Source organism: Odocoileus virginianus, chromosome 27 (assembly GCF_023699985.2).
Source record: "Odocoileus virginianus isolate 20LAN1187 ecotype Illinois chromosome 27, Ovbor_1.2, whole genome shotgun sequence".
In the NCBI taxonomy this organism is placed as follows: domain Eukaryota; kingdom Metazoa; phylum Chordata; class Mammalia; order Artiodactyla; family Cervidae; genus Odocoileus; species Odocoileus virginianus.
The window spans coordinates 21,337,705-21,481,883 of NC_069700.1; positions in this window are offsets into that span (position 1 = coordinate 21,337,705).

The following is a 144,179-nucleotide window of genomic DNA, read 5'->3' on the forward strand; positions in this document are numbered from 1 at the left end:
AGGTTGTAAAAATTTTACCAGATCCACTCCCACAATTTACATTTTAGGATAGCAGGATTAGAATTTAACAATAGAAAGATCCTACCAGTCCCACCCCCATAATATATATTCTAAGATACCAGGATTAGTCAGAAGGTTTTCAGGAAGAAGAAGCTGTCCTCAAGCAGGATACATGGGTGTTACATAATCCCTAGTACGGAGTTTAAACTGAGTTGTCTGCTGTGTAATTATCAGCTTCAGGCTTAAAGAAAAAAACTGTTTTATGTGGCTAAGGAATGTAGAGAAAAACAAAAACAAAACAAAAATTTGTCCTTTTCTCCTCCTTGAGAGTTCCAGACCCCTATCCCCGCCTCAAGAACCCCAGGCCCCTCTATCCTCCGTGGGGACCCTGGACTTATCAACCTACCTAGGAATTGACTCTCTCAAGATCATTGTTGAAAGCCCATTTAAGTTCCTACTCAACCTTTCATTGATGCCCAGATAAAGAAGGGATATCCATCACACTTCGGAATACATAAAACTAGGGACAATAGTTGACAGAATGGAAGGTAGGTTGTGAATAAGAAAATATTTTGAAAGACTTGCGTATTGGCTATATAGCAATAGAAAATTTACTGGTAGCATCTACATCTATGCAACTTAAGAAAAAACAAGCATTCAACAGGTGAGGAGGAGAATATTTTGAAGACAGGTTTAGGTATTTTGGAAGACAGTTATCTTTGTTTATACAATTGATATGGTGTTAACAAATGTATGGATGTGAGCGTTGGACCATAAAGAAGGTTGAACACCAAAGAATTGATGGTTTTGAGCTGTGGTGTTGGAGAAGACTCTTAAGAGTCCATTGGACAGCAAGGAGATCAAATCAGCCAGTCCTAAAGGGAATCAATCCTGAATACTCATTAGAAAAATTGATGCTGAAGCTGAAGCTCCAGTACTTTGACCACCTGATGTGAAGAGCTGATTCACTAAAAATCTATGAGATGGTTGGATGGCATCTCTGACTCAATGAACATGAGTTTGAGCAAGCTCCAGGAAATGGTGGAGGACAGTCCATGGGGTCGCAAAGACTGGCATACTGCAGTCCATGGGGTCGCGAAGAGTCAGACACAACTGAACAAGCGAACAACAACAAAGCTTACAAATTCAGGCTACATTGAGGCAAATTAATTCAATTAAGAAAATAAGAATTTCTCTCCAATTAATGGTGGCCAGTCCACATATAGAAAATTTGTCTTTGTCTCTAAGTGCTGAACCTTAAGAATAATTCTAAAACATGCAGCCCATGATAAGTAGATTGACCAGATTCAGACAAGACTTAAAAAGATATATTAATTGAAGGAATTGCAGATGTCTAGCTTGGATAAATGAGTGGGCTTCCCTGGTGACTTAGACTGTAAAGAATCTGTCTGCAATGCAGGAGACCCAGGTTTGATCCCCTGGAGAAGGGAATGGCTAAATGAAGATGCAATGGAAGTGTGATTGTTAACATTAAATATGTAAGTTCATCTTATATATACTTTCAAAGATAAAAATCAGCGTTGAAAAGTTTCAGAAAAACAAATTTTACTTCAAGAATTTTCTAAAGATGAAATTATCTTCAATGGGAAACTAGGTTCTCCAAAATGATTGCTGACCAGATAGCATAAAGATGAGCAGTTGTGAGAAGAATGGGATTTGAGGATAAGTCTAGTTGTACTTTTGGAGAAGGCAATGGCACCCCACTCCAGTACTCTTGCCTGGAAAATCCCATGGACGGAGGAGCCTGGTAGGCTGCAGTCCATGGGGTCGCGAAGAGTCGGACATGACTGAGCGACTTCACTTTCACTTTTCACTTTCATGCACTGGAGAAGGAAATGGCAACCCACTCCAGTGTTCTTGCCTGGAGAATCCCAGGGACGGGGGAGCCTGGTGGGCTGATGTCTATGGGGTTGCACAGAGTTGGACACGACTGAAACGACTTAGCAGCAGCAGCAGCAGCAGCAGCTAGTTGTACTTTATGACATCGAGCACTCTTTCTGTTTTAAGTTGTTATACTTTTCAGTTTTTGTTTTTCATGATAATTGAAAAAAAGCAATATTTTCTGAAGTTTGGGGGTAGAAGACAACTTTGAAAACTTTCAAAACTATTTTGTCATTGTAATTTCAAAAAGTGGTAAAAATCAGCATGAGAAATCAAGAGGCTAAGAATGTGACCAGAAGTCAACTACCTTTCCATACAAAATGAAAGAGCTTGGTTTTTGGGGAAGGTAACAGCAAGGGGAGCATTACCATGAGTGGAGTTTTACAACAGGATATGTTAACTTTTATCTTTATTCAGCTAGTGAGTTACAATGTTGAATGTTGTTATAAAAGGAGTTAATTTTATCTGCACAAATTGTGGGCTAAGTCTGAGTCATTTCAACTCACACATTCAGATCTCCGAAGAACAATACATGTTTATTGATCATTTCCTAATACTTCATTATGAGGGTTATTTTAAAACTGCCCAATGTATGCTTGCAGTTTGAGCAAAACTTGATCTGGGGAGATATTTGACTTTTAATGGATATGTAATATCCATTACATGTTGCAAAGAAACTCACATTTCCTGTTACCCTTGCTCTACTTTAGCTCCATACAGAAGGATCTGTATGGATTGACTGCTCTCCTTCCCTAAATGGATGCTGTCACCAGCTGGGTTTCTCAGGATGAAACTTTTGGTACTCATGAAAGCAAGAATAATTTTTTCTGTTATCTTTCAATACCATATTAACTCTCTTTTGCTTTTTGTTGTTGTTCTTCAGTTACTAAGTCATGTCCAACTCTTTGTGATTCCATGACCTGTAGCACACCAGGCTCCTCTGTCCTCTCCCAGAGTTTGCTCAAGTTCATGTCTATTGAGTCGATGATGCCATCTGACCATCTCATCCTCTGCTGCCCCCTTCTGCTGTGGCCTTCAGTCTTTCCCGGCATCAGTGTCTTTTCCAATCAGTCGGTTCTTCACATCAGGTGTCCAAAGTATTGGGGCTTCAGCTACAGCATCAATCCTTTCAGTGAATATTCAGGGTTGATTTCCTTTAGGATTGGGTCTTTCCTGGTGGCTCAGCAGGAAATCCACCTGTAATGCAGAAGACATGGGTTTGATCCCTGAGCCGGGAAGATCCCCTGGAGGAGGAAGTGGTAACCCACTCCAGTATTCTCGCTATGTCCAGTCCCATGGGCAGAGGACCCTGGTGGGCTACAGTCCATAGGATCGCAAAGAATTGGACATGACTGAGCAGCTTTAGGATTGACTGGTTTGATCTTGCAGTTGAAGAAACTCTAAAGAGTCTTCTCCAGCACCACAATTCAAAAGCATCAATTCTTTGGGGCTTAGCTTTCTTTATCACCCAACTCTCACATCCATATGAGACCATAGCTTTGACTATGCAGACCTTTGTCAACAAAGTGATGTCTCTGCTTTTTAATATGCCGTCTAGGTTTCTCATAGCTTTCCTTCCAAGGAGCAAGTGTCTTTTAATTTCATTGCTACAGTCACTGTTCACAGTGATTTTGGAGCCCTAGAAAATAAAATCTGTCACTACTTCCATCTTTTTTTCTTCTATGTGCCATGAAGTGATGGGACCAGATGCCATGATCTTAGTTTTTTGAATGTTGAGTTTTAAGCCAATTCTTTCACTCTTCTCTTTCACCTTCATTAAAAGCCTCTTTAGTTCCTCTTCACTTTTTGCCATTAGAGTGGTGTCATCTGCATATCTGAGGTTGTTGATATTTCTCCCAGAAATCTTGATTCCTTCTTGTGATTCATCCAGCCTGACATTTCACATGATACTCTGCATATAAGTTAAATAAGCAGGGTGATAAATATACCACCTTGTTGTACTCCTTTCCCAATTTTGAACCATTCTATTGTTCTATGTAAGGTCCTAATTATTGCTTCTTGACCTGCATACAGGCTTCTCAGGAAACATGTAAGGTGGTCTGGTACTTCCTTCTCTTTATGAATTTTCCAGTTTGTTGTGATCCACACAGTCAAAGGCTTTAGTATAGTCAGTGAACAGGCTCTTTTGCTTAGGTCAGTCTTAAATTCCGTTATTGGTTTCCTGAGGAAAAGACTTTGGAAAATGACAAAGTGTTGAGATTTTTTTTTTCTTTACTAATCCCTTAATCTTGGTGTCAGTCCACTGTGCTTTGCCCAAGTTCTCAACAGCCACCCTAGGGTGACATGAAGATTTGTCTAAAGCCAATGTAGGCATGGTCTTCTGAGGACTGCCACAAGTTTTTAAATTTGCTATGAAAGCTCTGTGTCCTAAATTCTGGAAGTTCTAAAGGTCTCTGAATGCTTAATCAGGATGTGTTTCAGGCACTTTGTTTGAGGGTATAGGAAACGGTCATCAACATTCAGGGATCGGGTGGAGAGGGAGGTGGGAGGGGGGACTGGGATGGGGAATACATGTAAATCCATGGCTAATTCATTTCAATGTATAACAAAAACTACTGTAATGATGTAAGGTAATTAGCCTCCAACTAATAAAAAAAAAAAAAATAAAATAAAATAAAACATTCTTGTTGCCTACTTATCTTGAATGTATAGTAAACCTGAAAATTAAAATAAAAATTATATAATGATTAACCATTGGTTGCTTGTTGCCCCCAATTTGGTGCTGATGAGCGTCTAGCCGAGGGGGGTTTTGTTAGTCCAAATATATATTACTAGAAAGTCTTTCTGCTTGGCCTATTTACACTGAGAAGTGGCAAACTTCTGAGCAGATAGCTTTCAGCAAAAGTTTAAGATTCCTTCCTTATACCTTTTTGTTAGACTAGAGTTTCTAATCTTTGTTACTGTTGTTTAATGTGTAGGATCTGAAGGATCATCATATGTGAGCACACAAACCTGAACCAAGTGAAGTACCAACATTTTAAATTCTATTCTTTAAAGATTCATTGGAGCTGCCAGATCAGATGGGTTAAGCTCCTACCTCTCCTAGTTTCCTAGTCAGTGTTTTCCAGTTGCTCTGGATCTCTATTCCTTGCCAAGTTTAAAGCCACTGCTCATCACTGGTATGTATTTCATTAACTGGAATAAGTTGGAGAGTTGTGGCTATCTGGTAGTAATAACTTCAGTAAACCTGTTTTGGCCTTTTGTCCATTGCTTTTCTCTAAGACCTTTTGTATCAGTGATTGTACTTTCTTTTTTTTAAAAAAAAAATCTGTTTACTTATTTGGCTGTATTGGGTCTTAGTTGCAGCATGCAGATCTTCAATCTTTGTTGCAGCATGAGGGATCTTTCATAGTTATGGCATGTGAACTCTTAGTTACAGCATGTGAGGTCTAGCTCTCTGATTAGAAATTGAACCCAAGCCCCCTGCATTGGGAACACGGAGTCCTCGCCACTGGACTGCCAGGGAAGTCTCCGGTGACTGTAGTTTCTGATGACCAGCAGCCCTACCATCTGTAATACTTGTATGCGCTTGTTTGAAAGTCTTCAGTTTTTCCAGTGGGAGTTTATATCAGCCCCAGGGTCTTTCCCCCATTCTATTCACGCCTTTGACAGAATCCCAGGGATAGAGTCAGCCTGATTATAAGGACTTTTATTTCAGAAATAATCTAGTTCCATGATAAATCTCAGAGAATGACATATATTTGTTGAATGAATGAGTAGATGGATGAATGAATAAATTCTGTACTTTTTAAAAGCTAGCATGCTTTATAGAGCGTTCGTTTCTAACTATGGTCTACAGACCACATGCAGATGAATCCTTCTAAGTGTTTACTGAGATCTGTTCTGCCCTGTGGAAAACAGCCTCAAAGATGGCCCAGAATGATCCCTGCCTTCTGGTATTTATGCTCTTGTGTAGTTCTCTCCTGCATGCTATCAGGACTGATTTTATCAAATAGCATACTGCATAAGTGATGATAGATCGCTTCTGAGAACACAGAGGACAGACTTGGGCTTGTCAAGAAGGAGTGGGGGTCGGTGGGGGTGGAATGGGAGTTCAGAGTTAGCAGATACAAACTAGTACATATAGAATGGATTAACAACAAGTCTATAGCATAGGAAACTATGGTCAATATCCTGGGATAAACCATAATGGAAAAGCATATGAAAAAGAATATATACGTGTGTGTGTCTGTGTGTAACTGAATCACTTAGCTGTATGGCAGAGATTAACACAGCATTGTAAATGTTCAATTTTACTTCAATAACGATAAATTTAAAAAAAGACCTTGTGGCTCCCATCTTGGCCACTTAGCCTCTCTCTTGGATGACTCACTTAGGGAAAAGTCAGCTGCCAAGTGGAAGAGCCTTGTGGGAAAACCCACATGGCAAGCTTTTTGGAAATAGCAAAAGAGAACTTAGACCATCGGGTCACAGCCCCATGAGTAGGTATCTTGGAAACAGCTCTTCCAGTCTACTCAGTTCTTCCAGTGATATTATAAAATCCCAGCTGATAATTTCATTGTAACTTCAGGAGTGACCCTAAGCCAGAAACCACCCTGCCAAGTCACTTCTAGATTTCTGACCTTGGAAACTGTGTGAGATAGTAAACATTTGTTGCTTTATACTGTTATGCTTGGAGGTGATTGTCCATGCAGGCAATAGATAACTAATACTAACATATCATGTATACTGAATCAGAATATCCAGACGGTCCAGAAAACTTTACTCTTAGCAACCGCACATCACAAAGTCATGATACGTTTGTAAATTGACACTGGAGAACCAGGGTGTTAATTAGTGTTTTAAGTTCTGAACAACTGTAGACTTCCATTCTTCACTAATTAACTGCTAAATATCCCTGATTGTTTAACATGTGAATGGCTTTCGTTTCTTCTCAACCTTTTCTACTACAGCGCTTAAAGATTTATTCTTTTGTTTGTTGGTTCTGAATTTCTCAGTCTCACTTTTGAGAGTGATATTCTATTGAGTTGGTCCAATTTAGACATTTGTAGCTTAATGTGGTTTTCAGAATGACTCCTGAAAGGATGATTACAACTACTTGCTCTGTATCTTTAAATCTAACCACCAAAATCAAAGAAAACTCACTTTACTATAATTACTTGGATGAATAGAAAATGCTCAGAATTCTTTCTCTCCAGTCCACTTTTCTTTACCAAAGCATGGGCCCCAACTCTCTAAGATCAAAGAAGATCTTTTCTTTTTTTTTTCAAAGCTAGCAAGCCATTAATATCCATCTCTGTAAAGTAATCCAAATGAATATTTCAAAAGTGACTTGTATAATTAGCAGAATTTCACAACAGTGTCAGCATTCATCTGAGGACTGTCTGTAGGGGAGTCAGAGGAGCCCGGGGTGGAAGCCGTAGGCAGCAGTGACTCGATAGAGTTGCCTTCATTTCTCTGAATTGAGGCTGCTTTATTTTGGAATTGAACAAGCCTTTTTTTTTCTTTATAAAACAGGAATTAATTAGAAACTCTAAAGAGTCACTTTGTAATTCTGAGCATTTTGAGAATGAGTATTATCACCATCACCTTGGGTTTATAACCCGCAAAGTCCTACTTTATTCCCCTAGTTTTTTACTTCTTCCTAGGTTATTACTCCTTCCCTTCATATCAGTCAGGGTTCACTCAGGAAAGCAGAATCAGTAGGAGAGTAATAGAATAGAAGATTTATTATAGGATCCTGCGCTTTTGTGGAGGATACCAGAGACATAAGGGTCCGCAAATAATGTCGAATATCTAAAAAAATGATCACTGGCAAATGTCAACAAATCAGAGCTTGCAGACAGAGTGAGATGACAAGGGAGACCTGTGGGAAATCCCATAGAAGACGGGTGGCTCCTGTATCTCGTGCCTTTGTGAGTTCAGAGTTAAGTGTCTGGTGATGGGTCTGTGGTTGCTGATGGTCAACAAAAACAGAAGTTAGGAGAAAAGCTGGATATGAAGTGAGGAGAAGGATGAACAGGTGGACTGATACAATATTTATGTTGCTGCTATTCTTTTGTCTTCAGTTTATTTTTGTGTCATTATATTTGTACGCTCATGCTTTGGATAACACTATTGAGTGGGAAGCTCTTACTTCTGTACCCTGTCCTAAATACACATTGGTAATCTGCAGATAGTTTAGAATTAAGATTCTCTCCTAACATGGGCACTATTTTCTGCACTTCCTCTTTAGCCTCCAGTGTCCATATAGACGTCTTGTCTCACAATACTTTATTTTATTTTAGTTTATCATAGCTGCAAGGATCCTGACTTTCATGGCAATATTTGTTCCTGGCCTAAGTGGCCTTCTTGGTTCACGTGACCATACCTTCAGTAACTAGCCTAGCCTTAGCTCAAGTTTAATAATTCTTCTAGTTTTGACTCCCTGCATGCCTATGAGGCAGATATTAATCTTGAGACCATACATTTGAAGGGGAAGAAGTAATTTTTAGGTATATATTTAGGTGTTATCTGAGAAACATTAAGCTCATTTGTATTCTCAATCTTTTAGTTTTCTGTTTTATTTTTTTAAATTCTATCTTCTTTCATAGTGGTATGGCAAAAGTAAAATATGCAAAAACTTATGGTATTCAAATTGATGCTGTTCATTTCTGGAAATTTTGTTCAGTCCTTTCAAGTATATTTCTATGTAACTAAATACACTAGATGAGGGCCTTAAAATTTAGAGCTTGAATTAGTAGACAGTGGTCAAATATAACACATCTCCAAAGTGTCACAACTTTGCTGGCAACAGTGAAGATAGGTATTGCAATAACATTATCTTTTATGTTTACTCTTGTGGGACTCACACCTAGCAGGCTCATCTGGTCAATACCTGATTCTGTTTTAAATCTGACTGTATGCTGGGCCAGTACGCCACCCATCAGAAGCATTTGGCAATGTGAAACAGAGCAAGTAACTAAAATAACTAATTATTAACAGGGACTTATGATCTGTCAAGCATGAGGATAAGAACTGTACATATATTAAATAATTGAATCTTTAAAGCAACCTTATGATTTAGGTGGTCTCACTATTATCTTTCTACAGGTTGGGGAACCAATCCAAAACACATTACAGATAGAGGGTAGTTGCACTGTAAATCTGGAAAGACTATACGCAATGTCCAAGTTCTTAAACCATTCATGCCACCATTATTTTATGCATCCATTATTTCTTCCATCCATTCATCTATTTATCCATCTATCAAAAGATATACTGCCCTAGAAGTAATGGTAAACAGTGTACTAAAGTGTGCTGGTTATCCTGTTTGTTCTTCTATATCCATTGTTTATCCTTCTTGGCTCTTCTTCATGCCGCTGCTGCTGCTGCTAAGTCGCTTTAGTCGTGTCTGACTCTGTGCGACCCCATGGACTGCAGCCCACCGTCCCTGGGATTCTGTAGGCAAGAACACTGGAGTGGGCTGCCATTTCCTTCTCCAGTGCATGAAAGTGAAAGGTGAAAGTGAAGTCGCTCAGTCGTGTCTGACTCTTAGCGACCCCATGGACTGCAGCCCACCAGGCTCCTCCATCCATGGGATTTTCCAGGCAAGAACACTGGAGTGGGTTGCCATTTCCTTCTCCAGTGCATGAAAGTGAAAGGTGAAAGTGAAGTCGCTCAGTCGTGTCCGACTCTTAGCCACCCCATGGACTGCAGCCTACCAGGCTCCTCCGTCCATGGGATTTTCCAGGCGAGAGCGCTGGAGTGGGGTGCCATTGCCTTCTCTGCTTCTTCATGCTATAGGAGGTCAAAAAACAAACAGTTTGTATCACCTGTGGCCTTTTCCTGGATAGTCTTTTTTGATTTGGCCAGTGGAAGCTTCTAGCAAGAGGTAAGATGATGAAAGAGAGGAAAGCCAGCGTTTCTTCCCTACTGGTCCCTAGTTTGGTGATTTGTCTATGGGCATAGCTGTATTCTTCCATGACTACTGCTTTTTCCTCCTCCACAGTTCCAATTTTCAAGTGATGTCTGTTGGCTCATTGGACTTGTCTAGTTTAGTCTAGACTGTGTTCTTTCAAAATTGCCAACATTTTAAAATTGGGTGACTTGAAACCCACAGAAAATTAGAATGCTGGCTTCTCTCAAAAAACAAAAGTCGTGGGAGCAGAGTCCTGTATTACCATCAGGTGAAAAGCAGCTGGTGCTGATTCATGCCATGTCTCTCCTTCTGCCCTGTCTACTCTGTCACCTGCCCGGTACCTGTAGTCAGTATCAGCTACTGGAATGTACAGCCAGAATAGCCATTGTTTTGTTCTGGCACTGGGAAGCAGAATAAAGTTGGCAGAAAGGATTGTGTTCACTGGAGATGGAGAAAAAAGCCTTCCTTTTTGGCTTCCACTTCCCCATTCCAGTTCATCCAGTTATAATGGAAAATGTAAGGTTTCAGAATCATTAGGGATTCAGCACAGGTTAGAGGAGAGTTTGCTTTTGATTACTGGAATAAAGTGTTGGGTTTGCAGGGTAGAAATTTAGGGCAAAGTCATGAATGCAGAATGGTGATTTTCTACATTGTATAAACAAAGCATAAAATTTAAACATTAAATATATTCTTTCAGGGTTAAAAAAGAATTCTTTCTGGGTACTGGAAATTTGATTCAGTATTTACAACTGCTTCATACTCTTAACACTTAATAGATTTGTTTCTTTTTTTTTTTTTTTACACTTAACAGATTCTTAAGTGCATTTTGTCCTGCTAGTTCCTAAGCTCTGCAGCTTCCTCTTAGTTTTTTCATTAACCCATGCTTTCTATATTTTCTTGCTAAATGAATGGCAGAAATATGCATATTATTCATAAGGTTATGGCATGGATTTCAATTTTGGTTAAAAAAAAAAGCAAAAAAAATCTGGAAACTGTTATTTTGCAATCAGAAGTGAGATACCAATTACTGCAAGATAAACTTACTCATATTTTTGCATTTAATACTTTCCTGAAATAATGTATTTCAAGATTTTTACCAATATGTTCATTTAAACTGTTCTTTATGGGAAAAAAGAAAAGTAGACCCTAGGGAAAGAGTATAAAGTTGCCTCACTTTTAGCTTGACTTTTAATTGTTTCTTTCCAAAGAATGTAGAATTTGCAGATATTCGAAATTCCCATAATCTTTTAAAATGCAAATTTACTTTACATTTTTCTTCATGGAAGATCTTTCCTAATCTAACAGCTTTTCATGAAATAAGCATCAAACAACAGGTTTGGGTGTTGATTTGTTTTGATTAACATAGTCTCCTCACTATAATTTCTCACTGCTTTTTATTTCAGGTGAATATTTACTAATGACACAAATGACTCCTGTCTAACTTCTGAAATCTCAGAACTGATAGGCAAGGGAAGGAAAGTGAATGGCAGGCTGAGTAAGCCAGAGGAAGCTAAATAATTTGCCTTAAGTATGATAAAGAAAAAAATTTGCTTTACTCTTAGCTACCTCTGAATTCTAAAGAGCAGAGCAAATATGTGAACACCACCATGGAAATGGAATGAAATGTGATGACTGGGCTCCCCACAGAAGAGTTGTGTGAAAAAACTGTATGACCAGAGATCTTAAAAATAAGAGTGAAACTGACATAGCCATTTGGTAGCTCATTGTTGATGAACATGTCTATTACATTTGTCTTTTATCATCATCATCATCATCATTATTTGTGTAATATAACCATCATTTATCCATTAGCATAAATTCTTGGTTGGAAAAATTAATGTCAGAAGCCAGAATGCCTTGCTTAATTTGTACCCAAGCCAGTGCCAGTCAATATTCACAGAATTCCCAGTGCCCTGTCAATGCTCTCCAACCCTTCCTCTCGTTGAGTCTTTCTTAATTGACTCCACTGAAGCAAATCCAATTTTTGCTTTCAGTCCTTGTACACATATGTGAAGACTGCTAAATTTAAACTATTTCTGCTCAATTTTGTGCTGTCAACTCTTGACACACCAGACAGAATGAGATCACCGGAATTTGCTTTATATCTTATTTTAAGATCATGTAATTGGAATGATTTTGTGCCATTGTTTCAGGATAGTATTAAAGTGATATCCTAGAGGTGAAAAACAAATACATTTTCGACTCCATCATCCATTCTCTCTGAAACCACCTTCTTTGCTTTGTCTGCCTGATTTGATTTATACAGGAGATATAAGTGTCAATAACTTGTTTTTGATGGGTGCAATACTGCCAGGAAAATGGATATAGTTGAACATTAGGCTATAAAGTGGGGCATGAAATATAATTCAGATGGGGTTCATGACACTCGTCCCTCATCTGACACACATTCTTTTCATTTCCAATTTCTCTGGAACAAGCAAAGAGAATGGTTTCCAATCTGTCCCACCTCATAAAAATAGACCTGTGTTTAATTCTTCAGAACCTGAAATTATCCTTTGGATATTGTCAACCAATCATCCAAGGAAAACGTTCCTAGCCAAAGTAATAGAAATATTCTAGGTATCAAGATGGCTAAAATACTACTGTTGCCTTGCTTTTAATGATTGCACAAAATATTGCAGAAAAGCAAATGTGATAATAGTGACATCGCTTTCTACTGCTATTTCTTATTAAATTATGCCATTTTCTTAGTAGTATGTGGCGGTTTGCAAATGAAACTTTTTTTTTAATAGAAAGAGGCCTAATCACAGGCCCTGATATGTATTTTTAATATAGCAAAGGAACTGTGTTTGTCAAAGCTCAAAGTCTCAATTAGTTGTAACCAAAGATCTTCTGTAAGAGATGTTAGTTTTATTTATGATTATAGTTCATGATGGATCATAGAAGTTTCAATTAAAATCTTATTTTGGCTTTCTTGATCAGCAAGTTGGATTATAAATATTATATCTCTAGAACACAGGAGCCTGATAGAAAGTTAGCTGCCTAAATTTCAGACATTTGGACATATTTTAGTAGAAGACATTAATTATGTCACATCAAGCTTGTTATGAATAAACTAAATGTCCTTACAGAAATTAGAGTATACTCTTCAAAAAACTTGGGCATTGAGTCAAAAATTATTTTTAATTCAAATTTACTGGGGGAAAAATTACAGCTCATCTATTTATTTAAAAAACCTATTGAAGAGATAATAACATTTATGATTTCTCTGTCCTAGGCTTTGGAAAAGCTGAATCTGCATCATCTCATGCATTTTCTACATACACTAGCTAATTAAGGCATTCCAAATTTGGCCCAAAACAATAAAATCTAATATGAAAATTATTCTTTGTAGCTTACTCTGAGTGGTTATTTATTTTATGTTTTATTCTTTTTTTACGTTTTCTTTCTTCTGTTCATGAGTGACTCTCTGGAAGCTATACACTATGGAAAGCTCTATGGACCCCATGTCTGATTCTGTGTGATCAAAGAGCCGCATTTGGTGATGAAATAATTGAAAAATCACCGAAAATCAACCACTATCAACATCAAGAGGATTGTCAACTAGTAATTAATATCAATTAAGCTACTGCAATTGTTGATGGATTTTAAAATATATTTTAATTAGAAACAATATATAAATCACATCTTTCACTCTTTTAAACTGTTCAGCCATCAATACAAGAAACACAGGGAAGGGATTAATATTTACATAAATAGTGTTCTCGCATAAATGTAAAAGCTACTAAGAGTAGGAATGTTCTAAAATAAGATGTTTTCTAACAGGTATTTTGGCTGATTCCGTTAATCAATAGGTTAAGGATCAACTCTGGCTATTGAGTGAATGAGTGAGTGAGTGAAGTCTCTCAGTCATGTCCGACTCTTTGCGACCCCGTGGACTGTAGGCCACCAGGCTTCTCTGTCCATGGGGTTTCCCAGACAAGAGTACTGGAGTAGGTTGCCATTTCCTTCTGCAGGGGATCTTCCTGACCCAGGAATTGAACCCAGGTCTCCTGCATTGCAGGCAGACGCTTTAACCTCTGAGCCACCAGGGAAGCCCCTGGCTATTGAACATGACCGATTGTAACTGGTAAAAGGTGAATGTCTGTCTCCCTAAGGGTGACTCTTCATAGTCAGCTTTTCCCCTTGCATTCCTCCTCCTCTAATGGCAGCTTGACCAATAGAAAACATAGTTTCTTTATCTTTATGCTCAGAAACCCCTTGAGCAAATGATGAATACCACAGTGAGGAATCCTCCTAGGCTTGAAGCCTAATGCAGGCAAAGAGAATTTCTTAACAGACAATAAAGGATTAAAATAAAGAGAAATGGAGGGAATAAGGCTATTGATATTTCTCAAGCATCTACAATGTGATAGACACTGTGTTAGAAGATTTATGCCTACTGCTTTATTTTATTTTCAGCAGAATCATGGGTTAAGTCTTACTAGTTCATTTGGTGAATGGGTGAAATGAAGCTCAGAGAAGCTGAGTAATTTTCTCAAGGCAACACAATAAGGAGCCAAAATTTATCTGACTCCATATACAAGAAGTGAAAGTGAAAGTCACTCAGGCATGTCCAACTCTTTGGGACCCCATGGACTCTGCAGTCCATGGACTTCTCCAGGTCAGAATACTGGAGTGAGTAGCCATTCCCCTCTCCAGAGGATCTTCCCAACCCAGGGATCAAAGCCAGGTCTCCCACATTGCAGGCAGATTCTTTACCAGCTGAGCCACCAGGAAAGCCCATATACGAGAAGAGTGTCCCTAATTTTTTTCCATTATACAATGCTATCATAAAATTTATAAAAATATGTGTTTCTCAAACTGTTGTGAGGAAAATGCAAACTAGTACATTTTATAAATATATAAGAAAATCTGCTTTATAAGAGCAGTGTGAATGCTTTCTCTGCTGAATACCTCTTATACTGTACACATTTCCTTCATTTATATTAGAATTCAGTGTCCTCTAAGTTGACTACATTGCTTTGGAAGCATTTGTGTTAATGTGCACAATTTGTTTCCACTTTCTGTCTTTTGTTACCTGCTATTTGACTCTGTTTGGCTCCTGTCAACAACCCCTATGGGAACACACACACAAAAAATAAGAATTAGTATTATTTAATACTGTGAAAAAAGGGTTGAGAATTGAAATCAATACTCTCGTTAATGGATTGATTTTGCCTGTAAATTACTATCTCTGGCAAATTTGTATTTAAAGTTGGATTCCTTTGGTGCCCATCACCACAGATGCTATCTGTATGTTCTAAAATGTAGCCTGTGTCCTTAAGTTTATAAGCTTCGAAGCTTTCGTCTTAGTTTCCAAGGCACATTAAAATTGAAATGGAACTTTTCTCAAAGTGCCTTTTTTGGTATTGATGTAGAAAATCAACAATGGTTGCATAAGAGTCCCTCAAAATTGTAACCTGAGTTTGCTGCCACCTGCACCAAAAAAGAAAAACTTGGTTGATTGGTTCCTGACCTACTTTTGCTTCTATCAAATGAAGCACTATTATATATCTATTAGTGAGAATGCTTCACTGATTTCTTCTATTGAAATTGCACCTAGATAACTATCCTTTGTGATTCAAGTATTTGAATAATCACTCTGAGATTGAAAAAGTATCATGTGTTACACAAAAACAAATGTAGATTATGGTATCTAAGTAGCCACAAAAATTTCAGTATCAGTAAGATGGCGATGTTAGAAGAGTGCTGTCAATACCATTTATATGTTAAATGTATTATTAACAGATTGGGCTACTGAAATTTTGATATGAATTTCTTGTGGTTGCTGAGACTTTCAAAGGCCAAGTTAGGGGCCATGTAATTACAAATCTGTCTTTTCTATTGTCTCATCAGCTTCATAATAAACAGTGGCATTTATTATCTGGAAATATATATATTTTAAAATGTATGTGTTTGTGTGTGTATGTGTATGAGGGAGAGAGAGAACTCATTTTCCCTCTTTCTCCTTCCTATTATTTTTTCCAACAATCACCTTTCAAAATGAAGAAAGAAAGTAAGACGAGGAGGAGGGGGAACAGGGAAACATGTTTAGCCTCTATAATTTATAAAGGTACACAGCTATCCAGGAATTGCACAATTACATGACTAGGAAAACAATCATTTTGTAAGTTGTTATAGAAGTTCTTTACTCAGTCTTTAAGTCTTGTGACTAAAAGGGACCTTTTCCCCCATCACTCATCTAGAGAACATTTCAGAATTCAAACCCCCTAACCCAAAAAATGAACACATGTCTATCGTGAGTTTTCTAAATAATCTTCTAGATATGAAGTCACCCATCTGCACTTATTGTGAGATATTGGCCTTAAATCACAATTGGGACAAAGAGAGCAAAGGAAAGCACAGTGAGCTAGTGGCCCATTATTTACCATGCTATCAAGCCTTGTCACCATGAAGACCGAGGATAGAGAAGTAATACATTTTTAATAAATAAGAAGAGTTCTTCCACGTGGCACAGAAAGTGAGGACAAACTTGGCTTAAATGTTCAGTTTTATGTTCTAGATGTAAAAATACTTCAGTTCAGTTCAGTTGCTCAGTCGTATCTAACTCTTTGTGACCCCATGGACTGCAGCACGCCAGGCTTCCCTGTCCATCACCAACTCCCGGAGTTTACTCAAACTCATTTCCATTGAGTCGGTGATGCCATCCAACCATCTCATCCTCTGTCATCCCCTTCTCCTCCCACCTTCAATCTTTCCCAGCATCAGGGTCTTTTCCAATGAGTCAGTTCTTCGCATCAGGTGGCCAAAGTATTGGAGTTGCAGCTTCAACATCAGTCCTTCCAGTGAATATTCAGGACTGCTTGGATCTCCTTGCAGTCCAAGGGACTCTCAAAAGAGTCTTCTCCAATACCACAGTTCAAAATCATCAATTCTTTGGCACTCGGCTTTCTTTATAGTCCAACTCTCACATCCATACATGACTACTGGAAAAACCAAAGCTTTGACTAGATTGACCTTTGCTGGCTAAGTAATGTCTCTTCTTTCTAATATGCTGTCTAGGTTGGTCATAACTTTTCTTCCAAGGAGCAAGCGTCTTTAATTTAATGCCTGCAATCACCATCTGCAGTGATTTTGGAGTCCCCAAGTCTGCCACTGTTTCCATTGTTTCCCCATCTATTTGCCATGAAATGATGGGACCAGATGCCGTGATCTTAGTTTCTTTAATGTTGAGCTTTAAGCCAATGTTTTCACTATCCTCTTTCACTTTATTCAAGAGGCTCTTTAGTTCTTCCTCACTTTCTGCCATAAGTGTGGTGTCATCTGCATATCTGAGGTTATTGATATTTCTCCCGACAATCTTGATTCCAGCTTGTGCTTCATCCATCCCAGTGTTTCTCATGATGTACTCTGCATATAAGTTAAATTATCAGAGTGACAATATACAGCCTTGACGTACTCCTTTTCCTATTTGGAACCAGTCAGTTGTTCCATGTCCAGTTCTAAATGTTGCCTCCTGACCTGCATACAGATTTCTCAAGAGGCAGATCAGGTGGTCTGGTATTCTCATCTCTTTAAGAATTTTCCACAGTTTATTGTGATCCACACAGTCAAAGGCTTTGGCATAGTCAATAAAGCAGAAATAGATGTTTTTCTGGAACTCTCTTCCTTTTTCGATGATCCAACGGATGTTGGCAACTTGATCTCTTGTTCCTTTGCCTTTTCTAAGAGCAGCTTGAACATCTGGAAGTTCACAGTTCACGTATTGCTGAAGCCTGGCTTGGAGAATTTTGAGCACTACTTTGATAGCATGTGAGATGAGTGCAATCGTGTGGTAGTTTGAGCATTCTTTGGGATTGCCTTTCTTAGGGATTGGAATGAAAACTGACCTTTTCCAGTCCTATGGCACTGCTGCATTTTCCAAAAATACTTCAAGAATAGTAATTAAATGCAGCATTTATTTTGTCCAAAGTTGATAGATGGATATGTTTCAGAGTATCACAGTGGTTTCTGGGTAAAAATTCTGCCTCTATAAGCAAATTGAACTAAATTAGTCAGCCTTTCTTTTTAGATGATTTTGATTGTTTTAAGTTCTTTGTATGGTGAACTTGTGAGGGCTTCCCTGGTGGTTCAGATGGTAAAAAATCCGCCTGCAATGTGGGAGACCTGGGTTTCAATACCTGGGTTGGGAAGATCCCCTGGAGGAGGGCATGGCAACCCAACAACCCCATGCCTGGATAATCACCATGGACAGAGGACCCTGGCAGGCTACAGCCCATGGGGTTGCAAAGAGTCAGACACAGCTGAGTGACTGAGCACATGGTGAGCTGAACTTTTGCCTTTCTGCAATTTTTGTACATTTCCTATTGGTTATAAATACATAGAGTGAATCTAGTCCCTCTATATCTTGCAGTCCATGAGTGTCTGAAGATATATGACATATATAGTCAAGTTAAACAATTTCATTCCAGGAAAAGATTTTCCCTTTTAGGGACAGAGAATAACCTTTATCTAGAGATTCAGTTGTCATGTTCATACTAATGTATGCAAATAAAATCAGAGTTTCAGTAACTACTGTGCCTCTAAAAGGTCATATTCTTTTAATTAGAATCAAGCAATTAATTCTAATTGTTCCCCTATATTTTTCTGGAAGCATTTCCTTTCATTATCAAAAGCCTCAGGTTTCCTCCCATTCTATTTTTTTAGCATATGAAATAATAAAAACTTATGCTTTGGTTCACCCTGAAATTAATTGCCCCTCCCCTTAATGCACATTAATTCAATGTGGCTCTTTGGGTTTTTATGGCTTTACGTGTGTAGAGTACTTGTTGATATGTTGATATGATATTAGAACAAATTGAGTGTTAGTCATGATTTTTGACACTTTGAATCCTATGCTTCTGATTTATATGACTGGGAAATTACTACTAATAAAGCCTTATTTAGGAATAAACTTATTATTTTTTAATTAGTTAAACATAAAGATGATAAAACTTAAAAATGTTGCCAAAAACATTTTTTTCTGCACTTAAAAAAAAATATTAAGCTAAAATTCAAATTTAAATTTCCTTAGTGCTGGGATGCCCTCTGCTTATATATATATATATTTAATTGATTGACAATATCCAAAGTATCATTTAAAAAGGGCTGACTGAACATGGTGGGTTACCTTTCTTTAGTTATTACTTTATTCTCTCCTCCCTCTCCTCTTTCATGCTCAAAAAATTAAAAATATTATTCATTAATACGTTTATTCATTCTTTAGTTATCCACTCATGTATTCAGTCAACACACACTTATTGAGTGCCTATTGCATGTTGAGCATTAGATGAATGAGCATCTTTACAACTTACTCTCCTGCATCATGTGTAGATAGGAGCCAGGTCTGAGCCACTGCTTCCGGGAGCCAAACTTGGCTTTAGTGCTTGTCAAATTGTAATGTGTTCATGAATCAACCAAAGGATTTAGTTAACACTCCCATTCTGATTCAGTAGGTCTGGGTGGGGCCTGAGATTTTGTAGTTCTGATAAACTCTTGGCCCAGGGAACAAACTTCGAGGACCAAGGGATTAGACCAGAAAAGAGATCTGATTCCTTTGAACTGATTTTTCTGTCCACCACAAAATCAAGACATTTCCTTTTGTAAATACAGGTAATTTTGAAAGGACATGCTCATTATTTTAGTTAAGAATTCATCCTTTTTGCTTTTATGGCACTTATCCCACTGTGATGTCTTTAATTGTTGGTGTCTCTTTTGTTGTATTTTGAAAATTGACACTAAATTCTATTTAGTGTTTCTACCATCTATCATGGGCTTCCCTGAGTGTGCTCAGTCCGTCATGGTGTTTACGGCTCAATAATAATGTGATGAATAAATGTAGTAAATGGTTATTACTGTCAGAGTAACATCTATTCTACCTTCTGCTTATTTTCCCTACCCCCTAAGAGTTAGAAAGAGGCTTTTCCCTCTTTTTCCCACTCTAGTCTAAGTTCACTAGCCTTCCCGAGAAGTGAACTCTTCAAAGTCGAGCTAATGTTGGTCTTGATGTGAAGTGAAGGACCCTCATTTTGAGAAGGGGATAAAAGCAAACAAAGGCTTGTGTTCCAGACAAGATAATCTTGGAAATGAAATTACTGTTAGATTGCCAAGTGTCTGGAGTGGGCTTGGCCAGGTAAGACGGTGTGTTACAGAGTAGAGTCCAGAGACAGTCCCCTGGGGAAACAGTATGATGGGGAGGCCATTACTATGCTGGAGGAATCTGACCCTTGCCTTATTTTCCAGTACTGAATTGTTCCTGGTGATATGGAGGACAGCATGGTAGGAACTGTGGAAAGTATATGGGTGAGGGTACAGGTTTATACCTGACCCATGAATATCCAGAGCCCCAGACAGATCTTCTCATAAACAAGTTGATGACCTTGTAACTTTCTTGTAAGAGTTTATAAGGACAGTCACATGATCAGTTCAGTTCAGTTCAGTTCAGTCGCTCAGCCATGTCTGACTCTTTGTGACCCCATGAATTGCAGCATGCCAGGCCTCCCTCTCCATCACCAACTCCCGGAGTTTACTCAAACTCATGTCCATCGAGTCGATGACGCCATCCAGCCATCTCATCCTCTGTTGTCCCCTCCTCCTCCTGCCCCCAATCCCTCCCAGCATCAGGGTCTTTTCCAATGAGTCAACTCTTCACATGAGGTGGCCAAAGTACTGGAGTTTCAGCTTCAGCATCAGTCCTTCCAATGAACACCCAGGACTGATCTCCTTTAGGATGGACTGGTTGGATCTCCTTGCAGCCCAAGGGACTCTCAAGAGTCTTCTCCAACACCACAGTTCAAAAGCATCAATTTTTCGGTGCTCAGCTTTCTTCACAGCCCAACTCTCACATCCATACATGACCACTGGAAAAACCATAGCCTTGACTAGACGGACCTTTGTTGGCAAAGTAATGTCTCTGCTTTTTAATATGCTATCTAGGTTGGTCATAACTTTCCTTCCAAGGAGTAAGCGTCTTTTAATTTCATGGCTGCAGTCACCATCTGCAGTGATTTTGGAGCCCAAAAAAATAAAGTCTGACACTGTTTCCACTGTCTCCCCATCTATTTCCCATGAGGTGGTGGGACCAGATGCCATGATCTTAGTTTCTGAATGCTAAGCTTTAAGCCAACTTTTTCACTCTCCTCTTTCACTTTCATCAAGAGGCTTTTTAGTTCCTTTTCACTTTCTGAATCTGCATATCTGAGGTTATTGATATTTCTCCTGGCAATCTTGATTCCAGCTTGTGCTTCTTCCAGCCCAGCGTTTCTCATGATGTACTCTGCATAGAAGTTAAATTAGCAGGGTGACAATATACAGCCTTGACGTACTCCTTTTCCTATTTGGAACCAGTCTGTTGTTCCATGTCCAGTTCTAACTGTTGCTTCCTGACCTGATCATTTCAGCATAATAATAATAATAACAATAGTAAGCTCTTAGTGAATAGATAGATGTTTTGGCTATAGAAATATATATAAATTTAGGAAGCAGCAATAAATGCATTCTTTGTAAGGCACAGAGCTGAATAATTTAAGAAATACAGTCTGTCAGAATTATTGCTTTACACTGAATGTAATACCATATTTTCCCTTTGAAAATGTCATAATTATATGTAGCTAAAGCTTACTAGTTGCCCAGGATTTTTCTTAATGTTTTACATATGTTAACTGATTTAATCCATTTGAGAGAGAAAGTTTCATTGATAAAGCAATAAAGGGACAGTATATTTGAATAACTCACTCAGGGTTACATAACAGTAAGTGGTGGAGCTGTGTTTTGAACTCAGGCAGTTTAGGTCCTTAGGGTCTGTGCTTTTAACTATTACAGGACTCTGTCCATCACATGTGTTTCTCATAAACTTCAAATGTGAGAGACATCCAACTAAAATGGATTTATTTAAAAAGAATTAAGCAGACAGGAGAGTTCTCATTGTAACTGGGAAAGCAAACAGGAGATGGGATGTTCAGGTCCACAGGGTCAAAGATTTCGATCCCAGAAGTCAGATCAAGTGGTGCCATATTCTGTTCCTTTATGCCAAACAGTATGTCCTGTATACTATCCTAAAATGGTTGCTGAGAAATGCATATCTGTATGTATACAACACATTCCATGATGATTCTCTTAATATTCTTAAAGGCAAGATGGGAAAATATGAGCAATCCACTAATTCATTGATAACTGAACAATTATCCAAAGAGTGTCTAGTAATGGATTGATGCTCAGCTGTATGGAGATCTCTGGAGTTGGGATTCTCCACTTGGCTTTCTTTTGTTCAGCAGTTTGTTCAGTGGTTAGAATGGTGGAAGAAGAAATGCTGATCACTTTTGCAGGTAATAAATACAAAGTTAGAAAGGGTGGCTATTAGTTTAGATGATAGTCACATGCCTGAAGAAAGACCTTTCCAGTTTGGAGCTATGGGCTGAAACTAATAAAATGAAAATTTATAGAGTTATTATAAACTCTTGTTTATTGCACATTTACAGGAAGAGGAAATTTATGATAAAATTCCTGTGGTTTTATTTGCCTACCGGATCAATATGAGCCAGTATGGTGTTAACAGATGCTTAAAAAAGTTAATGCATTCTTAAAATGCATTAATAGAGGTAGAGAGTCAAGTTCAAGGGTGGTAATAGTTTCACTATAATCTGAACCTCTCAGGCTGTGTCTTGTATATTATATTCAGTTCTGTAGGCTGCATTTTAAGAGTTACTGAAAAGGTGGATTACACCTAGAGGGTGACTTCAATCTCTATTGAAGAGATTGGAAACCATGGTGTTTTAGAAATTGAGCTCACCTAACCTAGAGAAGAAACTGATAAGGCCTTGTGAAAGTTCAAATTGTAAAATGCTTTCTTGAAGAGAGATAATTTGGTGTAATTCTACAGAGAAGTAGATCCAATAGATAAGAAGGTAAAAGATTGGGTATATCCTTACAGTTATGGCTGAGAAAAGATAGAATAAGACACCTTGAAAATAATGTGGGGTGGAGCAAAGCAAATATCATTTCTCCTTTTTGTTATAATAAAAATTGTTTTTTTAAATAGATTTCATTATAAATGTATTATTGTTCAACCTAAAAGTGTCAAACAATTTAGAGATGATTCATGATTTTCTAGAGCATTTGTTTTGGATATATCTTTTCTTATTTATTTATTTATTTTACTTTACAATATTGCATTGGTTTTGCCATACATTGATTTGAATCCACCATGGGATGGGGAGGGAGGTGGGAGGGGGGTTCAGGATGGGGAACACATGTACACACATGGATATATCTTTTCATATCAGTGAAATGAGACCTAGATTACTCCTTTAAATTACTAGAATTTCTTTCCTAAATTCCTGAAAATATGTAAGTGTTTTTATTTTACTTCACAGTGTTTATAAACTTGACTATAATAGCCAACGTTATACATATATCATTCATTTCTTTAGTCCTAGTAGTTAGAAGTAGAGCTGTTAGGAATGAATGCTATAAGAGTTTTGAGGTATTTTATGAAGCTAGTCTCAACAAAGATTAAAAAATTAGACTTCTACTGTCAGGGTGTAGATAATTCCATCTATCTCCACCTGAGCAATATTAATTTTTAATCATTATTTTTATGGTTTTCAATATGACAGATGAGATAGGGCATTTTGCTTTGATATCTATAAATAGTGAAGTTAAAATGTTATTTAGTGTGTTTATTGCTCACTGACATTTGTTCTTTTGTGAATTCCTGTTCATGTTATTTGTACATTTTTCTAATGGATTGCTCTATCTTCATATTGAGTATAATTCTTTAAATGCTATTAAGAATTCTAACACTTAAAAATGATGAAAATAGTTTTTCTTATCTAATATTTCCTTTTCAATTTATTTTTCATTTTGGTGACCTTTGCCGTCTATTATATAATAGTTTTGTTTACCAAAAAAAGAAAGAAAAGACAATAATATTCCATTAAGGAAGCCATAGTCCTTCTTGGTTCTCAGTAATACCTATTCTTTCCTGTGTGTGTGCTAAGTCGCTTCAGTTGTGTCTGACTCTTTGCAACCCTATTAATTGTAACCCACCAGGTTCCTGGATATCAAAATATATGAAGAAAATAAAATGTAAGATTTCACAAAAGCTAGTGATTCCAATTTTTAAATAAATTTGATAAAAGGAAATTTAAAAATCCTTGACAAAAATTTGTTCTAGATATTGAAAACTTTACAAAAAAGAAATTCTGTAATTTGTTTTTTAAAAATTAAGAATAATTGGCATTCCACATTCATCAAAAGTCAGCTTAAGATTTATTTATAAATTATAGCTTTAACCATATAAACAAAAAGTGTGAGTTGATATTTTTAGTTTAAAATTTGTGCCAGTAATTTTACATTAGTGAAGTGTATGCATGTGCACATGCATGTGTATGTGTGTGTGTTAAGTGTATGAATTTTATTTTGACTGTCTTATGTGCCTCTCCACTGATATGCTTTTGGTTAGAACATCAAAGCACAAATACAGTTGACAGGTTTTGTGTGCTGTCTAATTGATGTGTGATGGCTAATTTTTGTACCTGAAGTTTCTGATGGACTGTAGTCAAAGAATGATGTATAAACTGAAAGAATCTCATTAAACCACTAAGGAAAGACAGTGCCAATAGGAGCATCTGTTCTTCATTCTGCATACTAATGCTATGATAAAGAAAGAAATCCAGCATCTCACTGTATAATATTTCCTTGTGACTTTTTAATAAGCAAGATTTCATTGAAGTTGAATTTTCACTAATTGGCTATGTCATTATCAGTTTATATTTTAATAATTGAATTGTTAGAAGGAAAATAATGTACCTATCATTAAAAAGTACATAAATGCTAAAAAAGTTTGGAACAACAGCAAAATATCCATTAAGTTACCAAACTATAAACACTACCAAGGCTGACAAACACTAAAGGTGGATCCTGGATTTGGGATTGGAATTCAGAGGATGTTAAATCTCTTTCTATGAAGAAATATAAAGATAAAACCAAACATATTTTTTTTTCTTTTGAAGCATTTATATAAAGCTAAAATGACCAAAACATGACCACACATTTTCTCAAAACCTTTCCTGAAATATTATTACGGACCCAGTCACAAAGCCTCTGTGCCTAACTTTTCTGATAGTGAAAAACTATTTTCTGCCTTCACTTACAATAATTAAATGAAAACTAAAAGAGCAGGAAAACAACTTTCTCTCATTATCAGCTTGTCAGTTGCTAAAATATTTGATGACACTCTGTGCTGACCAGGGTATAGGGAAGCTACACTTTGTACAATTTTAGTAGAACTATAAAGTGATACAACTACTTTGGAAAGGTATCTGTCAAAATTAACAAAATTTAAATATGCAGTTTAAAATTAAAATGCATTTAAAATTTTCCATTTAAAAGTTTTATAATAGGAGTATATATAGCTTTAACCTAGAAGCATTATCACAATATTTCACTAAAATTTTTAAAACCAAAAATGATATGTATTTCATATTATTTAATTTAAAAGCCAAAAATCAAAATAGAGTATAATACAGAAAACCACAAATTAGGAACTTAAGGATTTTTTTTTGTATACTATAGGAATTGAGTCACTTCAGACTAAAAACCTGGCATCTTAACACCTGAATGACTAATGTTATTTTGTAAAATTGACTTACAATTTTTGAGTAGGTGAGATTCTTGAACTGCCACCATGTGAAATGAAAACAGCATACCACTTAGTAGGAAATGTAATATAAGTAACGTCTCTATATGTTGTCCCATAATTTATACAACCAAGAAATTCTCCAGATTAATTAGCAGACTAATAAGTCTTCAAGCAAACATACACACAATGAAAGTAACAGAAGGAACCTCTGCAGTGCCATTGGTTATTGAAGAGTGTATAAAATTCAGATCTGAAAGACAAATGAATGCTCATCAATAAATAATTCATGCTGAAAAAAATCTAAATCCAAAAAATACTTCAATAAAATGACTGTTTACATACTTCTAGAAAGTTTATCATAGAAGTGAATTTTTCAAAAGTTTATCATTTTTCCTACATAGTGACTTTCATTATAAAATTTAAATTGACCTTAAAATTTAATTTAGTATAGCAATTTAAACACCTTATGACACATGTACTTTTAATCATATAGAAGGAGACATATTTATCTATAGTAAGAATAGAAAGTATATCAATGATTTATTTAAATCCCCTTTGGAAAAAATATTAACAACAGGATGATTTCCTTTTATAAATTTAAAAAAAAAGAGAAAAATTCATTAAAAATATCTCGGGTAAGCGCCAATTCTTTCTGTTACAGTTCCACAAAATGCTAGCAGAATAGCCATGTACTACAGAAGAGGGACATTCACAATCTCCAACCCAAGATTTCCTCAGGCTTTACAAATCACAGAGTGCTAAAAGGAATTTGTGTCCAGCCTCCCTAATCCCCTCTTGCTCCACCCCCACCGAACTGAATCTCTTGCCCTGTCTGAGTTTTGGGATGGGTGGATCTGGACAAGGTCACAGAAGAGGTGACCACAGGCTCTACAAGAGACCTGTCCCATCTTCCTCTTCCTTGTAGACAAACTATTTCCACTTAACTTCTACACATTTTTTAGATAACATTTCCCTCGGGAGGGAAAATGTAAATTGTCCACACTAGGCCATTACCCTCCAGGAAAGAGAGATGAGGAATTTTGTAGATTTTTTATAGTTTCATAAAGTTGCTTTCGCAGCCCAATAGGGGAGAAAACCTCTCTAACATACTTGAGTACCAAATATGAATAATGAATATGAGTAATGAGTATGAAAACCAAGTAACTTGAAAAATGCACAGCATGACAAAACTGCTCGGATTATGTGTAGGGAATCAGAAGCTTGGAGTATAGGTTTTATCAGGCCAACTGGGAAGAGCTTAAATAATCAGGAGCCTCATGATAAGATCCTATTTATAGAGGAGACATATCTAGGGTGCAGGCATCTGGGTGCTGTCTCTACCACTCCAAAAGTGCCACTGTGGATGTATCGGAAGGAGATAACTTCTGCCTGACTTGAGTGTCTTGTTTTCCAAAAGAAAGGCCACTTTTACTTCCTCCCATTTGGAGAACAGGTTGAGAGTAACATGCTCCACCCATGACTAATAGGGAGTGGCTAAGCCTATACCCCAACCAGTAACGCTGAAGAAGGTGAAGTTGAATGGTTCTATGAAGACCTACAAGATCTTTTAGAACTAACACCTAAAAAAGATGTCCTTTTCATTATAGGGGACTGGAATGCAAGATTAGGAAGTCAAGAAATACCTGGAGTAACAGGCAAATTTGGCCTTGGAGTACGGAATGAAGCAGGGCAAAGGCTAATAGTGCAAGAGAATGCACTGGTCATAGCAAACACCCTCTTTCAACAACACAAGAGAAGACTCTACACATGGGCATCACCAGATGGTCAACACCGAAATCAGATTGATTATATTCTTTGGGGCCAAAGATGGAGAGGCTCTATACAGTCAGCAAAAACAAGACCAGGAGCTAACTGTGGCTCAGATCATGAACTCCTTATTGCCAAATTCAGACTTAAACTGAAGAAAGTAGGGATAACCACTAGACCATTCAGGTATGACCTAAATCAAATCCCTTATGACTATACAGTGGAAGTGAGAAACAGATTTAAGGGACTAGATCTGATAGACAGAGTGCCTGATGAACTATGGATGGAGGTTCATGACATTGTACAGGAGACAGGGATCAAGACCATCCCCATGGAAAAGAAATGCAAAAAGGCAAAATGGTTGTCTGAGGAGTCTGTAATGAAGAGAAGTGAAAAGCAAAGGAGAAAAGGAAAGATATTCCCATTTGAATGCAGAGTTCCAAAGAATAGCCAGGAGAGGTAAGAAAGCCTTCCTCAGCTATCAGTGCAAAGAAATAGAGGAAAACAATAGAATGGGAAAGACTAGAGATCTCTTCAAGAAAATTAGAGATACCAAGGGAACATTTCATGCAAAGATGGGCTCAATAAAGGACAAAATGGTATGGACCTTAAAGAAGCAGAAGATATTAAGAAGAGGTGGCAAGAATACACAGAAGAACTGTACAAAAAAGATCTTCACAACACAGATAATCACAATGGTGTGATCACTCACCTAGAGCCAGACATCCTGGAATGTGAAGTCAGGTGGGCCTTAGAAAGCATCACTGCGAACAAAGCTAGTAGAGGTGATGGAATTCCAGTTGAGCTATTTCAAATCCTGAAAGATGATGCCGTGAAAGTGCTGCACTCAATATGCCAGCAAATTTGGAAAACTCAGCAGTGGCCACAGGACTGGAAAAGTCAGTTTTCATTCCAATCCCTAAGAAAGGCAATTCCAAAGAATGCTCAAACTACCACACAATTGCACTCATCTCACATGCTAGTAGAGTAATGCTCAAAATTCTCCAAGCAAGGCTTTAGCAATACGTGAACCAAGAACTTCCAGATGTTCAAGCTGGTTTTCGAAAAGGCAGAGGAACCAGAGATCAAATTGCCAATATCTGCTGGATCATGGAAAAAGCAAGAGAGTTCCAGAAAAACATCTATTTATGCTTTATTGACTATGCCAAAGCCTTCGACTGTGTGGATCACAATAAACTGTGGAAAATTCTGAAAAAGATGGGAATACCAGATCACCTTACCTGCTTCTTGAGAAACCTGTATACAGGTCAGGAGGCAACAGTTAGAACTGGACATGGAACAACAGACTGGTTCCAAATAGGAAAAGGAGTACGTCAAGGCTGTATATTGTCACCCTGCTAATTTAACTTCTATGCAGAGTACATCATGAGAAATGCTGGGCTGGAAGAAGCACAAGCTGGAATCAAGATTGCCAGGAGAAATATCAATAACCTCAGATATGCAGATGACACCACCCTTATGGCAGAAAGTGAAGAGAAACTAAAAAGCCTGTTGATGAAAGTGAAAGAGGAGAGTGAAAAAGTTGGCTTAAAACTTAATTTTCAGGAAACTAAGATCATGGCATCTGGTCCCACCACCTCATGGGAAATAGATGGGGAGACAGTGGAAACAGTGTCAGACTTTATTTTTTTGGGCTCCGAAATCACTGCAGATGGTGACTGCAGCCATGAAATTAAAAGACACTTACTCCTTGGAAGGAAAGTTATGACCAACCTAGGTAGCATATTAAAAAGCAGAGACATTACTTTGCCAACAAAGGTCCGTCTAGTCAAGGCTATGGTTTTTCCAGTGGTCATGTATGGATGTGAGAGTTGGGCTGTGAAGAAAGCTGAGCACCGAAAAATTGATGCTTTTGAACTGTGGTGTTGGAGAAGACTTTTGAGAGTCCGTTGGGCTGCAAGGAGATCCAACCAGTCCATCCTAAAGGAGATCAGTCCTGGGTGTTCATTGGAAGGACTGAAGCTGAAGCTGAAACTCCAGTACTTTGGCCACCTCATGTGAAGAGTTGACTCATTGGAAAAGACCCTGATGCTGGGAGGGATTGGGGGCAGGAGGAGAAGGGAATGACAGAGGATGAGATGGCTGGATGGCATCACCGACTCGATGGGCATGAGTTTGAGTAAACTCCGGGAGTTGGTGATGGACAGGGAGGCCTGGCAGGCTGTGGTTCATGGTGTCGCAAAGAGTCGGACATGACTGAGCAATTGAACTGAACTGAACTGAAGCAAAGAAGCCCTGACTCAGACTAACAGCATCTCAGATGGTCACAGCAATAGAAGCCACATTAGAAAAAAATCTTTATTCAGTCTCACCATTAAAACATTTACTAATTTTCACTTTCCTAAATCTGTAATATTGACTACAATTATGAAAAATTATTAGGAAAAATAATAATAGATTTTTCTGGTCTTAGAGAGTTAGATTTTTTTTGTCAAATGAGTATGTTTTTAAGCCAATTATGGATTTATTAGGCTAACATATTCCATTTTCTATTCTTCACACTTGCACTTTTATTACTTAATTTGTGTTGGGTTGAATTTTCTTGTATTTTCAGAAGTGGTGCTTCCCACTCTCAGTCAATAAAAAAAAAGAGTGATGAAGAAATCACACCTTACTCTGTTTTAAAAAAGTTGATATTATTTAATTAAATGAGTAATATATACTTTATATATGTTTATATGTTATCTATTAGTATTTATCTATCTCTATGTTTATATATGCCTGTATGTGTGTGTGTGTATAGTCAGTTCTCAATATTTGCAGATTCTTTGCTTCTGAATTATCCAACTAGCTGAAATGTATTTGTTGCCCCCAAGTCCATATTCGTGTGCTTTAATGGTCTTTTCTGGATGATTTGTGCAGGAAGCAAAGTATTTGGATTGCTGGAAGCATGCAGTCCAAACTGAGGTAAAGCAGGGTTATTCTCTGCCTTGCTGTTCCAGCTCTTCTACTGTAAACAAGTATCCTTTTGAAGGACTATTTAGTGCCACATTTTTGCATCTTTTCCCATGATTTTACTGTTTAAAATGCCACCCAGGTGTAACACTGAAGAGCTCTCTAATATTCCTAGTGCAAGAAGGCTGTGATGTGCTTTACTGAGAAAATAAAATCATCCCCCTTACTCGTGGAGGATACATCCCAAGACCCCCAGTGAATGTCTGAAACCACAGATAATACCAAATCCCATATATGCTGTGCTTTTCCTATACATAAAACCTATGATAAAGTTAAACTCATAAGTTAGGCACAGCAAATGATTAATAATAAATATGTAATACATATAATAATAAATATATAGTAATAAGTATATGGGGTTTCCCCAGTGGCTCAGAGGTAAAGAATCTGCCTGTACTGCAGGGGACGCAGGTTCAATCCCTGTGTAGGAAAGATCCCCTGGAGGAGGAAATGACACCCCACTCCAGTATTCTTACCTGAAAAATCCCATGTACAAAGAAGCCTGGAAGGCTGCATCCCAAAGGAATATATAAATAGAACAATTATACCAATATACTATAGGAAAAGTTCTGTGAATGGTTTTTACTCTTTCTAAATGTCCATCTTCATGGACAAATTTAGTTCCTTTTCCTCCTAACTAAGCACTTATCATGCACTGTGGCCATCGTTTTTCCAGTTTGAGGTGTGACAGACAAACTTGTGTCAACTTATTTTTCCTTCTTTACAATTTCAGAGGTAGAATTTCTTAGAGTGGATCTTAGAAACCTCAGAAAAGATATCTTTTTTCTTTTCTTCTTAAGTCAAAAGCTTTCACCTTTTCAGTTAAAGGAGACATTTTACATTTCTCTCTGGCATATCTGAATTGCCAGCATCACTACTTTTGTACTTTGAGGTCATTATGAAGTAAATTAAGGGTTACTTTGACACAAGCACTGGAATACTGCGACAGGCGGCCTGATAATCAAGAAGGGCTCCTACGTGACCCACAGGTTGAATAAGCTGGATGGAGGGTTGATTCACCTTCTGGGTGAGATGGAGCAGGACAACACAAGATTTTATCAAGCTGTTTAGAATGGCACAGAATTTAAACCCTTTGAGTTGTATATTTCTGGAATTTTCCATTTAATAATTTTAAACCATGGTTGACTTCTGGCAGGTACCTAAAGCCGTGAAAAGCAAAAACATGGATGGGGCAGGTGGACTACTGTATGTATGCTAGGTAAGCTTTGTTCAGGCATAAGTTATAGTGCTGTTGTCTGACAAAGACTGACTCCCTGACTGAAGTTTAATCGACCTCCTCAGAACCCTCTTTTCAATTAGGCTTTGACCTTGCCCTGTCTTTGGCCTGCCTAGAGCAGTCTCAACAAAAAATTCTCTTTAAGTCAGTTTAGGGAGAATCCTTCCACCTTGCTATCTGACCACACTTGACATCTGATCAAGTTCCTCATCTCCCACAGTTGTGGTATAAATCATTGCCCTGCTAGTAACAACAATCTGTTAGTTCAGTAAGACTCTCCCTACCCTCAATCTCCTCTTAGTAATTTTATTTTTTCTTTCTTTCTTTTTTTTGCCATGCGGCATGTGGATTATAGTTTCCCCACTAGGGATGGAACCCACACCACCTGCATTGGAGGCACAAAGTCTTAACCCCTGGACTACCAAGGAAGTCCCTCCTCTTAGGATTTTTCTATCCACTGACCCTCTCACTCTGTTTGTTGTCCATAAATCCCCATGTGTCCATGTTGTATTTGGAGTTGAGCCCTATTTCATCTCTATCATAGTACCCTGATTGCAATAGTCTTGAATAAAGTCTTCCATAGCATTTTAATAAGTATTTAAATCTTTTTTTTTCTTTAACATGGCCATGAGTTCAATGTTAGCAAGTCAATAATATATATTAAGTAAAGTGTCTTTAAATAGAAACACACATAAAACAAGACTGTGCATTGATCAGGTGATGAAAATGTTGTCATGTAAACAGAGGCTCACAGGAACCCAATCGTATGATCTTTCTAGGACCTATGGTTCCGTGTTTTCTAACTTAGTGTTCACAGTGACTTTAGAGAATATTAACTCTTATGAAAAACAATAATTAACTTGTTTTTTAAAAAACAATAATTATAAAAATAATAATTAACAGTAAAAAATAAATTTTTATATACATGCATATGCACAATGAGCTCAAAATAAATATTTTGCTTTTTATGGGGTGCCCATCCTAAAAAAATATTATTTGGAAAAAGCAAGTGATAATTTCGAGAAGCAAAATAGTCTCTTTTTTGATGTCCTACCTCTCTATTTAGTAATTTGTCTTCCAAAATATTGGGAATATTTTCATTTCTCAAGCCAGGTCAAGGAGAAGAGGGCGTGAGAGCAAAAAAGAGAGAAAGAGAGACTAGACACTTGATAGTTGAGAACAGTGTCTCATGTGCCTGTGACACAAACCATCTCAATGATTTGCCTTGTAGAACACAGGGAGAAAGGATGACAAATAGAAAGAAAGTAGAACACCCCTCCATAGCAAAGGGAAGCTTGGAGGGAGGGAGGGGACAGGGAGTTAGTTGGATCTCTGATGCAATGAAGATCTGCAATGAAGATCTTCCAATGATACCTAAAGAAGCTGAACTGTTCTTGTGTGTTCTATTCTGCTTTGATAGCAAGTCGGCTCTGCAGGGAGAGAGAGATTGAGAGAGAGAGACAGAGACAGAGAGAGATCATTTCTAGATGCTGAATAGAGTAGAGCAGCCCTTAAAATGATGAATAATTCTAATCGGGGAATGCTATTCTTGACAAGTAGTGAAAATAAAAGTAAACCACATTTCTACATTCTGATCTCATTTCAGTTTATGTTGCTGCTTAAAATAAATTGAGTGATTTGTTTTGATAGAGAAAGAAGTTTCCGCAGATATTCATCAAACTCAAAATAAGTAGTAATGACTTGCAATCTTCAATCCTAAATCTTACAAAATGCAGCTCCATCAAGTGTGTTTAACATCATACCAACCTGTAATAGTACAACCTGTAAAAATACCGTATAAGGATTGGCCCCAAGTTACCAGTCACTGATTAAACATATTTCCCCTTCCTGGTTCTGGGGCTACAACAGACCAAGTGTGGTAAACAAACTTTGTTCCACAGCTTTGAAGTCTTCTTGCTAGTTTCGTCCAACTTAGAAAAATTATACTATTTATAAAAGTGCATAAATTGTAATTTAAGTTAAAAAAAGCCTTGAAATTTTTATCAAAAGCATTCAAATTACTCTCTCCCCAGGTCAGCTAATGAGTTGTCAGGAGCTGGCCCCTTACTGTAGTGCACCTCCTGCAGACTAAGACAGTTAACCATGTTTTCATCAAAGGAAATGCTCATTAGTAGAGCTTTCAGAAACTGATTTGATTATAGTTTCACTTGTTAAAGTGAAATATTTTGAGCTCATTAGGATGATTATGATTCAAGGTCATCGTTTGAAGCTAGTCCTGTCAATATAAGATAAATGGGCCCTCATCTTTTCCCTTCTTTACGTCTGTGCTTTTTAAACTCTTCTGTGTAAAAGTTCCATAGCCATAATTAATTTTTAGTTCTTCTGTTACAAAGCTGCTTAAAAAAAAAAGAACAAAGATTTTTGGCTACTAAAAGGGCCTTGAAGAACTATTAAGAGGAGGAGGAGGCTATCTTGTTTCAGAAAAATCAGAGAAAAACCTTGAAAAGTTCAGCTTTTGAAATCCAGTTATTTTCTCCTTGACCTTTCCAAAGTTTCTAAAAGGTACTTTGTACATAATTTTGCATGTACTCTTTCATCTCAAAAGTATAAAACTAAGCTGAAAACCACCCAAGAACTACCAGTGGTTTAATTAAACATCTCCTCTTTCATGGCACAGAGGAAGTTAACACCTTTTAAAGTTCTTTCCTTTCTTTTTCGAAATCCAGCACTTAAATCTCTGAGTGTTAAAGAACTACTTAGACATTAAAGGGAGTGGTGTTAACTTCTATCAGCAAGGAAGTCTAACATGAGTTTGCCCCTTTAACTTCCTTGGTCAAATATTACCTTTTCCTTTAACATTAAGAAAGGGTTACAATAAAAGTACTTAGAGTGTTTTTTTTTTTTTTTAAACCTCCAGTACATTATATTTTGGTAAACCATTTGATCTTTAATATGATTGAATCTCCGAAACCTTTCCCTTCAATCAAATCTACACTGAACTTGGGCAGTGGATGATAGTTAAAAGTTTACAATAGGCTATTAACCTCTAATTGATAACATTACTTAGAAATGAAGTATTTTCTGCCATATCAGTAAACAAGGATGTCACAGTCATTAGCAACCCTCCAAATGTGAATTCCTGAGCCCTCAGAGTACTCAGGAAGGAGAAGAATACCTGTGACTTGGCATCCATCAGGCTGCAGCCACTCCCAACGGTGAGTCCAAGGGCACTCAGGATGTGAAAAACACAGGATACTGGCCCCAGGATAGCTGAGATGCATACAAACTCTTGTGTCTTCCCATATATAGAAAAGCGCTAAATTCCTTAACTTGGGATATCTGGTTTTCTTTAATTAACAATAATCTTTCGATGTTCATACTATCTGCCCTTTGTTGCAAAACTTCTATAAAACCTGACTCCTCTCCTCACCTTCTCAGAGCAGTTCTCTCAGGCTTACTTGGGATTCTATGTCCTGTGCTTGAAGTCCTAAAATTTCCCACTGAATAAAGCACAGCTCAAAACTTTTAGGTTGTGACTATTTTTTAAGTTGACATTAGGTATTTTTTCTCCTTCTGTGGACAACAGATGATTAAAACTTATCTCTGAATTATTATTTTTCCAAAATAATTCTTTAAAGGACTTATTCTAAACCCATGAGTTTAACTTTTAAGATCTTGTTTATTAATTGAAAAGCTAGTGCCCAAACATGCAATTCTGTGACACTGGATCAAAGGTTAGTTAATAGGAAATTATTTGAGGACAGATATGAGCATTGTTCCTTGAAGCAATTAATTTTTCATTCTCACATGTACCTAAGGGCTTATTTGACCATGGAGCTTGGAATATAATAATGAAACACTGGGAGGCTTGCATGAATATCCTTTATATGCTAAGTTAATCTAGATTCATTATTAAACAAAGCAAAATAAAACTGAAGTACATGATCTGTAGACTGGTAGAGGAAGGGTATCTACTTCAGTGGTGTGATGGTGCCAGGATGTTCATGTTGCTGGATATGCAGAAGACAGTATGAATTTATTGAACTCCCTTAAAATGTAGTGGGAAATGATGTATAAGAACTGAGGAGTCCAGAGACACTGACAGTTAAGGAGAATGCTTAATTCAAATTACTTCCCAAAATTGCTTTTGAAGACTATACTCTTGTCTCTACTTTTTCTCCTCACCCCACTTCAATAGTTACATTGGATTGTTTCCTAATGAGCCCTTATCACAATGTGTAATCATTTATCTGTCTCTCATGGGTCTCTCTCAAATAGGATTTCAACTCCCTTAGGACAAGAAACTGTCTTTTGGTCACTGTTGAATCCCCATTGCTCTGTACCATATCTATTCAAAGTAGGCATGCAAATGCATTTGTTAAAGGAATAAAGAAAACCACAGGTCAATTATATATTGATATATATTCATTCTTTGCATCTTGGGTATTCTCTGCATCTGGCACTAAAATGAATCTCCTTGAGCTGATGTATTCAGTTCACTTCTGATTTAAATATTCCAGACAAGGCATGGTGAAAGCCTGTCCCAAGGTACAAATTAGTAAGACTGCAAATGAGAGGGATCTGCAAGGGTTAATTAGGAAGGAACACCAACAAATCTTGAGAAATATTGACTGAAGCTTGAGGAAAAAAAAAAAAAAAGGATGAACCTCAGTTATCTACCTTGGACTGATGGATGGAAAGTAATCCACTGACAAATATCACAAAGGAAAAGCCAAAAGTTCATTGGTACAGGTGGGTGATCTCATAAGAGAATATGTTCTGTTTTAGACATATAGGATTGAGCTGAAGTGTTTCTGGAATTCCAAAGAGAGATTTTATTTTGTAATACAGTGCTATAACTCTCACATGCACCTTCAAAAGTCCAGTATTTAAAGCAAAATATAGAATTTTTACTGCTGGAAAGATATGGTGAAGGGAAATGAAATAAAAGAAGGAAGAAAGAATGAAAAATACAGAAAAATAACTCATATTTACTTAAGATAAGGATACTTCTGGGCACCATTTTGAAGTAGCTGAAATTGTCTTTGAAACTGTCCCACCTCATTTTCTACAGTTTAATTTTATGTACCCTATATCCAGGACAACTGGTTTCTTCATGCTACGATAATTCCCCTCACCTGTAGACTCCTTCTCACCTGGATATTTTATCAAAATTTCGTGGCTCCCAGGCATTCTCTGATTCATCCCTTATGCAACTAAACATCTTATTATTTGACTTCTCTCATAGTTCATAGTGTAGCAGTCCTGTTCAGTGAAAGTGAAAGTGAAGTCGCTCAGTCGTGCTTGACTCTTTGTGACCCCGTGGACTGTAGCCCACCAGGCTCCTCTGTCCATGGGATTCTCCAGGCAAGAATACTGGAGTGGGTTGCTGTTTCCTTCTCTAGGGGATCTTCCTGACCCAGGGATCAAACCCAGGTCTCCCGCATTGTGGGCAGACACTTTAACCTCTGAGCTGGGCTTTAAATCCAGTTCAGTAACACATCCTAATACGTACATTACCATTTTCTATAGGTAAAAATCTAAAAATAATAATAAAAGCACCCAACACATGTCAAATTGAGTGATGTTGTTATAGCCACGCTTTCCGGGAAACAAACTCACTCAGAAGGACAATACAGATAGTGGAGTGCAGTTTATTACATCGGCGGGCCCAAGGCAGAGTCTCCTCTTAGCCAAGGACCCCGACCAGCATTTGTGAAAATATTTTATACCCCATGTGTATATGTCCAAACCCACCAGCCCAAATCCCTTGATGCTTACAAAGGAAGGGTAAATACAATCACAATAACCCCATCATTCACGTGTTATGTGTTCAAACAGTTAATAATCAATAAGCCTGTGGTTACATTCCGATAGATACTGTCGGAGGCAGGGGTGATTAGTGTCTGTTTTCTCTTAGGCAATGAGTAACCTGGATGTGATCTTCAAGATTCCCCTGCCCAGAGCGGGTCTTATCCTTCCATTGTCATTCCCACAGGCACTAAGCACAGAGTTCAAAGTCCATTGGAGAGGCGGCCTAACATGATCAGCACGGACAGGCCTGAGATGGAGTCCAGGCCCTATGAATTCCTTCTTCAATGTCACCAGGAAAAGTACTTGGACTGTCTCCCAAGAAACTTCCTTCACTGAGCAGCTGACCTCGAGAATTTGCCGCAGTCCAAAGCCAGCTTTGCAGCTCCATGGGTATATATCTTAAATACAGACTTACATTTTATAAAATATTTAACATGGGAAATTAAATAGACACTGTTTTATTAATGGGGCTTCACAGGTGGTGCTAGTGGTAAAGAACCTGTTTGCCAATGCAGAAGACATAAGAGACATGAGTTTGATTTTTGGGTTTGTAAGATTCCCCCAAAAGAGGGCATGGCAACCCACTCCAGTATTATTGCCCAGAGAATCCCATGGATAGAGAAGCATGGTGGGCTACAGTCCATAGCATCGTAATAACAACATACAGAAGGGACACTGGAGAGAGGATAGGTTTCTACAATATAAACATGTGGGTTGGTTTCTTTCTATTACACCCTGAGATTAGGTAAAAAGAGCCCTTCCTCCCTCCTTTTGCCCAACCTAGAGAACTAGGAGATAGAGCTAATGGACATTGGATGAGTGATGACTCGTGTTGGAAGTTAAACAAAAGAGAAAGTGTTGTAGCCACTCTTTCCAGGAAACAAACTCACTCAGAAGAACAACGCAGATAGTGGAGTGCAGTTTATTACACCAGCAGGCCCAAGGCAGAGTCTCCTCTTAGCCAAGGGCCCCGACCAGTTTTTGTGAAAATCTTATATAGCCTAAGTGTATGTGCCCAAACCCACCTCCCCAAATTCCCTAAAACTAGTCTGAACAAAGGAAAAGAAAGATACAATCAAAGTTAACCCGTGATTCAAATGCCTTAAGCCTAGGTAGTTAACAATGGACAATTATCAATAGGCCTGTGGTCTTACCCCAATAAGCATATTAGAATTTATGATTCTATTCAGTTACACAGATAATTAGGGTATTCTTTTAGGCGACAGAGTCTAGGTCGAGCCCTGGGTCCCTTCCTTCCAGGGGGTCTGGGTTTCCAGTTGGTATGTTGTTTCCATAGATACTGGGCATATAGCTCAAAGTCCACAATCTGGCCCAGCATGGAGTCCTGTTTTCAAGACGAGCCTGTTCTGTTGGTTTCCTGCTTCAAACGCAGGACCAAGGGCAAGAGAGAGAAAAAAAAAAAAAAAAGAGTTAAGGGATTTGCAGAATGGGAACAAAGAGAGGGATCAATATAAGAAACGCCTTAGGTTTTGGTAGACTCTGGGTTGACAAGTGTGTGAGGCTGCCAGGGCTAACACCATGACAGGCGGCCCGGACCTAAGTTTCAGTTTCCCCTGAAATGGTAAGGTTCCCTACCCCCATCAGGACGCCTGGAGCCAGCCAATCAATATGTGCCCAGTAAGAAAAAGGGAATCTACCAAGGGAAAGCTGAAAAGCCCACAAACGCCTAAGTTTGAACAAAAGCCTGCGAAAGTTTGGACCAATAAAATTGCTTTGCTAACATGTAACCAATCCGCTTAAGCCAGCTACCAACTGCTTAGGCTCACCCTATAAATTTGTATAACGGCTCGGGCTCGGGGCTCTCTGACCCCGCACCACTGCGTTGGATGCGGCAGGAGCCCTGACTCGAGTCAGCAATAAACTTCCCGTTTTGCGAGTTGCATTGCCTTGGAAGCCTTCTCTCTTCCCACTCGGGGATTCGGACATCGGGCATAACAAAGTGGTCTCTCCTGTCTCAGGCCCCAGACATGTTTCTGCTCACAGAAGGATAAGCCCTGGTAGAAAGACCCCAATCAGGTCAGGATGGACTGTGAATTCCTGACCTTCTCTGGCAGTCTAACAAGGGTTAGGTCTCTGTAGCTAGAGTGCAGACAGCAGAGTATTGATCATGAAATCATCACAAGAGGCAGTGCTGTTACCTTGGGCTCTGTTCACCGCACAGCATGTCAGTTAACCAAGACACAAAGTGTTAAAGCAAGAAATACAACTTCATTTGGAAAGATGGCTGCCAAGAGAAGGTGGAAGACCATTAATAACATCTCAAAATAGCCATCTTGTTGGGATCTGGATGCCAAGTTCATTCATAGAGCCGAGATGGGGGGAGGTGAGGAAATAAAGTAAAAAGGCTATCAATCTTGGAAATATCTCCTAGAATGGCAAGCCTCAGGGAGGGACTGTGTTAATTTCTTCGTTCCTATACCCACTCACAGGTGGACGGGGTCCTGAACAAAGGCACTTTGGTTTAATATTTAGATAGAGGGGCAGGTTTCCCTGAGGCAGGCCATTATGTGCAAACAGTATCTTTTTAGTGAACAATAGCAACAGTAAGCAAAGGTTAAGTAAAGGAAACAGACCTAACAGAGTCAGTGCTTCCTTGTAGCAGCAGAAGACAGGTCTGTTTAGTGTAAGTGTGTTCTTTCTGACCCACTCAAACTTCTTACTTGTGTTAAAGTGCAATTGATTATTGATACCTGTAAGCTGCGGAGCAGTATTGTTCTTAATGTTTCCTATACCTTTTTCACTGTTTGCTCCATTAGCAACAAGCTGCAATATTATGACTCATCTTTAGTTGAGTCATGCCAGGAAGGCCCTGAAAACTAATGTTCACTTAGCATTAAACTTCAGCTATTCTCCTGAATCTAAAGAACCCAAGGGGAGATTAAAAGAAAAGTTTCAAACTAAGGGTAATTTATTCTCCCTTGGTGAATAGGATGAGAGCTGTAAAAAGGAAAGACATATCAAATGAATCATAAGTCCAGCATGGGTTATGGTGTGTTCTATATGAATGGTTGTGTTGGAGTGAGGTAGGAGATAGACGGGCTCCAGGTTTGACATTCACAATCAGCTAGTCTCCTCTTTGCATTTCCTGAGGCAACAAATAGGTGGACTCCAGTTGAGGAATTTACAACCAGCACCCCCATTTGCTCTTGGAAGTGACAACAGAAACAGGGTAAATAGCGAGTCTTTGTCTCCTGGTAACACCTCAAGGGAATAATTATGGCAAGCATGAACAGAGGCAAAGACCCTTCTGAGTAAAAGACAAGGGAGACACACTACACATGTGCAAAAAGGCTCTTTGGAGTCAAAAGTCAAAGGATAATTTCAAGTCATAATGAGTCTTGCTTCTCCCAGAAGCCTTCACTTCAAGATCCATCTTGGCTGAAGGGTGCATGCACATACCCTAGGGGAGGGTCCCAGGGTAGGTCAGGTGTGGAAAAAGAAAGTAGATAACTGGCCTGAAGAAAGGCAAAGACCCAGAAGAACGGACCTATATAAATGATGTAAATGCTTCTTTACTGAGCTCCTCCTCACCAGGGGGACGCCCACACTGTTTTTCTCTGGGTAGCATCTCTGCCTTGCTTCCATCTCAGCTAAGCAAACTTTTTCCATGTGCTCTCCCCCTTGTTGTCATGCTCTGTCTCTAATAAGCTTTGTACCTGCATTCATAGTTTCTGCCTCCATGATAGAAGCATTTTTCACTGGGATCAACGATTCAGGGAAAAACAACTTCTAGCCTCTAGCCTTGGCTGGTTTGGTGGCGAGGAAACCTGGTTTTCATCCAGGCGACCCTGGATGAAACTCTTGGGCAGGGAATTAAGATCTCACTTCATGCCACTTGCCAAGATGAGGAGGTCACATTGGGGGCTGTGTTAAAAGATTCAAATGGGTTTTACCTGAGTCTTGAAGGCGTGCACATCCTTAAAGCTTACAAGAAGAGGAACATAAAAGAAAGAAAATTAGAATGTACACTCTGGGGAACAAGATGGAACCTCACGCCCTGTTGCCCCATGTTCTGTAAACAATGACTTTGCACAGTTGTGTAACATAGGAGATTGCTTATGGCACTGTGCATGTGCATCACAAAGTACTTGCTTGGTCACGGGTTACTGTGTCACTATGAAAGCCCTGGCTGCTGCTGCATTTGGGTCACATTGGAGTGACGTCATGATTATGTTATATGAGGATATGTTATAGCTCTGTTATGGCTTCATTATGGTTATGCTGCTCTGGCTGCTCCATCAGCCAGCAGAGAGGCTGTGTTTTGGCTGCCGTGCCAGCCAAGAGAGAATAAACCTGTCTGTAGCTCCTATAGCTCCTCCCATCTTCTGCCACCCTCTTAGCTCAAGCCTTGCCTAACCTGGATTCAGCGAGAAGTGCAGACAGTGTGAACAGCAAGACAATATGCATAACAAATAGGATCAACCAGACATTTAAAAAGTGTATTCTGAATGGTGTAATTATTACCAGTTCAGTTCAGTACAGTTCAGTTGCTCAGTCATGTCCAACTCTTTGTGACCCCATGGACTGCAGTACCCCAGGCTTCTCTGTCCATCACAACTCCCGTAGCTTACTCAAACTCATGTTGATCAAGTCGGGGATGCCATCTAACCATCTCATCCTCTGTCGTCCCCTTCTTCTCCCACCTTCAGTCTTTCCCAGCATCAGGGTCTTTTCCAATGAATCAGTTCTTCACATCAGGTGGCCAAAGTATCGGAGTTTGTTTCAGCTTCAGCATCAGTCCTTCCAATGAATATTCAGGACTGATTTCCTTTAGGATGGACTGGTTGGATCTCCTTGCAATCCAAGGGACTCTCAAGAGTCTTCTCCAACACCACAGTTCAAAAGCACCAATTCTTCAGTGCTCAGCTTTCTTTATAGTCCCACTCTCACATCCATACATGACTACCGGAAAAACCATAGCTTTGACTAGATGGACGTTTGTTGACAAAGTAGTGTCTCTGCTTTTTAATATGCTATCTAGGTTGGTCATAGTTTTTCTTCCAAGGAGCAAGCGTCTTTTAATTTCATGTCTACAGTCACCATCTACAGTGATTTTGGAGGCCCCAAAATAAAGTTGGTCACTGTTTCCATTGTTTCCCCATCTATTTTCCATGAAATGATGGGACCAGATGCCATGATCTTTAGTTTTCTGAATGTTGAGTTTTAAGCCAACTTTTTCACTCTCCTCTTTCACTTTCATCAAGAGGCTCTTTAGTTCTTCGATTTCTGCCATAAGGGTGGTGTCATCTGCATATCTGAGGTTATTGATATTTCTCCTGGCAATCTTGATTCTAGCTTGTGCTTCATTCAGCCCAGCATTTCTTATCTGTACTTTTCATATAAGTTAAATAAGCAGGGTGACAGTATACAGCCTTGACATACTCCTTTCCTGATTTGGAACCAGTCTGTTGTTCCATGTCCAGTTCTAAGTGTTGCTTCTTGACCTGCATACAGTTTTCAGAAGGCAGGTAAATGGTCTGTTATCCTCATCTCTTTAAGAATTTTTCACAGTTTGTTGTGATCCACGCAGTCGAAGGCTTTGGCATAGTCAATAAAGCAGAAGTAGATGTTTTTCTCAAACTCTCGTGCATTTTTGATGATCCAACAGATGTTGGCAATTTGATTTCTGGTTCCTCTGCCTTTTCTAAATCCATCTTGAACATCTGGAAGTTCATAGTTCATGTACTGTTGAAGCCTAGCTTGGAGAATTTTGAGCATTACTTTGCTAGCATGTGAGATGAGTGCAATTGTGTGGTAGTTTGAACATTCTTTGGCATTCCCTTTCTTTGGGTTTGGAATGAAAACTGACCTTTTCCAGCCCTGTGGCCACTGCTGAGTTTTCCAAATTTGCTGACATATTGAGTGCAGCACTTTCATGGCATCATCGTTTAGGATTTGAAATAGCTTAACTGGAATTCCATCACCTCTACTAGCTTTGTCCATAGTGATGCTTCCTAAGGCCCACTTGACTTCACATTCTAGGATGTCTGGCTCTAGGCGAGTGATCACACCATCTTGGTTATCTGGGTCATGAAGATCTTTTTTGTGTAGTTCTTCTGTGTAATGTTGCCACCTCTTCTTAATATGTTCTGCTTCTGTTAGATACATACCATTTCTGTCCTTTATTGTGCCTATCTTTGCATGAAATGTTCCCTTGATATCTCTAATTTTCTTGAAGATATCGCTAGTCTTTCCCATTCTATTGTTTTCCTCTGTTTCTTTGTATTGATCACTGAGGAAGGCTTTCTTATCTCTCCTTGCTATTCTTTGGAACTCTGCATTCAAATGGGTATATCTTTCCTTTTCTCCTTTTCCTTTCACTTCTCTTCTTTTCTCAGTTATTTGTAAAGCCTCCTGAGACAACCATTTTGCCTTTCTGCATTTGTTTTTCTTGGGAATGGTCTTGATCCCTGCCTCCTGTACAATGTCATGAACCTCTGTCCATAGTTTTTCAGGCACTCTGTCTATCAGATCTTATCCCTTGGATCTGTTTGTTACTTCTACTGTATAATCATAAAGGATTTGATTTAGGTCATACCTGAATGGTCTAGTGGTTTTACCTACTTTCTTCAATGTAAGTCTGAATTTGGCAAAAAGGAGTTCATGATCTGAGCCACAGTCAGCTCCCGGTCTTGTTTTGCTGGCTGTAAAGAGCTTCTCCATCTTTGGCCACAAAGAATATAGTCTGATTTCAGTATTGACCATCTGGTGATGTCCATGTGTAGAGTCTTTTCTTGTGTTGTTGGAAGAGGGTGTTTGCCATGACCAGCGCATTCTCTTTGCAAAACTCTGTTAGCTTTTGCCCTGCTTCATTTTTTACTCTAATGCCATATTTGCCTATTACTCTAAGTATCTCTTGACTTCCTACTTTTGCATTCCATTCCCCTATAATGAAAGGACATTTTTTGGGGGGTGTTAATTCTAGAAGGTCTTGTAGGTCTTCATAGAACCATTCAACTTCAGCTTCTTGAGCATTCCTGGTTGGGGCATAGACTTGGATTACTCTGATATTGAATGATTTGCCTTGGGAACTAACAGAGATCATTCTGTCATTTTTGAGATTGCATCCAAGTACTGCATTTTGGACTCTTTTGTTGACTATGAGGGCTACTCCATTTCTTCTTAGGGATTCCTGACCCCAGTAGTAGATATAATGGTCATCTAATTCACTCATTCCATTTACCAGTTCACCAGGCCTCAAATTCCAAGTATTCTGAGGTGGTTCATTGGTTTTCAAAGTCATATTTATGATAAGTCACTGTGTGTTCTTCTGTTCAGATTATTCTTTCCACGAGCCATTGAGTTATAGTAACTGCTATGGAGCTAGAAATGGTGAATTTTAATAACAAAATTATGTTCAGAGGAATCTTGCGTGAGCTTAAGCAGACTCCTTCAGGTGCTAAGCTACTTGAGAAGATTTTAAAGAGATCCTTGACAGTGTTTAATTACTCTACATGTTTCTAAAATATCAGTGTCATATAGTATATTGGCACAGAGCAAGCAGGTATTGAGGTGAAATATTATTGACCAGTTTTGTCCAGTCAGCCTCAGGGAAGTGAAGACACTTTGATGTACAACAGCGATTGTCACCGTGTCATTAAGGCCTGTACAGGTTGTACAGCCTCTGACTAGCAGGTCAGTGACAGGACCTTCTGCTAAAGAAAGGTGATGAGGAAGCCTGGATGCTATGGAGAGCTTCTAGTAGGATGGGGATAGGGTCCCTTTCTAATCTATTGTTTCTAGTGCCTGAATCTCTGGGTCCTCTGTGAGAAGCCAGTGTGATAATCACTGGCCACTATAGCTAGAAACATCCCTTCCTCTGAATTATTCTTCTCAGAGGTTGTGCCAATCTTCTTATCCATTTTGTATTGATTGTCACTTAATCATTTTTTAGCATTTGTGGCTATTCTCTGCACATAAACTTATTTTGTCAATAAAAAGTCACTTAATCAACACCCATTCCACTTTTTAAAAATTTTTTAATTGAAGGATAATTGCTTTACAGAATTTTGTGGTTTTCTGTCATACATCATCAAGAATAAGCCATAGGTATACCCATGTCCCCTCCCTCCTGGGCCTCCCTCCCATCTCACTCCCCACCCCATCCTTCAGCCTGTCACAGAGCCCCTGTTTGTTCCCTGAGTCACACAACAAATTCCCATTGGCTACCTGTTTTACACATGGTATTGTGTAAAACATCTCCCCTTTTCCCTCCTCTCCTCCCACCTTGTCCATAGGTTTGTTCTCTATGTCTGTTTCTCCATTGCTGCCCTGAAAATAAATTCATCAGTGCCATCTCTTCAGATTCCATATATATGTGTGTCAATATATATTTATATTTCTAACTTACTTCACTCATATAATGGGCTCTAGTTTTGTCCACCTCATAAGAACAGATTCAAATGTGTTCCTTTTAATGGCTGAGTAGTATTCCATTGTATATATGTACCACAGATTCTTTATCCATTCATCTGTCGAAGGACATCTAGGTGGCTTCCGTGTTCTAGCTATTGTAAATAGAGCTGCAGTGAGCATTAGGGTACATGCATTTCTTCAGTTTTGATCTCCTCAGGGTATATGCCTACGAGTGGGATTGCTCGGTCATATGGTGATTTTATTCCTAGCTTTTTAAGGAGTCTCCATACCATCTTCTATAGTGACTATATCAGTTTACATTCCCACCAGCAATGCAAGAGTGTTTTCTTTTCTCCACACCCTTTCCATCATTTATTGTTTGTAGACTTTTTGATGATGGCCATTCTGACTGGTGTGAGGTGGTATCTCATTGTGGTTTTGATTTTCATTTCTCTGATAATGAGTTATGGTGAGCATCTTTTCATATTCTCCTTAGCCATCTGTACGTCTTCTTTGGAGAAATGTCTCTTCAGGTCCTTTTTCCAGTTTTTGATTGGGTTGTTTGCTTTTTTGGTATTGAGTTGTATAAGCTGCTTGTATATTTTAGAAATTAACCTTTTATCAGTTGTTTCCCTTGATATTATTTTCTACTATTCTGAGGGTTGTCTTTTCACCTTGTTTGTAGTTTCCTTTGCTGTGTGAAAGCTTTTAAATTTAATTAGGTCCCACTTGTTTATTTTTGTTTTTGTTTCCATTATTTTAGGAGGTGAGTCATAGAAGATCTTGCTTTGATTTATGTCATCGAGTGTTCTGCCTGTGTTTTCCTCTAAGAGTTTAATAGTTTCTGATCTTACATTTAGATCTTTAATCCATTTTGAGTTTATCTTTGTGTATGGTGTTAGGCAGTGATCTAATTTCATTCTTTTGCACATAGCTGTCCAGTTTTCCCAGCACCACTTATTGAAGAGGTTGTCTATGCCCTATTGTATATTTTTGCCTCCTTTGTCAAAAGTAAGGTACCCATAAGTTTGTCGGTTTATCTCTGGGTTCTCTATCTTGTTCCTTTGGTCTATATTTCTGTTTTTGTGCCAGTACTATACTGTCTTGATGACTGTGGCTTTGTAGTATAGTCTGAAGTTGGAAAGGTTGATTCCTCCAGCTCCATTCTTCTTTCTCAAGATTGCTTTGGCTATTCAGGGTCTTTTTTATGTTTCCATATGAATTGTGAAAATATTTATTCTAGTTCTGTAGAAAAAAGCCATTGATAATTTAATAGGGATTGCATTGAATCTGTAGATTGCATTTTGTAGTATAGTCATTTTCATAGTATTGATTCTTCCCACTGAGGAACATGCAGTATCTCTCCATCTGCTAATAACATCATCAGGGTCTTACAGTTTTCCGTATACAGGTCTTTTGTTTCCTAAGGTAGGTTTATTCCTAGATATTTTATTCTTTTTTTTTGCAATGGTGAATGGTATTGATTCCTTAATTTCTCTTTCTGATTTTTCATTGTTCGTATATAGGAGTACAAGTGATTTCTGTGTATTGACCTTGTATCCACGACTTTGCTGAATTCGCTGATTAGTTCTAGTAATTTTCTGATAGTTTCTTTTGGGTTTTCTATATATAATATTGTGTCATCTGCAAACAGTGAGAGTTTTACTTCTTCTTTTCTGATCTGGATTCTTTTTATTTCTGTTTCTTCTCTAATTGCTGTAGCTAGGACTTCCAAAACTATGTTGAATAATAGTGGTGAGAGTGGATACCCTTGTCTTATTCCTGATCTTACAGGGAAAGCTTTTAGTTTTAGTAACATATTATTTAATCTCCATGAGTTTGTGTTTTTTGTTGTTTTTTTTTCCTGTGGTTGATAGTGTTGCAGTCAGAGAAGATACTTGATACAATTTCAATTTTCTTAAATTTACTGAGACTTGATTTGTGACCCATGATATGGTGTATCCTGGAGAATGTTCCATGTATACACTTGAGAAGAAAGTGTATTCTGCATTTGGGTGGAAAATCCTAAAGATAACAATTAGGTCCATTTGGTCTCATGTTTCATTTAAGGTTTGTGTTTCCTCATTGATTCCCTGTTTTGATGATTTGTCCATTGATGACAGTGGGTATTAAAGTCCCCTACTATTATTGTGTTGCTGTCAATTTCTCCTCTTATGCCTGTTAGTGTTTGCTCCTACATTGGGTGCATAGATATTTACAATTGTTCTGTCTTCTTCTTGGATTGATCTCTTGGTCATTATGTAGTGTCCATCTTTGTTTCTTATGATAGTCTTTATTTTAAAGTCTATTTTGCCTGAAATAAGGATTGTCACTCCAGCTTTCTTTTGGTTTCCCTTTACTTGAAATATCTTTTTCCATCCTTTTTCTTTCAGTCTGTATGTGTCTCTAGGTCTGAAGTGTGTCTCCTGTCAGCAGCATATATAGGGGTCTTGTTTTTGTATCCATTCATTGAGTCTGTATCTTTTGGTTGGTGCATTTAATTCATTTACATTTAAGGTAATTATTGATACATATGTTCCTATTGGCATTTTCTTGATTGTTTTGGGTTTGTTTTTGTAGGTCTTTCCTTTCTGTCATGTTTACTGACTATGTAAGTCCCTTTAGTATTTGTTGTAAGGCTGGTTGGGTGGTGCTGAATTCTCTTAATTTCTGCTTGGCTGTAAAGCTTTTGATTTCTTCATTAATTTTGAATGAGATCTTTGCTGGGTATAGTAATTGTGGTTGTAAGTTTTTCTTTTTCAGCACTTTAAATATATCCTACCATTCCCTTCTGGCCTGTAGAGTTTCTGCTGAAAGATCAGCTGTTAATTGTATGGGTTTTTCCCTTGTATGTTATCTGTTGCTTTTCCTTAGCTGCTTTTAATATTCTTTCTTTGTGCTTTATCTCTGTTAGCTTGATTAATATGTGTCTTGATGTGTTTCTCCTTGGATTTAACCTGTAGGGGACACTCTGTGCTTCTTGGACTTGATTGACTATTTCCTTTCCCATGTTGGGGACGTCTTCAACTATAATTCCTTCAAAAAAATTTCTCAGTGCCTTTCTTTTTTTCTTCTTCTTCTGGGACCCCTTAATTCAAATATTGGTGTGTTTAATATTGTTCCAAAGGTCTCTGATGCTTTCCTCAATTATTTTTATTCCTTTCTCTTTATTCTGCTCTTCAACAGAGTACTCTTCTACTTATTTCCACCATTCTATCCTCCAGCTCACTTATCCTTTCCTCTGCCTCAGTTATTCTGCTAGTGGTTCCTTCTAGTGTATTTTTAATTTCAGTAATTGTGTTATTCATCTCTGTTTGCTTATTCTTTATTTCTTCTATGTCCTTGATGATTGTATTAACTGTGTTAAATGCTTCTTGTATTTTCTCCATTCTATTTTCAAGTCTTCAGAGCATCTTTACTATTGTTATTCTTAATTCCTTTTCAGGGAGATTACTTATTTCCTCTTCATTTATATGGTCCTGTGAGTTTCTCCCTCGCTCTTTCATTTGTGTTGTATTTCTCTGTCTTTTCATCATCTTTTTTTCCTAATTTGCTCCTCTTGAGGTCTCCTTTTCCCAGGCTTTAGGGTTGTATTACTTCCTCCTTTTGATTTTTGTCCTTGGAGGGAAATGTTGGTTGGGTGGTTTGTGTTGATTTCTTGTTGGGAGTGATTCGTGCCTGTGTTCTAGTGGGAGGAGATCAGGTAGGTAATTACAGAAATACTGGGGCATATACTTATACACTTCCACACATACAGTTATAGCCAAAGTAGTCTAAAGAAATGAGTACAGGAGATTGACTTGGTGAGCAAGGGAAACCAGAGGTAATATCAGCCAATTGAAAGCAGAGTTAGCTAATGCTCAATCTGGAAATCTGAGCCTGAGCAGAGGGTCAGCTGGGGAATAGAGCATAGAGGGCTCAACAGTTTAACTTACTTGGTGAAAGAAGAGTGAAGGAAAAAGGGGAGAAAAAAAGAGAGAGAGCAAAGAAAGAGGAGACAGGAGGGAGAAGAGGAAGGGGTGGAGAAGGATATTAAAAAAATAAAGAGAGAGCGCAAAGAAAAAATAGAAAAGCAAAGATGAATAGCCATGTGTGGAAAAGATTTATCTATATTCAGGAATAGCTACAGCCAGTAAAGAACAGTAGGAAAAGCAGTTGGATATATCCAGAACAAAATTAAAAAAAAAAAAACTCATCAAGAAAAAAGAAGAAAAAAAGTGAGAAAGAGAAAAAAAGAAAAGAAAAAACAAAAAAAAAACCCTAAAATGAATTTTTTTTCTTGCTTTTTTTTTTTTTTGACAAGAAACACAAAGAGGAAAACTCCACAGCACCACAAAAGGCTAATATGGAGGTGGAAATATATAGGGGGATAAACCATGTGATTTATAAGGAAAAAAAATCTTAAAATGAAATTTTTTTGAACGAGGAAAACTCCACAGCACTACAAAAAGCTAATATAATGGTGGAAATATGATGGGGAATAAGCAGTGTGATTTATAAGAAGAAAGAATCTTAAAATGACTTTTTTTTTTTAGTAACAAGAAAAAGAGGAAAACTCCACAACACCGCTAAATGCTAGTGTGAAAGTGGAGATGTGTTGGAGGAATAAACAGTGTGATTTATAAGAGAAAGAAAAAGGAAAAAATTTTTAAAGGGTTTTCAAGGTCGTGGTTCTTGGTTATGGAGTCTGTCCCTGTGGATGGGGTTGGCTTAGGGTCCTGCGACGTTTTCCTGGTCAGCGGCACTTGCCTGTGTTCTGGTTGATGGAGCTGGATCTCTCTCTGAAGGGCCGTGCAGTGTCCAGGGAGTAGGTTTTGGAGTGTCTAAGGGTTCAGCATGCCTTTGGGCAGTCCGTCTAGCTTTTGCGGTGTAAGGCTCATCTATGTCCGCAGCTGCTATTTCAGCATAACAGCAGTGCCGCCAGTCCCCTGCTTGTCCCTGGGATCACTGACGGTGCTTCTGTTCCCCTGTCCCGCCCGGCGCTGCTGCCCAGAACTTGCTAGGCAGGTGCTTGTGTGGATCCTTCTGCGCGGCAGCGACTTGCGAGGGCCTCCCTCGGCCTCTGAGCTCACTCTCTGAGTCACAGGGTTGTGCGCCCTTGTTTCAGCTCCCCGGGCTGCTCTCTGCCTCGTGGGGTGGTGTGAACTGGTTCCGGCTTCCCGTGTCCGCCCTCTGTGTGCGGTCTTTATGTACACTTGTTTCCTCTCACTGCCTGCATTCCGTTGCGGGCATTATTTTTTCTTCTTTCAGCTGTGCGGGGAGGGTTGTGTGCGCTGCCCACGTTTGTATGCCTCCCCTCTATCGGAACCCCAGTCCGGCTCTTTGCACTGGCTGTGTTTCCACTTTTTAATTTTTAAAAAATGTGTTCTGCTGAGTTCTGGTTGCATGTTTCACTTGATAATCATATTTGGTGTTTCACATTATCACTGTTTGTCTCTTTTTAACGTGGGCATCCAGACTTGTTTTCATGTTCTTATGACTAACTCTTTGTTTCTCTCCAAAACCAACATTCAAAATATCTGCTTTGATAAAAAGGAAGAGGCATTTTAAACTACCTTTAAAGTTACATCCTGTTTGGCATATGGCCTGAAAATATTTCTTTTGGAACTGCACCTTGAAAATTCCTATGTTACATTATTAAACATCCCTTCACTTCTTCCCTCTTAAGTCTCTAGTAAAGGAATCAGCGTTATTATTTATGATTACACTCTGACAATTATGTCACTTAATTGGCTAGATCATTGACGTGATCCAAGTGTGTTTATTTGCTTATGCCTCCCTTTCACTCTCTGTAGTGAGAGATTAGACATGTGTCTCTTTAAAGACAGGGAAGTCAATCTCTTGAATATGTCCAAGCTTCCATCTAGATCTGACTCTGTTTTAATTGTACAATGCACAGTATATTTCACGGGATCCTCCATAGAAACAGAACCAATAGGATATACAGATTCTATGTAAGAGGAGGTTTATTTTATTAAAAAAAAAAAACTTTATCCCCACCACGTGGCATGTGGGATCTTAGTACCCTGAGCAGGGATCAAACCCATGTCTCCTGCAGTGGAAGCATAGAATCTTAACCACTGGACTGCCAGGGAAGTCCCCTAAGAGGAGGATTAATATAGGAATTGGTTTCCGTGGTTATGGAGACCAAGAAGTCACACAATATTCTGCCTGCAAGTTGGAGAACCAGAAAAACTGGGATATAGTTTAGTCCAGGTCCAAAGGCCTGTAAACTGGAAGTTGGGCGACAAGGTGGAAAGGTGAGAAGGGGAGTAATGGCATAAGTCTTGTTCTGAGTCCACTTATTAAATATTATTCTCTTCTGGAGACACCGTCACAGACACATCCGGAAATAACATTTTACCAGCTATCTCCGTACCCCCTAGCCCAGCTAGGCTGACATATAAAATTAATTATCACACACAATAACTTCAGTAATTATAAACAACAAAAAAATTGTCTTCTTAATTATCTATAATATTTATTTAAATGGCCCTAAATGAAATAACAGCAACTGCAGATACTTTTTTTCTTCAATAGCTTAAAATTGCTTTTGGAGTCTTCAATTATTTAATAAGCGGAAGTCACCAAAGCTAGTTAATGTTGGACTAAGTGTACCTGGTCACATACTTTTGAGGAAAATTTTTGGAATAAAAAAATAACTTAATACATGTTTGACATCAGGCATTCAAAAATTCTATTTGCCAATTAGAAATCTAGCATTGTGTAGAAAATAAAACCATTATTTCTTTAGTGCCAAATCTTTTGGTTGAGTGAGGCATTAAACCAGTTAATGTTTCACAAATGTCAAAATGCTAAATACCTCAGGGAATAAACCCAAAATGAACTCATAATGTAGTTCCTCAAAGTATGAAACTTATTTCTAGCTTTGAATGCCTACTGCACAGTGTCATGTGGGAATAGGCATAACCCACCAAGAAATCAAGGAAACAAAGCCTTGGCAAATATAAACATGATTTGTGGCTTTCTTCCCCTTGTAAAATGAACATCCACTTCTTTTGCCTTCTGCTTAGCAACATGGTGTCAGCACTAGAATGCATTATATATCCAATATCCCGGAGAGGTTTCTGATTCTCCACTTCTGTTTGTTAAGACCTGGGGAAGAGAATATATATATCTTCTTGCTCTAATTCTTCACCATTGACAGGACTGGTGTTAGAAAGTCAAGATTCTGTAAATGTACATTGTTTCTCATTAGCCTCAACTTGAGGACAGTATCTCTCTCTCTTTTTTTTTTTTTTTTTTGAGAAGGGTTCTCAAAGGCCCATTCAGGGAATTTGGGCTAATGAGGCCACAGTCTTGAATGAGAGCAGATCAGGAATGTCTTGATTCTTGCTCTCTTGCCATGGAGGACCCCCTCTGAAGCTTGAGAGTAATTATTTTAATGACTAACCTGTGGATTCCATTTTTCAATGCCCTTCTTGATAAAAATATATTTGCAAATCATTTTCACTCTTTTATTTCTTTCCGCACCAGTTTAATCCTACTCAAATTTTAAAGAAGGAAGTTTTTAAAGGAGTGTACTATTTTAGGACTCTAAACTGAAAGTATTGCTAAATAAAAGCAAGTTAACAGTAGGTGTAATGAGAATGACAGTAGGTTAATTTACTCAGAATCTTTGTTTTAGATATAGTGCCTCTAAGGATAGTGGCAGGGAAATAGATTTACATAAGTGCCAGTGAAAGCAGACATGGTTCTCTCCCCTTTTCTTCAAAACTTAGTGAGAAAAGTACTTTCTTATACTGTCAAATCTAGAATTTAGCAACTCAGAGCAAGTCTTTAAGTTTAGAACCTCAAATAGCAAAGAAATGTAACATGCTTTAAATTTTTATCTAGTTTTATTGAGATATAACTGACATACAACATGGTATCAATATTTTAGGTCTACAACATAAGGATTTGATACTCATACATTTGTGAAATGTGTAACAGAGTAAGTTTACTTAACCTTTACCACCTCATATTGTTATAATTTTTTTCTTATGATGAAACAAAAAAACTAAGATCTCCTCTCTTGTGTGTGTGTGTGTTATTCATTCAGTCATGTCCAACTCTTTGTGACCTCATGGACTGTAGCCCACCAGGCTCCTCTGTCCATTAAATTCTCCAGGCAAGAATACTGAAGTGGGTAGCCATTCCCTTCTCCGTGTAATTTTCCCAACCCTGTGATCTCCTGCATTGCAGGTGGATTCTTTACCATCTGAGCCACCAGGGAAGCCCTCTATTCTCTTAGCAACTTTCAAATGTTCCAAACAGTATTAACTATATTGTAGTCACCATGTTGCTTGTTACAACTCCAGTACTTATTTATCTTGTAAATACAATTTTGTAACTTTTGATCACCTTCACCCATTTTTGCCTTCCTCTGCCCACCTTAGGCAAAATCAACTTTTCTCTTTGTCTGTGTTTGTTTTTTGCTTGTTTTTTGCAGATTCCACATTTCAGTGAGCTCATACAATATTTGTCTTTCTCTTCATGACATTTTAGTTAGCACACTGTCCTTAAGTTTCATTCATATCATTGGAAGTGGATAGATTTCCTTCTTTTTTACTGCTGAATAATATTTTGTTGTATGTATTCATCCATTTTGTTTTATATACATCCGTCTGTGGACACTTAAATGGTTTACATAGCTTAGCTATTATAATGTTGTATTGAACATGAGGATACAGATATCTTTCCAAGATAGTGATTTTGTTTCCTCGGGATACATAGCCAGAAGTGAAATCATTGGGTCATATGGTAGTTACATATTTAATTTTTTGAGGAATCTTCATAATGTTTTCAGTGTTGTTGATAACTCACTAAATCTTGTCCGGCTCTTTGTGACCCCATGGACTGCGGCACATCAGGCTTCCCTGTCCTTCAGAATCTCCCAGAGTTTGCTCAAACTCATGTCCATTGAGTCAGTGATGCCATCCAACCATTTCATGCTCTGTTGTCTCCTTCTTCTGCCTTCAGTCTTTCCCAGCATCAGGGTTTTTTCCAATGAGTTGGCTCTTCCCATCAGATGGCCAAATTATTGTAGCTTCAGCTTCAGCATCAATCCTTCCAGTGAATACTCAGTATTGATTTATTTTAGGATTGACTGATTTGATCTCCTTGCAGTCCAAGGGACTCTCAAGATTCTTCTCCAACATCACTGTTCAAAAGCATCAATTCTTCGGTGCTCAGCCTTCTTTATGGTCCAGCTCTCACATCAGTACATGACTACTGTAAAAACCATAGTGATGACCATACAGACCTTTTTTGGCAAGGTGATGTCTCTGCTTTTTAATATGCCATCTAGGCCTCTCATAGATTTTCTTCCAAGTAGCACGTCATTTTTAATTTCATAGCTGCAGTCACCATCCATAGTGATTTTGGAGCCAAAAAAAATAAAGTCTTGTCACTCTTTCCAATTTTTCCCCATCTATTTGTCATGAAGTCATGGAACCTGATGTCATGATCTTAGTTTTTCTGAATGTTGAGTTTTAAACCAGCTTTTTCACTCTTCTCTTTCACCTTTATCAATAGGCTCTTTAGTCCCTCTTTGTTTTCTGCCATTAGGGTGGTATCATCTGCATATCTGAGGTTGTTGATATTTCTCTTGGCAATCATGATTCCAACTTGTGCTTCATCCAGCCTGGCATTTCCTATGATGTATTCAGCATAAGAACTTCCCTGGTGGCTCAGTGGTGAAGAATCTTCCTGCAATTCAGGAGCCACAGGAGATGTGGGTTTGATCCCTGGGTCATGCAGATCCTCTGGAGGAGGAAATGGCAACCCACTGCAGTATTCCTGCCTGGAAAATCTCATGGACACAGGAACCTGGTGGGCTATAGTTCATGGGGCTGCAAAGAGTCAGACACAACTGAGTGACTATAACTTTCTTTCTTTCCTCTCTACTCAGCGTAGAAGTTAAATAAGTAGAGTGACAGTATCCAGCCTTGACACTCTTTTCCCAAAATTGAATTAGTCCATTGTTCCATGTCTGATTCTAACTGTTCCTTCTTGACCTGCATGCAGGTTTCTCAGGAAGCAGGTAAAGTGGCCTGGTATTCCCATCTCTTTAAGAATTTTCCTGTTTGTTGTGAGCTACACAGTCAAAGGCTTTAGCATAGTCAATGAATCAGAAGTAGATGTTTTTCTGGAGTTCTCTTACTTTTTCTATAATCCAGCATATGTGGTAATTTGATCTTTTTGATCTTCCTCTGCCTTTTCTAAATCCAGCTTGTACATCTGGAAGTTCTTGGTTCATGTACTGTTGAAGCCTAGCTTGAAGGGTTTTGAGTATTACCTTGCTAGCATGTGAAGGGAGTGCAAATGTGAGGTAATTTGAACAATCTTTGGCATTGCCCTTCTTTGGGATTGGAATGAAAACTGAGCTCTTCCAGTGCTGTGGCCATTGCCGAGTTTTCCAAATTTGCTGGCATATTGAGTGAAGCACTTTAACAGCATCATCTTTAGGATTTGAAATAGCTCAGCTGGAATTCCATCACCTCCACTAGCTTTGTTTGTAGTAATGCTTCCTAATGCCCACTTGACTTTGCACTCCAGGATGTCTGGCTCTAGGTGAATGACCATACCATCATGGTTATCTGGGTCATTAAGACCTTTTTTGTACAATTCTCCTATGTACTCTTGCCACCTCTTCTTAATCTCTTCTTCTTCTGTTAGGTCCTTACCATTTTTGTCCTTTGTTGTGTCCTTGAAGGATCTCTAGTTTTCATAGTTGCTTCAACAGTGTACATTCCCACCAGTAGTGCACAAGCGTTCTTGTTTCTCCACATTCTCCCCAGCACTTGTTATTTCGTGTCTTGTTGACAATAGCCATTCTAACAGGTGTATAATGGCATCTCATAATGGCTTTGATTTGCAATTTCTTGATAATTAGTGATATTGAATGTATTCTCATGTGCCTGCTGGCCATCTGTATGTTTTCTTTGGAAAAGTGTCTATTCAGTTTTTCTGCCTAGTTTTTAATTTCTTGCTGTTGATTTGTATGAGTTGTTTATACAGTTTGGATTTATGATATATGATTGCAAATATTTTCTACCATTCTGTAGGTTACCTTTTCAGTTTGTTGATGGTTTCATTTGCTGTACAGAAGACTTTTAGTTTAATATAGTCCTTCTTATTTATTGTTGCTCTTGTTGCCTTTGCTTTTGGTGTAAATCCAAAATATCACTGTCTAAACTTATGTCATGGAGTTTAACCCTGTGTTTTCTTCTAGGTTTCAGCTTTTATGTTGAAGTCTTTAAGCCATTTTGATTTAATTTGTATGTATTATGTAATAGAGGGATCTGATTTTATTCTTTTGCATAACTCTCCAGTTTCCCAAACACCTTTTATTGAAAAGACTATCTTTTCCCCACTGTATATTCTTGGCTTCTTTGTCATAAATTAGTTGACCTCATATGCTGGTAAATGTGATTATTTTTTGCCTTTCTATTCTTCTGCATTGTTCTATGTGTCTGTTTGCAATTGAAGCAAAAAGAATAAAATACCCAGGAATAAATTTAACCGAAGAGGTAAAAGAATTGTACCATGAAAACAAGACACTGATGAGAGAAATAGAGGAATACACAAATAAATGAAAGATACTTAGTACTCATGTGGTTTCCTCTTGAAATATTAATCCCCAGATATGGACATGATTTGTTCCATGCTCCCTTCCACTCACTTTTACTCTCCACTTCGTTTTCACCTTAGAAAAATAGATGTTCATTGATATTTTAGGGGGTGTTGTTGTTGTTTAGTCGCTAAGCTATGTCCAACTCTTTGTGACCCCAAGGTCTGTAGCTCACTAGGCTTCTCTGTCCATGGGGTTTCTCAGGCAAAACTATTGAAGTGGGTTGCCATTTTCTTCTTCAGGGCATCTTCCCAACCCATGGATCAAACCCGTATCTCCTGCATGGGCAGGCAGATTCTTTACTGCAGAGCCACCAGTGAAGCCCCTTTTGGGGAATACCAGTCCTCATTATTTTTCACCCTTTTTTGTTGCTTCATTTTTCTTTGAGCACTTATGGCCATTATGACATATTATACATGGGTTTAGTGTTTTCCTGAACTATTTCTTGCTCTTTATTTCTGGAACTTGAGCTTATTGAAGAGAAAGGACTGCATTAGACTTTTTAGGCTACTAAACAGAATACCATGGCTTGGCAACTGAACAACAACAAAAATGTAATTTAACCATTTATTTATTATTTATTATATTTATTATATTATTCAAATAAATATTATATTTATTATTTTATTTATTATTTATTATATATTATTTATATTTATTCATTATATTATTATTTATATTATTATTTATATTTATATTATTTTATAACCATTAAATTTATTACTACACAGTTCCAGAGGCTGGAAGACCAAGATTAGGGAGCCACCATGATCAGGTTTTGGTGAGGATTTTCTTCTTGTGTTTCAGTCAACCACCTTCTTGCTGTGTGCTCATATGGCCTTTCCTCAGTGCATGGAAGATAGTGAGCCAAAGAAAGACATAAAGAGAGTGATTTTTTCTTTCTTTTCTTATAAGGCCACCAGTTTTATCAGATTAGGATCACACCACTATGACTTCATTTAACTTTACCTCTTAAAAGCTCTATCTCCAGATATAGTCCAATTGTGGGTTAGGGCTTCAACCTCGAATTCAGTGGTTGGGGAAAATTATTCCATACACAGTAAACAGGGGCTTTACTGAATTATGGAATGGATTAATGGAAATTTTTTTCATGGAAGTCTTGGCTCATATGTAAATCAGAGAATACGGTTGGACACCTATATAGTATATGCAACCATTCTGGACACTTAGGAGCTCTTTGAACTTTCTGTAACATTTAAGTATCTATGTATGTTTCCTTTTTTCTAAGAGCTTTCTGTAACATTTAAGTGTGCTTGGCTCATTTTGCATGTGAGCTTACACGTACACATATACATGACTCTGTGACTAGGGAGTGTTGCCTGCTCCATATGCCAGCATTTCTGAATCCTAGCTCTAGTCCAGCCAGTAAACTTTTTTTTTTTCTGTTCATCTAATGTGAAAACTTTATAGTCCCTTTCAAAGTTCTATGCCATTTAAGTAGTTGTAGGGAAAGGACAGTACAATCTTTCAGTTAAAAATACTGGTACTTTTTCAGGGCTGGAGATTTTATTTTCACAGGTTAAATAGTCAAGCATTCCAGAAACAGTATAAAAAGCTTATTTTTAGAGTGGTTTGCATACTTTTACTTTCACGGTGCCAATTCAGCTTTCAAAGTTCCTTCTGCACTACTAGTTACCTGTTCAGTGCAATTATCACAAAGTTCTTCCTGGTTCTGCAACAAGTTTTTTTTTGGAGATTCATGTGATCCTCGGGGAGGCAGATGCCTTTCACTTAAGAGCAGTCCTGAAATGAATACAATCCATTCTTATGAATGGGCTAGTATCTGTGTCCTCAGATTGAGGTCCCAAACCGGGATGAGAAGAGCTGGTCCGTTACCCACTCTTTAGGGAACCTTCTACCTTGGTCTTTACTGAGACCCGAGGTCAGGGGCATTTAATTTTTACACTATTTTCTGATGGCTAAGTAGAAATATTCCAAATTGAGGTAGACAGTCCTTCCCACTCTCCTGTACTAGCATCTTGGGTTCTATACTCACATCTACCACCTGGATCAGTATATATAGTAATTCCAGAGCACTACCTGATTCTTAAAATAAGAGTTGACCGAAGGTAGGGGTTAATCATCAGTTGTGTTTTCCAAGCAAGTTTTTCGTCTACTTTTAGCTTTCAAATCTGTTAAACTTTCAAACCTAAAAGTGTGTTCAACCATAACAGAATGGTACGATTCACTGATTTTTTTAAGGATTGGAGCAGACATATGCTCCCCCCACGTGTGGGGGTGCTGTCTCGAGTATAAATGTTCCTTCAAGTTCCCTTTAAACTCTGAGATTGAGAGGCATTTGTTGCATCAGTGTCTGGAGTTTTTTCACTGCTGTTTTGTTTCCCCTTCTTAGTCTCAAAAGTAGCTTTTCCCCCTGCCTCCTCTAGAATTAGTTTCTTTCACTATTACACTGTCAACCACCCTTGATTATTATTATTTTTTTTTTTTTTTGGCTTTCTAAAAATAAATGAAAGTACTTAATTAAGGTGAGCCTAGCCTGATTTCTTTTTGCCTGTGACACTTTTCTCTAAGGCTTTCTGGGCAAGATTTTTTTTTTTTCCTTCTGACAGGTCTTAGGAAATTTAACCTCTGTGGTTTTGAATTCATCCTTTTTTTGAACTCCTGTTTAAATATACCCATAAATCTGCCACAGGGAAGGAGCTCCTGTCTTCCAAAAGCTCACTGATGATTTCTAGAATAGTCACACAGGCTTTCCATTAACCTTTCATATATATTAATATTTAACATTTTCAGCATCTCATTGGCATTCTTTAGCCAGTGTGCAAGATCTCCTCCTAAGGGACTAACACAGCTTTCTCTGCTTTTAGGGCCACATAGGTTGCCATCAGGGCTGTATAGTCTTCCCAAAACAGATCATATGTGAATGACCTGACCCAGCATTCAGTCTCCTAGAGAATCCAACAGCATCCTCATACTTAAGGCTGGAACGATACTTTCCTGCTAAATCTTTTGTTACATCTGAGACACTCTACCTCTTTTTATCTGTGAATGCTTCAGAAATCCTGTGTTCAGGGTGGAAGAATTAAATATCCTTTTCTAGAGGAGTCTGTTTTCACATGATAATATTGATGAAGAGATAGTGATTACTACATTCAGCTACATTGCATTTATTTTCTGGTTTTATCTTCATTGGGCTTTTAAAAGCTTATCAGAGGATGTTAATTTCAGTAGTACTTGAACTCACTGCTTGAGTCTAGCACTAACTGCTTTCTCTGAATTCAGATCTTTTGGTGGTATAAAAGTTGTTGTGTGTTTTTTTTTTCTACCAGCTTTATTGAAATATAATTGACTTTTAATAATGTGATGATTTGATACATGAATGTATTGTGAAATGTTTGCCACAGTAAGTATACTTAATACATCTCTTATCTCACTTATATTACCATTTTCTTGCTGTTGTTATAGTGAGAACCTTAAAACTTAGGACAGTTTTCAAGAGTGCAATACAATACTGTTAACTACAGTCTCCATGCTCTACATTAGATCACCAGGACTCATTAGGATTGTCACTGAAAGTCTGACCAACATTGCATTTCTGCTACCCATCAGTTTCTGGCAACAATACTCTCTAGACCAATTGTTTTATTAGACTCCACATAGAACTGAACTCATACAGTATTTGTCTTTCTGTCTGATTTATTTCACTTAGCAAAATGTCCTCAAGGTCTAACCATGTTATTGCAAATAGAAGAATTTCTTTTTTTTTTTTAATGGCTGAATAATATCTGTTATCTATAACTAACATTTTCTTTTCAACCACATTCAGTTTTTGAGGGACACTCAGATTGTATTGACTATTATGTAAAATGCAGCAATGAATATGAGAGTTTAGACATCTCTTTGAGACAGTGATTCTATACCTTTCAAAACTATACTGTTTACCACGTGGCTATACCAATCAATTTACATACCAGCAGTGCACAAGGGTTCCCTTTATCCACATCCTCACCAACAATGGAGAAGGCAATGGCACCCCACTCCAGTACTCTTGCCTGGAAAATCCCGTGGATGGAGGAGCCTGGTAGTCTGCAGTCCATGGGGTCGTGAAGAGTCAGGCACTACTGAGTGACTTCACTTTCACTTTTCACTTTCATGCATTGGAGAAAGAAATGGCAACCCACTCCAGTATTCTTGCCTGGAGAATCCCAGGGACAGAGGAGCCTGGTGGGCTGCCGTCTATGGAGTCACACAGAATCGAACACGACTGAAGTGACTTAGCAGCAGCAGCAGTCACCGACAATGGTTACTTATTGTCTTTTTGATGGTAACCATTCTAATAAATATGAGGTGATATTTCATTGTGATCTTGATTTGAATTTCCCTGAGAGTTAGTGACGTGAGCATCTTTTCGTGTATTTGTCCACTACAAAGTTTTTTTAAACATGTCTGAGCTATTATTCCAAAATCAACTTGCTCAAACTCTAGAGTTACTAAACAGCAATACAAATGTCTGTTACTCTTCACATTTCCCTGTATGTCCTGCTGCTTTTACTGGTGACAGCTCTGTTGGTACCAGGTTCTTGCTCATCCTGGGCCCCTGCATCACTTGCTGGTCTCCTCTGAGGGATGGTCTTTGCATGGCCCATGATGCAGACTTGCACCACTGCTGATCATGTCTTGCGGTTTGTTGTTGGTGTTGGTTAGTCGCTAAGTTGTGTCTGACTCTTTTACGACCCCATGGACTGTAGGCTGCCAGCTACTCTGTCCATGGAATTTCCCAATCAAAACTACTGCATCAGTTTGCCATTTCCTTCTCCAGGGCATCTTCTCAACTCCGGGGATCAAACCTGTGTCTCCTGGATTGGCAGGTGGATTCTTTAGCACTGAGCCACCAGGGAAGCCAGTCTTACAGTTTGGGGGTTGCTAATTCTTTATTTGTATTTCCTTTGAATGGTGCTTACCTGTGCTTGACCTCTGACCTCTCCAGAGTTAACTCTGCTCTACACTGCCTGGACACCCTTGCACTTGTTCACTTCTTTCTGGGCAGCACTACATTATCTTTCTTTTCCTTTGCCAAAATACTTTAAAAAAATTTTGACAACTGTGTTGCTTAGGTCCAAGATACTATAGTTTTGACATTTTGACCCAAGATATTATAGGTTTGACATTCCCACTGAAATCTCTCCTTTCTTCGAGGTACAGAGGCTCAGAAAGAATAATTTTAGGTCAAGAGATTGTCAAACACAGCTTAACAGTGAGCCTGGAATGTGGTTCTCTCTGATATTTAGGACCTTTTCCTGCATTAGCCCATGACTGCCAGGAAGACTGCTTACTCATTTAGGAGTGGGCATTGTATCCTCATAATATTTAATTCTAAGCTTCCAGTATCCTCACCCCCTACTCACCCAGTGTGTCAGACATGTTTTCTTCTGTCTCAATAACAAATACAGTGGTTGGCATCAATTATTCCCAAGGAACTCCTACACAAGATGCAGATTAAGAACGTGGAATTTCAAAAATCCGGGTAAAGAGACTTAGAGCCCAGAGCCCAGAGGGGAACTCATTGGAAGGTAGGAAAGTAGAGGTGGAAGAGAGGATTTGCTTAACAATACGTTCGTACCTGGATCTCAGCTCCAATCACACCAAAGTTTCATGCTATGAATAAATCAACGTTTTCTAGAATACCAAAAGTTGGTTTAATTTCAAATCTGAACTCAACAGGAGCCATAATCAATTATTAACATCACGTTCAAATGTTCAGTTCCTTTTATCCAACCCTGTGTCTCTGTTGTCCACATAGTCCAGGCTTTGGAACTACAGATGCTTCAAGTGTTTTCATTATTGTTTACTGTGGCTTGCTTTGGAAGAAGATCCTTATCCCTTTACCCTTATCATAAGGAGCATAAGGCGTGTACAGGTGGGCTCTGCGTGCTGCATGCTAAATTGCTTCACTCGTGTCCAACTCTGTGGACACATGCAGCCCTATGGACTGCAGCCTGCCAGGCTTTGGGATTCTCCAAGTGAGAATACTGGAGTCGGTTGCCGTGTCCTCTGCCAGGGGATCTTTCCAACCCAGGGATCAAACCCACATCTCTTAAGTTTAAGCTTCATTGGCAGGCAGGTTCTTTACCATTAGCACCACCTGGGAACCTTGTGCAAGTAGGTTATTTATTATAAAAATAAATTACTTAAAGGAGGCTTTTGGTAGATGTCAACTGGTGTCTTATGGGAAGTGTAGTTTTGGACATGACTTAGGTCTTCAATCATCTAGATGAACAGCTGAGAGGATTATTAGAGATAATTTCCATTTCTGGGAGCTGATGCATTTTAATAATAAAAATTAGAATCTGATAGTTTTTTTCAGCTCATAAAGCACTTTGAATATGTCTTCTCAAAAAAAAAAATAGAAGAGTTATTTGGGATTGTTCTGGTCTCTTAAGTCTTCATTCAAATCAGCTCTCTGAGACATTAAAGAGTAGAACCTAGTATTTCCATGTTGGTGTTTTTGTTTTTGTTTTGTTTTTATTTTTGATATTCTAGTGAAAATCCAAATTCTCTACCAAATGAAGTATTGAGATTTGTTTGCTGTAACACTAGAGTGTTTGCAAATGATCATCTTGGCTTATGGAACCAGTAAAACACTTCCTCATGCAACAATGCCATCTGGAAAAAACTATCAGCACTGTAGACAAGCCATGTGTGTTGTTTCTGCTGTGCCAACTTGGTTAAGTTGGGAACTGTGTTTCTAAGAATCTCTTTCCCTGTATCGTCCTGTGTTAAGAAGAAAAAGTGAAGTCGCTCAGTCGTGTCCGACTTTGCGACCCCATGGACTGTAGCCTACCAGGCTCCTCTGTCCATGGAATTTTCCAGGTAAGAGTATATTGGAGTGGGTTGCCGTTTCCTTCTCCAGGGGATCTTCCCGACCCAGGGATTGAACCTGGGTCTCCCGCATTGCAGGCAGATGCTTTACCCTCTGAGCCACAGGAACATGCCTTCTAAACTGAAGTAGTGCCTTTTATTCTCCAAAAGGCCTTGCATGATCAGGTATGGTGATAGATGTATGAAAAGAAGCCTGTAAGTTCCAGTTTGTTGTCACCCTCCTCCACTCTACATCTGTGTCTTCTGACTCTGGATTCTGCCTACCAACTAGAGCCCTAAGCCTACTCCTAGTTCCTCGCATAGAAGAAGTAGGTATACAGAACTTCTCCATGTGTTCTGCCTTTATAGCTACTCTTTCTCTAGTCCTACAGATTCCATTCTAGACATTAGTTCCCAACTTCTTCCGTGACAATGTAATGTTTAATTCCTACTAGCAATCATCTATTCCATAAACTTATAGTAAACTGGCTATCCTTAATAAAGCTGACTGATATACAATATTTCTTTCATGACACTCTTTCCTGTAGATTGTGATATTTAAATATTTACTAACATATGTACTTAAAAAAAGATATATAAACTTTCACTTCCTAGACATGTTAATATTTCACCTCCAGGACATTATAGAACCATGACTTTTACCATTTCCTGCATCAATAGTAGGTAATATGAATTGTGTTATTCAGATCAATGTATTTTTATCACCCCCAAAAGAATGAGGAACTAAGCCAGAATAAATACTTCAGACTCATATTTACACTAACTGATTATAGTCCTCTGAATATTATTACATGTAAGAAGGAGAAAAGATATATTAGAAGATGAGAAAAAAAGAAATATATCAAAGAATAACAAGTGTTGATAAAAATCTGGTGAAAGAGAACCCTTGTGCACTATTGGTGAGAATGTAAATTGGTGCAGCTACTATGGAAAACTGTATGGAGATTCCTAAAAAAAAATTAAAAATAGCCATATTATCAGGCAACCCCACTCCTGAGTATGTATTCAAAGAAAATGAAAACAGTAACTCAAAAAGATATATGCATCCACATGTTCACTGCAGTATTGTTTACAATATCCAAGATATAGAAACAACTTATATGTTCAACAATGGATGAATCAATAAAAAAATGTGGTACATGTATATAGGTATATATGTAAAATATATTAATATGCACACACACATATATAAAACATATAATGGGTTTTTATTCAGCCATAAAAATGAATAGAATCTTGCAATTTGTGACAATATGGATGGGTCTTGAGGGCATTATGCTAATTGCAGTAAGTCAGACAGAGAAAGACAAATATCTATGATCTCACTTATACTTGAAATTAAAAAAAAAAAAAAAAGCAAACTCACACAGAGGATGGATTGATGGTTGCCAGGGGCAAGGAGTAGGGAGTTGGTGAAATGGGTAAAAGGGGTCAAATAGTATAAACTTTCAGTTATAATAAGTCATAGGGATGTAATGTATAGCATGGGGACTATACTTAATGATAGTGTTTTGCATATTCAGAAGTTGCTAAGTGAGTAAATCTTAGAAATTCTCATCACAAGAAAAAAGTTGTGAGTATGAATGGATAGTTACAATTTTTTTTCTATATACTAAGGAGACAAAGTCTTGAACCTGGGATCCTGCATTGCAGGCAGATTCTTATCATCTGAACCACCAGGGAAGCCCCATCTATCACTATACAGATATGTAAGTTTGCCAGTATATACAAGTACTAAGTTATTATTTTATACACCCAAACCTAATGTAATGTTATATGTAAATTATAACTCAATTAAAAAGAAATAAATGCAGGGAAGAATTACATGACACCGACAATAGAATGTGACTGTGACAAAATCAAATACCCACCATGTTACGCCCTAATAAGCCAATTGTTAGATGTAAAAATCATTCAAAATAGATTGATTTTCTTCTGTTAGGAGGAAACTTTTGAGGTTAGGTTTCTTATGTAGTTTTCAATGTAAGTGCCTTGCCTCTGCCTTTCCTTTTAACTAGGATCGAAGCTTTCTATGAGTTAATAGTTCAAGCAAATCAGAATTAATCTTTTGCAGCACTGTCTTCACCACAGCCAATGTATAACAGGATGTGAGAGTATATGACTTAAATGTGCACATAGAGATGAGCAAGGAGGAAATGATGGGAGCCTTATATCATGCTTCAGTTCAGTTTAGTTCAGTCACTCAGTCATGTTTGACTCTTTGGAACTCCTGGGACTGCAGCACGCCAGGCCTCCTTGTCTGTCACCACCTCCCTGAAATACTCAAACTCATGTCCATTGAGTCAGTGATGCCATTCAACCATCTCATCCTCTGTCATCCCCTTCTCCTCCCACCTTCAATCTTTCCCAACATCAAGGTCTTTTCCAATGAGTCATCTCTTCACATCAGATGGCCAGAGTATTGGAGTTTCAGCTTCAGCATCAGTCCTTCCAATGAATATTCAGGACTGATTTCCTTTAGGATGGACTGGTTGGATCTCCTGCAGTCTGAGGGACTCTGAAGAGTCCTCCAACACCACAGTTGAAAAGCGTCAATTCTTCGGTGCTCAGTTTTCTTTATAGTCCAACTCTCACATCCATATATGACTACTGGAAAAACCATAGCTGTGACTAGATGGACCTTTGTTGGCAAAGCAATGTCTCTCTGCTTTTTAATATGCTGTCTAGGTTGGTCATAGTTTTTCTTCCAAGGAGCAAGCGTCTTTTAATTTCTTGTCTACAGTCACCATCTGCAGTTATTTTGGAACCCCCCCCCCCAAAATAAAGTTGGTCACTGTTTCCACTGTTTCTCCATCTATTTGCCATGAAGTGATGGGACTGGATGCCATGATCTTCATTTTATGAATATTGAGTTTTAAGCCAACTTTTTCACTCTCTTCTTTCACTTTCATCAAGAGGCTCTTTATTCTTTGCTTTCTGCCATAAGGGTGGTGTCATCTGCATATCTGAGGATATTGATATTTCTCCCAGCAATCTTGATTCCAGCTTTTGCTTCATCCAGCCTAGTGTTTCTCATGATGTACTCTGCATATAAGTTAAATAAGCAGGGTGACAATATACAATTTCTTGACGTACTTCTTTTCCAATTTGGAACCAGTTCATTGTTCCATGTCCAGTTCTAACTGTTGCATCCTGACCTGCATACAGATTTCTCAGGAGGCAGGTCAGGTGGTCTGGTATTCCCATCTCTTTAAGAATTTTCCACAGTTTGTTGTGATCCAAACAGTCAAAGGCTTTAGCATAGTTAATAAAGCAAAAGTAGACATTTTTCTGGAACTCTTTTGCATTTTCAGTGATCCAATGGATGTTGGCAATTTGATCTCTGGTTCCTCTGCCTCTTCTAAATCCAGCTTGAACATCTGGAAGTTCACAGTTCATGTACTGTTGAAGCCTGGCTTGGAGAATTTTGAGCATTACTTTGCTACTGTGTGAGAAGAGTGCAATTGTGCAATATTTTCAATGTTGTTTGGCATTGCCTTTCTTTGGGATTGAAATGAAAACTGACCTTTTCCAATCCTGTGGCCACTACTGAGTTTTCCAAATTTGCTAACATATTGAGTGTAGCACTTTAACAGCACCATCTTTTAGGATTTGAAATAGCTCAACTGGAATTCCATCACCTCTGCTAGCTTTGTTTATAGTGATGCTTCCTAAGGCCCACTTGACTTCACATTCCTGAATGTCTGGCTCTAGGTGAGTGATCACACCATCATGATTATCTGGGTCATGAAGATCTTTTCTGTATAGTTCTTCTGTGTAATGTTGCCACCTCTCCTTAATATATTCTGCTTCTGTTAGGTTCATACCATTTCTGTCCTTTATTGTGCCCATCTTTGCATGAAATGTTCGCTTGTTATCTCTCATTTCCTTGAAGAGATCTCTAGTCTTTCCTATTCTTTTGTTTTCCTCTATATCTTTGGATTGGTCACTGAGGAAGGCTTTGTTATCTCTCCTTGCTATTCTTTGGGACTCTGCATTCAAATGGGTGTATCTTTCCTTTTTTCCTTTTTCTTTCACTTCTCTTCTTTTCACAGCTATTTGTAAGGCCTCCTCAGACAACCATTTTGCCTTTTACATTTCTTTTCCCTTGGAGATGATCCTGATCCCTGCCTCCTGTACAATGTCATGAACCTCTGTCCATAGTTCTTCAGGCACTCTGTCTATCAGATCTAATCCCTTGAATCTATTTCACTTCCACTGTATAATCATAAGGGGTTTGATTTAGGTCATACCTGAACGGTCTAGTGGTTTTCTCTCCTTTCTTCAATTTAAATCTGAATTTGGTTATAAAGAGTTCATCATCTGAGCCACAGTCAGCCTCTGGTCTTGTTTTTGCTGACTGTATAGGGCTTCTCCATTTTTGGATGCAAAGAATATAATCAGTCTGATTTCGGTATTGACCATCTGGTGATGTCCATGTGTAGCATCTTCTCTTGTATTTTTGGAACAGGGTGTTTGCTATGACTAGTGCATTCCCTTGGCAAACTCTATTAGCCTTTGCCCTGCCTCATTCTGTCCTGCAAGGCCAAATTTGTCTGTTACTCCAAGTATTTCTTGACTTCCTGCTTTTGCATTCCAGTCTCCTATTATGAAAAGGACATCTTTTTTGGGTGTTAGTTCTAGAAGGTCTTGTTTTATGTTATTATGGATTATAAATTTTATAAAGAGTAATTCATTAACTCAATATGCGTCAATCACACTATATTGTCAATTTGTGACAGATAAGAGGACGCTTGTTCCCTGGAAGGAAAGTTAGGACAAACCTAGGCAGCATGTTAAAAAGTAGACACATCGCTTTGCTGACAAAGGTCCACATAATCAAATCTATGCTTTTTCCAGTAGTTATGGATGTGAGTATGGATGTGAGATTTGGACCATAACGAAGGCTGAGTGGTACAGAATTGATGCTTTGAACTGTCGTGTTGGAGAAGACTCAATCTTGAGAGTACCATGGACAGTAAGGAGATCAAACCAATATATCCTAAAGGAAATCAACCCTGAATATTTATTGGAAGGACTGATGCAGAAGCTGAAGCTCCAACACTTTGGCCACCTAATGTAAAGAGTCAACTCACTGGAAAAGACCCTGATGCTGGGGAAGACTGAAGGTAAAAGGAAAAGGGGGTGGCAGAGAATGAGATGGTTGTAGCATTTTAGTAAATACCAGATTTTGATATTTTAATAAACACTAACTTTTAAATTAAAAAAAGTTCCTCTCACAAATACTATCTTACCCATACTAGTTTGCACAGTGGCTAACTTTACACTATTCATGATTAATTCATTATTAGTGAATTTGGGCAAACTCCAGGAGGTAGTGGAGGACAGGCCAGCCTGGTGTGCTGCAGTCCATGGGGTCACAAAGAGTCAGATACAACTTAGTGACTGAACTAGAGGAGAAATAAGGACATGATACAGACAAATTTTTGATAGAGACAGAGAAAGGAAGGAGGTTATACATATATCTGCATACCTTAACTAATTTTCATTTTATTTCTTCTTCTACCTTCTGTGATTTTATACAGGCTGTGTTGGTAGAGTTAACTACTGTCTAATTAACAATACGGTTTGTCCATAGTTTATACAACATCAAGATACATTTACAACACTAAAGAAATAATTCTGTTTGGGAACAAAATGTTTCTGAGGCCCTCTAAGGGCACATCAACAATTCAGTTCAGTTCAGTCGCTCAGTCATGTCCGACTCTTTGCGAACCCATGGACTGCAGCACGCCAGGCCTCCCTGTACATCACTAACTCAAACTCATGTCCATCTCATCGGTGATGCCATCCAACCATCCCATCCTCTGTTGTCCCCTTCTCCTCCTGCCCTCAATCTTTCCCAGCATCACGGTCTTTTCAAATGAGTCAGTTCTTCACAACAGGTGGCCAAAGTATTGGAGTTTCAGCTTCAGCATCAGTCCTTGCAACGAATATTCAGGACTGATCTCCTTTAGGATGGACTGGTTGGATCTCCTTGCAGTCCAAGAGACTCTCAAGAAATAAATGAGTTTCAAGGCTAAACCTAATGACTGTTGAGATTTGGGACATCTCATTTAAGGGAGAGGATGTGTACAATTATTTGTGTGTTTAAAACATTACAGATGTATTTGCATTATGATATGTAGGAGCACTTCTCTCTGTGTTACTATGTTAAGTTCGATGAAAAACCAAAGGAGCAGAATAAACTGGATGATGATCATTTGAGGTTGCTCAGAACAAACAGCCTTCCTTTATAGTGAAAAAGTCAGCGTAAGCAGGGTCCGTGCCACACTTCCCATCACAAGAGCTCAAGCTAGGCATATACCCCTTCTCCACCGCCCAGACAACAAACATATGGAGTTTTTGCTACTGCTGCTGCTGCTAAGTCACTTCAGTCGTGTCCGACTCTGTGCAACCCCATAGAAGGCAGCCCACAGGCTCCCCAACCCCCAGGATTCTCCAGGCAAGAACACTGGAGTGGGTTGCCATTTCCTTCTCCAATAGGGAGTTATTAGACCCAGCCAATTGAAAGTCCCATCAGTTCTCTGAATCCTGGGGTGGTAATGGAAAAGCTTTTCAGAAAGCATTTGTAGAGACTTCAGCAGAGCCGATAACCCAGTAGGGTGCCAGTGGGTAGAGAGTGACGTAATCTTGGTTTTGCCAGCCTTTCCCTTAGATTCCATCAGCTGTCTTTGACATGTCCTCCAGCTGCTGCATCAGTTCTGAGATCTATCTCATGTTGATTCAATGAATTACATTTCTGCTTGATTTAGTCAGACATGGTACTTCTTGCTTGCAACTAGCTAGTTAGATATATGAGTTTTAAAAATGACCGCTCTCTTTTTTACACTATTGTTCTGTTAAATATTAAATTAAGGAAGAGTTTACCAAGTAGTGTTTACTTTCCAGGGAAGTTTGGAGCAAACATCAATTGCTTCTCCAGTGATGCACTTTTGACTATTCTTTTTTTTTTCTATTGCTTATTCAGGGCAAGGAAAGAGTTTTTCTGTAACTCCCATAAGATAAGTAATTTATGAGACTTTAAAACTATTGTAATTTATGAGAGCGTAAGGCCAGTTCTTAATGTAGCAATTGATGCTGATTGCCCATTGGCATGATTTTAGTGGTGTCCCAGCTTGACATAAATGTCAACATCTCACATCCATTTCTTTGAATCAGGTTTTCATGTTTTAAAAATAATCTTCACAAATGTAAATCTTGATAGGAAGAGCTACATTTGAATGAGTACTAAAAGTTCATGTTCTTCTAATTTATCTAACTAGAAAAAAAAGGAACCACCTAAGAAATCAGTGGAAATTTATTTAAGAAATAAAAACTAAAGTGATATTTGGATTATGAGAATGTTCAACAACTCAGTGGTATTTCATGTGTCAATGCATATTCATAGAAGGAGAGAAAAAGGAAAACATTTAGTTAAATTTTGCTGGGTCGTGAGGGAAGTCACGAAAAGTCACTAGAAGAGTACTGGGCACCTAGGAATAGTGTGTGAAAGCAGTTAAAAATGCTTAGAGTAAAGGGCGATGCAAGGTGCTGAGTACAATACCTTGTAAAGAATGCTTTGTTCCAGGCGTGATAGAATAAGGTTCATATTTCCAGTCGTTCACATACTGGCCAATTTTTAACAAAATCTTTTGTAAAGATATGTAATTCTACCTGTAGGGCCTCTTTTTGATTTCCTTTTTAAGCTGTGAGGCTTGGTGGTTAACCTAACAAATAAGTTGTTGAGGTCATGATTAGGAACTGTTATGGCATTCTGATGGTCTTATCTATTAAATAGATGTACATGGGAAGAAACTTGCATGCCTTCTTATCATAAAACATATCATCTTTTTCTTCTCTAACCTCATAGACAGCATTTGTGAATTCTTAAAAAAATTCCTTGATGGTAAATGACAGGCATGAAGACAATGTAAATGGTATACTTGGTATCTATTTTCCAAGGGACTATTTTGTCATCCTCACAGGAAGGTAATTATCAGTCTTTAGTATGGGCCCTGCATGCATTAAGATACTGCAAATACACACATACACACCATAAACCGTATCATAATCGGATGAGATTGTTTGAGATATACCAGCTTCCCTATTCTCTACATTTGCCCCAGGAAACTGAGAGGCTACCACTGCTGTAGGTGGAAAAGATAGTTTCCCACAGACATTATAAACTTGATGAAAATTTCAACCTACAAGCTATTTTTCCAATTACATGGACTAGTTATGCAGTTCAAAGCACACTGTTTATGTTAGGATTTTTAAGTGTGATAATTTGAGTTTTGCTTAAGTAATGAAACACAAAATACAAGGTATTATAATTATTTTCTTGTTTTCAGTGAAAACAAACCACTCTAGTATATGCTTCCCTGGGGGAGAAAAACCTATGTGTGATTATGTATAATTTAAAAAGCAAAAATAAAGAAAACAAACAAAACATGAGTTCAGTTTCAGCATATGTTGACATTAACAAAACTATTTTTGCTGTATTATTGGAATATTTAATAGTCTGTTGAAAAAAACTCTTTGTATTTTAATTGCAGGAACTTTCTTGGAAACCTTTTCTCTGCCAAATTCTCTAACATCTTATTGTTTGGCTGAAATAGAACCTACACAGTATTGTGGCTCCTTGAGTATATTAGATGCTTGTGCTTCTATGAAACAGGTTGAGGACTGTGCCCTCCATCAACGGAAAAGTTGTTTTATCTCATCCATTTTCTATTGTCACCTTCGCAGACTACTTAGGTTGCTCTAACATCCTTTAAACTGTTTCTAATCACCTCGTCTATTACTTTCAAAGTACCTATCACAATCTATAATTCCTATGCCTGTTTCTTCCTTGATTACTGTTTGTCATCCTCACAGGAAGGTAAATGTCCTGGGAAAGAGTCTTCTCTGTTCTATTTAGTGCTACAACATCAGTATTTGGCACTTAGTGAGTGCTCAACAAATATCTGCAGGAATTAACACTGTTGGCATGGTCTTTCCCAGCCCTCCGTAGGATGAGGGAATGAGTTACTTTCTCTGCAGGCTCAGATCCAACCAGTTTCTGTATCAATAATGTTTACACTGCTACTGCTTTTCTCAACACTAATCAGGCTGAAATTATCTTCCTGTCCTAAGTTTCACATACAAGAAATGTGTGATTAGTGAGTTTCTGGTGATCCACAGTTCCCCTGCTCTCCATGGCCCCATCCTTCTCTGGGTTCTATATGCTTTCTGCTTTATAGCATCTCTTCAGCTTCCTTTGTGGCTCAACTGCTAAAGAACTCGCCTGCAATGCGGGAGACCTGAGTTCGATCCCTGGGTTGGGAAGATCCCCTGGAGAAAGGAAAGGCTACCCACTCCAGTATTCTGGCCTGGAGAATTCCACGGACTGTATGGGGTGGAAAGAGTCAGACACCAATGAGCGACTTTCACTTATAGCATCTCAAATGTCCTTTTATAATGGAAGACTAATGGTGACACAACTCACTTTCTGGGGGTCTGAAAACATGACTAACCTTTGGAATCTCCTCTCTTTGGAGTCTGGTTCTTGTCTTCATTCAGCAGAAGGATTTGAAAATCAAATGTCTCTGTCCTTCCGGAGTTCTGCCCACAAGAATAAATAAGTTAGAAACTTTAGAGCTTCATAGTTTCTGGACTGTAAAATGAATTAAATAGTGAAACAGATTAATAGGTAAAGGAAAAGAAATTATCTTTGGTGACTACAAAGTGTCAAGTCTGCTTTTTATTTTGGAAAATTTTACGTGTGTACTTCCCAGCTTACTGGAGGTAAAGTCAAGCTATCCTATTATCCTATCCATGAGTCTGTCCATTGAGTCTCTAAGTGATCTAGACTCAAGAATAATGGTGAAAGAATATTCAGATAATACTTTGGACACTCACATGCTAGGCTCAGCTCATAAAGAAAATGTGGGTTTTCATTTTTAAAATTAGGAAAGTTTTTTCTAATATTGGTGAGAAGGCTTTTCCTTTCCAGTTAAAAGTCCTGTCAAACATTATTTTCTATACAAGACATATATATGTTGGTAACAGAAAACAGAAGGCTTTTTTGTCCACAATCTGGTTTCTTATATCCCAAGATTTATTTCTACCTATACTCAGAAGCCCTGCTTCTTGCTATGCAATTACTTATTGGATGATTCTGAATATTAATATCAACACTCAGGAGACATATAATTCCCATCAATCTCTCTCTCTTGGCTGGGTGGCAGAAGCAAGTGCCCAGGAAAAGCAAAGTGTGGTTTAGTTGTAGCCATTCCTCACTTCCATAGCAAGGTGGGTCTCAATCAACACAGCCGTTTTCCCATGGAGCCTCAGAAATTTCCCATGTTCAGTCATCAAGGTAGCTATTCCCCATCAACTGGAGCTCTTCTAATGGGAGGAAAACTACGAATTCCTTCCTGAAATATTCTAGATTTTAGCTCACCCTAAACTCTTTGCCAAGTAGACCTCCTAATCAGGGAATGAAGCCAACTGGAAAGAAATGTATCATTTAATATATTTCTGTGCTTTACTATACCTATATTATATCAAGGTAACAAACCAAAGCATAAAAGAAAGAATTGATTTATTTGAAATTCTAATAGCTGTTTAACTACTAAACCTAATTTCTGTATAAATCCCTCCCATGGTGTTTTCATTACAAGGCAAGGGCTGAGTTCTGTGAAGTGTAGCTTAGGTATCATTTATTTTCCAGCAAGAATGGGCATAAACACATTAAGAAGCTAAAGGTGGCATTGAATCCACTGAAACAAGGATTATAAAGAAGGACATATATCTTTTAAAGTTGATTCTTCCATATAGATTGAAGTTCAGTTGCAAAAGTCAATATACCAGAGTTGAGTGAACATAGAACAAAATGATACCAGTAAACACTCATTAAGAAACAGAGTGATGCTGATTATGTAAAATATATGTGATTGTTGTATTCACCTAATATACATTTACTAACTCCTTACTATGTTGCAGATATCATCCTAGAAACTAGCAATAGTACCATGTGACTGAGCATAATATACTCTCTTAAAAGGCAGATAAGACAATGGGAATCTAAATTTATGTGCATAAATAGAGACACATACATATACACAAAGAAAAGGCCCAGAATTTTTCAAATAAAAGGGACTTACAGAGTCTTGCATTTCTCAGGAAACTAAAAATCTTAGAATAATCTGATCTATAATCATACATCTCACTTTTTTTCAGATGAGGGCAATCTCTCACACTGCCAACTTTTTGTTCCTAAATTTCTACAACAGAATTTCCTTAATTTGTATTTATCTTCAAAAGTATTTCTGAGGATTCACTATTTTCTTGGCACTTGTGTGTGCCAAGCTAACTGCTTTCAAACATTTACAACCTGCATGTGTGAGTATATATATATATATATATATATATATATATACACACACATATATGTATACACAATTTAAATATAACAATATATCATTATTTCTAATTTACAGATAAAAAAGTGTAATATTTATTATTTGTTGAACTAAACTGAATAGTTCTCTGCCTAAATATGTGAGACTCTGGTTCCAGGAAGACAAAGAAGAATAGAATCTCTTGTCTGCCGACAAAGAGCAAAGATATCATAAGAGATGTATAAAAAATTAGACAAATATTTGGCAAGTGCAATGGCACCAATATGCACAAGACACAGAGGTGGCAACTCAATTTAGCCTAGAGGCTCAGTGAAGTTTTCAGAAAAAGAACAATTTCTGAGTGGTTGAAATGGATGAATATCTAGAATGACTTGAGCAACTAGATGGAGGTACCACAAACCAATACATAGAACATGAGAGGAAAAGTAGGGACTGGGTAAGTAGGTGAAGTAAAGCTGGTAGGATAGTTTAAGATAATTATTGAGTTAATTTGTAGGTATGTTGGATTTAAGGTGCTTGTGAAACACTGAATTGGATATATGCAGCAGATAATTGGATAAGTTAAGACTGATTTTAAAGTATAGATCTGAACTGGAGATGGAATATGGAAATCAGATATATGAATGAAGCTTCCCATAGCAGATATCTAGAAAGAGACAAAATTAAACGTAAATCCAAAGTATCTGGTCTAAAATGTCAAGATCTTTGGAAAAAGAAGATATATCATATTACCTGCTATTACATTCTAAGTAAGAATTTTAAATAACCAGAAATTTTATTTTAAAATAGGTATGTACATATGGGTATATGGAGTGAGTTGTGTGTGTGTGTGTGTGTGTGTGTGTGTGTGTAAATGTATTTCAAATTGACTTTATTCAAAAGAATTACTTGCTCAATATTGTGGAAGATAGCATTGCATGAAGGGTGCTTAGAAAGAAGGTTGTCTCATTTTAAAGAGAAGAATGTATTGAGACATGAAATCCATAAAAGAGAATTTCCAAATGAATCAGTTTAATCTTGACACAATTTTCATTTGTCAAAATTTTTTCCATAAAAAATGGCAAGATTATTCCTGAATACTTTTAGTATTGGGGAAGACATTTCTTCCACTTTATTTTTGGACTAGTATCGATTTGTTCATGCACTCATTGACTTTTTCATTTACTTGACATGCGTTTATTTAATATCTATTACATATCAAGTTCTATGCTAAGTGCTAGAAATAAAGTACTACCCAGGTCAAAAGTGGTTCCTGCCTTTATGATTCTCAGTCTTTTGAAGGTTACACTAAATAAATAACTTATAAAAGTAATTATATTATTTATCAGAGTATATTAAATTATCCCCAAATATGGCGACTTAAAACAACATAAATATGTATTATCTCATTTATAATTTGAGTATTCATTTTGTTTTTATTGTAGAATGAATAATTTTGAGTAACTACAGGTGGTTCCCAACTTACAATGGTTCAACTTACAACTTTTCTATAGTATGATGGTATGAAGCAATATACATTCAGTAGAAACAACACATTAACTTTTGACTTTTGTTCTTTTCTCTGGCTAGCAGTATGTGGTATGATATTCTCTTGTGATTCTAGGCAGTGGTAGGGAGCCACAGCTCCCAGTAAGCCATATGATTATAAAGGTTAACAACCATTCTTCTGGTTGTACCCATATAATCATCTCTTTTTCTCTTTCAATGCAGTATTTAGGGGAGGTTAAGCTATGCTGTTAGGTAGCCTAAATATATTAAATCCACCTTCTATCTAGGAAATTTTCCACTTACGAGTTTATTGAGTCTTGTTGTGTGGGCTATGGCTTCCCAGGTGACTCAGTGGTAAAGAATCGACCTGACAATGCAGGAGACGCTGGGCTGTGGATTCCATACGTAGGTCTGGAAGATCTCCTGAGGTCCACTATTCTTGCCTGGGTAATCCCAAGGACAGAAGATCCTGGTGGGCTATAGTCCATAGGTCCTTGAACATAAATCAAGGGCTGATCACACAAGCATGAAAGTAAAAGTGAAAGTGAAAATCACTCAGTCGTGTCGGATTCTTTGTGACCCCACGGACTATACAGTCCATGGAATTCTCTAGGCCAGAATACTAGTGGGTAGCCTTTCCCTTCTTCAGGGGATTTTCCCAACCCAGGGATCAAACCCAGGTCTCCTTCATTGCAGGCAGATTCTTTACCAGCTGAGCCACAAGGGAAATCCTGGGCCCTAATCCAATATAGCTGCTGTCCCTGTAAGAAGAGGAAATTAAGACCCAGAAAACATAGGGGAAGACAATGTGAAGACACCCAAAAAAAGATGACCATCCACAAGTCAAACCAAGGAGAGAGCCCCTCAGAAGAAATCAGACCTGCTGATACCTTGCTTTGGGATTTCTAGCCTTTATGTGGAGTGAAAGTCACTCAGTTGTGTCCAACTCTTTGTAATCCCATGGACTGTAGTCCATGGAATTCTCCAGGCCAGAATATTGGAGTGGGTAGCCTTTCCCATCTCCAGGAGATCTTCCCAACCCAGGGATCGAACCCAGGTCTCCCACATTGCAGGTGGTTTCTTTACCAGCTGAGCCACCTATGAGATAATAAACTTCTATTGTTTAAGCTTCACAGTCAGTGTTATTTTCTTATGTCAACTAGCAAAGTAATACTGCATGAACAGAGGGTATAGGTAAAGCTGCGAGCAAAATCCAGACCCAAATGTTGTCTACTTCTATTAACAGTGGCTCTCCTTTAATTCCAGTACTCTTGCCTGGAAAATCCCATGGGCAGAGGAGCCTGGTAGGCTGCAGTCCATGGGGTGGCAGAGTTGGACACGATTGAGCGACTTCACTTTCACTTTTCACTTTCATGCACTAGAGAAGGCAATGGCAACCCATTCCAGTGTTCTTGCCTGGAGAATCCCAGGGACGGGGGAGCCTGGTGGGCTGCCGTCTATGGGATCACACAGAGTCGGTCATGACTGAAGTGACTTAGCAGCAGCAGCTCCTTTAATTCACACCCATATCCATACAGAGGGCCTGTGTAACAACTTATGGAAGGAAAAAGCCTAGAGATTTTTGTCAGAAATAAGACTTTTTCACCTCTTGTGAGACACTTTATTGTCATTCATGTAATTTGTGTTTCTTTGGCAGTTATGTAGAATGTCTGACTCATTAGCTACAGGGAAGCAATAGAATAAGGGTGAGAGTATGGTCTTTGCCATCAGATGGACCCAGGACCACATTCATGTCTAGATCACTGACTACTCTGAGGTTCAATTTCATTTGTAGAACTGAATTAATAAGAGTAATTACACACAAGTGATTATAAAAATGAAATGAGAGAGTGCATATAAGTTGTTTCATAGAGCCCTTGACACTTGATCATATTATCATTTTATAAATATATGTAATCTATATAAATTATAAAGTTATCATATTATCACTATATATACTCACACATATATAAACATATAAGCAGACACATACATACACACCCACACAACATGTCTCCCCTACCATCAATCTCAATAAAGAATTTTGCATTTTGTGACACAAATTTCATCTGGGGAAATGATGTCATTAGGCCTGTTATTGCAGCCTGTCAAGATCTTTTTGACTCCACATTCTGCCATCTAACAAGCTCACAATTTCGCCTAACTTCATGTCAAACCCAAATTCAATAAATGTGTCATCTTGATTCCTGAGAGAATGAGTGATTATTTAGTAAGCATCTATGGTCATTTCTTTTTCCATATATTGCATTTTCCAAATATAAATTGTTCAATTTTATTAGTGAAAAGTTACTGTTAAAAGTAATTAGAGTTTTGATTCCATAACACATTTTTGGATTCACATTATTTCTTTTATTGTGTTTACTTTTGCTCTTTTCAAAAATTGAGAGATTTTTCTATTCCTATAGACCAAGTTCCAATTTTTAGATAGAGGAACATTTCAGTGAACTGTGAACATTGTTTTCAGCCATGGCATAAACCACAGTTTGTCATTTTCCTATCCAACTTAGCTTTTAGTCTACATTTTAAATGTCAAGTGGTGGAAATATTCTGTGAAAAGACAAGGTAGTAAAATCAACATTTTTTATGCTTAAAACTACTCAGGGGAATTTCTTAGTAACGCATAGTTCTATGACCAAATCATTACAGAAAATAAATAGTGACATGGGTCAAAAGACTGTCAAGCAGCTTGAAAGCTACCTAAACAGCCCCTTACATCTCAAGGATTTCTGTACACTTGGTCCCAGGCCTGTCAATCTGCTAAGTTACTGATGCTTTAGTCTATGAGGTCAGAGTTATGATTTTTCATTCAGTAATGCCAAATAGCCCAGAAAAGTCTGTAGCATTTGCATCACAAAACACTTCCAAAAAGAGCTGATGATTCATGAATAGACAAGAGGGAATAAATGGAATCTGTGATGATTAATACTGAGATATTTTGAACCACCATCTACAACACAGCAAAGCTTATTTTTAAGTCTGAAAAGTGTTAGGGATCTAAAGTAGGTGAACAACAGACATATTAATAGTATCTGAAGCCTTAATGAACCTGGATCTCATGTTGCTTCTGTCTTTGGTGAAGCATTTAGGTCACGGTTATATTTGCTAGAAACAGCAAAGGATTTTGTCAATTATAGCAGAGAAACCAATGGGGAAACTTCTCTTTTTTGTCTGGATTTTATAGCATCATGATCAGGTTTTCCTCCAGAGCTCATGTTAGTTCAAGGAGGTTATAATTTTGCTTTCTGATGCTTTGCATCCGGTTTTTAACCAAAATTGGGTCTACCACTCTAAAACTTACAATAAAGATTTTAAACAATTACTTATTAATCAGGCTAAGTGGATTCTATGTGAATAACATTTATAAATTCATATGTATTACTTCACAATTGCCTGTTTATTAATCATATTTTTTAGACATAAGTTGGAGAAACCCAAATTAAATCAGCTTCGAAAAAAAGAAATGTCTTAACAGGAACTAGAAAGGTTTAGAGAATCAAAGGATGATGTTAGTAAGTGACTGTTAAGGAAGGACATCCCTTTCCGGCCAAGACAATGTAACCCCCTGCCTGGAGTCAAACAAGCAACAGTCATACCAGATATAGGTAGGTAGACAGATAGATAGACAATGACACTTTTCAAGGAAATGGATATCAGGCAAAAAGGATAATGATTTCTGAGAGCTGGGAAACAAATGAGGTAAGCCCTGTGGTTGTCCTGGATACCTACCTTGACAGAATTTCTAGGCTTCAGGACATGCCCAGGGAAGAGGAGGCAGAGACAGCAAAGCCCCTACTGTGAGGAACTGAGAGTCTGGAAATAATCAAGTTGTGGTACCACTCAGCCTTCGTTATGGTCCAAATCTCACATCCATAGCTACTGGAAAAAGCATAGATTTGATTATGTGGACCTTTGTCAGCAAAGCGATGTGTCTACTTTTTAACATGCTGCCTAGGTTTGTCCTAACTTTCCTTCCAGGGAACAAGCGTCCTCTTAGTGTGATTGACCCATATTGAGTTAATGAATTACTCTTTATAAAATTTATAATCCATAATAACATAAAACAAGACCTTCTAGAACTAACACCCAAAAAAGATGTCCTTTTCATAATAGGAGACTGGAATGCAAAAGCAGGAAGTCAAGAAATATCTGTAGTAACAGACAAATTTGGCCTTGCAGGACAGAATGAGGCAGGGCAAAGGCTCATAGAGTTTTGCCAAGGGAATGCACTAGTCATAACAAACACCCTCTTCCAAAAATACAAGAGAAGATGCTACACATGGACATCACCAGATGGTCAATACCGAAATCAGACTGATTATATTCTTTGCATCCAAAAATGGAGAAGCCCTATACAGAAGACCAGGAGCTGATTGTGGTTCAGATCATGGACTCCTTATTGCCAAATTCAGATCTAAATTGAACAAAGTAGGGAAAACCACTAGACCATTCAGATATGACCTAAATCAAATCGTTTATGACTATATGGTGGAAGTGACAAATAGATTCAAGGGATTAGATCTGATAGACAGAGTGCCTGAAGAACTATGGATGGAGGTTCATGACATTGTACAGGAGGCAGGGATCAAGACCATCCCCAAGAAAAAGAAATGCAAAAGGCAAAATGGTTGTCTGAGGAGGCCTCACAAATAGCTGTGAAAAGAAGAGAAGTGAAAGGAAAAGGAGAAAAGGAAAGACATACCCATTTGAATGCAGAGTTCCAAAGAATAGCAAGGAGAGATAAGAAAGCCTTCCTCAGTGATCAATGCAAAGAAGTAGAGGAAAGCAACAGAATAGGAAAGACTAGAGATCTCTTCAAGAAAATTAGAGATGCCAAGGGAACATTTCATGCAAAGAAAGGAAGTGAAGTCTCTCAATTGTGTCTGACTCTTTGCGACTCCATAGACTGTAGCCTATCATGCTCCTCTGTCTATGGGATTTTCCAGACCAGAGTACTGGAGTGTGTTGCCATTTCCTTCTCCAGAGGATCTTCCTGACCCAGGGATCGAACCTGGGTCTCCTGCCTTGTAGGCAGACTCTATACCATCTAGACCACTAGAGAAGCCTTAAATGCAAAGATGGGCACAATAAAGGACAGAAATGGTATGGACCTAACAGAAGCAGAAGAGATTAAGAAGAGGTGGCAAGAATACACACAAGAACTATACAAAAAAGATCTTCAGGACCCAGATAATCACAATGGTGTGATTACTCACCTAGAGTCAGATGTCCTGGTACTCGAAATCAAGTGGGCCTTAGAAAGCATCACTATGAACAAAGCTAGTGGAGGTGATGGAATTGCAGTTAAGCTATTTCAAATCCTAAAAGATGATGCTATGAAAGTAGTGCACTCCATATGCCAGCAAATTTGGAAAACTCAGCATTGGCCACAGGATTGGAAAAGGTCAATTTTCATTCCAAAACTAAAGAAAGGCAATGCCAAACAACTTGAAAATACTGCACAATTGCACTTATCTCACACAGTAGCAAAGTAATGCTTTAAAATTCTCCAAGCCATGCTTCAACAGTATGTGAACAGTGAACTTCCAGATGTTCAAGTTGGATTTAGAAAAGGCAGAGGAACCAGAGATCAAATTGCCAACATCTGTTGGATCATGGAAAAAGTGAGTTCCAGAAAAATACCTAATTTTGATTTATTGACTATGCCAAAGCCTTTGACTGTTTGGATCACAACAAACTGTGGAAAATTCTTAAAGAGAATTTTAAAGACCATCTGACCTGCCTCCTGAGAAATCTGTATGCAGGTCAGGATGCAAGAGTTAGAACTGGACATGGAACAATAGACGGGTTCCAAATTGGGAAAGGAGTATGTCAAAGCTGTATATTGTCACCCTGCTTATTTAACTTATATGCAGAGTACATATGAGAAACGCTGGGATGGGTGAAGCACAAGCTGTAATCAAGATTGCTGGGAGAAATATCAATAGCCTCAGATATGAAGATGACACAACCCTTATGGCAGAAAGCAAAGAAGAAATAAAGAGCCTCTTGATGAAAGTGAAAGAGGAGAGTGAAGAAGTTGGCTTAAAACTCAACATTCAGAAAACTAAGATCATGGCATCCAGTCCTACCATTTCATGGCAAATAGATGGGGAAACAGTGGAAACAGTGACAGACTTTATTTTTCTGGGCTCCAAAATCACTGCAGATGGTGATTACAGCCATAAAATTAAAAGTCGCTTGCTCCTTGGAAGAAAAGTTATGATCAATCTAGATAGCATGTTAAAAAGCAGAGACATTACCTTGCCAACAAAGGTCCATCTAGTCAAAGCTGTGGTTTTTTCCAGTAGTCATGTATGGATGTGAGAGTTGGACTATAAAGAAAGCTGAGCGCAGAAGAATTGATGCTTTTGAACTGTGGTGTTGGAGAAGACTCTTGAGAGTCCCTTGGACTGCAAGGAGATCCAACCAGTCCATCCTCAAGGAGATCAGTCCTGAATATTCATTGGAAGGACTGATGCTGAAGCTGAAACTCCAATACTTTGGCCACCTGATGCGAGGAACTGACTCATTTGAAAAGACCCTGATGCTGGCAAAGGTTGAGGCTTTGGGAGAAGGGGATGATAGAGGATGAGATGGTTGGATGGTATTACTGGCTTGATGGACATGAATTTAAGTAAGATCAGGGAGTTGGTGATGGACAGGGAAGCCTGGCATGCTGCAGTCCATGGGGTCGCAAAGAGTCGGACATAACTGAGCGACTGGACTGAACTGAACTGAACTAATGGTGACTGTCTTCACGATAATGAATTAATCATGAATAGTTTAAAGTTAGTCACTGTACAAACCAGAATGGATGAGATCTTTTTTGTGAGAGGAACTTTTTTAAAATTAAAAGTTAGTGTTTATTAAAATATCAAAATCTGGTATTTATGAAAATGTTTCTACCGTATGTGATATCTATTTTTGAAAAAGTAATTATTGTATAATTAAGAACATTACAAAATTTCCCATACATCAAACAGTTAAATAACCTACCGACTTAATCACTAACATTTCATGAATTGAAAACATTTTAATTAACATATAAAATAGGAAGTATGATCTCAAACTGAAGGAAACCTTGAGATGTATTTACTTTATAAAAAGTTTATGACTTTATGAAAAACTTGCTGTTTGTATTTTTCACTCTTTTTAAGAGGTCAGTAAGAATTTTGTCAGGAACTGTCTCCAGCTCAGGTCCTGATATTTAGCATCCATGTTTTCCCTTCTCTGTGAGGGGAACTTTTTAATACCCCCAGGTTACATCATGTATATGGCAAGCCATTTTATTTTATTTATTTATTTATCTCTTGGTTCTTAATCGTGGTGAGCAGGATCTTTGTTGCATCTAAAACTTGTCTTTTTATGTTGATGTTTGGCAGAAACAAACACAATACTGTAAAGCAATTATCCTTCAATTAAAAATAAATAAATTAAAAAACAAAAAAACAAGCAATATTGTAAAAAATTCAATAAAGACTTTAAAAATGAAAAAAAAAATGAAAAAAGAATTCAGCTGAGCTAATAACCCACTAATTCCACCTGGGTACTTGCAGAGAAATATCTATGCAATCTTGGATGAACTTCAGTTTCGTTCTGTGGCTTGGAGGATAAATCAATGATTATCTAAGGCTGTGGTTGCTGCAGTGGGTGATTAGTTGTTCACCATCTTCTTTAACCATCTTTGATCTGGCCACTATATTTAGGTTGTTAGGATATCCAAAGGACAGAAAAAACCCTTAAACTTTTGCAGTTGGGAAGCTGAGTGATACTTTAAAAACTCAATAAAAATGGCACATCAGGGAGATTAAAAAAAAAAAGAACAAAGTGATTGGAAAAGTGTAAATGAGAAAGTAAGAGTGGAAGATAAAATAGATAAAGTGAAAATATCCTGTTTTACACAATATTATTTAATGACTTGGAAGATTTCACTTGGCCATAGATTGAAGTTGTTCGGAAGAGATCATTTAGCTTTTTAAATAAAAACAGTAAACAGCCAACTTTCTTATACCCTTGTGTTTACAACAACTAAAATTAAAAGGACAATGCCCATCCTCTCATCCTACCTTCACACCTTCATTTATCCTTCTTCATCTAATTAATCTGGGCTAAAGGGTTGTTGTTGTTGTTGTTTGCTATTTAAGTTGATGCAGGTAGTTGAATATGGTCACTACTGAAATATGGAGTCTGAATATCTCTCTTATGCACATTTCATGACACATTTTGGAAGCACTAGACAGGTATTGAAAGCAATACCCTTCTCACATTTGTTTTCTATTATTAATGTCAAAAGTCATCCATCCATTCCATCTATATCCATCCATCTCTCCACCTACCTATCATTATCTGTGACTATTTTCACTCTCTTCTTGTTCTTATCTCTTCCCTATCTAAATATGTCAAAGATGGTAAGTGTTTCATAAGAGAGTGATTTATAAAAATACAGCCAAACCACATTCCTGTCTCAAATGGTGAGACTGGCCAGCATATGCAACTAATTCTCACAGAGGCATTCTGGAAAACCAGTGACAAGATTGGGACTCTGGGCTAGCCCCAGGGCAGTCAGCAGTGGTAGACTGCTACACACAGCCTCATGTGTAAAGTTTCTGAACTGACATAAGGCTTAATGGAAATGAACCTTGACGATGTGGCCAATGGAGTGTAAGTGACATCCTCCTTGGCATGCTACGGTGATTTTTTTCTTTCCTCTCTTGAAGGCATAATGCTTCCTGTGGGAAACCCTGATTTAAAATGCCATTGTGTGCTTAGAGACAGGATTCACTGGGCCTGAAGAGGACATGAATGAGATAAGGACCGCAGAAACAGGTTCTTCCATGTCCTCATACTCCATTACTCTTGCCAACCCAATGGAAAGGCAGAGTGACTGCACTAGCTTCAATTGATACAATGTTGAAACAATAGCATATTTTATAAGAATGAAAATATAAGAAGACTGTAGGAAGTGAAAACCCAGCCTTTCCTTATTTATTGATTATCTATTATGGTGAATCACTTACAGTTCTAAGTTTGTGGAAAAATCAGAGAATAATAAGACATACTGTCCCTGATCTCCAGGATTTACAAGATTATACATATATAATCTTTCTATCAAAAGTTATCTTAAAATATATATGTATGAGATAAATACAATATGTCCCATGCACTTCTTAGCCGGTGAACCAGACTAACATGCTGTTTGGAGAGACATACAATTAAATTAGCCATTAAAACATAGTATAATAGTTGGCATTAGAGGCAAATTATAGGGCATTAAAAGAGTTTATAGGATAGGTAACAAAGCCACAAATGGCCACAAAGTTTTTTGCGGACAAATGAGGGTCTAGGATAGAAGTCAGAAAACTACAGACTGTGGCAAAATCTGGCCATTGCTTTTTGTAAAATAAGTTTTACTGAGCATGGATATACCCATTCATATAGGCATTAGTTGCATTTGCCCTTCAACTACAAACTGGAGTGTGGTTGCAACAAAACCATCTGGTACTCAAAGCCTAAAATGTTAACCATCTGGCCCTTTACAAAAAAAGTTTGCTGACTCCTAGTCTAGGGTGAACCCAAGTGCCTCATGGGCTGGAGAGCAGACCTTAAACAAGTAAAGAAGGGCAGGTATAAAAGGGAGTTGTGTGGTCTGTGGCAACCTAAAAGGCAGGTACCTCATCCTAGACAGGCAGCCCAGCCTGGTCAAGTGGTGACCTACGGAAATGTTGCCAGATCATTCCATTTTTCAAGGAAAAGTATAATTAGATTTTCATGTGAAATCTTACTGGGAGAGGGTGAACCCAAGATTTAAAAAATGTGACTTATTTTTTAAAAAATCACTTGGAACCAAGGGAATGCATAGGAAAGGCTTTGCAAAATAAGTGACAATTAATGGGTGAGTAAAAAATGCCCGAAAAGTTTTGTTGCCTTCATCAGCTCTTAGCTAATAGTTACTGGTTTCTCACTATGAATTTGGCTCCAAACCAAACACAATGAATCCATAAAACAACTCTTAGAGTAAGAACTATTATTATTTATATTAATGAAGATGTTTGGATGATGAAAACATCCTCCAGGACATGAAGTTAGTGACCAGCAAGACTTGATTTGCTCCAAAGCCTGATGCTATACTGCTCAACCGTTTCACTCTAATGCAAAGTAAAATTTGGAAATACAAGTGATGTAGAAGCAGAGGCTGTGACTCAGGCTTGGGGATAAGTGTGAAGTTTTAGATTTGAGGCGATATATCTGAAAGATGCGTTAGAGTAGAAGACGGAAACAAGAACAGAGACTCGAGAGGTATATGGGTACCAGTCTACAGAGTTTTTGCAAGGTGTATTGATGTTTTAGTCTATGAGCAGTGTGTTCATTAGGTCTGGGAGCAAAGACATGATGAATTTAGGAATTTTTTCTGGTTGTGATATAGAGAATGGATTGTGCATGGAGTGTGATAAATTGGTGATGGAGATACCATTGGGAATTTATTACTAGGAATCCAGGTGGACAGGCATTATAGGGCTGGGATATTAAGAAAAGTTTGTGACTTTCAGAGTTAGTGAAATGGTACACTTAAAAGAAATGATGTATCATGAGTGATAGGGAAAAGCTTATTCTTACTTTTATATACTTTCATTATAATCTAATAAATAGTATACTATAGTATAATAAAAGTAATTTAAGAAACTGGTAATTCCGAAAACGTACTTTTCAAATTATAAGTGTTCTGTGTGTGATTCAAGTTTATGAGGTGCTGCTTACTATAGTAAGCTATTCCTATAGTATGAAGGCTTTAGAGATATTCATTTAAACACTCATTTCCTATCAAAGATTCTGCAATAGAAAATCTTAAATTGTTCCCAGGTAAACCCAAAGAATGAATGACCAATCTCTGATAACTTGTAGCCTATTTTAGAGGAACTATATTGGTATTTATAGTTCTAGACAGTGGATATTTGAGAAAATTTATTCTTAAAAACACACATGACAGGAAAACATTTTTATCAAATTGTTGTTGGGGGAGTACTATATATAATGGTTAACTGTAGGATCTTTGGAATAGAGACAGATTTGAGTCTCTGCACTGCCACTTAATCAGTCTATCACCCTAGTGTATTGGATGGTTTGTGAGTTATATGTTGTATTCCAAGAGAAATTGTCAGAGAGAAGCTGACTCCTAGGGAACTCTTATTATCGGACAATTGATGTTCTCTGTCAAGAAGTGGTTCTGGGCAGCCATGTTTGTACTAAATAGGTCTGCTCCAGCCCTGGTCACAATTGATTGGACCAGAACTATGCACATAACTCAAACTGGGTTGATTGTATTCTTTCTCCTGGGAGTATGGATTTGAGACTCAGATGATGGATTATTATAAGCTCTTTGCTTGAGCTGAGATAATTCACACTTCAGGCTGAAGAACTTTCATCTTACATCAAATGTACTCCAAAAATGAGGAAGCTGGTCTTTAGGCAGAAAAAAAAAAAAAGAAAGTGCATATACAGAAAAAAGGAAGAAAAGAAACTCGGTGGTAGACAAAAAATGAGTGGTAAGAGTTCTCATTTTCTGTACACATTATATATTCACGTAACTAGTCACCAAACCAACACTGATTACATTTCTCCTAAGTCCCAAGTAGCTTCCCTGTAGCTCAATAGGTAAAGAATCCGCCTGCAATGCAGGAGACACAGCTTCCATCCCTGGTTCAGGAAGATCCCCTGGAGCAGAATATGGCAACTACTTTGTGCTCTGGCAATCTGCAAGGTAATATTTTGGCACCTTATTTAATTGTGAGTGATGGTACTGTCGGGCTCATTCCTTTTTCCATTACTAAGTTCAGTTACAATATAAATAATTTAAGATTGAGATATATAAGAGCTCATCCATAACCCATATTCAAATTAACGCCATTTAATTGTTTACAGGATGACAAAGGCAGCTTAAGCTAGCAGTAAGGATTTCAGTGTTCTACAATGTCAAATACCAACCGCAGAAAACCAAATTTGTTCATTTTTATAATTACTTTTTGGGTGTTAAATGATTCCATTAAATAAAGTGCCACAAATTAAGTATTGAAATGAACTGACCTGAACAACCACACTGAACATGCCTGAGGCATCAAACAGGTTCCTACTATATTTGTATTCCCTTTTATTTGGGAGAATGATGTGACAGAAGAATCTTTGCTGATTTTTGAATACTAAATAAATTAGTCATGGCTTAAACGCCACTTCAATCAGTTTCCAGTGAGCAAGCTCTGCCCTGTAAGTTCATCTGTTCATGACTTTCGTCAGAACTGGAGCAAGCTGGGAATAAGTGCCCACTGACTAGGAATTAAGGACTGCCTGGTAGTGAGAGTACAAATGATAACGGTGTGCCATGCGAGAAATGGGGGGTCCTCAAAGATCTCTCAAAGATCTCTTTGGGCTTCCCTTCTGGCTCAGCTGGTAAAGAATCTGCCTGCAATGCAGGAGACCTGGGTTCCATCCCTGGGTTGGGAAGATTCCCTGGAGGAGGGAAAGGTTACCCACTCCAGTATTCTGGACTGGAGAATTCCAGTCCTGTATAGAATTCCAGACTGTATAGTCCATGGGATCGCAAAGAGTCGGACAGGACTGGGCGACTTTCACTTTCCTTCTGGGCTTCCCTGATAGCTTAGTTGGTAAAGAAACTGCCTGCAACGCAGGAGACCCTGGTTTGATTCCTGGGTTTGGAAGATCTGATGGAGAAGGGATATGCTACCCACTCCAATGTTCTTGAGTTTTCCTTGTAGCTCAGCTGGTAAAGAATCCACCTTCAATGAGTTCGATCCCTGGGTTGGGAAGATCCCCTGGAGTAGGGAAAGGCTACCCACTCCAATATTCTAGGCTAGAGAGTTTCATGGATTGTATAGTCCATAGGGTCACAAAGAGGCGGACAGGACTGAGTGACTTTCACTTTCACTTTCAAAGATCTCTGACCTAGATGCTCCCATGCTCATCCACCTTAATGAAGCAAATGGGAAGGATGAAAGGAAGAGAAAAGGAAAGAAAGCAAAACAGTAGCATATATTGAGCATTACTATGTGGTAGTAACTGTACTAATTGTTGCCATATTTATTATTCCATTTAAAGCATTACATGAACCTTGGAGAATGAGTCCATTTACCCATGGAAAGGTTATGTGCAAACCTGGGCGAAATTATATGACAGTGTTATCACTAAATTACAGAATTGTAGGAGATATTATTGAGTTTGGAGGTAGGCAAATTACAAAAAAGATGTAGTAATCTCCTACCTTGTTTCTGAGTAGACATTTGAAATAAGCTGTAAGTCAGTTCAGTCACTCAGTCATGTCCGACTTTTTTCGACCTCATGGACTTTGGCATGGCAGGCTTCAACTCCCAGAGCTTGCTCAAATTCATGTCCATCGAGTAGGTGATGCCAACCAACCATCTCATCCTCTGTTGTCTCCTTCTCCCCTTACCTTCAATCTTTCCCAGCATCAGGGTCTTTTCAAATGAGTCAGTTCTTTGCATCAAGTGGCTAAAGTATTAGAGTTTCAGCTTCAGCATCAGTCCTTCCAATGAATATTCAGGACTGATGGATTGATTGGTTTGATTTCCTTGCTGTCCAAGGGACTCAAGCCTCTTCACCAACAGCACAGTTCAAAAGCATCAATTCAGCACTCAGCTTTCATTGTGGTCCAATTCTCACATCCATACATGACTACTTGAAAAAATCATAGCTTTCACTATAGGCCTTTGTCAGGAAGTAATATCTCTAATTTCTAATACACTGTTAGGTTTGTCATATCTTTTCTTTCAAGGAGCAGGCGCCTTTTAAGCTCATGGCCACAGTCACCATCTGCAGTGATTTTGGAGCCCAAGAAAGTAAAGTCTATCACTGTTTCCATTGTTTCCCCATCTATTTGCCATGAAGTGATAAGACCAGATGCCATAATCTTAGTTGTTTGAATGTTGATTTTTAAGCCTAACATCATCAGAAACCTCATGTTTCACTCAAATATGTTTGAACAGGGGTGTGTTCTCATTTATTCATTTTATGAAATATGGGCATCTTTAACATTCAGCTCAACATCTCTCTGTTTGGTCCGTGACCCACATCAACATCTTTAGAAAGATTAGATAACAATTGAAATTGCATAGATCAGCCAGGGAGTGTGTGCTTAGTCACTCAGTCTTGTCTGACTCTTTGCGACCCCATGGACTGTAGCCCGCCAGTCTCCTCTGTCCTATTCTCCAGGCCACAATACTGGAGTGGGTTGCCATGCCTTCCTCCATAGGATCTTCCCAACCCAGGGATCAAACTCAGGTCTCCCGCATTGCAGGCAAATCCATTGCAACCATGGAAGACCTCAACCAGAGAAAGCTGGCACCAAAATATACTCAAGAAAGCGAACTCAAAACACTAACACGTGGTTCCCTTTTTAGATAAGGAAGCACCAGATGTGAGAAATGACTACAAAAGAAGACAGTACCAGGAAGTCCACAACTGAGATCTTATTGGGAAGCTGAAATCACAAAGATCTCCTCCCATTTATTCTTTTTGCCTCTAAAAGTCTCGTGCCCCTTACCCAGCCAGCAAGATGGACCTGATACATACCTATGGTTCACATCTTCTGGGTTGGTGCCTCTCCATCAATAAATATATTTCTGGTCTATATTCTACCACTTTGATTTATCTGGCTTCACTGTACTTCAGGCACACAAACCTGGGTTAGTCAATGCAATTTTTGAGACCTTGGGTAATAGGTTAATGTGACAACAAGGGCTATAAGGAAAATAAGGAGATGCTTTAGTGCCTCTTACTCTGATAATATTTAAAAATGAAAAGTGTGAGAAGAGAGGCAACTGCAGTAACCACCTCCTCTGAGTTGTTCCTTGGGTTCTTTCCTTCTTGTTCTCCATGTTTTAAAAACTTGGGGGCAGAGAAAGGAATCCTCAGGTACTGGTTTAGATATCTGAGCAAGAATGCAAATTAGAACATGTTATATATTTCTTCTTGATGCTTAATTCCCCCAACTAAAATCAATGAAATAGTTTAATAAGTGTGTTTAAGCACATGGTTTTGGTTTCTGCATTCTGATTCAATTAAATGTTTATTTCTTCGACCAAACACACTCATTATGAAAGTACCCCAGAAGAGTAATTTGATGAAATTAAGTCCTTTGGCACAACTTTTTCTTTTTTTTTTTTTTTTTCTCAATAGAGAGAAGTTAAAATTCTAAAATTAAGTGCTTTGGCTAGCCCTGTTTGAAACATATACTCCCTAAAGACAAACTTCAGGTCCTGTGATATTCTAAGACTCCTTAGCTAAATGTGTGTTTTCTAAACCTCAGTTTGTCAAAACACAATATAGTTATTTTATCAACTTCTCCCAGTGAAAAACATGGCCAAGAGAAGTAAGAAAAATAAGAAACAGAAGAAATAGGCTGCATCTGTTCTGTTGTGACCTTGGCAGATTTTTCTCTGGGTCTAGAGACACGTTTTAGGGGAATGGTTCATCCATAAGTTTGGCAACAAGGCATCTTGGTTCATCGAATCATCGTTAATTCAATCTTTGCCTATATACACATAGACACTTTGCTATAGAAAGACAATTTAATAAACATGTTAAGTGTACATTTGTGGATATAATTTGACTTGAATTACAAAGAAATTATTATAGAATGCAGGTTTTCAAGGGGCTAAAAGACTGACAAATACTCAATGTTAATATTGAGTCCTAAATTGTGTGGCAAATTTTTGCATGATTTGAGAATGCCAAAAACCATTCTGATTATTATATTAGATAAAATAATTTATTTTTAGCAAATAAAGGCATGTATTTATACGCCTAAGTAAATTTTGTATATATATTTAAGTATAGGATAAATCGTAAAAGAGACGTGGTCAAAACTATGTGTGTATGTACACATATATATAGAGAAAAAAATTGATATCTATATCTATTTATATATTTTTATTAACATATGCATATCTGTGGAGTTTATATATCTGAATCCATTATCTGTAAAACATTAAGTTATTCATTTGACTAAACTCACATAATTGGCTGCATATTCTAGGTTCTGGCAGACGAATTTTTCCTGTTCAGTTTAAGTTTCCTCATTTCAGATGTCAGATCTGAAGTACACAGAGTTGAGGCTAGATTTGCCAAATTATAAAGTCTGTAGGACAAAATCTGCATGTTATCCAGCCCTGCCCTGCTCTCCCCCACTCCTGTGAGGCTCTGAGGCCATTTCCTTCATCTGCAGAATCAAAATGCAGCTCTGAGGCCTGCAGTGGGCTGCGCTGACAGCTGCCCCAAGACCCCAGGGAGCAAAGGGGTCTAATCACCAATCCCCACAAAGAGCACGCACAAGCAAAGGTGCTCCATCTCCCCACCACCAAGAAAATAAAGAACCAAAGGAACCATCCCCCACACCCGTTGCTTCCCAGGCTGATCCAAATCTCTACCACAAAGATGGAAAAAGCTCTTAATAGAGAAATTGGAAAATCTGACAGTCTTTGGGGGAAAGAGGGCCTCTTGGAACGTGAATCTGCCCTTGGGCAAAGCCGCTTTACATAGTCATGGTGATTATTTTATATGATTATTTCTCTTTAATTATCATTAGTATTAGCACATTGTCATACAGAAAAACTTTTTTTTTCCCTAGAACAACTATAAAGTACTTTTCATAACCATTCAAAAAACAAATGTAAAAAGTTGATAACTGAAGTTCTCTAATTTAATTTTTGTTATGTGTAGTTCGCTTTACCTCTCTTAAAGGAAAACAAGCAAACTAAACCTTTATTTTCCCATTTATCATCTGGCTCCACATTCTAAGGTGTCAGTTTTCTTGGTTGTTCATAGAATTAAACTTATAAAATGATAAATACTTCTGTATCCAAGAATATCTACTACTGGGTTGCTCCTTTTGATATGTTTTATTTAAAAATCAGTCTGGAAAATCTTGCAAGGGCAGTACCTCTGGCAACATTTCCTAGCACGGGTGCTTTCTGAAATCCATGGTCAGGCTGCTGGGGACTCAGGGTCAAGCACCTGCCTCCTACCTGTCGTGGGAAAGTTTGAGTCATGTTTCTTGACATCAAAGAAGATTATGTTAGAAACTTAGTGTTAGAGATTTCTGTATCCTTTAGAGTTACATCACTTTAATTTTTAAGTTTTCAGATTTCCTTAGAATCTGATACTCTTTCCAGCGTATGTTTTCATCATTCCCTGTACTTTCTGGGAAAACAGTGAGTATACTTGGATTGAAAGGCAGAGGAAGAGTGGAATGGACGTGAGCAACTAGCCTTGCACACTGTGCAAGGAGGAAAACCAAGGGCCCAGCGTTTCACCCTGAGCTGCATCTGGGCCCCAGATCTTTAGCTTCTGCCATTGCATTGCTCCCCTTGGGCCGTTTCGGCGCTGGGCTGTTGGGCACAGCATTTCTCCCTGCTGCTAGGCAAAGTCCCTATGGGTACTGACAGGATTCCCCACTTCTTGCCTGTGTTGGCATCACACCTGCTCCCCGCTGTCTGGAGTCCATCTGTCCACAGCACCGTCTAGAAAGCCTCCCATGTGTGTATGGTATGGGTGTGCAGAGCTTCACAGGTGAAACAAGACAGTTAAAGAAAGCCAAGAATTCTTACCTGGTGCAGCCAGGAGTCCATGTTCTCAGAAGGAAGCCTCCACGTTTGCTCTGAAACTAGAACAAAAAGCTTCTCTTCATTAGCTTTCCTACTTGGTCGTACCCCCACTTTCTCTGATGTTCTGGAGAGGAGGGGACTCTCAGGGTAACAGACACTTGCCCATAAACTGACTGTAATTTCAGCATCCTTAGCACTGTGGTAGGGGGCACCAAAAGGCAATTCTTTTCTTAGCCAGGGATTTCTGTATGCTTCCCATCACTGTCTAGGTACATATATGGTGGAGAGTGGCAAAAAGATAGCCACCTGGACTGCCGGTGGCAACGTCAGGTCTCCAAAAGGCCATCACTTCTCATTCTCCTTAGAGCTATATCCAAGGACAGCATAAATCAAATTGCTACAAACTGGAGTGACACACACTTTTGGAGAAGACGATTTATGCAGTGAAAGCTGGCTTACATTGGCAATTTTGCAGAAGAGGAAATTCAACTCTTCTCTACAACTTGTCACCATTAGTAGGTAAATTGACTGTATCACTTACAATAAATGAACCAAAATGTTAAATAGGACTAACTTGTTCTAGATTAAGAAGACTGTTAATTACCAACTTTACTAGCTACTAGTTGTGTTACCCAGAGCTGGTTATTTACCTCTTTAAACTCCATTTTCTGTATCTATAAAATGATCTTTAAAAAAAAAAAACTTACTTAAGAGTAATTGTAATAAATAAGAAATTATTTAATACACTGACTAAAAGTGTTTGAAAAATTATAAAGCAATAGAAATATTCTTTGTTTTTATTGCTTCTGTTTATACAATTTGCAAGATTCCATTAACCATTTCTTTTTGAATTTCTGTCATTATCCATTCCTCGCATGTTTAATTTTTATGATTATTTATATTGTCCTCAAGGATCCAGACTTCCTCAGCTATTGCATCAGGCAGTTCAGAGGCAGGGTGATTCCAAACTGCACATTGTTAAACCAGGTCACATGTTAGAGCCCCAAACAAATCACAACATAAAACTTTTATATTTTAGCATTAGGAAAATTAGAGCATTTTACCATTAAGATGTTTATAAAAACAGCTTCATCTTTCCTTCCTTGGAGATATTCTGACCTCCTTCACAGGATTATTGTGATGAATATCTAATAAAAAATTATTGTGAAGCACTTTGCAAAAATAAAGTGCCATATAATTGCTTAAAATAATAAGTAGGTTTGAGTTCATTATTACACAGAGCAATTGCCACCAACAAGCTAGCTAATGACTTAATTGTTCCACGTTCCTTTGTTAAGGACTTTTTATACTTTGTCTTGGGACATTTACCTTGCCTGTTTCTACAGGGCTTTAACTGCACAGGTATCAAAAACTCCCTGGAGGGTTACAGAAATGCTGATGATCCTCTTTCTCTCTACAGACGTTCTCAGCAGTTTCTACAGGCTGAACCTGAAACTGCAATAGCCCCAGTTGCCTAAGTTCTCTGGCCTGACCTGTCAAGTGGAAAAAAATTGCTTTTCATTATAAAGTCATTTTCTATTGTTTCAGTTAGCTGATTGGTTTTCAGTGGAGAATCTCTCTTGTAACTTTACCCACGTACTGATATGAATAATTTTCCAGTTTTCCTTCAGAATAACCATACAGATTTATTTTTTTAGTGGATCTGTTCACATTGGGCTTAGGAAGAGGGGTTAAAACTAGTAAGTGTGCTATCAATAATAATATCATCACCACCACTGATAGTAGCAATTGATATTTATTGAGTACTTAAAAATATTCCTGAAATCATGGCATCTGATCCCATCACCTCATGGGAAATAGATAGGGAGACAGTGGAAACAGTGTCAGACTTTATTTTTGGGGGCTCCAAAATCACTGCAGGTAGTGACTGCAGCCATGAAATTAAAAGACGCTTACTCCTTGGAAGGAAAGTTATGACCAAGCTAGATAGCATATTAAAAAGCAGAGACATTACTTTGCCAACAAAGGTCTGTCTAGTCAAGGCTATGGTTTTTCCAGTGGTCATGTTTGGATGTGAGAGTTGGACTGTGAAGAAAGCTGAGCACCGAAAAATTGATGCTTTTGAACTGTGGTGTTGGAGAAGACTCTTGAGAGTCCCTTGGACTGCAAGGAGATCCAACCAGTCCATCCTAAAGGAGATCAGATACACCATGAAATATTACTCAGCCATTAAAAAGAATTCATTTGAATCAGTTCTAATGAGATGGATGAAACTGGAGCCCATTATACAGAGTGAAGTAAGCCAGAAAGATAAAGACCAATACAGTATACTAACACATATATATGGAATTTAGAAAGATGGTAACAATAACCCTATATGCAAAACAGAAAAAGAGACACAGATGTACAGAACAGACTTTTGGACTCTGTGGGAGAAGGTGAGGGTGGGATGTTTCGAGAGAACAGCATCAAAACATGTATATTATCTATGGTTAAACAGATCACCAGCCCAGGTTGAATGCATGAGACAAGTGCTCGGGCCTGGTGCACTGGGAAGACCCAGAGGGATCGGGTGGAGAGAGAGGTGGGAGGGGGGATCGGGATGGGGAATACATGTAAATCCATGGCTAATTCATGTCAATGTATGACAAAAACCACTACAATATTGTAAAGTAATTAGCCTCCAACTAATAAAAATAAATGAAAATAATAATAATAATAAAGGAGATCAATCCTGGGTGTTCATTGGAAGGACTGATGCTGAAGCTGAAACTCCAGTACTTTGGCCACCTCAAGAGAAGAGTTGACTCATTGGAAAAGACCCTGATGCTGGGAGGGATTAGGGGCAGGAGGAGAAGGGGACGACAGAGGATGAGATGGCTGGATGGCATCACCAACTCGATGGGCATGAGTTTGACAAAACTCCGGGAGTTTGTGATGGACAGGGAGGCCTGGCATGCTGCGATTCATAGGCTCACAAAGAGTTGGACACGACTGAGCGACTGAACTGACTGAACTGACTAAAAGTATTACAAGTTCTGTGCTAAGTACTTTATAAGCATTACCTATTTTACAGAAATCTAGCTATAGGTACAGTTAAAGGCTTCAATATTTATCCAACATCATATAGGTGGAATAAATTTCAAGCCCTGGCAGTCTGTTTCAGACCTGTATTATTGTTCTAAAAGTGATCTTTCTAAAAATGAAATCAGCAGGTTTTTCTTTGTGAAGACGAAAGCCTTGAAGATTGGATACATCTAAGGACTTTTATATATTTTGAGTTGCCATTGTTTGTTAAATACCCATTCAACCACTTTTAATCTGGATGCACTAATATTACACAGGAATTTTCACACGATCAGGAGGTGTATCTGCTGCTGCTGCTGCTAAGTCGCTTGTCATGTCCGACTCTGTGTGACCCCATAGACGGCAGCCCACCAGGCTCCCCTGTCCCTGGGATTCTCCAGGCAAGAACACCGGAGTGGGTTGCCATTTCCTTCTCCAATGCATCAAAGTGAAAAGTGAAAGTGAAGTCGCTCAGTCATGTCCGACTCCTAGCGACCCCATGGACTGCAGCCTACCAGGCTCCTCCGTCCATGGGATTTTCCAGGCAAGAGTACTGAAGTGGGCTGCCATTGCCTTCTCTGATCCTACATGCAATGCTCAATAAATTGTTCAAAAACATTTATTGGCACAAGACAGCTCCTGTAAATACAATTGAAGTTTGTAAACTTGTGTCCATTTTCATAATTCCCTGAAAATACATGCAGATTATTGGGTAGGTTATATCTTCCATTAGTGTTCCTAAGCACCAATGTATTTTAGGTCTGCTGAAGCTTAAAACTAACTAAAGGATAAATACCAGAGAATATCACAGTGAAAAGTTGCAATTTTTAAAAGTATTATTTGCCCTCATGTGAAATAGGGAGTGATATTGCTAAAAGTCCATGCAAAATTGAGATTAAGCACAAAATTCGGTGTCCAATAAGCTGGTATTCAAATATCACATCACCTTGAGATGTTACTTGAGATGTTACTTGACCTTGGGTTTATACTCTGCAAACGTAGGTTCATACTCTGCAAAATAATAGTAAAAATAACAATAATGATTAACACTTAATAAATGCTTTTATGCCAGGCACTACTCTAATGGATTTATACATATTAACTAATTTCTTCCTCATAACAGTCCTAAGAGACAGGCATTTTAACAGAGAGGAAGGTAAAGCACATACGGGTTAAGTCACTTGCCCAAATTCCACATTAGATGAATGGTGAAGCTGGGATTCAAGTTCACAAGTCTGACTCAAGAGCCCAGAATCTTAATTGCTCTCTGAAAGCACATAGTTGAGTGTCTGCCATGTGCCAGGCTGTAAGTAATAAGTTCTCTATTGGCAGTGGGGAGTAATAGCAATGACCATTTATTGACTGATCACTGAAGAACAAGGGAGGAACATTGTAGATATTATTAAATTTTCAGATACAATCACAGTCTTGAAACACCAGGGCCAGGAATTATCTTTGTTCCCAAGAAGAGTTGTTCTAAATGTGGCTTTAATGTATGGATTAGACATGTCCTTATATCCTCAGGTTAAAATATCTCACCCTCCATCTTGTAGAAATTTGTCTACAGAGGGTGATTTATAAATCATTCAGCAACAGATGATGTTATAACTAAAGCAGTGGGAGTTTGGAAATACCTACATCAGATTAAGCCTGTGTTTATTTCAAAAAAGGCTCTGATCTAGCTTGGATTTTTGGCAGGCTCAACATGAGGCCAACATGAACTATTGTAAATCAAAGCTTTTTTTTTCCTGAATGTCAAACTTGGAATATTTCCAGTCCCAATTAAATATCATTTGATGTGTTTTGGTCTTCTATTTTTTTAGGCAAAACTTTCCTTTCCCTTCTCATATTTATGGTCATGAACTCTGCTTAGACTTAATGCTTTTGCAAAGTTGCTCCAGAAAATTTTAAAAACCTCAGGGCTTTTACAAATTTTGTGCCAAGAAATACAGACCAAAGTAGAGCTAGAACTCATGGATAAACTTAAATATAAATATAGGTATCAAATCTACAATTACCACTTCATTTTCTTCATCAAATTGTTTCAAGCTTTTGATAACTCTGAATCCCGATATTACTTTGCACCTCCTCTGCAGATTGCTTCAGTATTTTTCAGATTAGATGTATAATTATAAAGTAATAAGTAGCTCATTCCTGATTTAACCAATGGGGGGAAAAAAAATCAGACAGCAGTCACACCACGGGAAGTTACTCAAGGGAAAGCTCTTTAAAAAGTCTCTCAAGAGATTTTGTTAACAAAATAATTTATGATTATCTCATACTGTGCATGAATAACCCTCATAAATATGGCACAGTACAATCCAATTAATTATGCATCCTAAATGGCTTGATAATTTATGAAATTGTGGAATTCTGTTAAGCCTTACTTTTAATAACGAATATAGATTGTAGAGAAAGGAAAACTTTGTAACTGCAAATCAGAAACGTTATATAGGTCATACAACAACATACACCTTGCTATGTAGATTATTGGATTATTGGAGAAATGGATTTACAAAGATCTTAGTTCAGCTTTTATTCTTGCAGAGTGTTTGAGGCTCAGATTACTTTCATCATTCACTGTTGTGTTTGTGTGTAGAGGCTGTAATTCTATACATTTCTTAAAGCTTTTCTTTAATTGAAGTATTGTTGATTTATAATTTTGTGTATAGCAAAGTAATTCAGTTATATATATTTCTGTTTTGTAAATAAGTTCACTTGTGTCATTTTTTTTTAGATTCCACATAGAAGTGATATCATATTGACACTTATAATTCTCTAGCTTCACTTAGTATCATAATTTCTAGATTCATACACGTTGTGGCAAATGACATTAATTTTATTGCATGTGTAATTTATATGACTATCAGTACCATGAAAACACAGAAATATATCCTCACCACAAGTCTTTCTCATATTCAGATTCTACTGGTTGATACTGTTGTTCCATTCTATATCACTGTTTATTTACTCTCTGTTAGTTCTATCAGTTGCTAAGAGTAGGATATTAAAACCCTTGACTACAGCGGTAGATTTGCTTACTTGTTTCAGCTTGTCAAATTTTGCTACATGCACTTTGAAACTGTTGTTTGGTTCATACACATTCATGACTTGATATTTTCATTGTTATGTAATATCACTCTTTGTCTCAGTAGTTTTCTTTGCTCTGTAGTCTACTTTGTATGATATTAATATAATCACTTTTTAAAAACACTGACTTAATTCACTTTCTTAAAAAAAATAGTCATCATTCTTGCTTTTCATGTTAAATTAATGTTTGCATGATATATCTTTTCCCCATCTTTTTAAATTCAACCTACAAATGTCATTATATTTGAAATGAGCTTCTTTTAGATAGCATATATTTGGATTGTAAGTTTTTTTTAACTAAATCTGCCAGTCTCTGTATTTTGAGTAATAATTTTTTTGCTTTAAAGTTCTTGTCAGGTAAGTCCAATGTCTTCATTTTGGTAATTGACAATAGATTGTTTTTGTTCAAGTTGTGTATTTCCTGTTCTGGGTATGATTAGTCATTTTTCATCCTACTGTAGGTATTCTGCATATCAGGAAACTCCTGATTCTATTTAAATATTTTGTTTTAGGAGGTAGTCATGCTATTCTGGAGTAGTGTGGAGGTACTAGCCTATGTTTTAAAACTGTAACTCCCATGACAATTGAGCCTTCACATCTCTTGAAATGCTATACTGATTGACTTTGTTCTTCTGTTGCCTCTGAAGCTGCCTCTCAGTTTTTTTCAGGTACCACTTGGGCTAGTTGGTGCCAGTGGATGGGAAGTTCAGGAAAGACAGGGTCTTAGTAACTTTATGCCACTGACCAAAGATTAGGAGATATTAGGTGCCCTGCAGGTGCCATCGTAACAAGCTTGCAGATGCTGCTGGGTGATGGGCTGGAGTTGGAGGCTTCTCACAAGGTCTCTGCTTGGTTGCCCCTTTCCCAGTGCTTGGGCTAATGGAAGCAGGCTTTTCTTATACTTCGTTGTTGTTGTTGTATGTCTATGCCTGTGGGGTCAGACAGTGTGGTCTGGGCTACTGGCTTTTTGGTCAATACATGGATGATAAGAAGAAAACCTAAGAACAGAAGCCTCACTGTGGTGTCAGTCCTTAAATCTTGAGTTCTCCATCAGTCCACTTCTCCTTTTCATCTCTTTGAGACTCTTTATGATTTTTGTTGAATTATTTCCAGGGTATTCAGTTGTATTTAGAAGAAAGTAGGTCTATACCATCTTTTCCTGGAACTGGAAATCTTCTTAACTTCTTTGTGTTTCTATTTTCTCACATATAAAATGTACATAATATTACCTACTAGTCATGGCTATTGAAGAGCTTGACATGTATGAAATATTTAGTGTAATGACTAGCAGATTGAGAGACTCAACAAATGTTAGCTTTCTTTTCCATTTCCTTCTTCTCCTTTAATCATATTTTAAAGATGTATAGGAAAATTCCTCTAGTATTTTCACAGTTTTTGGAATAATGAGGTAAAGCCAAAACCATATCCTCTTCTCCCTGCTGAAAAAAAACTCACAGTCTGCAATTACTTTCCACTAAGTTTATTCTGAAGTTTCACTTCATGGCAGAGAACTGTGGAGTCTCAGTTTGAGAAACAACTAGGGAAACCCTTTTTATCCAAATTTCTCAGTCACAAAATAGTTATAAGGTATGAAGGAGAGATTTACACTGGGGAAGAAATTAAAGTGTTTCTCCTTTGTTCTCACAAATGGGAGAACTGACTGACTGTTATCTCACTATTGGTAGTAGAAGGATCCTTTAAACCAAATCCAAAACAAGTGGTATTTTCTTTCCAATCTCACCTTTCATATTTATGCCTGCTTACCCAATGAATCAAAATAGTCTTTCACAAAAGAGACATATTTACAATGGAAGAAATTCAGCCGTCCAGTAAGAGACCCATTCAAATTCAGTCACTTAGTTTATGACATATATGACACCACCATACAGTCAGGGAAGGTTACTTTTCTCCAGTAAAGTTTCCATGTCAAATACATATTCACAAAGAACAAAAAATAAGAAGTTAAGAAAAAAGCTTTTGTACAAAGAAACCTATCTATAATTGGTGGATAGAAAGGTGATAGATAGATGACAGATTTAGAGAGCATGTGTTTCAAAAGAAATTTGTGCATGATAGCATATAGTAAATGACAAGTAGTAATATAAATAATCACAACTCTGAGCAATAGTAATTTCATTAATGAGGTGGGAATCAAAGCAAGCCTTGAAAGAAAAATAGGACCTAGATAAATAGAAAGTCTCTATCAAAACATATTTTGAAGTGAGTTGGTAGAGGAGCTGGAGAGTGGGGAGAAGAGGAAAGTCACTCGCCTATGAGGCATCTCAGTGCTGATCAGATATAGGTAATTTCCTCCAAAATGGACTCTGCCTTCAACAGGATTCAGGGTTTGCAAGAAGTGGATGATATAGGTGTAAAATGAGTGCACTTTTGATAAAAGCCAAATTTCTTTGAGCAAAAGGAGGTGAATTTTCTTTATGTATTTTAGCTCATTTTCCCCATTTGAACATACTGTGTGTGTTGGTTGCTCAGTCGTGTCTGACTCTTTGTGACCCCGTGGGCCATAGCCCACCAGACTCTGCTGTACAAAAATTTTTCCAGGCAAGAACACTGGAGTGGGTTGCCATTTCATTCTCCAGGAGGTCTTCCTGACCCAGGGATTGAACCCGGGTCTCCTGCATTGCAGGCAAGTTCTTTAACGATCCACGTCTCCCTAGTACTTTGCCTAGTACAAAAATGTCTAAATCCACTACAGGGATTTTTCTTTAGGGTCTGCATGGAAGGAAACTATTAAATAGATACAAGTTGTACTTGAAGTTATTCTTTTAATGCCTTCTCCCAAACAACGCTATATTATCTAGCCCAAAAGAAGGCAAATAAGTCAGTCCATCCAGAATCCCAGGTTAACTCTGTGTAGATACTAAAATACTGAGTATTTTTTTTCTTTTTAAAATTTTTTATTGGAGTATGGTTGATTTACAATGTTATGTTACTTTCTGCTGTACCGTGAAGTGAATCAGTTATACATATATATATATATGTGTGTATATATATATATATATATATATTCACTCTTTTTCTTTACTTTGAGGAAAAACAAGGTATTGGAGTGTTTAATTAGGATGAATAAGTTAATGTTTGAAAGTAAAATTCTGATTCAAACTCAAGTATGTATAAAACCGAAGTTTTCAATTACAGTGAGTCAAATGCTTTGCACTAAGCTCCTTTTCTACTTTCCCGTATCCAAATTTATCTAAAATCTATATAGCTTAGGGCTCACAGCAGGGGATCCTGATTGTATCTACCTCCTAAGATTTGGAGGAAGATTTAATGAGGAATTCTTGGAAAGTTATCATGGTACATGGTACAATGTTATGTGTGAAAAATTATAGCTACTGTATTTATTTCTATTATGCTGGTTTCTTTTCTTCCCTTTGTTCAAGCATTCCTCATTGACCCTGACTAATCTAATGAATGTATTTCTGCATAGGGTTTAAAATTAAGAATAAAATTTTAAAAATGATTTAGAACCTATGAGATATATTTTTAGGTTAACAGCATTTTGTCTACTAATTGTTCTGATTTTGTAGTTGCACCTCTTTTTACTTAATCTGAAAACTTCAGCTTTCAATTTTATTAACATAAAACTAGCATCAATTCAATAACCTAATGACTGCATTTCAAGATTGCTATATATGTGTGGGTATACCTGTGTATTGTCTTCTAGGATAGACAAAGAAAGTGAAAGTGAAAGTCACTCAGTCATGTCCAGGTCTTTGCAACCCCATAGACTATACAGTCCATGGAATTCTCCAGGCCAGAATACTGGGGTGGGTAGCCGTTCCCTTCTTCAGGGTATCTTCCCAACCCAGGAATAGAACCAGAGTCTCCCGCATTGTAAGCGACTCTTTACCAGCTGAGCTACCAAGGAAGCCCAGGATATACAAACTACCGCCTTTTAAAATCAATTGAAATAATTTTTATGTGTAGCTTTACCTCCAACTTGAAATATAATTAGGTTTAATTATTTCAATGCATTTTTAATTCTTAAAGACACATTTTTTATGTTTGATTCATTATATTTAAAAATACATGTAAAATACATAATTCGAAATTGAAAACTATAAATTCAATATTGATTCAAAAATCTTTCATTTTTGTTAGCCTTTGGTTTACTTCTATCATTTCATTTTGAAAATATAAGCAAATATGTGTATGGATACCCTCTTACAAAAATGATAGCATTCTACATGTTCTCTTGCACTTTACTTTTTTGATTTAATAATGTATCTTGGAGAGTGTGCTATAGCAATATATTGTGATCTTTCTCAGTTTTTTTTACTTCATTTCATGGATGCTGCTGCTGCTGCCGCATGGATATATTGTAGTTTATTTAACCGGTCTAGGATTTTTTCTTAACAGTCCTTGAACCTCACAGTGACTGTGATACCTACTCTGTAAATGGTTGTTTCTTCTTTGAGTCAGTTGTCCCCATTTCCAGGGCCTAACATCTGCTAAAGAAACAGCAAGATCATGTTAGAAAAAAGAGCTTGATATGGATAATACAGATTGCTGAGCATTCTTGGTTTAAAAAACATCAGATTATGGAATTTTAGGAGTTCGGTTTTAGAAGGTCTTTGGAAGTCAAATTCCACAAAATTTTTCATTTCTATTTTTTCATAGATGAGGAAACAGAAGTCCCAAGCAAGAAAAAAAAAGCTACTCTTGGAACAAATTATGTTACTAATTGAACCAGCAATAAAGTTTAGGGTGCATAAATTCCATTAATAGCCCAGATCTTCTCTACCATGCCCAGGTTTTATGTTTTGTTGTTTCATTGTGCTGTTTCCCTCCTGCCACCTACCTCATTGCCCCCAGCTCAGTTCCATACATATTCAGAATATTTTGCTTATCTTCTGCTTATAAAAAGTAAGAGTAGCACATTTCCAGGTCAGGCTTTCTGATCTTCACCTACTATTCCCCAAGCTTGACTAGGGTAATCAGATGTGTCCTTGCCTTTCCTCTGAGTTCCTTGCTAAACACTGTAGCAAGACAGCATTCAGAAGGAATGATGGGGCTCACGGTGAGGATTCCCAATCTCATAATTTAAGAAGGAAACAGTTTTCTTTGAAAATGTGCCCTAGAAAACCTAAATTTTATGGTTCTAATCTTCAGTAAGACGATACTTCTCTGGAACTTGGGAAAGTTATCTGGGCTAGAGGTCAATTACTAATATAGGACTCACCTATGTGTTTAGATAACACTGTGGAAAAAATTATATTGATGGTAAAACTGCCATGAGAGATGACTTTCAAGAATATAAGCTTGAGAACATCTTCAGAAAAATAGTAGGGGAGGGAGCAGAGAAAGAGGAAAAGGAGAAGAAAACATCCATTAGGGTAACACAGCTTTGGTTCATGGGCGTAATTAGGAGTAAAAAAGGTCAAGACACTGCCAGCATTGCTTGAATTAGTCCTATGAACCTGATTATATCTGCCTGTGCAATCTTCATCAAACCATGTTCTGCACCCAGATCTTTTCTACAGGGATGCATAGTTGTTCAGTTGTGTCTGACTCTTTGTGACCCCATGGACTATTGTCCTCCAGGCTCCTCAGTCCATAGGGATTCTCAAGGTAAGAATACTGGAGTGGGTTGCCATGCCTTCCTCCAGGGGATCTTCCAACCCAGGAATTGAACTCAGGTCTCCCTCATTGCAGGCAGATTCTTTACTGTCTGAGCCACCAATGGAGCCCAACAATGAAGTCGTTCTATCATGTCCTTGATGGTCTATGTGAGGCTTGATGATGATTTCCACTTAATATCACTTACCAAATACTTAGTGGAAATAATATGTCTCTTCTGAATAGTTGATGAGTGTTTCCAACACCCAGTTGAAAACATTATTAAAAAGCTAAAAATAAAAATTCCCATTTGTAGATACAACAACTTAAAATGCCATTATATATTTTGATGATTTTATAGCTCTGGGCAATATGATTATCACTTACAATGTATAAGATTTAATAAGGCAATTATAAATATAACATATGTTGCAAAACACTACAGCAACAGCAAGTAAATGGAGTCTTTTTTAATCTTCGCCTCAGAAAGGAGTTAATGTACCATTTCTCTAATTTATAATCAAACTACTAAATAAAATTCAGTTTAACAGTTATTGCATATCTAAGGTGTTTCATATCATAAATTTCATAAAGCTGAAGGCAACCTTATCTTTTTAATTGAAAGAGATGAAAGATGAAGTGCATTTTAATATGTATATACACTGCTACGAGATGACAGCCAACTAGGGCTTTACACAGTGCTGAAGCTTGGTTGATATTAGGTCTTTTACTTCTAGATCTCTGCACAAAATTACAAACAAAACTACTAAGAAACCTAAAGGAAAAGAAAGAAATAGAGAAAAATGATGAAAAATCACATGCAACTATTAAGGAAATGAGATATTTTATGTGTGTATATGTGTGTCTCTGAAAAGGACAAGATCTCTCACCACTTTACTTTTCATAACTAAAAGCCATCTGGCATGAGTCACGGATAGGGTAATCAAGTTTTATTAAAAAATGTAAAATGAGCACCTAAAAGTCATCAAGTTAAACTCACTGGTACTTGCCCTAGTCCCTCTATTTCTCAATTTTCATTGCATTGCCTTTTGGGGTTGGGGGTAGGAAACCATGCAGTCTCACTTATAATCAGAACCAGGAGCTCCTACTTAGAGAGATAGAGGTAGAGAAGACGACACGCTAAATTAAAGTTCACTTGCACCCAACACTCTTGTTCTTATATGACCCTGCACACTTTTGCTAAGTGCTGCATGTATGTAAATCTCATGGGGTCCAAGAAGGGTGGGTGCCGCTACCTCTGATCCCACTGCCAGTCTTATTTTCCCAAAGGCACAAACAACAGTAACTGCAAGAAATTTCAAAAGCACACAGCAAGTCATGTACACTGAATGACATAAGTTAAGATTCCCATTGTGGTGTTGATTTAGTCACTCAGTTGTGTCCAACTCTTTGTGACCCCATGGACTGTGGCCTGCCAGGCTCCTCTGTCCATGGGATTCTCCAGGCAAGAATACTGGAGTGAGTTGCCATTTCCTTCTCCAGGGGAACTTCCTGACCCAGAGATTGAACCCAGGTCTCCTGTATTGCAGGCAGTCTTCTAAATTACAGGCAGATTCTTTACAGACTGAGCCACCAGGGAAACCACAAGATTTCCATTTCTCAGTCTCAAATAAAATTGCCTATTTTTTCTTGATATTATAAATACAAAGTGCATAAAACCAATGAGTGATAGCTGCTGAGGCGTTCATCTGTAAACCTGAGTAGTGTGTTTTATCCAGGTTATCCCAGGTCATCTGTTCTGTGCTCATGGGTTTAGAAGTAGAAGGCAAACCATTTAAAAGACTCTGAACCCTAGTTGTCTTCTGGGTAGGAAGAGGCAGTATTGTCACACGCAAGGTAGTTGGGGAACATCTGAGGAAACACACAACCACTGGATCTGATTCAGATTTCCCAAAGTGCAGGAACATTTCCTTTACTGGAAATAGTGAAGTCAACAGTTCTGTAATCTCACCAAAAAAAAAAACACCAAAAAACAAAAAACAAAAACCCTCTTTTATATTCAATTTAATATACATGAAAGCTGGGTATTTCCTTAGGCAACATAAATTGGTCATTTTGATATAACTAATTTGATCTTCCTAGTGAGAAACAGCTACTTGGTCTTTTCACTTTTCTAAGCTAGAATGAGCATGGCTGGCTGTTGACCGAAGAGAAAAAAATAAACTTTTAAGTAAAAATTATCTCAGATTCAGTCTGTGACCAAACTAAAGAAGTAATATGGAACAAAATATCATAACATACATCTTTTTAGAGGCCTGTGTGGAACCAAAATGAAACGTTTTCTTCTCCTTCTACTAGTGGCTCTGAAGCTGGTTTTTAACTCTGCACAGCTGAACTATAGACAGGTGAGGGAACAGTCTGAGAGTCTTGGTGGAGAGTGGATAGAAGTAGGAAAGAATGACTTTTCTTATACTAATTCTGTTTCTATTCATTCTATACTACTTTGTACAAAAAAAAAAAAATCTATACTGCTTTGTATTACCTAAGTATAGGATAGGGTTTCTCAATAGAGGGACTACTGAAGTTTGGAACTAGACCGTTATTTGTTCTGGAGGGGCTGCCTGTGCATTGTAGGATGTTAATTTAGCAGCATCTCTGGCCTGTGCCTAGTAGAAGTCAGTATGACCCCCTACCCCTTGTTGTGATGGTCAAATGCCTCTAGTCATTGCCAGGGTCTCCAGGTTGAGAACCACAATTATAGAACAGGACCTCTCACGTGTGAGTTGACAGTTTGGTTTGATGGGTTTAGTGGATTAATATATACAGACAAAAATTTGACTCTAAACTCCATATATCTCTAGCATTTAGTAATATGTTATACAACTGCCATACTATAATTTTTAATATGACTTTTTATAAATAAGTTCATATTACAGCTTGCACCATTACCTGAGATATGAGGTACTATTAGAATTGCCTTTCCTTCTCTCTCTCTTTCCTCTTTATTGCATCTGTTATGGAAGATATATAAAGTTAGTATATTTGCAATTGAATTCTTCCTCACATAGCAACCATAATCAGTAACACAGACATGGAGAAAGAAAAAAAAAAGGTAAAATAATAAGCCTACCCTAGGACTATTCCTGCAGTGCCCACTCCTATACAGATTCAGTGTTAAAACTAATGATAATTTTGCTTAGCTTTATTAACTTATCTGTAGTCATGAAGTTATGTAGTAGGAATAAGATGCAGCTATGGATATTTTAAATCTCCTATGAACCTCTATGTAGACTAATTTGTTCTCCTTTTCTTGAAATAGCTTAAAATACATTCACTGTAGAATTGAACTGATAATTTTCAGAGGGCCCAATTATTCCTAGATCCACATTCTCTGAGTGTCAGGGGCTGAAGAAGGATCTTAACTCTTTCAGTTAACTGAAGAACATTTTAATGAGTTACTACTATAAGAAGTTTTATCTCAAAGCCTAAGGCAGAACTGTGGGCACTTTGCGGTACCTTAGTGGCCAACAGATGACTATGTCTTCGTGAACAATCAACTCCTAACCAAGGAGTGACAGGCGCTCAGGGGATTCTAACTTGTTAACTTATAGTCTTATTCCATAGAAAAAGAAATATGCTGGAGCTTATGTGCCTAAATTGAATCACCTTTTTTTCCTTTTTAATCTTTTTTTTTTTTCTCATCACATGGGTTTATCATACTTTCTTCCTGCCTCAGAAAAACTACTCATTGTGCCAGCTTCTGTTTTTTGGACCCCAATTTCGCATCTAAAATTACCTTGACAGTGTTTTGGGAGGACACATAGTTACTCCATGATAGACTTCAATTTAAAAATTCTCAAAATTGGAGCACAAAATAGACAATTCTGTCAGAATGTACATTGCTTCTTCTTTGTAAGTTACTGTAAGTGTTTGTAAATAAAAGTTATACAATTCTGTTTGCCTCAAGTCTCAAGCTACTAATGATTTTTTTAATATAACACATAGATTATTTTAAAAGTCACGAAGTTATTCTATTATAGGTTTGTCCTTATTTAAATACTTGCTACCTTTTCTTTGACAAGCAGAGAGATGAGAGAAAGTGTAAATAAGTAAAGCAAATAGTGAGATGTCATTGTTTCTGCTGTCTTGTAGAGTTTTTCCATAAATATGGTGGTAAACTGACTTAGATTTTAATTTAAACTAGGATAGGCTGCCTTCTCTTCAGTCAAATTTTCTCAGAGAAAAGTTGACTCAGGCATTTTTTTTTTCTTGTGATACACGTTTTAACTAAGGCTCCCAAACTATTCCTGGAAATATATGAAGGTGAGATAGCTACTCGAGTGTGGCCTTCATTCTAAAGATAGAAGCTATCCTTATCGAATTCTCTTTCAGGTCCAAAAATGGCCACATCCCAAAGGATGATGGAGAAAGATAAAGGTAGAGGAGAAATAGTGCATAGGGTGAGACAATCTTTGATTTTTTGAGTACTTGTCTAACATTAGACCTTCAGGATTAGGAGACTAGAGGTTATAAAAGAGTCAGGAAACTCCACTTTACATATTGCATGACTACCAGGATCCTTTAAAAAATGTTGCCTTGTGCAAATCACCTTGATCGTAGTGCCTTCTCGTCACTGCAGAGAAAGCTGCAATCACCAAGGAAATAGACCCTCTGAAAGACATGGAAACACAGTGTTCTCGGCAGATTCTGCTAACGATTCTTTTCTGAAAGAAATCCAGGAAAAGCTTCCATTTCCCTCCAAATGGAAAATACTGGAAACTATGATGCAATAAGGTCTAGAAGCAGTTCTGACTTCCAAAAGAGGCATCTTTTACTCCTACAAATAAACAACTCATGTTTGAATTCAGTCCAAATAATTTTCCTATGTGTATTAATGACCTGAATGCACACACACACCAACAGAACATACAAAAACACCCACACATATCTATAAGCTGTTGGAGAGAAGGATCTGAATTTTTATTATTTTGGACCCCAAACTACTATAGTCCTGACTTTTGCATAATAAATTCTTGTTAAAATGAAAGAAAGAATGAATGGATAACATGCCCATATGTGTGTTAGTCGTTCAGTCATGTCTGACTCTTTGAGACCCCATGAACTGTAGCCTTCCAGGTTCCTCTGTCCATGGAATTCTCCAGGCAAGAATTCTGGAGTGGCTTGCCATTTCCTTTTCGAGGGAATCTTCCTGACCCAGGGATCAGACCCAGGGATCACACCCAGGTCTCCTGTATTGCAGGCATATTCTTTGCCTTCTAAGCCACCAAAAATGTAGCTAGTTTATAATGGAAAATACACTACAAGGAAGTCCACAATCCACATTATTATGCCCATCATTTATGAGAGTCAGCATTATGTCCTCTCCTCTTTTAACCCTGTGCCAGGACACAACATCATTTGCTGCGCAGAATCTAAGTCCAATGAGAACCACAGAGGATATGGTTCCTACCTACCACTTCTGAACTCATATGAAGTAGGATGCTGTGGGGTCACTTGGAGGAAAGCCAGCCTATCAGTGGAGGAACTGATGCCCAGTTGGGTAAATTTCAACCAATGAGTCTGGAGGAGACGGGAAAGGCCAACAAGATAAATTCTTCTCTTTTCTTTTCTCTGATGGATTATTCTAAGAAATAATGTTTCCGCAAAGCCTGTCTGGAAGATCTCCCATATGACCAAACATCTACCTCTGTTATATACATTTTTTCTTTTTCTGAAGATGTGGGCAAATCAATACTGTACCATCTTGTACTTGCTTTTGTTCTTTTCCTGAATCACTTTTCTTTTCTTTTCGCTCTTGCTTCCCTTGGATTGTACCACCTAGTAAAGCTTTAGCAAGTCAGCTTTGCCCTGATCTCTGTTTTCTGGACAACCCAGGTTACAGCTGTTGAAAACTAAAGGGTCAGAGAGTTTAAATAAATGATCAGGGTCATAAAGCCTTTAATTCATAAAACTAAGTTTCAAACCAAGACTATCTGATGCCAAAACATGTATTTTACTTTTCTTTATGAGAAGTTCGCTTCTACCTGCTGTGAAAGGGAAAAGTGCCCTATAACTAAATGCTATTTAGTTTTACTTTAATAATAGAAAATACACTACAACATCTTTTTTGGTCTTTCTATGACAGTATTTATCATTATATTGTACATGTAGAAAATGTGTCAGATAAGAAACATATTATTGCCCAAATATCAGATAACTAAGAGTTTAATTCTGGCATGTTCAATAAAATTAGCTACATTTTTGTTGTTTTAATAATATTTATAATTATTATTATCAGGAAGTCATGAAGAAACATAGTGGCCTTGAATCATGAAGATATATATCTCTAAATTTTTATTTTGGATATAGCCAAATTTAGCACGGATATAGTTATTGAATTTTCTATGCTGTTATTTTAAGTAGTGTAGAAAGAACTTGATGAGAAAGAAGAAAATAATAGTAAGCCCTCAGTATAGTGCAGAAATGGTCATCAAGCTTGGGAATAAAAATTTATAGAATTATTGTGTCTCTGAATCGCTAAGAATAATCATATTTTGTAAATTGTTTACTATTGTCTGAAACAAAACATTATCACCTAGATACTCCAAACCTCTTGCAACAATTCCCTTACAAACAAAATCTTGATGTCAAAATTCAAATTACAGCACCACAAATAGAATTGCACCAATAGCCTTTGTATCTGAGATCCATAGGCTTTAACTCTTTGTTAACCAAAGAATGACTTGTAGCAAAACTGTTTACTTAGTAGGCTTTAACTCTGAAATAGTCATTATCCAGGAAATTCTTACCTGGACCATAACATAGTGCTTAACCCATAACTTGGCACACAGTCAATATTTTTTGAAGCATATTTTGTGGGAAATTCTTAAAGATATGGGTGTACCAAACCACCTTATCTGTCTCCTGAGAAACCTGTAAAAGAGTCAGAAAGCAACAGTTAGAACTAGAAATGGAACTGACTGGCTCCAAATTGGGAAAGAAGTATGACAAAGCTGTATATTGTCACCCTGCTTATTTAACTTCTATGCAGAATACATCATGTGAAATTCTGGACTGGATGAGTCACAAACTGGAATCAAGATTGCTGGGAGAAATATCACCAACTCAGGTAGGCAGATGATACCACTCTAATGGCAGAAAGTGAAGAGGAACTAAAAAGCCTCTTGATGAGGGTGAAAGGCGAGAATGAAAAAGCTGGCTTGAAACTGAACATTCAAAAACCTAAGATCGTGGCATCCCGTCCAATCACTTAATGGCAGATAGAAGAAGAAAAGGTGGAAGCAGTGACAGATTTTATTTTTGGGGGGCTCCAAAATCACTGTGGATGGTGCCTGCAGCCATGAAATTAAAAGACACTTGCTCCTTGGAAGGAAAGCTATAACAAATTAGACAGCATATTAAAAAACAGACATCACGGATGTGAGAGTTGGACCATAAAGAAGATAGAGGACCTAATAATTGATGCTTTCAAATTGTAATGCTGGAGAAGACTCTTGGGAGTCCCTTGGATAGCAAGGAGATCAAACCAGTCAGTCAATTCTAAAGGAAACCAACCCTGGATATTCATTGCAGGGACTAATGCTGAAACAGAAGCTCTAATGCTTCAGCCACCTGATGAGCTAACTCATTGGAAAAGACCCTGATGCTGGGAAACATTGAAAGCAATAGGATAAGGTGGTTCCAGAGGATGAGATGGTTAGATAACATCGCTTTCTCAATGGACATGGATTTGAGTAAACTCTGGAAGATAGTGGAAGACAGAGGAGACTGGCATGCTGCAGTCCTTGGGGTTACAAACAGTCAGACATGACTTAGCAACTGAACAACAATAACAACTTAAAATTTCCATGGCATCTCATACAGTATGTCCAGAAGCAAATTCAAGGACTGCTTCCTCCAGAGCTACCCATTTTCCACTTCTCTGTTTAGTCAATGGGGCCACCATTCATTCATTTTGCAAGTCTAAACCTTAGAAATTACCTTTGACATTGCAGTTTCCCTCTCTCATTATTAGTAGCATCTGCCAGTTTATCTGCTATACATCTCTCAGCATTATCCACATGTCCTATCCACCTTTTTTGTCATCACCCAAGTTCAGCCTACCATTTTCTCTCCCTGGACCTCTGCAAAAGTCCCTTAGATATTAATAGCTTTGTGTTTCTCCTCTTATGCCATCTCAATTTAGCCTCCCTATTGAGAAAGTGGTCCATTACTAGTGAAAATTAGGTGATACTAAACCCACCTTCCCCAAAGCCTATAGTTTAAAACCATTCAGTGGCATAACACTTTTCGGTACTTTTGGAATAAAGACTTCCTAGGCTCTTTGATACCTAACCTCTGCAGGAGCACTTTGAAATACCTGCCTGCTTGATATTTGTGCTTTTGTCACACATTTTTTCCTTAAAAGCATCATGGAGCTCCTGCCAGAGGGCCTCTGTGCATGTATATTCAAACATCCCCACCCCCATCTGTACACACATAGCTTCACCTAGTTAACTTCTATTAGTCCTTTAGGTCTCAAATCTGGCTCCTTTTACCCAGGGAAGCCTAATCTGGTTCTCCATTAAATTGTACCACTTTCTTCCAGCAGACGGAGTTTTGATTGCTTCACCAATGGTCTGTCTCCTCTACTGAATTGGGAGTTCCATGAGAACGAATATTATGGCAAATTTGCTTTCCATTTCTCACCTGGAACCCAAAACATGGGATAGTATACAGAAGTTGTCAAATAGGGGACTCAAAAATATCTGTTGAGTGAGTGAATGACTTGAAAATGACACGTTCCTGCTCCACCAGGTTGTTAGGCAAGTCAATTGAAGGAAATGGAATGCAGTGGTTTTCTTAGCATCCAATACTGAACTTTTAAGTTGAGTTGAATGTCTTTTCTTATCATGATGTTAGGTTTCAACCCATAAAATGAGGGCACAATAAGTTATCCCTGTCTTATCCCTCATAAATTACTCCTAAAATATCCTGGGCACTTAATAGGTCTGTTCTATATAAATATTAATTTTTCTCTACTAATGAGATGCCACCATTGACATCACAGCCTGCCCACCACTACTGTTGAGCTGCATCTAATTTATTCTTGCTGTGAAAATAGCAGGTAATTAAGAATGGACTGTTTTGTTATAAACACTCTCCCCATCCTTCAAATACACCTCAAACACACACATTTCCCCATATGTACATATGCTTATATACAGAGATGCATAAACCTGTTTCTTTATCACCCACCACCGGTACCTTGTTCATTTCCATTTTGTAGTCAACTCTCCCTCTTCAGAAGGTAGAATATATATATATATATATGGGCTTCCCTGGAAACTCAGTGGTAAAGAATTCACCTGAAGACATGGGTTTGATCCCTGGGTTGGGAAGATCCCTGGGAGAAGGAAATGGCAACCCATTCCAGTATTCTTGCCTGGGAAATCCCATGGATAGAGGAGCCTGATGGGCTATTTAGTCCACGGGGTTGCAAAAGAGTCAGACACAACTTAGTGACCAAACAACAACAAATACATGTGTGTGTGTATGTATATGTATATATAATTCAGAGCATTCATTAAAATACATAATTCCATGCTTATTTTCTCTTGTAAAAAATATGTAATTAATTAAATGGCATAATTGCAATGCATATACAATGAACATTATGCATTGTAGGTAATTATACAAAGCTTTGTGTACAGACTTTCCCAAATGAAGGTTTCATGTAAATGAGTAATGTAAATGCACTTACAGAATGGGTATGTTGATACTGAATGTGACTTTTCCTAATAGAATGGAAGTGTGCCCCAGTGGCATTGATTTAGTCCTCCTTTTTTCGCCTCCCTCCTCCCTTTAAACCCCCAGTTAAGTAGCACAGTGGCTTTTCACCTCTCTGCCTGGTTCATCTGGCCCAGTAGGGCTCCTTCTCCCAATTTGCCCACACTGAGCCATGAGCACTAAATGAAGCGAATAATTTGGTGCATTGTTGGGGGGGGGGGGGGGGGCGGGTGGCAGTGGGGGTGGGAAGGGGAGGGGACAGCTGACAGTGAATGGTGTCAGCTGCGGAGGCAGCAGAAAAAGCCGACATCTTAATAAAACAGCCTCAGGCAAAATCCCATTAAAGCCTTCAGAAGCTTGTTTCCCTGCAGTTGAGCAGGTAGGCGTTGAGCAGGCCGAGGCAGCCCTGAGTGCTCTCAGGGAGCCCAGTTCAAAAAAAAAAAAATGGAGTGCTTTTTTTTCTTAATATAAATCATCCACCAGCCTAGCTCCTCAGAGTCATTTGCAAGGCAGAGAAAGAGAGAGCTAGCACGGCAGAGAGAAAAGGAGGGAGGAAAGAGAGAGTTGGGGAAAGAGAGGGATGTGAAGGGACCGAGTTCCTCCTCCGCAGCAGGAGCGATGAGCCGTCTGCGTGCACCCATTAGCGGTGGAGTGCAGACCTCGGGCTGACCTTTGGAGAGAGGCGAGGGAACAGGCAAGCTCTAGCAGAATCACAATGAGGATGCGGCATCCAAGAGGTGCATTGTCTGGCTGGCTCCTAGGCCAAAGGGGTGATGGCATATCCCTTGCAAGTAGTACTAGTTTGTGACTAAGATGCCCAACTCACAACAGAACATTGATGAAGAGCATAATGGCTGCACATTGAAAAGCATGGGAAGGCAGCCCATTGACTTTACGGTGAAAGGGAAAACCGAACGTGTGAACGGTACAACTCCCTCCTCCTCACACACACAGCGCATGCAAAACAAGTGTCAGAATGAGCCACACTTGGAGCATATTTGTGGATGGGAGTCCATTCAACTTTTTAAAGCTTCCAGGAAAGAGACTGCAGTGGCCCAGGTATGATTCCTAGGTTTAAACCACTCCTTCCTTTTTGTCAGGAAGTTCATTGTCACATCTAGCAAATATTCATCTTACTACAACTACAGACCATTTCCAGTAAGAGTGAGTAGATTTTGCTGATGAGCACTAAAAATGAACAGAAAACCTTAATGTCGTGCAATTGGATACCCTTTAACTGACAAAATCAGTGTTCTGCCTAAAAAATGACCATTTGTGCAATATGTACACACATGAAAGCTTGTACTTCACATCATTTCTAGTTCTGCTTTTTAAGTAAGGGCAGGTGTTTTTTTTTTTCTCAATAAATGCAAATGATGTGATGCTGAAAAGTTGTGTGAATTTAAAGTTGCTATAAATTGAATCACATTTGAAACATGTTGAGTTTTCACACTTAAATAGCACATGTAGCAAGATGAATCCTTAGCAGGGTCAATAATCTGTGGTGCTTTTTTGGTTTATTTTCATGTAGGTTTTGCTTACCAGGTTTTATGATGCTTTGCTAGTTAGCCATTTCTTTGTACTTTGGTTTCGCAAATCTGGCCTTTCACATCGGTAAGCCACGCTCATAAGTCTTGCTCAGAAAAGTGGTCATAGTGGTAGAAGTTTTAAGAGAAAATGAAAAATTTAAACTTAAATATCTTCTAATTAATCAAGCTTCATATTCCATCTTTGGCCAAACCATAAACAGACATAAGATAAAGCTGTGGACGTTTAGCTGAAATTGTTGATTTCTAGATGAAACTGTTGGTTTCTGCGTGAAATTCCAGGCAGATTTCTAGCTCAGCCTTGCTTGAAGTCTCTCTTCCATCCATTCTTCCAATCTGCCTTCAACTCGGAAAAGGATGGATCCAGTCCAAGGGAATTTAATGGGCAAGGAGTTAATGTTAATGCTGCATGGGAACTACTTGGCTTCCTGACTCAGGAATTCTCTCTTTTTCTCTCTCTTAACATACCTTGACATTTATTTCCTTGAGTTTGATGGACATCTCTCTTTTTAGTGCCGAATGAAGACCCCAGTCAGATAGGCTTGTAGTAGATGGGTTAGGCTAGTGCTCTAGTCTGGCTTTCGGTAAAATCTCTTTCCCGCTTTGTTCCCTTCAGTTTGCCTCCTACTCTGCCATGATGGAAAGTCCATAAGGCAGTGATCTGAGTGGGCCCAGTGAACGCACAGCCCTGCGGGTTGCTCACTGTTTACCTCAAGGAGGAGTTACAATACCTGAGACATAAGGCACTAAGGTGTTCATTCACAATGCAGCTGTTATTCTAGATATATGGCCCTGAGGTAAAAGTGGCTTTTGTGACCCTCTGGATCCAGACAGGCTCACCAGCTCTTTTTCTGTTAGAGATGAGAGATGAGAGAAAGAAACACTATATCCATACGGTTTTTTGTTCTTTGGATATTTTGGTCAGTTGTACGTTTGGTGTGTCTGTGGTGGAACGTGGCTTGGCTCTAGAAAGCAGATCAAGAATTTGAGGTTTCAAGACTCTGTATCTTGGATATTTTCTGATCTTGGCACAATTAACATTTGGTATAGTTACTTCAGATTGCGGTGAAAGCAGCGCAGCCGGCTGAGTGTAAGGCCAAGCCCTGAGTAGGGATGAAGGCTCATGAGTAGGGAGAGACCTCTAGTGTTAACACCTCAAACTGCAAGTATACCTGCAAACTGGCTGAGCAGGCTCCTTGTGGGGAAGGGGGCTGTGCAGGGAGCTGGTGTTAGGAGGCTTTATGGGTTCCTATCCTGGCTCTGGGAAAGCTTACGCCTCAGGTGATTTGCCAGTGTGGTTTCTGGTCCTGTGAGCAATATCTTTTGTGGAAGATATTGACCTGGGTCTTCATAAACAATAAATCAAGTCCTATTTAGTTCAAATCCCCCAGAACTTCCTAGGCTTTTGAATGGTGGTGGCTGGAATTGGTTTAAGTCTTCACCATCCTGAGTTATGTTCTCCTTTTAAACAATTTCTCATCCATATTGAATGAGTATGGTTATGTGTTTCAAGAACTCAGAATATAAATTTAACTATAGTAAAATTAACTACAGTAAGATTATAGAGTTCATAATTGAACAGCTTTTTAACTGCTAGAGAGAAAGGAATCTTCCCTTTATTTCCATAGTAGGAGTTCCTAGGTAAACTTGAATTTTTCAACTGGTATCATATGCCCACTGCAGACCAGGCTTGGTGGTTAAAGGCACTTCCATTACTGGCCTCAGAAAGCCACTTGTAATGGTTCACAGCCCCTCCAGAAACTATACTATTGGAATGAGAGAGTATCAGTTCCTAAAAAGAAGTGGAATGCTATTCAAGGTTGTCACAATAGTAAATTTTCACTATAACCACTTTCTTCCTGCCAGTTTTTCTCCAGCCTCCTCTTTTCCTTCCATATGAACATTACATTTTGTGTGAGGTTGCCTACTTGTTCAATTATAACAATAACAACACTGAACATCATCCTATCTGCCAAGAATTTTTATGATCTCTCTCTTTCAACTAACCCACAAGCTGGTGAGATAGCATGATAGATGCTCTTATGTGCCACCAAAAACCCTCTGAAAGAAGAACTTGTTGCCCAATCTTAAGGAGCACAGTGGGCAGGAGTCTTCACCTGTCAGCTCCTAATAAGAATTGCCTCAGCTACAGACGGCTGCCTCACCCAAGATCAAGCCCCTTCCAAGTTCACTCACATCTGATGACTGAATGATGCCTACATAAAGTGTCCTGGTCATCTTAGCCCAACTCTGGACACTTCTGAAAGACAATACTGCCTCCAGAGCTCTCTATGAGGTTGTACAAATCTGCCCTTGGGTCTGTTTCACCTGACTTCTTTCTCTGTTTCTGCTCCTTTCCCATTATTACAGGTGTTGATTCCAAGCGCACTTCTTAATAAACCTCCTTTATGCTAATTAGATCACAAATCTAACAAGTGGCAAGTCTGATAGTGTGACTCTTGACCATATACCCATAACCACCAGGCTCTCCTGCAAGAGGATGTTTGCATAACTAGACTTTGGTTCATCACATGAATCCACCGTGGCTGCCAGGGGTGTAACCAAAGGCCTAATCCTTGGGGATGAAAAGTAAACTTTTGGGTTTTCTGTGCAGAGAAAGAGCCACGGACACTATAAAGCCACAACAGTTCTTTTTCCTACATAAGTGTATAGCAAGTTTGTTACTAAAAATTGTCAAAAATAAGAAAGTTTGGCAATGATTTCCCCACTTAAGTTAAAGAGGATTTAAGGTAATTCTTACAATGGTATTGTCTTCATTACCTTGCATCTGAATACATCTTTGTTGATGGTAGATGGAAAAATTATAATCATTAAACTAAGAACTGTGCATGACCTGGAGTCTTTTGCAATATATGGCAACCTTATATTTCCTACAAATGAACATTGTTTGAGTGAATATCGTTTACCACATGACAGTATAGTATCATGAGACTGCTCAGAATTGTAGGCAGATCTGTGTCAAACTCTTGGTTCTTTCTGATGTGTTTGTATGATTCACTGTATTCTCTATGGTACTGAGCCAACACCAGCACAGAGTGGGTGACCAGTAAATATAGACTAAATAGACGAATGCATAAGTGAATGAAATTTGGGAGAATTCTTTAACTATTAATATATTCCAACCTTTAATTAGAATTTTTGATATGACCTCCTTTTAAAAATTTCCACTGGCTTTTCCTTGTGTTCTGAAAGAGCGTTTTATATGGTGCACTGTTCCACATTTATTAACAAAACCTGTTCCTGATCATCCTTTAGGATAATAATTGGAATTTGTCTTAACATTGCAGTTGGGATTAGTTTTGTTTAGAGTCAGTTTTTCTGTCTTTTATTCCTAGTTTTTATTTGACATGTTACAATTTTTCTTGAAAGCCTGATGATTCTTCGATCATTTATTCAATTGTTTACCTGTTTTTTTTTTTTTTCCCTCTATATAAGATCCCTATTAAATTGGGTAGAACTTTCTTGGAATGTCATAAGGACCAAAAAAAGAAATAATGTTAGAATATTTCCACACATTTAGTAACTCAAACTAATTCTAAAGCCACCACAAGAACAGGTTTGATCTTCTCCCTGTCCTATAGCTAGCTTCTAGTAATTGCTTTCAGTAGAAGAGGTGAGGCAGCAGGATTTCACTTAATGTACTTGTGCTGGCTCTGATCATATTGAGAGCTGTATACACAAGGAGAAGGAAATAGCAACCCACTCCAGTATTCTTGCTTGAAAACTCCCATGAACAGAGGAGTCTGGCAGGCTAGAGTCCATGGGTCCCAAAGGGTCGGACGCAACTGAGCGACTGACACATTCCGAAGGAGTCGTGAAGGGTGCACGTGCATTATGATGGTTGCTGTTGTTCTTGTAGCTTGATTGGCCTCCTGATTTTTTAAAATTAGAATTTATTGAAGTAGACCTATACAAAATGAAAGGCATCATTTATAATGTGTATGTTTATCAGTGTTGACCAATGATAGGATATTTCCAGCACCATCAAAAATTTCCTCATACCTTTTGGGACTTTCCTGGTGGTCTGGTGGTTAAGATTTCACTTTAGAGTGCAGAGGTTTCAGGCATGACCCCTGGTCAGAGAGCTAAGATCTCATATGCCTCTCAGCCAGAAAAACAAAAGACAGACTGGATGTGGTAACAAAGTCAATAAAGACTTTAAAAATGGTCCACTTAAAAAAAAATCTTTAAGCAAAATTTCCTCATACCTTTTAACCATTGATCCCCAAACTTCTGGCCCCAGGTAACCAGAGTTCTGCTTTTTTTTTTTTTTCCATTCTTTCAGCCACTGGGTTTTTTTGATTGGAAAATATAGTCCATTTTACACTTAAAGTTATTATTGCTAGGTATGCACTTATTGCTGTTTTGCTAAGCTTATAGCTCCTCTCTGTCCTTTTTCTCTTCCTCTCTTCCCTTATGTTTCGGCGGCTTTCTTTCATGCAGTGTTTAGGTTCTCATTTTCTTTTGTGTATTTACTGTGGGTTTCTGCTTTGTGGGCACTATGAGCTTCCTATGAATATAATGTTCTAAGTTGACAGCTACTTAATTTCAGAACTTAAAATTTCTCCTCTCCCCACTCACCTTTTATACTTCTTGTGTCACCTTTTACATCTTTTTTTAAAATTTTGTGTATTTCTTAAATAATTATTCCAGTTTTAGTTAATTTAGTTTAGTCAATTTTGTTGCTGTTGTTTTTTAATCTGCATACATGCTTTATAAGTGATTGATCCATTAGCTTTTTTATATTTATCATTTCCAGTGAGATTTTTACTTTGACTTTTTGCTATTAATTAGTATCATTTCTTTTCGGTTAAAAGAAGTCCCTTTAATAGTTATTGTAAGGCTAATTTAGTGGTGATGAACTCCTTTAGCTTTTTTGGTCTGAAAAACTCTTAATCTCCCATTTGTACTGAAAGATAATCTTCCTGGTAGAGAATTACTGGTTTGTGCTTTCATCCTTTCAGGACTTTGAATATGTCATGCCACTCCCTTGTGGCCTGCAAAGTTTCTACTGAAAAATCTGCGGATAGCCTTAGGGGGTTTTCCTCATATGTAATAAGTTGTTTTTCTCTTGCTGCTTTTAAAATTTTCTCTTTATCATTTTATAATTTTAATTATAATGTGTCTTAATGGATTTCTTCTGGCATCTTATTTGAAACTCACTGGGCTTCCTAGACCTAGATATCTATTTCCTTTTCCAGTTTAGGGAAGTTTTCAGCCATTATCTCTTCAAGTCCATTTTTTGGACCTTTTTCTCGCCTCTCCTTCTGGGACCCCTGTAATGTGAATGCTTTTCTACTTTATATTGTCTCAACAGTCCCTTAAAGAATCTTCACTTCTTAAATTTCTTTTCTTTTTCTTCCTGCTGCTCTGTTTGGATGAGTCCTATTGCTTCGTCTTCCAGCTTGATGATTTGTTCTTCTGCTTCACCTAGTTTGAAGAACCCCTTTAGTGTATTGTTCAGTTCATTTATTAAATTATTCAGCTCTATAACTTCTGTTTGGTACTTTTATATATTTTCTATCTCTTTATTGATGTTCTCACTGGGTACATTTATTCTTCTCCTGAGTTTGCTAAGCATTTTTATGACCATCACTTTGAACTCTTTGAGATAGATTGCTTATCTCCATTTCATTAAGAGCTTTTCCTGAGGTTTTGTCTTATTCTTAGATTTGGAACATATTCCTTTGTTTCCTCATTTTTTTCCTGACTCTTGGTGTTTGTTTCTATGTATTGGGCAAATCAGCTGCCTCCCACAGTCTTGAAGAAGTGACCTCGTGTAGGAGATGTATCATGCAATCCCTGACCCCCAGAGTCAAGCACTCAAGGGGTGCTTGTGTGGGCTGTGTGCATCTGAGCACTGTGGTGGAGGGGTGGGTGGGTCTCTCACCAAGCCCACTGCATGCCACAGGGATGCTCCTTCTCCTGTGCTCATCTTTATTACTAGTGTCTTTTAAGAAATAGTTTCATTTTATTTAAGGTGATGAATACAGTTTTATATTTGCTTATTTATTTACTGCATTTTCAATTGCAAAATAAAACATTTAGAAAAACACATCAAATGAAAATATGATCTAATAAATTGTCCTAAGATAGGCATTCTATAAACATCACCAGATCACGTAATAGAACTTCGTAATCCACCCCAGAAGACCAATTCCTCTGCCCCATTCCAATCACAACCCCTACCTACCTTCCCTTGTATGTAACCATCATCCTATTTTTATACTATTTACTTTGCACCTTTGAAGGAAGACTATCATCCAAAAGTGCCTCCTCAGGCATTATAATCCTGTGCATTTCTTTTTAAATTCAATGACCTTTAATTCTATTTTAATCTTATGTTTCCTCTCCAATTCTTTCTTTTACTTATTGGAAAGTCTCCTACTAACCAAACACTGGAAATTTTGAGTTTAAGTAACACAATTTTCAATGGATTGAAAGATGTTTAAATGCATGCTCTAATTTTAAAAATTTGTCACCACTGGAGAATCATAAGGAACAATTTATTCACTTGAAATCTAGAAAATAAAAAGAAATAACCTGCTTTAATTTTGCCTTTCCTCTCTAAACTATAACAGAGGATAATCAAATAGTAGCTGAGAAATCTTGTCAAAGTATTTCCACTGATAAAGGAAAAATAAATGATATAACTAGAATATCACCTTTTTTAATCCCTAATTGATATAGGTTTTAGGCATCAGTAGTTCCTAACATCATAAAATAACAGAAAAACGGACCGCATGTTACTCCTATATTTTTGCCTAACACTATTGATAGTTGCAGAGAAGGCAATGGCAAGAGAACCAGTACTCTTGCCTGGAAAATCCCATGGACAGAGGAGCCTGGTGGGCTGCAGTCCATGGGGTCGTGAAGAGTCAGACACGACTGAGCGACTTCACTTTCACGTTTCACTTTTCATGCATTCGAGAAGGAAATGGCAACCCACTCCAGTGTTCTTGTCTGGAGAATCCCAGGGATGGGGGAGCCTGATGGCCTGCCGTCTATGGGGTCACACAGAGTCGGACACGACTGAAACGACTTAGCAGCAACAGAAGCAGTGATAGTTGTGTAAAAATAATAAATCTGAGGGTGATCCAGTTTCAAGATCCAACAGCCTATTTCCTGAAAACAGAGACAAAGAAACCTATTAACCTGTACTATGAGTGTATAATCAGCAAAATCCAGACTTTGGGAAATACTACAGGACAAATGGCATGGGTGTTTCAACAAGTGAAAGAAATGAGAAAAAAAAACTTTTTTAAGTTTAATAATTTTGCTAGAATATACCTAGGTATTGTTTTGGGGTGGTCAATATTATCAGATATGCAATGTAGTCTTTCAATATGTAGCTTCAAATGTTTTATTATTTCAGAAAAGATACCTTGAATTATAGTTTTTATACTTTTTGTTTTATTGTTTTGGTTTTCTTCTTCATCTATACATTCTTTGCATATACTCAATATTATCACTTTCTCTTAAATTCTGTTTGTCATCTATTTTTTTCATTTGTTTTTGAACTTAAGTTTTTCCACCTTCTATTTCCTTTAATGTGTTATCTGTTGTATTTATTAGTTCATGCCATGTACTCTTTATAGCTTGTTATTTATTTCTGATATTGACTTTCTTTTTCATACCTTAGTTCTATCTTCTCATTTTTAAATTTTTCTAATTTCAACTTAAGTTGCTCTTTAATGTTCATTATCATTTTCTTAACATCTTCACCTTGTTTTAAAATAGTCTTAATTCCATCTGTGGAAGTATTGTTTTGCTTCTTCCTCTTATTTTATTTAAAAAATTTATGTAGAATTTGATCTTAGTTTCTGTCTCTCATTTTTATGTGGAATTATTTATTTGTTTGTTTTGCTTTGTTATGTTGTTATTTGGTTTGTTTGTTTATTTTTGATGAGGCATAGTTTAGGAAAACATCTAGCTTGACAGAACTTCATCTTCCCGACTTTGGTCTCCCCTGCCATTTTGATTTTAACTTTCCCTTTCCTTCTCTCTTGCATAATTTTGACTCTACTTCCAGAAGTTCCTCCTCCCTGTGAGACTCTGTTCTAGAAGAAAGCCCTCACTTTCTACTTCAACCCCCCTAAAAATCTTCCTCTGATATATTCTGGAGTTGAGCTGGTTGAGCTGTGTTTCCTTCATTCCTAATTATTCAATATGCTTTTGTGCACTACTCACCTTTTAATGAGCCATCAGTATAAGGAATATTTGCATAATGTGATGATCAGAAAGGTATTGATGCAGTTGACATTCAGGTAGATTTCCTACATTTGCTAGAACTCCAACTAAACAAGATAACCTTTTCTTTTAGTCACAATGTAAACACTCCATGCCTTTTCTGACTTCAGTGATCTAACACATTTTAGACCAACCAAACAAGCATAATTATTTGTTTCTTTCATTTTCATTTCCTTCCAATCTATTTTATGGAGTGTTTAGAAGATAGAATAAACATAACAGCACAAGCCACCATCTTACGTTGAAAGTAGTAATTTTAGTATTGTGTAAAAATATTTGCAGCCATTTATATGAATGATAATATGCTGATATTTTACTTCGTTAACAATGTAGAAGTGTAATGAGCAATTCTAACATGACATTTTAGTTTTTTCAGAAGACTGATTATTTAACTGAACTAACCAACTCGACAGATATGCAACCTGCCTGTATTGTAATACAACCTGAATATAATAAAAAATATTCTACATTTCATTATATTTGTTCTTTCTGTTCTTGGCCTTAGATTTATGTTTTTGGTTTCCACTGTTGTTTTTAGTGCACTGTGAGATAAACTGAAATGTAATCCATATTATTAGTAATTATACATTCTTATAAAGTAGGAGTTGGACAGAGTACAAGATATTATCAAAACTATTATTTTTTTGTAATCTAAAAAAAAACCTGATGCTGATGAATGGGAAACTAAAATGACTAGATCAGATCCACCTGCCCTACTGATAGTCAGGTAGAGAATAAAAGCAGTCTCATTTTTCTTTTAGCTCCATTATAGACCACAATCTATGTTTCCCTATGTGAGGTATAGAATGTGGTCTTTGGAGTGTTGTCTCTACAGAATGAAAATTCCATGTACCAGTGCTTTTTAACATTGTTCTCACATATTTAGTTTTATGTTACTACACACATATACTAGAATTTTTTTAGTTGAATGGTTTGGATTTTTATACTGTGTTTAACAGGGCAAATATTATCTCATTGGGTCACCTTTAATTTTTTTTTTGAGGACGAGAGTCAGGCTTTATTTTTTTTAATTTATTTTTAATTGGAGGGTAATTGCTTTAACTTTAATTTTTATAAACATTAAATGTGGCATGTTGCAATGTATCCATCTTGGTATATAAAAAGAAGTACATCTTACAAATAGTGTACCTTTCACAGAAAGCATTGTGTTAAGGATATATTTTTTAAATTGAAAAGTCACAGCTGGGTATTTTATTAGCAAATGGGCCAAATTGGGGAATTTGGGGATTATCAGGTTAGCAACAAATGAACAAGTGGAACATGCTATAAATTCTCTCCCTTCTACTTTACTTCTGGTCTACTGTCTTTTCTCTAATTCTTCTTTTTTTCTAATTCCTTTTTGATTTTCTCTTTCTCCATAATGTTGCCTTGGCATGCCCATTGCCTTTGCATTCTAAGCCACGAAGACTGACAAAATGCACTGGCGTCCCTCCTGTTGTGACTGACATAACCTTGAATCTCTGTCGACATATCAGGCAGTTTGGTCATATGAGCGTCACTGGTAGAAGGTTTGTGTCTAAGTGGGACAACCAGATTTTAAGTTGCATGATATGTGCACTCCAACTAAATGTATATATCAGATAGTTACACATTACAGTGCCTAAACAAGTATAGTGTTGTATAAGCATCTGTTTCTCTTATTGTTCCCGTACTACAAAATACATTCATTTCTCTAAAGTGGATTAGCCAGTCTAGACATCCTAGAAAATGTCAATGCAAGTATGGATCTTCTGTATACTGGTCTCAGGAGATCACAGCTTGTCTTCAGTGCTGCTCTTTTGTGGTCAGATCAGTACCGTTACAAAATTTTTTTTTTTTCTTATTTTACACTTTGCCAACCGAAAATATCAAAACACAGAATTTCTTTTTATTTCCTAAACAGGAAGTTACATACAACCAGAGCTCAAGAGGGAAAAAGTTAGCTGATAAATAAATAACCCAAGAACTTTGGAAGAAAGTTATTTTTTTTTTATTACCCACTAAGCCACGATAAGGGTTATTATCATGAGATAATCATTCCTCTGGAGCAAATACAAGACAGGGGACACAGCTGAGTGCTATCATGCCCATGGGATGTGATTAGCTCATGATAACAGCATCCCCTGGACTCATTGCTATTATGAAATGTCTATTTCCCCCCCATTTTCTATATATAAATAAATGATTTTGGCGGACAGATTCAATTCCCACAAACTGCAAGTTTGCATTAAAATGCTTCAGCTGTGAGATTCACAGATATTAATCTACCCTTTTGGAATGTTGAACAGTCAATCAGAATCCTTCTTCGTCTCAAGCTGTTTTATGATATTATTACAATGTATTTTGCGACGGAATGGCGGGTAAAGCAAGTTTCAGAGAAATAGGCTTGTTTGGGCTCGATTTAGTTGCTTGAGGGAAACCTCTACATAAAATGACTCTGCCTGCTCACGAAGGCATCCTAACTTTCTCATTATTTTTTTTCCTGCCTGACTCAATTTCTTTGCTGCCTTTTAGAAGTCTGAAGTTCATTCCTCTAACTAGATTAATAAAAGCAGATTCCTCATTTCATATTTCAGAATTGACAGGAGAAAATACTGCCCTGGTCGTCAAAGAGAAGTCAGAAAATACTAGTTCAGAATTTTGGATTTTAAAATTAACATGAAGTAAGATTGATACTGGGTTTAGGAATAAATGGAAAGCTTTTGGTATAATAAACTGATGAGTGTGTTTTATTATGAATTTAAGTGGTTTGTGAAAATTACACTGTAAAGTTATAAAAATTAAAAAGTCAATGTCATTCTATTAAGCTGAAAAATTCTGGATAACAACATTGCTGGAGTGGAACCATCTCCATAGTAGTACTTATGAAAAGTAGAAACACAAAATTATCACATAATCCTAAAACAAAATTTTCTCTCTATATTAAAAAAAAAGGTTTGTGGCACCCATGTCAATAATATTAGACTGAATTACTTGTTTATAATATATTTTAAGAAGAGAGAGAATGTAGCATCTTCTTTGTCTTCAAACAATTTTATTATTTTGGGTATGCAGTCTGATTCTCATCCTATATTTTCATTGCTCTGAATTTTTGAGGATGTACAGGCATCCATCATTTAATTAAGTAGTATCTTTAATTAAGAAATTAAAAAATTGCTGCTTCTCCTCCTTCTTCTTCTCTATTAGTGTTCCCCTCAGGGTATTAATGATAAAAGAAGTTTTGCCTTACAATGCCTTAGACCAGAAGGGGGAAGAAGTAAAGTTAGCTTATACAGATCATCTGATGATAAATAAAGCTAATAAAGATAGTTCTAAGAATACTTTTAAAAAGCATATCTGATGAAAATACCAATTTAGTTATCAACTCTGGAATTGTAAAATGTATGTAAATAGTACTATTATGTAATTTTAAAATATAAGTATTTCTAATATTTAATGTGTTGTTATATTTACATTTCCAAGATTTATTAAAAAATCTTGGAATGAAATTCTTGCATTTTTAGATATGATCTTGAGTACCTCTAGTATCCAGTTATTCAGTCAAACACTAATCTAGGTGTTGTAGTAAAAGTGCTTTGTAGATGTGATTAATATTTATTATCAGTTGACTTTATGTAAAGATTATTCTTGGTAATCTGAGTGAGTTTGATCCAGTCAGTTGAAAAGCTTTAAGAGCAGAATGGAAGAAGAAGAAATTCTGTGGACTGAAGAGTCAGCTTATGCCCAAGATTTCCAGTCCACACTTCCTGACAGCCTGCTGTATGAATTTTGGGCTTGCTTAAATTGTTGCATAATCGAATAGGCTAATTATTTGCAAAAAAATATTTCCCTATATATAGATATATATTGCTGATTCTGTTGGTGGAACACTGTCTGTTACATTTATAAAAATAAAGTTGCTTGGTCTTATCTAATGTATTCTTCCATTTTGATTGATTAAGCAACTTGGAGAAAGAATGAATCTGATTTGGGGTTCAAAAGAAAAGGTATAAGGTTACCTCAGATCTCCTTAAAACTGGATAAAATTGCAAATGACTATCGTACAAAAATGACTTTTAAGGGAGTCCAACACCAGGATGCATTTTTGTTATAAGAAATTAGAGGGGAAAAAAATCCTCTGTACATATAGAAGGAGCTAGGAAGACTGAAACTTTTTAAAGCAAGTATGTTTTCTCTTCATAATTCATCTACATGGCCCTGTTACCTCATTGTGTGTCAAGTATTGAACTAGACTCTGTGGACCAACCTTTTATCAAGAAGTTCAAGAAAGAGAGGACATAAAACATCATTTATAAATGATGTGATAATCACTATAATAAAAGTATGAAGTTCAGTATTTGCACAAAAGGCAGATTAACTTTTTCTGTGTTACAAAAGAGAGAACGAGGTTGAAAATATGCTTGATGGCTTGAATAAGAAGGGGAAAATTAAATTCAGACATAAAATATAAAGAAAGACCAAGGGAAGTTGAGGATATTTTGAGATTAAAAAAAAATTACAATGTTTAATGAATGAGCAGTAAAGCATTTTGCAGAGATTACAAGGAGTGGCGTTGTTGCAATGTTGTTGTTGTTCAGTTGCTAAGCTGTGCCCAACTTTTTGTGACCCCCATGGGCTGCAGCAAGACAGGCTTTCCTGTCCTTCACTGTCTCCCAGAGTTGACTCAAACTCATGTCCATTGAGTTAGTGATGCTAGTCTCCTTGCTGTCCAAGGGACTCTCAAGAGTTTTCTCCAGCAGCATAATTCAAAAGCATCAATTCTTTGGTGCTCAGCCTTCTTTATGTTGCAACATGTGTCAAATAAATCTTGTAGATAGAGTTGGATCATAAAAATCCTCATTTGATGAGCTGAAATTTGTGCTTTTACTTTGTTGTCAACAAAAGGAAAACATCAGAGCTGGGAATCAGTTTTTGTTCAGTTGGTCAGTCATGTCCAACTCTGCAACCACATGAACTGCAGTATGCCAGGCTTCCATGTCCTTCACCATCTCCTGGAGCTTGCTCAAACTCATGTCCATTGAGTTGGTGATGCTATATAGCTATCTCATCCTCTGTCATCACCTTCTCCTCCTGCCTTCAATCTTTCCCAGCATCAGGGACTTTCTAATGAGTCGGCTCTTCACATCAGGTGGCCAAATAGTGGAGCTTCAGTTTCAGCATCAGTCCTTCTAATGAACATTCAGGACTGATTTCCTTAAGGATTGAGTGGTTGGATCTCCTTGCAGTCCAGGGGACTCTCAAGAGTCTTCTCCAACACCACAGTTCAAAAGCATCAATTCTGTAGTGCTCAGCCTTCTTTATAGTCCAACTCTCACATCCATACATGACTACTGAGAAAACCATAGCTTTGACTATATGGACCTTTGTCAACAAAGTAATGTCTCTGCTTTTTAATATGCTGTCAAGGTTTGTCATAGCTTTTCTTCCAATCAGCTAAGACTTTTAAACATACCTCTGAAGCAACAGGTTGTCTTGGAAGGAGTGAAGACAGAAGACTGGGAGAATAATCTGAGTACCATCATGAAATCCAGGGGAAAAATCCTGAGCAACTGCAGTAGAAATAGAAGTGAAAGAAAGAAGAAGCAGCCTAGCTACATGTAGGTTGTAGGATGAGCCAAGTTCATTGACAGATTGGATTTAGAAGATAAAGAGAAAACAATAGATTCCTAAGTTTCTCGATATATCATGTATTGATAGTTATTAACCAGAATAAGGACCTTAAATGAAGGAAAGGCTTTTAAGGAAAAACTGATAAAAAATAACAACAACCAACAAGCTGTATTAAATGGTAAGAATGAGGGGACTGAATTGGATTTATGAATTTAGAAGAAAACTTCGTCAATGGTGACATAATTTTAACCCCTTACAGTTGAAGCTATCTAGTTAAGAATTAAGAATGTGAATTATTGCCAGTGATAGTCACTTTTAATTTGTGAATACTTTTACCAACTGAAAATATGAGATCCAGAAATCACTTATCTAGGTCTTTGATGAAACTTCTAAAACACAGTGTTGTTATTATTTAAGAAAAACATTAGATCTAAAGTTTACAGAATTCTATATATTAATCATTTTCAAAGTTATTTGGGTTCTGAGCACCTAATTTCCCCATGGAGAGAGGGGAGGTTTTCCTGTGCAATATACCACTGTGCAATAATCAGGACACCGGCTAAATGTCAATTCAGTTTTGATACTATCTACCCAGAAATGACATCAGATTCCACAGGTAAAGGGCTCAGGCCCACAAGATCACTTTCCATTTAAGTCCAATTGCAATCCTACATTGTTAATCTGTGCTTCCGACCAACTAAAAATTGGAGATTCTATAGGCATCCTCCTTGGGTTCAATGAATTTGCTAGAGAAGCTCATAGAACTGAGAAAACCCATTTAATCGCTCATTTATTAAAAGGATATAACTTAGGAACAACCAGAAGGAAAAGATGCATAGGGCAGGGTGTGTGGGAAGGACCAAAAAGCTCGCACACCCTCACCAGCCTCATTGCTTTGCCAGTACCTCCACGTGTTCCTCAATCCAGAAGCTCTCCGAACCTTATTTTTAGGGGGAGTTTTATGGCGATTTCATCAGGTAGATATGATTGATTACATCATTAATCAGTGGTGACCGAACTCAGTCTCTAACCCCTGCTCTCTCCCCAGAGGTCATGGAGTGGGATTGAAAGCCCCAATCTTCTAACCACATGCTTGGCTCCACTAGCACAAAGCCCCAATCCTTAGTTGGGGTTCAAAAATTACTTCATTGACATAACAAAAGACACCTTTATTGCTTTCATTACCCAGAAAATTCAAGGATTTTAGGAGCTCTGCACCAGAAATGGGGAAAAGGCTAAATATACATTTGTTATTAAAAATCATGATATCGTAAGAGTCTTGACCCAGTGCTATTTTGTAGCATTGGGTGACAGAGGATGTGAAAACAATTTAGCTTTATTTTTCAATGACATAATTGACACATTGGTGGATGTTCTCAAGGATAATTTTGATTGTTCAAATTTTTGCACTTTTTATTTTTCTTTTTCAAGTGTTGTGGAAGAAGAAATTTTCCTTTACCCTTCTGGGTTCTTCTGGTTGGTCTCAGAATTAAACTGGCATGAGATAGATTAACAGGAGGAGATCAAGTAAAAGTTTAGCAACATATAAATACAAATAAACTTATAAATAGGAGTCACCCAGGAAAACTGATTAACTTGCCAAAATGACTTAAGCCCTCACCTTTAATACCATCTTTAAGCTAAAAATAAAAGAGGATGCTGGGAGTAGTGGCTTGGGACTTCAAACAAGAGGAAGACAATTCACATGGTAATGGAAAAGTAATGTTCAGTAAATAAATGTTTGCTGGGCCTGCAGACACAATGGGACATGGAGAGGAATTTTAATGGACTTTGATAGTTTCCACCCTTTTGACACACCTAGTTCATACTGTAGTTATCTATGGTGCTGGTTCCCTTCCTGGAACAAATTATCTATCTACATTATTTTAGGCAGATGGAAGGAGGATCAGAGTTTCTTCCTGAATCTTTCCCTGAATTTCTTCCTTAAAGACATTACTTTCATTGCATTTCTGGGCTTGCACTTAGAGAATCCCAAAGTGAAAGGATATAAAGTGGAAATTACAATCCATTGTCTGGAAAATGCATTACAAAACATTCAGGTGAAATTGAAGCATTTCTGGCAATTCTTGAGATCATGTGTAAGATCAGGATCATGAAGTCGGCAAACTGAGGTGTTTCACATGCCCTCATTTTATGATTCTAGTAATTCATACCTCCTTGGGCTTGGCCAGATGGGGATGCCTCTGTTAATTTAACCAAATGTCTCTGTTACGTTAATTTTCCCCCTTTTGTGGCTCCACCAGATAACTTCATTGAGCTACCTATGATGCTGCCTGTATCCCCACCTTCCAGCTTGCTGAGAGGTGTCAGCCAGTTAGGCGTGGATGAGGCTGTAGAAGATGCTCTATCATTCCTTCTGATGTGCCTCCATCAGGACCGGCACTGCCTAGCCTGCATCTCATCTTCCAGTGACTACCTCATTGCCTTCAGCTTCACCCTCCTAGGCACAGTTCTCTTCCTAATGAAGGTATGTCAACATTGCGGAACACAAACCAGTTTTGTTTTGGTTTTAAACACAGCTTATTTTTCTTCTAAGGGTTTATAAACCCCGCAGTCCAGTAGAGCAGAATGTGGCCCTCTGTGGATAGTCCGGCTCTTTGTGCCTGACGGACTTCCGCACTGTACACCTGTCTTGACAGATTGGGGCCCTAGAACATTATCGCTTAGTCACACACTAACCAGCAGGGGGAAAGTCTGCGCCTTTTATTAAAGCCTACCTACTGGCTTAGTGTTTGGAATTCAGTCCTACCTATAAATCAACATCAGAGCATACAACCCAGCGTGTTCACGAGCTTTGTTTAAACATCAAAGAAAGAACACAGACAAGCACTATGATAGAAATATAACTAATCACTTGCAAATACATCTTTCCTGTCAGTAGGAGCTTAACCTTTCTGTTTAACGTGACTGGGAGAAAGTGCACTTATTTCCATTCTATTTTTCTTTAAAGAGATATAGAATTTTGCTATGAAAAAGAGATTATATTCTTTTCTTAATGTAACACAGAGTGTAAGCATTTCAGAAGTGTGCAGTTAAAGGGAGCCACAAGAAATTGAATTCTGTGGAAATCTAAAAGCTCTTTATCATATACGGGAGGATGAATTATCCAGTGAATCTAAACTTGCTACAAAGAATGAACTTGTGATCAGGCTGAACTAGGGAAAAAAGTTAAACATAATGAAAATAAGATTTAATTTAAAAATGAGGAGGAATAGATATTTGTTTGTTGACTGGCAGTGAATGCAATTTGATGCTTTGTGGTACATTGATTGGGATCAATTTAACTTCATCCTCTGCTCCTGGTTTTATCTGTTCATGAGGGGCCTACGAAGGATTTATCTGAGGTGCTCAGAAAATCCTAGAATCTATAAACCATTCCTTTAATTTGAATGCTACAGATTATGGATGAAAGTTTGGTCACCTGCGTGGATCAGTAGGATTAGAGACATCAAAGCAAGAAAAAATAAGAAAGACAAGCAAAGAAACAACAAACAAAAAGAACTCCATCATTGAAACTGACGATAGCATCAAGGGAGTAGGAAGGTTCAGCAAGCAATGTAGTATTCCAAAATGGATGAGCTTCGCTACAGCTCTGCCAGAGTTTCTAAAGCTGGGATAAACTATAGAGGTATGAAGCCTCAAAGTCGCATCTCTGAAAAGGGCATTTTCTATTGCTTCTGACTTCATCTGTCTGTACAGGATTAGTAATCTTGATTTTTAAATGTTTTTGTGTAATAAAATGCTTTTTAGGTCATAGCAGTGAGAGCTGTATATACTTTGTTGGCATTTTCATCTGTGAGGTTCTTATATATGTGTATATACATGTAGCTCTGTTTCTGTGTATGAGAGATGTCTATTGTAGTGATGTTAGGACTGGTGTTCACCTCAGAGGAAAGTGAAGGGAGCAGAAATTTTGAGTTTGACAAGAATAAGCAAGAATTTTGGACTCACTGGTACACATTGTGAAATCCTGAGCAATATGAGTACTGCAAACTCTAGACTTCTCATGAGAATTAAATGGACTCTCCTATAGAAGATGCAAAATCCATTTTTAACAGCCCTATTAGTCCTGGCCATTATTGTTAGTACTGAAATTATTGTTATCAAAAAGCAACATGGAGGTTAATGCTTTTATGCCATCCATCTGGGTGATTTTTTAAAAAATAGTAGAAGATAGTAACACAGTTTCAGTAAGTTGAAAATTAAAGAATAGGACTGTTTTCTTTTTTTCTAATGTTGAAAGGCAGAGGTTTTAGAAGACAAGTTTTCTCTTTCACCGTTCCTGGGGTCTGGACCCACATCTCTCCTATGCAAACATTCCAACTATAGTAGAAAAGAGTATGGTCTCTCCTTCCTCCCTTCTTCAACCCTCTTGTTATACCTTAGAAAATAGTCTGTACAGTCTTGGCCACTATATGTGGATGTATTCACATATATCAAGGTTAATAGCTACTTCCCACTGGCAAATGCTAATCTATATTGTCAATGAGTCTTCATTAGAATAAATGTAGCTGTTGTGCCCATTTAAATAAAACATTTCCAACAGCATCACAGAATTATCACACGATTAAAATGCTAATGCACTGTGTTTTGAAAGAGATTGTAAGATCCTTGAGGGCAAGAATTTGTTCTATCCTTAGGTTATGTACTGCAAAGAGGAGAATGGAACACTTAATGATTTTGTTCTTAACTGCTAGCTAATTCTTTTTGTCCCAAGAAAAATTTAAGAGTTTAAATAACTTCCTGAGGCATCTTTCTCAGAAGGAGAAAATGGATTGGCAATTTCCGGAAATCAGGTCTGCAGGATCTTAAGACCATTATAAAGTTCTGTGACATTCAGAGTTTCTCAAGAAAACAGAAAATGGTCAACTCTCAAAGAATTCTTCTTTGTACATAAGCTCTGAAGAGGAGGGGAGGTAAGCCCCTTTCTAAGTACTCTGGTCCAGAGCAAATTTTCCTTTAGCTTCTGATTTCCGGAGAGCTTTCCTTCTCCTTCTGTATTACCTTCCTTTGGTCACTCAGATGGTAAAGAATCCACCTGCATTGCAGGAGACCCAGGTTCAATCCTTAGGTTGGGAAGATCCCCTGGAGAAGGGAATGACAACCCACTCCAGTATTCTTGCCTGGAAAATCCCATGGGCAGAGGAGCCTGGGGGGCTACAGTCCATGGGAAACAGTCAGACACAACTGAGCATCCAACACTTTCACTTTCACTTTCAAATTAGATCCATAACGTTAGTATCAGATTTGTACCATGCTTAGCTGTAGCACAGCTTAACTTAAAGATTTAAATGTAAGCAGATTAAATTAAAGCATTTGTGAGATGCTCTATATCTTACAAACCAGTAAAAATTTTAACTGGAGTGTTTGAAGTGGGGAGTGGTGGGTATTATCAAATGTCTGCTGATAGCAGCTAGTCTACTCAAGTGCTAGATACTGGTGTCTTGCAGGTAGGGGCCAAGGTAGGGTGGGAGGTTGGAGGTTAGGAATAGACTTTGAGAAACACAGGTAAGCATTATTAATATCCTAAAAAGCAATAACTAACAGTTCTTTTATTTCTACTCAACCTGCAAGATGAGAGAAAAAAAACTAAATGGGATATTCTGATTCACTCAGACTCCAAGAAGAACTAAAATCAATTTAGTAACACTTGTTGTATAAAAGTTAAATATTCGTAAAATCTTCATTAATATTTTTATAACATCTTCCTATGCATTTCCCTAAGTATTCTTCTCCTGTTCAGGTTCTATGTTTTAGTTAAATGTTGGCATATTTTTAAGTATATATTAAAATATTTTTTTAAGAAGAGGTCCTACTAGATCTATTAATGGTATTTGAATATGCACAAAACACCATTTTTAGTTGTTATTGGACAAAAGTCATTTGGCATTTATTTCACCCTTGGTTTTATTTTCAATGATGTTAAGGTCCTGTAGTTATTAAATCACTTTATAGAAAATAGGGGGCTTCTCCTGTGGCTCAGCTGGTAAAGAATCCACCTGCAATGCAGGACACCTGGGTTCGGATCCCTGGGTTGGGAAGATCCCCTGGAGAAGGGAAAGGCTACCCACTCCAGAAGTAGAAAAGAGAGAACTTTTATTAACTACTAGAGCAGCAGCTCTTTCTGGGCATTACTTGTCACAGGAATACGTTGAAGCAATGTAGTAGTGAACCAAAATGCTCCAATCACAATTGCATGTCGAATCTAATCTTCTTCCTCTTGAAGGGGCTGTCACATTCCAGTAACCGAGGTTTGGAAACTCTCTTCTGCCTCCTCTTTTCTCAGCTCCACACATGTACTCATCCAGACATGGGTCAACAGGCTATCTCAGGTCCATGTTACTTTGGCAAAAGCTAAACTACTTGAGACAAACAGGCCAAAAGACTGCCTTCATGTCTGCTTTTCCCAGGTCAAAGAATCTACAAATAAATATATTCAAGTATAGTGATCGGTACTCACTCAGTTGTGTCTGACTGTTTGCGACCCTTTGGACTATAGCCTGCCAGGCTCCTCTGTCCATGGGGTTTTTCAGGGAAGAACACTGGAGTGGGTTGCCATTTTCTTCCTCCAGGGGATCTTCCTGACCCAGGGATTGAACCCGCATCTCCTGTGTCTCCTGTATTGCAGGGAGGTTCTTCACCTGCTAAGCAGTTGAAGAAGCTCCAAGTACAGTAAAGAACCTTATATATTGTCCTCAGGCTGGTGTCCATTGCTGTCCTAAAAGGGAGAAACATTATGGAAAATTGTCTTTAAGAATCTTGTGTTGAGGAATTGTCTGTTTATGCTCCATTTGACTGAGTGGGATTGTCAACACCCTCTCAGCCCAGTAAACAGGAATGGGTGTGCTTAGCGGCTCAGTCATGTCCGACTCTTTGTGACCCGTGGACTGTAGCCCACCAGGCTCCTCTGTCCATGGGGATTCTCCAGGCAAGAATACTGGAGTGGATTACCATGCCCTCCTCCAGGGGATCTTCCCAACCCAGGCACCTAACCCAGGTCTCCTGCGCTGCAGGTGGATTCGTTACCATCTGAGCCCCTGGGGAAGCCCACTTGTCAGTAATGCACAGTGAACTCTGTCAGAGGTTGTTGCCGTTCTCTTATAAGTAGATGCCACTTGACTTCCATTTTTCTCTTTGTTCAGTTCCCACATTATACTTCTTTTAACCTATCTTAAACTTACCAATATCAGAAGCCTCCAGTCCTCTCCCTAATGTAACTTCAGACATCCCAGTATGAGAAAGTGACCCTGGACTTTGGCCCATCTTCTGGTGTTGTAAAACTTGATGCCTTGGAAAGCTAATGGTAGCTCTTCTGCCTTCTAACGCTGCTAACTAAATAACTATTTTCTCTAGGTTTTTAAATTTTCTTTATTAATTCTACTTAACCTTTTTCATCACCAGAACAAGTCCAGCCTGGCATGGAGCCCTCCCCCCACCACCATTAGCGCTGGGTGTTGCTTATACTTCATTGCACTAAGGACGTCCAAGTTTGCAGACCGTCCCATCTTTAAACACATTCCCTTTCTTCTTCTTCCTCTTCCTTTAAAAAAAAAAAAGCATTAAACAAAATGCATCTCCTCCTAGTGGTAGCACAAGGGAAATCACAAGCTCACTGTATTACACCACTGTGACAGAATGTCATTTCAATTGCCTTATTAACTATATGAAAAAATATATCACAACAGTGAGAAAACTTCTCAGTTATCTATATCTTCCCCCTTAGGCTATTGTCATGAGCCACTGGCATACTAAGGAGAGTGTACTAATTCAGTTGTCAGCTGCCTCACCTATTAAAAAAAGGGGAAAAATACAAGCAACAAAATTGAAGCCCCTAATAAAGGTGGTGAAGAGGTCTGAATAGCTCTGTCCACTTGTAGTCCTGAATTAAACACTCTCTCAGAAACATGCCATTTGAACTGTCAGAGAGAATGCTGCTGTCACCCACATCTGGCATGGTAATGAAGCATTAACAGTGTTGTGAAAGCTGCTTTCCCCAGCTGCATTTGGGGAACACGAGACTGGACTCTCATGCTTGAAGTTTTCAAGTGGAGTGTACGTATCATTTAGCTCATGTTCCTTTTATAAGAAGGAAGAAGTGGTGAGAAAAGTAGGAAGTGTACAGGTCTAGAAGTCAGATCAAGCATTTTGGGGAAGCCAGAAAACAGCAGATTTTTATGAAACATGAACCAGTATGCCAAGTGAAAATTTTAAATTTGCTAGTTTCTGACCAGATTTCTAGAGATATACTGAATTTCTACACATAATTTCTGAAAGCCCTAGCTGTGTCACACTAGGAAAATACTAGGAGTTTGTTAAATGATGTCCACTCTAAGTATGCATTGGATTTATAGATCATTGAATATAGGAGGAAGAGGTATAACTGACCTAAGGGTATATCAGAATAAACTATTAAAGCCACACTCTATACAATAAAAATGACTTTTAAGCTCTGTTGTTTTGTTGCTGTTAAGTCACTAAGTCATGTCCAACTCTTTGCAGCCCCACAAACTGCAGCACACCAGGCTTTCCTGTCCTTTACTATCTCCTGGCTTTTGCTCAAACTCATGTCCATTGAGTCAGTGATGCTATCTAACCATCTCACCCTCTGTCACCCCCTTCTTCTCCTGCCCTCAGTCTTTCCCAGCATCAGGGTCTTTTCCAATGAGTCATCTCTTCACATCAGGTGGCCAAAGTATTAGAGCTTCAGCTTCAGCATCTAAGCTCTAGGTGATATATGTTGGACCAACACTTTATGATAAAACATGAGGCTACCCAAAGAAAAACTCTCTACTATTCATAGCACTCTTTTTACTCACACAAGGATAATGAGGTTGAGTATGAATTAATACAGCTTATTTTTTACAGAGAAGCAAAATATTAACACAGAGTAAATATCAGTCATCTGCAGGCATATACCTAGTAAGTATCAACAGGTGATTTGAACCCAGACTGACTCCAGAATCCTTGGGTTTTTCTCTGTACCACACTGGAGAGGAAAGCAGTATAGTAGGTTTTGCCCTTGAATCCATGTGAAGAATCTGACTGACAAAGCAAGTGCATTTGTACATATAATTCATACCTTATTATATATTGTAAAGCCACTCATATTTATTATAGAACATTGGAAACATAAAGTTTTCCTTTTTCTTACTGTTAAGAAATTTCCATTGTGTAAATGTAAATATTATTAACTCTATGTATTTGTTACCATTAAAAGTTTAGTAATTTAATAGTGATCCTATTTAAAGGATTCTAGCTAAAAAAAGATGACAAACCTGTTTAACAGCTCTGATATGGACTTTAACACTCATTTTTAAAATAAATCTGGGGAGAATATCATTGAGTGATTTGTGAGAATGTAGTGAAGAACATAAAATGTGCGATATTTCATACCTCCATTGTTTATGTATTTCCTGTCAAGGATTTTACCCTCAAGTTTGTCTCTGAGGTGCTACCCCCCCGAACACCCACTCCATAAGGTATTCTGTCTCTGTCCTATTGCTATTTCGCATCTTTCCTCTGTTCCTCAGTTTAAACTAGAAAGAAAAAAAGGGGAAAAAAGGAATGTGATTGGCCCAGCTTGTAAGAACTCAAGGGTAGAGACTCTGGAAAGCCTATGGATTGGCTGCTGTTGGGTCAGATAAAAATCTTTGATCCAATCAGTTGCGTCATGAGGTGGGGCCTGTGGGTGGCAAATTCCTTCAAAATGGGACATGGGGTGACTGGCATGTGAAAAACTGTGAAGTGTCTTAGAACCTATGGAAATAATATTCATTTTAATTTCTTGGTAGAAAAAAGACACTGAACCTTTTAGCATGTCAACATATCGCAGTGATGTTTTAGGAATACTCAGTACAATGCAAGTCTTGGCATAAAATATTGATACATTCCTTGGTCCTCATGGAGTAAGTAATTTTGCTGGATCCTGACCTCTAGGGATATTAATAGATAAGAATCCTATATGAGGAGTGAAAGTGTGGAGTAGATAAAATCTCGGTCTCTGCACTTATGATACAGATCTTGATTTGAATACTTTACCTGCCCATTAGATAGATGTCTTTCATAAGTGCCTGATGCCTCAGTTTCCTCATTCTTAAAGAACACAGCCTTTCATAAAATTTTAGTTAAAAAACAGCCTTTCATAAAATTTTTGTGATGGCATATAAAATATTTAAAATAGTGCTTGTGAAGAACCTATTACTATTGAGGAAGGCAAGAGAATATAAGGTTTCTGGGGCATTTTGACTCTTCTACCTTTGGAAAAATAAGAGCAATAATATTTTTTATACATTTTAATTACAGTCTTGATTTCAATTTTAACTATTCATGAGAATTCTCTAAAGAAATAAGATTTGATACAATTTAATTCCAGCTTTGTCATTCCTTGTTGACCTAGAGCAAGTCCCCTGTGGGTCTTAGTTTCTTCATCTGTAAAATGGTGATAAAAGAAATTTTCTTTAAAGAGTATTGTGAAAGCAAAAATAGAAAACATAATATTCTAATGTGAGTAGAGCATTTAACACACCCTTCAAGCACATCAGTTCAGTTCAGTTCAGTTGCTCAGTCGTGTCCAACTCTTTGTGACCCCATGAATCGCAGCACGCCAGGCATCCCTGTCCATCACCAACTCCTGGAGTTCACTCAAACCCATGTCCATTGAGCCAGTGATGCCATCCAGCCATCTCATCCTCTGTCGTCCCCTTCTCCTCCTGCCCCCAATCCCTCCCAGCATCAGGGTCTTTTCCAATGCGTCAACTCTTCGCATCAGGTGGCCAAAGTATTGGAGTTTCAGCTTCAGCATAGGCTACCTATTAATAGTTTTGGGTATCTCTGGAATTTTTTAAATTCCATCTCCCAAATCCATTACTAGCACTTTATTCTGAGTTTTCTTTTTGTTTCCTCAACAAGTTCATAATGGCTCTCTCTAGAGCCCTGGATATAAAGAGAAAGGGTGTGTGTGTGTGTGTGTTTAAGGAGTGGTCAGTACTCACAGATCATTCAGCATTCAGTCTCCTGAATGGGTATCATCGATGTCACTCACTACTTGCAACCTTGAATACTGTAACAAGGATCATTGTTCAGCTTCCTTTTCAGAGAGAAGAGGACATGTCTTAGTCAAGAACAGGCACTCTCTGGGTACCTGATTTAAAGTTTAAAATGGTGAAGAAATTTGAAAAGATTAATAATCAAAATATTGAGGTAATGATAAGATAAAGTGGTAGAGTACTGGGAAATGCAACCTTGGAGCCTGACAATAAAGTAGGGGTGAATAAAACAAGAAAGGAGATAGTGACTCTAGGTATGGGGCTGTAGAGTAAGTGGCTTCTATTGTCCTTACTCTGTTGCACTGGGGTAGAGATGTGTTGCCTCTTCATGGTATGTTGTTTAATAGCTCAGGTCAATCAACAGTATCAATGTATACTTGATATTTCTTTTCACTCAATTTTTTTTATGCTTTACGCAGTGTTGGAACCACTGTTCTATTTTCCACTTCTTAAGGAAGAAGAATTTTTATTTCTGATCCCCTGCTGTGCTGACTTGATGCTTTGCTCCTCCAGTCCATTTAATATGGGAAATTTTATAGGTGCAACATCCAACAGCCACTTGCCCACTATGCAATATTAGAGGTCTAATCTCCAAAATCTCAGTCCTTCTTTCTTGTATTTTATCTGTTTCCCAAGAGAGTAATTAATGCTTTTTGTTGTTGTTCAGTTGTTTAGTCAAGTTTGAATCTTCGTGACCCCATGAACTGCAGCACGCCAGGATTCCCTGCCCTTCACAATCTTAGCAATAGAGTATTGGTAATACTGGACGGACTGATGCTGAAGCTGAAACTCCAATACTTTGGCCACCTGATGCAAAGAGCTGACTCATTTGAAAAGACCCTGATGCTGGGAAAGATTGAGGGCAGGAGGAGAAGGGGACGACAGAGGATGAGATGGTTGGATGGCATCACCGACTCAATGGACACGGGTTTGGGTGGACTCTGGGAGTTGGTGATGGACAGGGAGGCCTGGCGTGTCTCAGTTCATGCGATTGCAAAGAGTCAGACACAACTAAGCGACTGAACAGAACTGAACTAATTATCATCTAAATGATCATATTATCATTTGAATAGTGGCCAATCTAAGCCTGGCTTTCAAAGTGTGACTCACTGACTGACCAGCAGCTTTAGCGTCACCTGAGAATGTTGAATATGAAACCTGGAATGAGACACAGCCATCTGTATTTTAAGAAGCTATCCAGGTGATTCTTGATACACACTAAAGTTGGAGAACTGTTGATTTGCATTGCAGATTGAGGAGTATTATGGATTGAGGAGGGCTATACTGTGGGTTGAAAGATTTATCTGTGAGGCTTGATTACCCTCCTTTCCAGAACTCAATCAGTATGGCTCTCTTCTGTTTGTTAAAGGCTTGCTTTTGCCTGTAAATTGGTGGCTCAGATGGTAAAGAATCTGCCTGCAATGCAGAAGACCCGAGTTCAATCCTTGGGTCAGGAAGATCCCCTGGAGAAGGAAATGTCAACCTACTCCAGTATTCTTGCCTGGAGAATTCCATGGACAGAGGAGCCTGGCAGGCTATAGTCCATGGGGTTGCAGAGTCAAACACAACTCAGTGACTAATACTTACACTTTCTTTCACTTGGAAAGGATAATAGATTAAGCTGACAGTAATTTATAATT